At 37.7% G+C, this 144179-nt stretch overlaps 2 protein-coding genes and 1 pseudogene across 11 annotated transcripts in view; 2 read left to right on the top strand and 1 right to left on the bottom strand.

Annotated features, from left to right (window-relative positions):
• Positions 1–16153, top strand: part of FGGY (FGGY carbohydrate kinase domain containing) — a 426675-nt gene extending 410522 nt beyond the window's left edge. For 7 of the 8 annotated variants that reach the window (XM_081224383.1, XM_081224384.1, XM_081224379.1 and 4 more), the window contains 2 exons: positions 6778–6839; positions 15639–15883. In XM_081224383.1, the coding sequence (XP_081080509.1) occupies positions 6778–6839; positions 15639–15720 (144 nt within the window). In that variant the 3' untranslated portion in view covers positions 15721–15883. Of the gene's footprint in view, positions 1–6777; positions 6840–15638; positions 15884–15912 lie in introns of those variants that run through there. The other variant, XR_014015075.1, reaches the window with a different exon arrangement.
• A 41232-nt stretch (positions 16154–57385) lies between these two features.
• On the top strand, positions 57386–133294 carry HOOK1 (hook microtubule tethering protein 1). 2 transcript variants are annotated; one of them, XM_081223689.1, is made up of 22 exons: positions 57386–57546; positions 64215–64300; positions 70936–71008; positions 80107–80157; positions 81494–81626; positions 88804–88871; positions 90059–90121; positions 91054–91137; positions 96502–96668; positions 106004–106144; positions 107281–107482; positions 108515–108625; positions 114143–114230; positions 114318–114378; positions 116028–116168; positions 118225–118318; positions 121536–121570; positions 122123–122205; positions 122830–122930; positions 125940–126041; positions 127894–127962; positions 129760–133294. In XM_081223689.1, exons 1-22 carry the CDS (start codon positions 57484–57486, stop codon positions 129928–129930), a joined length of 2187 nt encoding a protein of 728 aa, XP_081079815.1. In that variant the 5' UTR covers positions 57386–57483; the 3' UTR covers positions 129931–133294. The 2 variants fall into 2 exon arrangements, with proteins under 2 accessions (XP_081079815.1, XP_081079816.1); XM_081223690.1 differs by lacking the exon at positions 57386–57546 and adding an exon at positions 63938–64015.
• Positions 107586–108489, bottom strand: LOC308612659 (large ribosomal subunit protein eL43-like; annotated as a pseudogene). Its single transcript has 2 exons — positions 108468–108489; positions 107586–108368 (listed from the first exon to the last, which is right to left on the bottom strand). The product of its transcript is annotated as a large ribosomal subunit protein eL43-like (transcript).
• Positions 133295–144179: the final 10885 nt, after the last annotated feature.

The following is a 144179-nucleotide window of genomic DNA, read 5'->3' as shown; positions in this document are numbered from 1 at the left end:
TCCATCGCCTCTGTCGTGAAAGTCATCACCCTTTCCATTCAGCAGCTCAGCAAACATTAACCAAGCAGCTGTTAAGTGCTAGGACCGTGTTAGGCATGAGACCCTCAGTAACATGGTTCCTACCTTCAGGGAGTTCACAGTATAGGTCCCACCAGGCCAGGTCCTGGTTATTCTTCCCTGTAGAAGACTCCATGACTCTGGACATGGCCAAGCTTGCAGTGAGTGCCCTTTGGTGCCTTGGTCTAGACTGCCTGCCAGCCCTCCCAAAGTCTTAAGGCCATTGTTCCCCTCCCACTGGGTGGGAGAGAAGGTATCAGATCGCCTGCTCCCCAAATTGCAACATTCCTGTGTCTGCCACTCGTGGAATCCCCATCTTCTCCACGGGTGAAGAGCTCCTTTCTTTCTTGAACCTGACTTCCCTGGGTACCTCACCCAGTGTAGCCTAAAACCCTTTGGTGGCTCCCAAGCCAGGCCGTTAACACATGAGAACTGGGAGTTCCCTGTGCCCACACAGGCCTGGTGTCTGCCAGTGCTGCTCCCAGGGAAGTGGTGAGCAGCGTGTGCGGACTGGTATCTCGGCCTTGACACAGCAGCAAAGGGTCAAACCCCATGAATGCAGCCTTTCATGGCCTTGGTACAGGGCTCCTATTTTTTCCTACAGAAACTCTTACACTTGCTTTCAGAAGTGACAATCAAATGTGAACTTTTCATGGTTTATTTATAGCTCGGCCTTATAGAGAGAAAGAAAAGAAGTGATTAAAAGGCGATTTTACTAAATATTTTGTTTTTAAAAGCTTTCATTGTGTGGGCAAAAAGGAAAGAGAAAAGCCCCTGTCTTCGTTGTGCTGTCTAGACTCCCAAAGAGGGTAGTGTGCTACAAATCCAGATTGTCCGACTCCTGCCTGCTGACAAAAAGTATGAATTTTGAGGCCAACTTCAAATAAACCCTTTGAACAGAAATATATTGTGGGGGGTGACTATATTTAGCACATGTCAGCATTTCCATAATAAATTCATATTGTTGTGCTATGGTAATTTCCAGATTTACTGCAGCCAGTGGGTTCATGAGGTTTCAGTTTTATGTTAATTATTTGGAGAAATGGGAAAACTCAGCAGTGCTATTTCTGATGACAGCACTGATTCTCTGGGCATTCTCCATATTGTGTCAAATACCCTTAGTGAGCCCTGTGTCCCAGGAGAGAGGAGAGTGACCACAAGTCATTTTGACTGCCTGTAGAAGCATAATTTTTTTAAATATAAATTTATTTATTTTATTTTGGGCTGCATCAGGACTTCATTGCTATGCATGGGCTTTCTCTAGTTGCGGCGAGCGAGGGCTGCTCTTTGTTGCAGTGTGCGGGCTTCTCATTGCGGTGGCTTCTCTGGTTGCGGAGCACGGGCTCTAGGTGCGCGGGCTTCAGTAGTTGTGGCTCGTGGGTTCTAGAGCACAGGCTCAGTAGTTGTGGCGCACGGGCTTAGTTGCTCCGCGGCACGTGGGATCTTCCAGGACCAGGGCTTGAACTCGTGTCCCTTGCATTGGCAGGCGGATTCTTAACCACTGCGCCACCAGGGAAGCCCATAACTTTTTTTTTAGAGTGCAGTACAGTTCTATTTTCCTTCAAATGATCAAATCCCTGTATGCCACTATATAAAGTTTAGAAGACAGAAAAAACAAGTTAACAATAGAAAAGGCTATCACCCATGCTCTTGAACCTGTTAATATTTTAATATATATTCTTCCGTTGTTTATTATGGATGTGTAACACAGTTTCTGAGATAGAATTGAAAAACAACTGTATTTTTTTACTCTCACTGTCCCTTTACCCCCACTGTGCAGTAGAGCTAGTTTCTCTCTGCCCTGATTAAAAATTCTGTTAGTTCCATTACTTTCTTAGATAAGTAGAAAGTCACTTAGATAATACAAGTTTTAGAGTCCCTTTAAGTCATGAGACATAACCGAACTTCAAACATTAGAATACCAAGGAATATACAATAATCACCACTTCATTTTTTTTTTTTTTGCAGTACGCGGGCCTCTCACTGTTGTGGCCTCTCCCGTTGTGGAGCACAGGCTCTGGACGCGCAGGCCCAGAGGCCATGGCTCACAGGCCCAGCCGCTCCGCGGCATGTGGGATCTTCCCGGACTGGGGCACGAACCTGTGTCCCCTGCATCGGCAGGCAGACTCTCAACCACTGCGTCGCCAGGGAAGCCCCACCACTTCATTTTTTATCCAAAAGTAAGACAACTCCTCACTCCTCCAGCTGGGACTTGCAAATGTGAGAAGTTGGCTGTGATCAGATTCTTCTTTTTTCCTCATTCACTTTCTCTCCAGTATATATTAGCTTTTTTCTTGTTCTTCCAAGGTGGTTGGAAGGTATAAGGGAAGAGAGCTCAGGGGTGTAGGAAAGTTCTTATCTTGATCAGCATTGTCATAAATGGACTTCATGCTAAGTTTATTAGGTGTTTACAACTAGGCTCCATTGTAGATTTTTTTTTGGAGACTTTCAACTTCTGGAAACCTCTCACTGTATCCTGTCCTTGTCCTTCTCTATTCTAGTAGATTGCTTGCTCTTTTAATTCCTGAAAAATCCAGTAGGGGACTTCCTTGGTGGCGCAGTGGTTAAGAATCCGCCTGCCAATGCAGAGGACACGGGTTTGAGCCCTGGTCCGGGAAGATCCCACCTGCCGTGGAGCAGCTAAGCCCGCGTGCCACAACTACTGAGCCCACGTGCCACAACTACTGAAGCCCGTGTGCCTAGAGCCTGTGCTCCGCAACAAGAGAAGCCATCACGATGAGAAGCCTGCGCACCGCAACAAAGATTGGCCCCCACTCGCCGCAACTAGGGAAAGCCCGCGAGCAGCAGCGAAGACCCAGTGCAGCCAAAAATAAATAAATAAATTTATATTTAAAAAAGAATCCAGTAGTTTGCCTCAAGCTTCTTTATGCAGGCTCCCTCTGCCTCATTGGGTGGCCATACTGGACAGGATCTGAGGCAACCCCAGAAGCCCTCTCACCTGTGGCCACCTTAGGTTCATGGGAAGCAGTCATGCCTTTTGGAGTCTGACACGTTCTGGCAGTGCTGGCTGATCCCAGGGCAACACTCCTTCACTACTACACTGAAGCTGCCAGCCAGCACTTCTTCTCCAGACAGGAGCCACACTCAACCCACCGTGTCTCACACCCTCAGGGATACACGTCCAGATCCCTGTGGCGTCAGTGAAGCCATACTTTCACCTCTCCCCTAGAAGGCCTGATGCTCAGTCAACACACAGCTGTCTCCTAAAAAATCCATGTTTTCCTGACCTTGCACATGGATGAAAGGTTTGAGTTGATTTATGGGTCCTCAACTACCCTTTTTTTCAAATTCTTCAGGGTGGTCTGTTTCCAGCTCACTTTGGTATCTCATATCTGTCAACTTTAGATCTCAGACAAAACTTCCATTTTAGCATTCTTTCACGTGTACGGTCCTTAAGTTCATTTATCCCGTAGACAGTCCGCTGAGCGCATACGATACACCAGATGCTGAGCTTAGCAGTAGAAACAATTATAACAGTTCCGGCCTTAAGAAGCAGGAGTCTAGTTGGGGCAGCTGATGTGCTAACAAAGAATTGTGGGGCCTCCCTGGTGGCGCAGTGGTTGGGAGTCCGCCTGCCGATGCAGGGGATACGGGTTCGTGCCCCGGTCTGGGAGGATCCCATATGCCGCGGAGCGGCTGGGCCCGTGAGCCATGGCCGCTGGGCCTGCGCGTCCGGAGCCTGTGCTCCGCAACGGGAGAGGCCACAACAGTGAGAGGCCCACGTACCACAAAAAAAAAAGAAAAAAAAAAAAAAAAGAATTGTGGTGCCGTATCATAAATGCTGTGATAGATGGAAGCACGAGCTGCTGGGGGAGCAGGTAACTCATTCTAGGTGGGAGGCAGGCAGTGGGAATGAGTCAGGAAAAACCTTCTGTGGCATCAACACCTGAGCTAAGTTTAACATTTAACTCTGTACTTTTTTGAGAAACAAAATAACCTCTTTTTAAACCTTTGAAATTTCTATCACTGTTATTTCTCAATAATTTATTTTAAAAATAAGCAAAGGTAACGTGAATAAAGGGAAGAAGAATTCCCTGCTCTCTGCCCTGTGTCCACACATCTGTTACAGTGGGAAGGAAAGTGACATTTATGGAGCTCCTTCTCTAATACAAGTTTCCTGGATCCCACCCATGAAGCCAGTCCTGGAATGTCGGCTCCAGTCTGAAGCCTAAGCACAACCCGAGAAGTATGCCCCTAGGGAAGTTTCAAGCTTCAGAGGAGGCAGGAAGACGCGGGGTCCTCCCTAAAATAGGCAGAGCAGAGTACCGCTATGAAGGAAGAAGCAATCCCCAAACAAGAGAACCAGTGGCAAAGTTGGCGATGGGGATGGCTGAGACCATCTCAGCAAGACATGGGGCTTACTTTAAGGGAATCAGAACTTAATTTATGAAGGAAAATGTTATGACATAGGTTGGGGTGAGCAGAGCTCTTAAAATATTCTTGTTAAGTGGAACGGCAGTGACCACACTAAGATGTTTTTGCTGTTTTGCAGAATGGCCCCAGTCTGACCTTCGTTGGTTCTTATCCTTTCACCTTGATTCCCTTTTCAATAATTTTTCATAATTTTTCAAATCTCCTCCTTAATAAGGCTACCGTTTCTTTCTGCTGTCAGTGTGCTTGCTACTCTCAGCATCTCTGATCTCCCAAACAGCACTTTTAAATCCACTGGGGGCTAGGAAACCGGATAACTAGTTCAGAATGTCCATGGCATCCTTGGGGAAGCGTCGGTAGGACATCCTTGCCAGGTTGGAAATATGTGTAAGCAATTAGCAGATGAAAAAGTATCAAGTTTCTTAATCCTTGAAGAACTATTGAAAAGAAGTTTATCTGCCTCTAACATAGTATTTGTCACACTCTATTTTGATCACAGTAAATGTCTTTTCCATTCTGTGGTGAGCTCTTTGATGAAAGGACCCACTCATGCTTCATCTCTGTATTCCATATATATTGGATGCTGTGCTTGGCACATAGAAGGGGCTCAATACATTTTATGAATATTCTAGGTAGAGATTAAGCAGCAAACAGACAAAGCTCCCAGACTGTGTAGCTTACATTCTGGTTAGAACAGGGAATGGAGAGGGAGAGAAGGAACACATAAACCAATAAGTACACGGATTGTCAAAAAGGAACTAGTGATAAATAATAAATATATTATTTATATAATTATATAATTAAATATATATGTATGTGTGTGTGTGTGTATATATATATAAATAAATAAATCATAAGTAAGGTGGTAAGGATGGGCAAGGAAACACTTGGATACGTTTTGAAGGTACCCAGGGCCTTTCACATACTGTGTGGTAGTCAACTTTTTACATTTCTTTCCTCCTCTGCTCATGTGTGAGTTTCTCCAGGGCAAAGAGTGTATCTTATGCAAATCTGTATCCCTAGCACAGTGTCTGTACATATTGAGTAATTAATATATAGAGAGAGTAAGAAGTTGTACATATGTGACCTCAGAATGACTACATCCTTTACAATAAGAGTTCAGTAGCTGTTCCTAAGACAGGACCTATTCTGAGGAGCTTTGTCATGCTGTTGCTTGCAATCTCCCCAGGTAAGTCTTTGGAATCCAAAGTTTGGGTTTACTCCATTCCCCCTAACTTTCACATAAACTTAATAGCATTGGGAGACTGCCCAAGGAAACTTGACCTTTCCATTCATATAATGGAGCCAACACAGTCTATGGTTGATCTTGCTGCTGTTCACTCTGACCGTGTCCACCAAGACACTGCAACTTGCTGACTGCCCGCTAACCGCATTGTAAAGACAAGAAAGTCCTGAGGTCAAGTCCATTACACTCAGCCCAGAGGTCTCACATCTATATATGCACAGTTGAAGAGACTACTGGAAAAAGAACTAAAAGTGAAATGAAGAGGTCTTAAATATTCTATCTTAAAGTACAGGTGCAAAGTGGCTTCTGTTCAGTTACTGCTATTGTGAGTTAAGCAGACAACGTGCTCAGTGGCTGATTATGTTGCCTTCTCAAGCCCTTGTGTCCAGGTAATGCAAAGGGGAAATAATTCCTTCCCACCACACCCTGTAAGCCATAATAAAAGTGCTTTGCCTTCCAGGTTGTTTATGCCCTGGAGGTCTCAATAGGCAACAGTTTATTAAGCCCAGGCTGTGTGGTCATAGATGTAATCTTTAATGTTCACTGGATTTTAATCTTATCACCAGAGAAAGTAAGTTGAAAAAAAAAATGGACTCACTGAATCTCTTAAGGGAAGTAAATTCTAATTAGAATGTTCTTGCTGGGACTTACCTGGTTGCTCAGTGGTTAAGAATCCACCTGCCAACACAGGGGGCACGGGTTCAAGCCCTAGTCCGGGAAGATCCCACATGCCGCAGAGCAACTAAGCCCGTGTGCCACAACTACTGAGTCTGCGCTCTAGAGCCCGGGAACCACAACTACTGAGTCGGCATGCCACAACTAGTAAAGTCCATGCACCTAGAGCCCATGCTCCACAACAAAAGGAAGCCACCGCAGTGAGAAGCCCGCGCATCACAAGGAAGAGTAGCCCCCGGCTCGCCACAACTAGAGAAAGCCCACGCTCAGCAACGAAGACCCAACGCAGTCAAAAATAAATAAATAAATTTACTAAAATAAAAAAAGAATGTTCTTGCCTGTGACAAGCCTCGCATTGGTGTTAACTTTCCAACTTAGTTCTGTGTGTTCTGTTTTCCATTTGACAGGACGCGATGGCAAGAATGAGCAAAGTTGGGAAAGTTGTGTTTCCTAGACGTGAGGATAAAAGGTAAGTTATATGTTTTCTGTGCACGGTGCTGAGGAACGAGGGCAACAGACACATGCGACGTTAGAGCCGGAATTAACCACAGGGGTCAGCAAGCCAGGCCTTTCATTTAATAGTTGATAAAACTAAGTCTCAGAGAGGTAAAGTCACTTTCAATTCCCCAAGATCACGGAGCTAGGTAGGGCCAGACCTGGAGGTCAAATCCAAACTTTTGAACTCTCAAACCAATGTTTTTTTTCCCTAGGTCACATTAGCAGTAAATCTGGTCTCCTCTGTTCTAAAATGGGGATCTCTTATGTCTTCCACATGGTAGCATCTGTCTGTTCCTCCACCCTTTGCATCATGTGACTTTGAGGGCTACAACATGACTTTTATTTTAAATTGAAGTATAGTTAATTTACAATATCCTGTTAGTTTCAGGTATACAGCACAGTGATTTTATATATATATATATTATAGAGAGAGAGAGAGGGAGAGAGAGAGGGAGAGGTATTCTCCTTCAGATTCTCTTCCTTTATAGGTTATTATAAAATATTGAGTATAGTTCCCTATACTATACAGTACGTCAGCATAACTTTGATTAATGTTTTAACCCCAATTCACAAACACTAATTTATTGAGTGCCTGCTATCTTCAAGGCATTATGCTCTTTGGCATCTAGGCAGGATTTAGAATGGAATAAGACAATCTTATTTATGCAGTAGATCATTTCAAGCCAAAGGGATATGTTATATAATAGAAGCATTACCAGGTGACAAAGTAACCCAAAACAGAAAAGAATTTGACCCTGTAGGAGTGAGGCAAAGCTTTTGAGAGGACGTTAAGTCTAGCTGACTTTAAATGCTTAAAAGAAGTTGTCAGGCCAAAACTGAAAAGCACTTTGTCAGTAGAGGAATAACACAGGCAAAGTTATAAAGATGGCAACAGCATCGTGTATTCAGGAAACTATCAACAACTCATAATTCTGAAATGCAAAGTATGAGATGGGAGATGGCAGGGAGTGAAATTGGGTGTTGGGGGGGAACAGAGGGGGTCCTCTCATAATGAGTTTTGAGGCCGTGCTAAGGACCTCAGACTTCATCCTACTGGTGAAATGGAGATACTGAACTTTAAGCAGTGGTGGGACCTGGTCAGATGCAGATATTAGAAAAATCCTCTTAGAGGATGCGTTAGAGGGCCTAAGGGTAGAAGAGACCAGATGAAAAGTTTTTCAACAATCCAGCTGAGAGAGGAAAATGACATATATTGAGTCACTGGTAGTGAGTTTAGAGATGAAGGAACAATTGCGCAAGTGGCTTTTATCACTTTAGGAAAGTATTTGAGGTTAAGATGGATGTAAAAGCAAATTCTACCTTATATAATGGACAGGCAAAGGTGCTTATCTCACCAAAGCATAATTGACATGTAACAGAGTGGAAATGTCCATGGAAAAAGCCATCCAGTATCTTTTTATTTTCTTAAAGAAAGTCTCCAAATGGAGTTGGGCTGTTAATCCTCTGAATATAAACCCCTCTCTAAATACCGGGGTGAGTGGAGCGGGCCCTTACATGGGGGAGCTCAATGCAGGAACATGGAGAGAACTGAGTTCCCCATGGCAGTGGGAGCCCTGGGCTAGCAGCAGCATCCCTCTTTTGTTGAAATTAGAAACAGATTATTCTTCTCCATCTCTTCACTGACCCTCTGAAGACTCTTGAGGGAAGTCTGTTTTTAAGTTCTTTTGAGTAGATTCCACGTGTTCTTTTGAAAAGAATCCTTGGCGGCTTGCTGTCAGCCGCTGTGAGAGAGGCGCACACGATGCTCTAGCACCATCTGCAGGCGGCCTGAAGATTTGCAAGTGGAAAGAGCCAGTTTCCTTCTGAGCTACGCTCAACATCTTGAGTCAAATCACGTTCTTGTCTGTATAGAACACTTACTTAGGTCTGTGCCACACAGACCTAAGAATGGAAGGAAACATTTATATATCATATATCTGATAAAGGATTAATACCCATATACAGAGAACTCCTAAAACTCAATAACCAAAAAGCCAACGACCAAAATCAAAAATGGGCAAAGGACTTGAATAGACATTTCTCCAAAAATGATATATGGTCAATAAGCACATGAAAAGATGCTCAACACCACTAATCATTAGGGCAATACATATCAAGACTACAATGAGATACCAATTTATACCCATTAGTATGGCTACTGTCAAAAAAACAGAAAATAACAAGTGTTGACAAGGATGTGGAAAAATTGGATGCCTTGCACACTGTTGGTGGGATGTAAAATGGTGCAGCCACTGTGGAAAATAATATGGTGGTACCTCAAAAGTGTAAGATAGAATTACCATATAACCCAGAAATTCCACTTCTGAGTATGTGCCCAGAAGAACTGAAATCATGGTCTCAAAGAGATATTTATGCACCCACGTTCATAGCAGCATTATTCACAGTAGCTAAAACATGGAAACAACCCAAGTGTCCATTGACAGATGAATGGATAAAGAAAAAGTGGTATATGCATACAATAGAATATTATTCAACCTTAAAAAGGAAGGGAATTCTGAAATATGCTGCAACACGGATGAACCTTGAGGATATTATGTTAGTGAAAAGAGCCAGTCACAAAATGACAAATATTATATGATTCCACTTATATGAGGTACCTGGCATAATCAAATTCATGGAGACAGAAAATAGAATGTTGATTGCCAGGGACTAGGGAGAAGGGGAGAATGGAGAGTTATTATTATTATTATTATTATTTTTTTTTTTTTATGGAGTTCTGTTTCTGGCTAAGATGTAGGATGTGAAAAGCCTTTGCTAGTGCTGAAAAACAAGAAATCAATGGATAAACAGCAACAACAACACCTATATATATATTTTTTTTTAAGAAGGTGTTCACAAATATTCTTTAATGGGCCAGAGTGAAAATCCTTTAGGTTATACATGGTCTCTGTTGCATATTCTTCTTCTTTTTTTTTAATTTATTTTATTTTTTTATTTTTTATTTTTTGCTTTATAACAAATTTAATCAGTTATACATATACATATGTTCCCATATCCCCTCCCTTTTGCGTCTCCCTCCCACCCTCCCTATCCCACCCCTCCAGGCGGTCACAAAGCACTGAGCTGATCTCCCTGTGCTATGCGGCTGCTTCCCACTAGCTATCTGCCTTACGTTTGGTAGTGTATATATGTCCATGCCGCTCTTTCACTTTGTCACAGCTTACCCTTCCCCCTCCCCATATCCTCAAGTCCATTCTCTAGTAGGTCTGTGTCTTTATTCCTGTCTTACCCCTATGTTCTTCATGACATTTTTTTACTTAAATTCCATATATACGTGTCAACATACAGTATTTGTCTTTCTCTTTCTGACTTACTTCACTCTGTATGACAGACTCTAGGTCCATGCACCTCATTACAAATAGCTCAATTTCATTTCTTTTTATGGCTGAGTAATATTCCATTGTATATATGTTCCACATCTTCTTTACCCATTCATCTGATGATGGACACTTAGGTTGTTTCCATCTCCGGGCTATTGTAAATAGGGCTGCTATGAACATTTTGGTACATGTCTCTTTTTGAATTATGGTTTTCTCAGGGTATATGCCCAGTAGTGGGATTGCTGGGTCATATGGTAGCTCTATTTGTAGTTTTTTAAGGAACCTCCATACCGTTCTCCATAGTGGCTGTACCAATTCACATTCCCACCAGCAGTGCAAGAGTGTTCCCTTTTTTCCACACCCTCTCCAGCATTTATTGTTTCTAGATTTCTTGATGATGGCCATTCTGACTGGTGTGAGATGATATCTCATTGTACTTTTGATTTGCATTTCTCTAACGAGTAAAGATGTTGAGCATCCTTTCATGTGTTTGTTGGCAGTCTGTATATCTTCTGTGGAGAAATGTCTATTTAGGTCTTCTGCCCATTTTTGGATTGGGTTGTTTGTTTTTTTGTTATTGAGCTGCATGAGCTGCTTATAAATTTTGGAGATTAATCCTTTGTCAGTTGCTTCATTTGCAAATATTTTCTCCCATTCTGAGGGTTGTCTTTTGGTCTTGTTTATGGTTTCCTTTGCTGTGCAAAAGCTTTGAAGTTTCATTAGGTCCCATGTGTTTATTTTTGTCTTTATTTCCATTTCTCTAGGAGGTGGGTCAAAAAGGATCTTGCTGTGATTTATGTCATAGAGTGTTCTGCCTATGTTTTCCTCTAAGAGTTTGATAGTGTCTGGCCTTACATTTAGGTCTTTAATCCATTTTGAGCTTATTTTTGTGTATGGTGTTAGGGGGTGATCTAATCTCATACTTTTACATGTCCCTATCCAGTTTTCCCAGCACCACTTATTGAAGAGACTGTCCTTTCTCCACTGTACATTCCTGCCTCCTTTATCAAAGATAAGGTGACCATATGTGCGTGGGTTTATCTCTGGGCTTTCTATCCTGTTCCATTGATCTATCTTTCTGTTTTTGTGCCAGTACCATACTGTCTTGATTACTGTAGCTTTGTAGTATAGTCTGAAGTCAGGGAGCCTGATTCCTCCAGCTCCATTTTTCGTTCTCAAGATTGCTTTGGCTATTCGGGGTCTTTTGTGTTTCCATACAAATTGTGAAATTTTTTGCTCTAGTTCTGTGAAAAATGCCAGTGGTAGTTTGATAGGGATTGCATTGAATCTGTAGATTGCTTTGGGTAGTAGAGTCATTTTCACAATGTTGATTCTTCCAATCCAAGAACATGGTACATCTCTCCATCTATTTGTATCATCTGTAATTTTTTTCATCAGTGTCTTATAATTTTCTGCATACAGGTCTTTTGTCTCCTTAGGTAGGTTTATTCCTAGATATTTTATTCTTTTTGTTGCAATGGTAAATGGGAGTGTTTCCTTGATTTCACTTTCAGATTTTTCGTCATTAGTATATAGGAATGCCAGAGATTTCTGTGCATTAATTTTGTATCCTGCAACTTTACCAAATTCATTGATTAGCTCTAGTAGTTTTCTGGTAGCATCTTTAGGATTCTCTATGTATAGTATCATGTCATCTGCAAACAGTGACAGCGTTACTTCTTCTTTTCTGATTTGGATACCTTTTATTTCCTTTCCTTCTCTGATTGCTGTGGCTAAAACTTCCAAAACTATGTTGAATAAGAGTGGTGAGAGTGCGCAACCTTGTCTTGTTCCTGATCTTAGTGGAAATGGTTTCAGTTTTTCACCATTGAGGACGATGCTGGCTGTGGGTTTGTCATATATGGCCTTTATTATGTTGAGGTAAGTTCCCTCTATGCCTACTTTCTGCAGGGTTTTTATCATAAATGGGTGTTGAATTTTGTCAAAAGCTTTCTCTGCATCTATTGAGATAAACATATGGTTTTCCCCCTTCAATTTGTTAATATGGTGTATCACGTTGATTGATTTGCGTATATTGAAGAATCCTTGCATTCCTGGAATAAACCCCACTTGATCATAGTGTATGATCCTTTTAATGTGCTGTTGGATTCTGTTTGCTAGTATTTTGTTGAGGATTTTTGCATCTATGTTCATCAGTGATATTGGCCTGTAGTTTTCTTTCTTTGTGACATCCTTGTCTGGTTTTGGTATCAAGGTGATGGTGGCCTCGTAGAATGAGTTTGGGAGTGTTCCTCCCTCTGCTATATTTTGGAAGAGTTTGAGAAGGATAGGTGTTAGCTCTTCTCTAAATGCTTGATAGAATTCACCTGTGAAGCCATCTGGTCCTGGGCTTTTGTTTGTTGGAAGATTTTTTATCACAGTTTCAATTTCATTGCTTGTGATTGGTCTGTTCATATTTTCTATTTCTTCCTGATTCAGTCTTGGCAGGTTGTGCATTTCTAAGAATTTGTCCATTTCTTCCAGGTTGTCCATTTTATTGGCATAGAGTTGCTTATAGTAATCTCTCATGAGCTTTTGTATTTCTGCAGTGTCAGTTGTTACTTCTCCTTTTTCATTTCTAATTCTATTGATTTGAGTCTTCTCCCTTTTTCTCTTGATGAGTCTGGCTAATGGTTTATCAATTTTGTTTATCTTCTCAAAGAACCAGCTTTTAGTTTTATTGATCTTTGCTATCGTTTCCTTCTTTTCTTTTTCATTTATTTCTGATCTGATCTTTATGATTTCTTTCCTTCTGCTAACTTTGGGATGTTTTTGTTCTTCTTTCTCTAATTGCTTTAGGTGCAAGGTTAGGTTGTTTATTCGAGATGTTTCCTGTTTCTTAAGGTGAGATTGTATTGCTATAAATTTCCCTCTTAGAACTGCTTTTGCTGCATCCCATAGGTTTTGGGTCGTCGTGTCTCCATTGTCATTTGTTTCTAGGTATTTTTTAATTTCCTCTTTGATTTCTTCAGTGATCACTTTGTTATTAAGTAGTGTATTGTTTAGCCTCCATGTGTTTGTATTTTTTACAGCTCTTTTCCTGTAATTGATATCTAGTTTCATAGTGTTGTGGTCAGAAAAGATACTTGATACGATTTCAATTTTATTAAATTTACCAAGGCTTGATTTGTGACCCAAGATATGATCTATCCTGGAGAATTCTGAAATATGCTGCAACACGGATGAACCTCGAGGATATTATGTTAGTGGAAAGAGCCAGTCACAAAATGACAAATATTATATGATTCCACTTATATGAGATACCTGGCATAATCAAATTCATGGAGACAGAAAATAGAATGTTGATTGCCAGGGACTAGGGAGAAGGGGAGAATGGAGAGTTATTATTTAATGGGTGGATTTCAGTTTTGCAAGATGAAAAGAGTTCTATGGGTGGATGGTGGTGACAGCTGCACAATAATATGAATGTACTTAATGTTACTGAACTGTACACTTAAAAATGGCTAAAATGGTAAATTTCATGTTATGTATATTTTACCACAATTTAAAAAATTGGAAAATAAAAAGCACAGGGAAAGAAGCACATTGGACCTCAGCTTCCCATGTATAAAAAAGGAAAAATATAGTCTCTCCATCTTTTGACATTTCAGGATAATAGAAGGATGTAAGAACAACATTAACTCACATTGTGTAAGCACTTGACAGCCCGCATAATATTTCATATTCATGTTTAAAATTCAGTCACTCTGTGACGTAGGTACTGTTATCATCCCTCTTACAGCAGGGAAACTGAGGCTCAGACCACTTAAAGAAGTTGCCCCAAATCACCTAGGCTTCTCTGCCTGGAAAGCCGATGCTTTTCCCACTGTACAAAGAATAAGGCCAATGAACAAAGTTGCTGCAAAACTGTCAGTATTAAAATTAGAAATCTTCAAGTGTATGAGAAAGAGTACTGACCCAAGCTTCCTTCTAGAAGTTTCCCAAAGTCAGAAAATCCGTCTCATACAGTGAAAAAATTGCTTGACGTTAGATTGTCAGAGAGTAGCATTTGAAGAAGAAAATTGCTGTCCGCAAAATCATTCTATGATTAATAAATTTGGAGGCTCATAGAGTGGGTTTTAGTATAATCTACATATAGTGAGATTGATGGTAATACTGGAATGTTAATTTTTTATGTAGTAACCATAACTAGCATTGATATCACTTGCTATGAGTCAGGCACTGTTCTAAGTGCTTCTCAAATACTACCTCATTTAGTTCACATAACAGTTTACATTACCTCTATTGAGGTAGGTCTTGTAATTTTTCCCATTTACAAATAGGGACATTTAGGAACAAAGAGATTAAGTAAAATATCCATGGTCACACAGCTAGTAATGGGGCCTAGCTGAGATTCAAACCCAGGCCTCAGAGTCCACCTCTTAACCCCGTGTTTGGCCCCATCACGGCTCTTAAGTTACCAGAATTCTTAAGGTAGAAATGCTGGGCAGTGGTGTTCCTATTAATCTGTTTAGCTCTGCATGTTACAGGTAGAAGTCCCTGTGTGCATTCAGGGTTACTCTCACACTCTCTCTCCCCCAATTCCCAAGCTTGCACCAATGCTCCTTCACGAGGACTTCTTTTCAGAGCACCCCAGAACCTCCCAAGACATGCTAGACAGGGTTCATCAACCCCTTACCTCACGTCAGCTCCTCCCAGCCAAGAGGAATAAGGGCCAAGCTGCCATCTGCAAGTATAATTTGTCTTAGCTACTATTGTTCTTTTCAAGATTGTGATGCCAAGGTAGCTTCAGCTGCTCTGCCTTCTAACTCATGGCCAACACCAGTTCTAACAGGTCTTATCTGAAGACTCAGCTGGATAGTACAGGAGAAAAGGGTCCTCTGTGGGATGCCCAGAAGGCAGGGCACAGCTCCAGGAAAGGAGTCACATTCTCATGGGGTTTTACTCCCAGATAAAGGAGTCTGCAAAGGAAATGAAAGTGTGGAACGTGCAAAGGGTGATTAAAATGTTCAGTTTCGTCCCTGGTCAGGCTGTGACATTAAACCAGTCACTAAACTGGTGGGGGGGTGGTCAGGTAATCATATATGAAATACTTATTGAAGCTGGGAATGTGAAAGGCCCTGTGTCAAGCCTGGCACTTCCACTGTGTTATAGTGGAGGCTTTGAAGTCAGATAGCCCTGAGCTTGAATTCCAGCTCTGCTGAGTTTTAGCAATACAAGTTTAGATTTGCCTCTTTGAGCAAATCTCACCTCTAAAACCTTTACCTCTAAAATGGAGATGTAGGTTCACCCATGGAGGTTAAAGATAGTGAGTGTGAAACATGTGGCTCAGGATGCTGTCAGCATCCAAAAAATGGGAAGTGTCTGCAAAACTGTAACACATAACATTTCTGTTCTTCTAAATGTCAGGGGAAGCAGCATAACAGTCTTGCTTGAGATCATCCAACATATTTATTTTTCTCCTGCAGATATTATGACAAGAAATATCAAGTATTCCTAAAGCTGGTTGAACACCAGAAGGAGTATGCATCCATCATGAAAGGGGACTGAACTGAGCTTGCACGGGCGGATGGCAGGTTTCATGTCATTGCATCAGGGGCCTCTGTCATTTCACCTTATATTTAAGACCCTTAGGTATCATTTCATCATTTCTGTATTTTCTTTTTAATAAAGAAAACTGAGACGTGTGCAACCAGAACTAGAGTCTTCCATTTCACAATACCACCTTTATTTACTTGGTAGTTTCCACAGGCACCATCATGGAGACAGAAACTTCACCAAGAGTCATAGGATCTCCTATGGGACTAGAACTTGGGGATCATTCAATCCAGGAGAAACTGTCCTTGGTAGTTGATTCAATGTCAGCCACTAAAGACTTACTTCAGGTAGGACATCTAATGTTTATTCTATAGGTGGCTAAAAACTTATTAACTTTTTATTTGGAAATAATTTCAAACTTACAGAAAAACTGCAAGAATAGGAATAATACAGGGAACACCCATGTACCTAACTTTTACCTTTGAATAGTTATCCCATCTGCTTTCTCATTTATATGTTCTCTCTATATGTGTGTGTGTGTATATATGTATATTTGTATACATATGAATACATATATACACACAAATTTTTATGAATCACTTGAGAGTAAATTTCAGTAGACTTAATATTTATATAGCACTTTTATTTAATCTATTCATATTCCAGTTTTGTCAATAATTCAATAATGTCTTTTATGGCATTTTTCTCTCCTGAGTAGGATCCAGTTTAGACTCAGATACTGCATTTAACTGCAGAATAGTCATCTTGCAAACATCATTTTAAGATAGGTGCAGGCAGGGATCATCAATGGATCCAGGAGGAAATTTTTTTCTTTTTTAACATCTTTATTGGGGTATAATTTCTGTACAATGGTGTGTTAGTTTCTGCTTTATAACAAAGTGAATCTGCTGTACATATACATATATCCCCATATCTCCTTTTGTGTCTCCCTCCCACCCTCCCTACCCTACCCCTCTAGGTGGTCACAAAGCACCGAGCTGATCTCCCTGTGCCATGTGGTTGCTTCCCACTATCTATCTATTTCACATTTGGTAGTGTATATATGTCCATGCCACTCTCTCACTTCGTCCCAGCTTACCCTTCCCCCTCCCCGTGTCCTCAAGTCCATTCCCTACATCTGCGTCTTTATTCCTGTCCTGCCCCTAGGTTCTTCAGAACCATTTTTTTTTTTTTTTAGATTCCATATGTATGTGTTAGCATATGGTATTTGTTTTTCTCTTTCTGACTTACTTCACTCTGTATGACAGACTCTAGGTCCATCCACCTCACTACAAATAACTCAATTTCGTTTCTTTTTATGGCTGAGTATTATTCGATTGTATATATGAGCCACGTCTTCTTTGTCCATTCATCTGTTGATGGACACTTAGGTTGCTTCCATGTCCTGGCTATTGTAAATAGGGCTGCAGTGCACATTGTGGTACATGACTCTTTTTGAATTATGGTTTTCTCAGGGTATATGCCCAGTAGTGGGATTGCTGGGCCATGTGATAGTTCTATTTTTAGTTTTTTAAGGAACCTGCATACTGTTCTCCAGGAGAAAATTTTGATGAGTAACAGGATATATGCATGGTCTTAAAATGTCTCCTCACAGATTGTTTATCAGTTACAAAAAGAAAAAGAATGTTAACCATACAGGGAAGAAATAGGGCATCATCTTGATTGGGTGATCAAAATTAACTTCAGGTGGGTAAACAGACATCATGGGCCTCCAGATGTGATAGCCTGGAAAGGACACGACATCATCCTGGCTGGGAATGCATAGCCTCGATCTAACCATAAGGAAACATAAGACAAAACCCAAATTGGGCAGCATTCTGTTTTTTAATGGACTATACTCTTTAAAAATATCTGTCATAAAGACAAAAGTGTACGGAAAAGAAACATGGTGGCTAAAAGCTATTGATATAGACAAGTATTTGAAAACACAACTACAGTTACCTTCGTGGATACCATAACACACACATACAAACACAAACATACACACATGTACATACACACACACATACCATTTTGGACCCAAGAGTAACTGCTAGTTTTGATTCTAGAGCTGTCATCATTCAGATGAATTTGAATAGAGAACTTCAGCAACATAAGTCAGCAGGTAGAGAAGAAAAAGCCACTACAGCTCAGCCATCAAACCTCTTTTGGAGTACTTATTCTGTGCCAGGTATTGTGCTATGCACTGGAGTACAGGGATAAAGAAAACATGGTCCCTGCCTTCAGGGAGCTCCCAATCTAAAGAGAAACAGAGACAAGTAAATTGATCACAGTACACTGTAAGAGGTGCCACACTAAAAGAAGGCACCTGCTGCCATAGAGCACATCCAACAACAAGAAAAGGAGGAAGCAGTGGAAGGTTAACAGATTGGATGGAAAGCATTATGATGTAATGGCTGTGAGCCCTGGCTTGGGATTCTAGGTCTCGCTCCACCTCTGACTTGATGTGTGACTTGGAGAAAGGCCCTCAATCTTCCTAAACTTCACATTTTGAACGAGGATATTCATAGCACCTACTTTACCAGATCACAATGAGGATTAAGTGAAATAATACCTGTAATGCACCTAGCTCAATTGTCTGGATCATGCCTGTCTTTTTGCAGGACCTGGCACCTAGGAGATGCTCAGAACACTAACAATAAAAATTCTGAGTAGGATGACCACACCCAGTTGCAAAGGCCAACTCTATAATAACATTATACAGTATCCAAAGGATATAGAGATCTTGGGCAGGGGCTAGAGTGTGAAGGTAGGTGTGGCTGTCCAGTCCAGCAGGCTCTGGCAGCAGGAAGAAACCCAGTTCATTCACCTAGACCCCAGCCAGAACTTGAGCTATGGGTGAGAAGGATTGAGGAGTCAGACTCAGCACCTCAGAGGAGAAGTCAGGTATAGCAGGACCTAAGGCAAGATGTCAGGACCACAGTCAGACAGTCAGGCTTAGTCTGCTAATACTGATCAGCTCTGACTTAGAAACCAGCTCAGGCCTGGGCCCACTCAAGCAAAGCAGCAGTGAATGCAGAAGTTGTGCCTGGCTAGGAACACAGAGGTGGAAGAGTGAATAATTAGCGACTCTTCGCCAAGTTCTTCCGGTATGTTCTCTGCAATTCTTACCATAGCATAACTTACAGTAACATTAACTTCATGTTCCAGTTAAGAAAGCTTAAGACTCAGGAAACATAAACAGCTTGCCCAGAATCCCTCAGGTGGCAGTAGAGACAGGATTCGAATCCAGATCTGTCTGGGTGGAAAGCTTTGGGTGTTACCATCTTGTAACAGCTGCAGAGGAATCCAGCCCCACAGCCTGCTCTTTAGTTAGAGTACTCGTACCGTGGGTGAACAGCAGGGCTGCTGGTCCTTCTCTCAGGCAACTCCTATCCAAGCCAACCCTGGGTTCCCACTGCTTTATAGAGAAAGGGAAACACACACAGGTGAGGCAAGGAACATGGGAACCCTAGAAATCCTCTGGCATCTTAACAGTGAGAAGCACTGTTAGAAGGGCTGAAAAACCTTGGGCAAGATACTCAACCTCTAGGCCTCGGTCTCCCCCCTCTGTCAATGGTATAATCCTGCTACCTACCTGCTAATGTTGGTCATAAGGATTCAGTGAAGAAACTCTATAAAGGCCCAAGCACAGTGCTATGTGGATAATAGGCACTCTACAAATATTGTTTCCACAGTGTTCTCTGGTGCCACCTGGCCAGATGGTTAATCCCTAAGAAAATAATTCTGGTTCCTACTATAAAGCCAGTGTTTTAGGAAAATGTAAATGTCTATATGGATTTCTTTAACCATGTGTAGCTGGAGAATAAAAATTTTAATGACTCCAATACTCACCTTCTTGCACTGGGAAGGGGGGCTTTATTTAATGCACACATGTAAAGTATAAGTGTATTTAGCTTTTATGAATAAGAGTGACAGTGTGGCCAGAGTGGTTTTCTGGGATTTTTGTTTGGTTTGGTTGCCTACTGAAAGCTTTTCTTTCAAGTTGAAGCCAGCCTTGTTTCGCAAATCATTTCGCTAAGGAACACATTTTGGGTTTTTCATTTTGACCAAAAATACTTCCCATATGTGAAGAACATAAATGTGGCTTTCCAAAGAGCCTGAGAGAACAAAAGCTGGGAGAGGGAAGTGGAGAGGAAAAGACAAGGACAGTGGAATGGGTGACATGGTGCAGAGCGGCAGTAAATGACAGGACCCAATGCCAGAGTTTGCTGGAGTCCAAATGCAACAGCTAGAAGGGATGCCCTCTCTCAGGGAGACCCCGACTGGGTGGTTGGTCTTCATATTCACACCACAGTCTATGTTGTTGCCGGTTGCACTGGGGATAGAGAGTATGTGTTCCAAGGGGAGTGGTGAAAATACTATAGGGCATCCCCGGAAACACCCAGCTCTGAGGACACACCAGATCAGCAGGTAAGGGTAACAAGCTGAGCATTAGAGTCTTTTTTTTTTTTTTACATCTTTATTGTAGTATAATTACTTTACAATGGTGTGTTAGTTTCTGCTTTATAACAAAGTGAATCAGTTATACATATACATATGTTCCCATATCTCTTCCCTCTTGCATCTCCCTCCCTCCCACTCTCCCTATCCCACCCCTCTAGGTGGTCACAAAGCACCGAGCTGATCTCCCTGTGCTATGTGGCTGCTTCCCACTAGCTATCTATTTTATGTTTGGTAGTGTGTATATGTCCATGCCACTCTCTCACTTCGTCCCAGCTTACCCTTCCCCCTCCCCATATCCTCAAGTCCATTCTCTAGTAGGTCTGTGTCTGTATTCCTGTCTTACCCCTAGGTTCTTCACGACATTTTTTTTTCTTAAATTCCATATATATGTGTTAGCATACGGTATTTGTCTTTCTCTTTGTGACTTACTTCACTCTGTATGACAGACTCTAGGTCCATCCACCTCACTACAAATAACTCAATTTCATTTCTTTTTATGGCTGAGTAATATTCCATTGTATATATGTGCCACATCTTCTTTATCTATTCATCCGATGATGGACACTTAGGTTGTTTCCATCTCATGGCTATTGTAAACAGAGCTGCAATGAACATTTTAAGGTGATCCTTTGTTTCTCACAGGCCAGAGGACAATCAGGTTATTCAGGTTTAAGTTTGTTGCCCTGTCACTGACCTGGTTGCTCTTGTCGGAAACTGAGACTCTCAGGGCCTGTGTTCTCTGCACCTAAATAGTTCCAAATACATATGGGTGCTCAGTATATAAATAAATACACAAAGATGAGACATTTTTCTGCACAAAGAAGGCACGCAGGTAGAACTAAAAATATCTCAAAAATGTCTCACTTGCAGATCAAACAATCTATGCTATGTGTTAGCGAACCTTAATTTAAGCAACATTGAAAACTTTAAAATGCGACGTGGTCATTAAGGGTTAAGAAAATCATGCCTTATACCTAACGACTTGCTTTTAGTTTTTTATTGCGCATGTGTGCGTGCACACACACACACAACACCACACACCTCATTTTGGGTTGTACTTCTAGCTCAGAAACCTTTTGCAGATTTTCAGTGTTGTTACAGACCAGATCTCTTATGGGAAACCAATTGCATCATAGTCCAGAAATACCCATTGTTCACCAGGGCTGCAGTACACATGCTTTCAGAATTCAAGGGCATAGTTACAAATAATTACCATCAAAGGATTTAAAATGAAGGACATTGTCGCTAAACAAAAACTAATGACCAAGCAGAGCTGTGTAATGTAATTATACTTAAGATGGGCCTTCTGATGAATTACAGAAGAATCTTTGTGCTGTCTGGTGTCTCCATAAATGCACTTAACTGTTATTGACAGTAATAGGAGGAAGTCTTGAACATAAAAACTTTTTCTTCCTTTTCTAGTTTCCACAGAGAGAACTTAAAAAGCAGTACATTTTTAAAAAGGATGTTTCTCCCAGTACTTCTAAATATTTGACAATTATATAAAATTTATAAAACAAAAGTAACTTAAATAAAAACAAAGGTTACTGCTAATAAATTAAGGTTTTCCAATTTATTATTATCTCACCCATTAGTCTTATGGTCAATCTTTATTCTGCACAGAAAATCATTTAAAATTACATATTAGAATAAATGCTTCTAAAGACCTAATTTTATTTGCTTAAGTCGTACCTGAAGTCTTGATTAGAAGTGTTTCCTTATTAAAATCTAGGGTGAGCCTGGCTCCCTACTATACAATTTTAATACACTTGAGGTGGAAAATATTTTACTTATTATTGTCTGGTATTTAGGCAAAGTCAATAATGATGCCTTCCGTTTGAATATTTCTTTGCAGTATCCACGTTGACTGCATGCATGTAATCTCAGCTGCTCCTCATAATAGATTGCTGAGGGGAGGCCTGACAAAGAGAGGGATCTCATTTTATAAAAACCACGGCTCCAAGAGTTTGTTACTTGCCCAAAATTGGGTAGCTGGATCACAGAGGCAGGATCACTCCAATGCTTCTTCCTAAGTAAATTCAATTAGCTTATTTGTGCAACAGAGGATGATTCATTAGTTAGCTAATTGCTCTCTCCTCTGTGGTCCCCCTCTTTAGAAGATGTATGAATATCTAGGAGGCCCCTTCTGATGCTCATTGGTTGATCAAAGTACTGCGTTATTTCTATTGGCAGCAGAGTGGTGAAGTGATAAAGGCTTGAGCCACGGAGTCACTGAGTCCTGCCTTCGGGTCACAGCTTCACTGCTTACTAATCCACACAGTGTATGAACTCATGCAAGCTAGTTAACCTGTGAGTCTCTGTTCCTTATCTATAAGGTAAAAGAAATGAAAATCTGCCTCACGGCTGATGTGAGAAGTAAATGGGATGATGTTTTGAAGTGCCTGGCCCAGTGCCTGATATAAAATAGAACTGCAACAAACATCAGTTTTTCTCCTCAACCCATCCATTTTTACATTATAAAGTAAATGCGTTGTTTCTAGAAGCGTCTAGAAGCGTTGTTTCCAGTAACGTTGGATGACTTTATATCCATTTTCCATAGGTGAAAGTTCTGTGCTCTATCCATAACAACCAACCAGTACTGGGCCCTTACTATGTCAAGAGTGCTGGAATAGTTCCCGTCAGTGCGTAAAGGGGCCAGCTGCAGGTTGCAGAGAAAGGGGACATACGTAGAAAGAGATTTAACAAGCCCAGAAATGTCATACTAGATGCCCAATGCACACCACGGTTGATAGGTTCTGCAAGAGGTCCGAGGATGTCGGTAATGCAGGCCTGTCTGGAAAGGCTCGTCTGTAAGTGATGAAACATCCAGCCCTGCCTTTCTCAGCTCTGCTAAGCTCAGGTACTGAAGGTCTTTCACCCGAAGATTCAGCTCTGCTCCATCCCCAAGATAAGCCAGGCTGAGGCAGGCTGTGTACACCCAATTCAGACCAGCTGCAGTGAGTGAGTCTGGAATTCCCCAGTGAGTCTTCCCCAGCCAGTGAGTCTGGAATTCGTCTTTCTGCCATGAGGCCCTAGGCACTGGGAACCTCACTAAATCACAGGCTTCTCCCCAAGGGACAAACATGTTTATCCAGTCTGGCATGACCCCTTGAAATTGCTCAATTCTTCTTATGCTAGGCACAAAGAAAGAAATGTTGAGTCCACTCACATGGTTCACTGCGTTATTCCTAAGCCATTTGTCAAAGTCCATGCCTCACATTTTATTGCATTCCACATGTAATCCTCCTGAGCTTTGTTTACTTATTCTCTTATTTCTGACCTCACTAATACCTTCAAATTTGACTTTTGAAACCATCTCCCTGGGTAGAACCTTGGCTCTCCTTCAACCATAAGTTAAATTCACCTTCCTGCTACTCTGACATATAAATCGTCTCTCCCATCCCACCTGGCGCCAGAAATCCCTCTCAAATTAAACCATATGGAAGGCTTATCTACCTGAACTCAGCAAACAGAAACTAGAGGTAAGCATCTGGCCCTCCAGTTTCTCTCCTGGGGCCAGAGTCCTGCTTGGATTTTAAGCAGTTTGATAGAACCCTGATGCATTATCTAGCACTTACGAGCTCTCTCCCCCAGGACCAAATGCAGTTCCCTGTAATTCTCCAGCCACCAACCCAGGTCTTGCTTTTGCCCATACAGAACTCCCAGAGAGAATCCAAAGGACTCAAGCATGCTTTCTGGCAAGAAACTTCTATTGCGATGCCAGCTCCGCTGACATGAGTGATAGCCAGTGAAGATGTTCTCCGAGGGCTTCCCGTTCCTGATCTCTTATGGTTGAGTGGAATCTTGTAACCAGTTCTGTTTAATGATCTGTGAGAAATGATGAGTGTGATTTATGGACCAAGTCTTTGTCAAGTGAGAATCCCCAGAGCTTTCTTTTCTCCTGTACGACAGCCAGCACTGTTCCAGAAAAGGGTTCTCCCTCCTTCTGGGCTCCAGAGTAAAGATGAGTCAGAGCAGAGCCCCCAACCAACCCACAATGAACATGCAGCTTGAGTGAGACATAAGATTTAAGGTTGTTTCTTACCTCAGCATAATCTTTTCTACCCTTACTGATGTACCTTACAATCGATATACCTCAAACTATTAGCACCACCCTGACCCATATGAAGCTAAGTTTGCCATGATCTGAACATCAGGCTCAGTCTTGTTAAATTAATGCCCTTGGTCCCAGCCCTGAACCACCCTTCATGCTTTCTTTCCCCACTAGTGTGTGTTGAGTGCTCAATCTCCCAGGAAATCAGCAGGACACCCTCTTATTCTACTCCAGGGTTTCCCGAGAGAATGTTTGTCACTGGGATGGTGCTGAGCTGCCAGCGATAATGACCCAAGAGTAGCTTATATATGATTTTTTTTCCTTATTAAGAAATATGGAGACAGGCAGTCATCAAGTTGGTGTTTGGATTCAACAATTCCATCAAAGATCCAAGCCCATTTTATCCTTCTGTTCCTCCCACCTCAGCCGGCTGGCTTTTGACCTTAGCTTTGTTACTTCCTGATTGCCAAGATGCTGTCACTTTTAGAGGAATCTCATTTTTCACATAACAGCATCCAGAGCATCCAGGACCTTCTCGCAATGCCGCCTTTTTTGATCAAGGAAGAGCCTCCCAGCAGACTTCTCCTTAGGTCTCAATGGCCAGGTTCTGCATCACAGATCTGCCACTAGGGATTCTTAAGACTGGCTTAGAGAACTCAAGATGCACTGGGACTGGGTATATTGCCGTTCCAATGAAATCATTGTTCTGTTAGAAAAGGAGAGGAGGGAAGAGCTGTTGTGTAGGCAGCCAACAGGGTTTGATCTACAGGGTTTGCCAGAATAATAGGTTTTCCTTGGAAAAGTGAGCCAGGGCCAACTAAGTTTGGGAAACACTGAGTTAAACGGGCTTTTGTCATTATAGGATATCTTAGAATAGTCTAAATATGGTATGTGCATTGTGAATCTCCTAGAGAGAGATAAGTTGTGAGACAACTTCCAGACTTATTCCATTTTTGTATCAAGCATTTTATTGCACTCATATAGAACCACTATAGTAATTTGAACCCAATGGACCAAGAATCCATAATGTTTTGACCTGAGTCATATGAATGTTTCTTTCATGTTATCTGTGAATAAGGTTTATTCAGCAAATTAATGGTTATGAAATGCGATTTGGTTGTTTCACCTAATTATAGAAACAAAATGCTATTTACTACATTACTGTATCAATTTACTATATTCACTACTTTATCAAATATTGTCTTACAAATGAATATTATTAATTATCAAGGTCTAAACTAGTCATTAAAAATAGGCTTAAGGAAGATTTTTATTTAGAAACACACTATAATAAATCTTTCAATTCAATTAAATTGTCCTTTCAGTTAAATTAAATTGTAGCTCTTGAAGCACCATAGATCAAGCCATTGGGATAGCTAGTGTCAAATACCAGCTGAAAATTCATTCCTGAATTTCTTGGTGATCTTTTTAAATTTAGTATTTCTATTTATTCTAACTTTAAGTCTTCCTCCCCTCTATTATATATTCCAGGTAGGAACCTCTCTAGTCACACACAGCAGCCTGAGGACTTCTCACTCTTATCTCCCCTTCCTGTGCACACCCTAACCCTAAACACACATACATACCTACAACATGGACAACCTTAACATAGTGTTAGATCTTCGGCTAAAAAGAGCAGAAAACTCTTTCCTTGAGACCAAGAAAATACCAATGGGAAATATATCTAACATTAGCTATTTTGTGACACATGGAGTTTCTAATACTAAATTTCATGAGTTGCATTAAAATTGAGCTGACTTAAATTCCAGTATTGTATAGAAATTTTAATATCATCCTTTTGACAATAGGTTTCTAAGACTTTTGGTTTATTACACGTTAATGGTTTTAGAAGAAGTTTTGGCATATCCTAGAAGATTTTTAAAATACTTGTCACGGTTAAGAAGGATTTGAAGAAACCATGCAGTTGAGTTATGTTAATAGCAAACATGTTTTTTTTTTACAAATATGCATTTTCCTTTTTGACATCTACATAGTAATTTTTAAAGTATAATTTCTGAAACATATGGCTTAGCTGTTCTACACAGGTGTTATATTGGGCTGGAGAACGTATTGTGCTTCTGTATATTCAAGCATATGTTTCAAACCTACTCTTCTTAAAACAAACACTTTATAGACTTCCTGCTATTTATATCAGAAACATATACTTGACCTTGATATCACCTGCTCCTTTTAATACAGGGTCTTGCCAGGAAACTTCTGGGAGCTTATGAAATCTACAGGAAATAAGTACAATGTTGACTTTATTCTAAAGGTGATTGAGTTGGTGAGGAAGTGGTTAAAAAAAAACACCTTTATGACTACATCTATAAATGTAGAATGAGATAACAATGTGTCACCCTTTTCAACCTTTCCTTATCATTTTCCTCTCTTTACAACCTTTTGCATTTGTACTTAATTCAGTGTTCTAAAAATTACTGTTTCTCATACTACACTTTAATCACAGCTCTCACTTTCAAATATATTATAGTTTATGTACCAATAAAAATAGCTAATAATGATAGTATCTTACACTGGATAAACTTGAAGAGTTTCCACTGGCCAAAACAGGGCAATTGTTGCATCAAAAAAAGAAACAACTATAATGGATTAATAGGTATATACCAATATATAAGCCTCCATGAGTTGTCCCTACATATGAACATGACTTAATTTATATTTATCCACTGGATAACTCTGCAACATACTGCTCATCAAATCATATTTTTGCAAATAGACTGAGTCAAATCCTTCCACCCTGGACCTGAAATACAGGGTGATATTAAACTGAAATTGTCTCTTTTAGGAAAATGAAGGTCCATGTTCCTCATAAGAGAGGAAGAATAATAGGTAGTCTTCTCAAATCTGGAGAGCACAAAGGATCATAAGAGCGTCATCTGTATTAGACTTCTTCAGAGAAACAGAGCCAACAGTGTGTATATATGTATACACATATATATATACACATATATACATGTATATATATATATATATATATATCTGTGTGTATGTGTGTGTTTGTGTGTGTAGATAGATAGATAGATACTTGTTATAAGGAATTGGCTCACAAAATTATGGAGGCTAAGATATCCCACAATCTGCTGTCTGTAAGCTGGAGACCCAGGAAGTCCAGTGGTATATAAGTTCCAAGTCCAAAAGCTCAGGAAGAGCCTATGATATAAATCCCAGTCCAAGGGCAGTAGACAATGTCCCACCTTAAGCAGTTAGGCAGAGAGAATTCTCCCTCCACCTTTTGGTTCTATTCAGGCCCTCAAAAGATTGGATGATGCTCACCCACATTAGGGAGGGCAATCTGCTCTACTTAGTCTACAGATTCAAATGCTAATCTCATCCAGAAACACCCTCACAGACACACACAGAAATAATGTTTAACCAAATATTTGGATACCCCATGGCCCTGTCAAGTTGACACACAAAATTAACCATCACACCATCCAACTTCAGATCTATGGTTCCTCTAACCTAGTGATTCTCACTCCCAATTGCATATTAGAAGAACCTGTTTGGGTTCCACCTCCAGATATTCTGACTGAATTGTTCTGAGATGTGGCCTGGCATTGGTATATTTGAAAATCTTTGCCAACTAATTCTAAAATGCAGCTGGCATTAAGAACCATTGCAATCTAACTATAGCAGTAACTTCAGTTTTTCTCTGGGAGAGAATAAGAGAGACTATCCTTCAGGAAATACACTTAAAAACACCATCACCAGCAATAACAAGCCACTAAATGCCAGACATGCCAGATCAGATAGTAATACTCATTTAATCCTTTAAATAGCACTATAAGGGGCATATTACTATCCTGATTTTTGTGATAGTAAAATAAGAAATGGGAAGTGAACTGAAGCACAGGGAAGTTAAACAAATTACCAATAGTCACAAAGCCAGTAAATCGTGAAACCAGGACTCAAACTAACTCTGCATGCATACAAAACCAATACTCTTCACAATATCACACTTCAGATACATTTTCTTCCTGGATTCTTAGCTAAAAATAGGCTGCTGTCTAGGCTGAGTAGGTAACTTCTCAGTATCAGCCTGTGGTGGCAAACATTTTCATTATTTTTCACCAAAGAGCCACCTCTGGGGAAGTGAACACTGCCGGGCTCACCTTTACAGGAGAGGGAAAGAAGGCATGTATGAGCCTGGTTTGAATGAGAGTGCACATGGTTGTTTAGAATCACTGTCTAATGGTATTGTTTTAAAATATAGATTTTAAGTGCCGTGATCAATATTTGATAGCAATAAACTACCTCTTTCTGTAGAGAACTGAGAATTTCTATATAGGAATTGCTCTGGGGACTCAATTTGGTGGAAAGTAGGAGCTACCAGACTTCTCACAAAACTGCTTTTGCAAAGCCCTTTCCATAAGAATGAGAAAACATCAGCTGTCCAAGATCAAGGAACTAAAGGGGAAAACCAGTGGAAATTGTGGAAAAGCAAAAGCCCACTCACCCTAACAACCCTACTTGTCACTGTTGCTGTCTCTCAGACAGGCAACGATGTTTATGGAACCATCTGACTGAGGCTAAAAGGAAGAGATTAGACACTCTGTGTCTTTATAATTAAATATTATTACTATTATTATCTTCCTTTAAAGAAATCTCTTGGATTTCCCATACATCTTCACCTCTTCCACTCTCAGAGTCTAAGTTCTAACTACATCTAAAAGCTTCCTAGCTAACTTCTTGCCTCTATCTCTCTTCCCTTTATTCTAGCCTGATTTGTTGCTGCCAATCTCATCATCAACTCTCGCATTCTGTCTTTCATTTGGTTTCCTATTTTTAAGGGTAAACTGAAATAAAAGGAAGACCCTGGTAAGGTCCTAAGTGGGGGTGTGGAAAGAGAATCTTCCATCACTGTGGTGGGGTTGTGAGGAACTGGGAGACAAATGCCAGAATGATCTTCTGGAAGGGATACCAAGGTCAAGGTAGGGCAGCCGGCCAAGCCAGGTTGTTATTCCCAAGGGTGAGGTGAGGAATAAGTGTGAGAAATGGAGCCCAAATGAGGAAGAAGAGAGCAAGAACTCAGGTGAGAGGCAGTCTAAATGAATGCTGGAGACACACTGCTGATGATAGTAGCATCTTTCTGTATGAAGTCCCAGCATGACTAAGCCAGGTGTATTTAAAGGACCTGGAATGGTATGGATGCCCCTGCTCTGGCTCCAATACTCTGGCATACTTCTTTTTTTAAAAATTATTATTATTATTTTTTAATTAATTATTTTATTTTTGGCTGTGTTGGGTCTTCGTTGCTGCGAGCGGGCTTTCCCTAGTTGTGGCAAGAAGGGGCTGCCCTTTGTTATGGTGCATGGGCTTCTCATTGCAGTGGCTTCTCCTGTTGTGGACCACGGGCTCTGGGTGTGCGGGCTCAGTACTTGTGGCTCACAGGCTCAGTAGTTGTGGCTCACAAGCTTAGTTGCTCCGCAGCATGTGGGATCTTCCTGGACAGGGCTCGTACCCATGTCTCCTGCATTAGCAGGTGGATTCTTAACCACTGCGCCACCAGGGAAGTCCCACTGCGGCATACTTCTGAGCAGGGGAGCTCTTTGGCCCATATAACCCCTGATGGATCTATCACTGGGGCTAGCTGTTGTGTCACTGTGATTCTGAAACTTCCTCCTCCCATCAGATGTTTCCTATCTGTCTGGGACTGTCTGGAAAGCAGTGGTGCTTCAGTAGTCCTAAACAGGCTCTCCGCAACACCTCCTTCTTCTAAACGTCACGATACCTGAAGCCCAGGATGGTTCACAGCACATTGACTATAATAGATACTTAGGAAACAACCAGTGTAGCAATGGGAAACCTTGCCCCAGAGTTTCAGTCGGTCTGCAAAACAGGGAATTTCATCATGACCTTTGTTTTTGTCAGAATCTAATCAGGAAGTAGAAACCACCTGAGCATTCATAGTAGCGATTCCAAAACTGGTAAAGTTACATGGGTAACGGAGGAACTGAGAGCCAAAATGAGGACAGGGAGGCAACCCAAGAGTGATTGACAGAAGGAGGCCATTAAGACCCTAAGTTACAGGGACAGAGGAAGAGGTGGTACCACTGGCCTCTGGGCAAAAGCTGAGACCATGGCAGGACTGTTCATGGAGATGTAGCTGCTGCTGGAGTCATTGCCCCAGCCAGGGACTCCAATCTCCCACCCTCCAGTGTCTCACCGTTGCCTCCCATTGGCCATATTCAGCTGGAAACCATCAGAAGTGGGAGGCTGGGGGCTTCCCTGGTGGCGCAGTGGTTGAGAATCTGCCTGCTAATGCAGGGGATGTGGGTTCGAGCCCTGGTCTGGGAGGATCCCACATGCCGCGGAGCAACTGGGCCCGTGGGCCACAACTCCTGAGCCTGCGCGTCTGGAGCCTGTGCTCCATAACAAGAGAGGCCACGATAGTGAGAGGCCCGCGCACCGCGATGAAGAGTGGCCCCCGCTTGCCACAACTAGAGATAGCCCTCGCACAGAAACGAAGACCCAACACAGCAAAAATAAATAAGTAAATTAATAAACTCCTACCCCCAACAACAGCAACAAAAAAGAAGTGGGAGGCTGAGAAATGTATCCTTCAGGGGTCAGCCCTCTGCAAATACAGAGCAGAGTGCGGTTCCAGTGAAGAACCTACCTAAGGCAGCATGCCCCAGAGAGGCTAATCGCTCTTCACTATTAATCAGAATATGGATACAAGGCCCTCAGACATACTTCCATACCAGTATTGCCCCTTGCTTCACTCTCCACAATTTATACTTCCGCCATCTTTACTGCCAACCTACCCACTGTGCCTCATGGAGCCCCCCATTTCATTCATACTACTCTGTGCCCTGAACCTTTTCTCCAAACACTCTCTCTTTATGACTTTAATTGAATTGTGACTCTCTCTTAGCAAAAACCTTGTGTCATTCTTTCTGTCATTCAACAATGATACATTGAATGAGAGTTATATCAGTGATAACTAACCTTTCACTGTTGTTTGTGTTTTATACATAGTAAGCCCCGCCGTTCTTGCAACCACCTTATCTTCCTTTTTATAGATGAGAACACTGAGACATGGAATACTTAAGAAACTTGCTTGTAACACAGCTCATAAGTGGCCAAGACAGGAATTAAATGTACAGCCAGGCTCTAGAACCAAAGTCTTATCCAGCATACAGCCCTGTTCTAGGAATGGACATATAGTAGTGATCACTACACTGCTAAAAGAGTTCAGTGGGAGAAGATATTTTTAACTTCTCATTTTGAAATAACTTTAGTTTTACAGAACAATTGCAAACAGTATAGAGACTTCCTATATGTGCTTCCTGCGTCTCCCCTAGTGTTAATGTGTAACACAACCAAAGCATATTTATCACTAAGCATTAATGTTGGTACGATACTCCTAACTGAACTACAGACTTTAACAGACTTTACCAGCTTTTCCACTAATGTTTTTGTTCCAGGATTCCATGAAGGATACCACATTGCATTTAGTCAGCATGTTTCCCTACTCTCCTCCAAACTGTACCAGTTTCTCAGACTTCCTTTGTTTTTTATGACCTTGACACTCTTGGAAATTACCAGTTAGGTAATTTGGGTTTGTCTGATATTTTCTCACCATCAACTGGAGTTATGGATTTTTTGGATGAATAATCTAAAGGTGGAGTGGGCTTCTCATCACATTGTGTCAAGGATAGATGCTATAAACATGACTTATCACTGGTGATGTTAACCTTAATCATTTAGTGAAGGTGGTATATGTCATATTTCTTTACTGTAAAATTACTACTTTTACAGTAACTGTTTTCATATTCTATTAGTTAGAAGGGAGTTGACTCAGCCTAGTGTACACTCCAATGGAGAGGAATTAAGCTCTACCTCCTGGAGGGGGAAGCAACTGCTCTTATTTGTAATTCTTCTGTAAGAAACATTTGTCTCTTCTCCTCCAATTATTTATTTATTTATTCAATCACATATATCATTATGGATTCATAGATGTTTGTTTTATTCTTTAGGTTATAATCCAATACTATCATTATTTATTTTATTGCTCAAACTGTTCCAGCTTTGGCCATTGGGAGCTCTTTCAGGTTGACTGCCATGTGCTTTTCACATATCACCATTTTTTAAAGCACTTCCTTGTTTTCTGTCACTGCGAGATGCTCTAGGCTCATCTTGCATTCTCTCTGCCCCTAGAATCAGTCATTTCTCCAGGGAGTCCTAACTCCTTTTATTGGAGAATGATGTGAAAAACCAAGATCTGGGTGCTAGATGTGCTTCTAGGCCATCTTGGTGCTAGAAAATATACGTATGTATGTATCCTACCCCATGTATATACATATAAGAAGAATTTAAGTAAATAAAAGCACAAATAGGTTGTTAAATAAATTAGCTATGAAGAAAAATGCCACATTCTGCGTAAAACAATTATAGATGTGATTTAATACAAATGGGGCGAGGCAGTGGTCAGTGTGGTTTTCTTTGTAGCCGGAATACTTAAGCCAAAATCTTTTAAATGAGCAGGAATTAGCCAGGCTAAAGGGCAAGGAGAGAGCATTTCAGGCAGAAGGAGCAGCCTCTGGAGAAGCACTTAGTAGGACGAGCTCAGTGCATTTGAAGAATTGGAAGGGATCCATCATGGTGAGAGCAGAGTGATCCAAGGGAAATGCGACTGCAAATGGGCAGAGGCGGGATCATGTAGGGCCTTGAAGGCCATGGTAAGAATCTCCTTTTATCATGAATGCAATGGGTTGCCACTGAAAGGTGTTAAATAGGGGAGGGGGTACATCCTACTTCACATAGAAATGCAGGGTTATGTGAAGTGGGAACCTCCCCAACTGCCTCAGCTCTCCTTTCCCACCTATTAGCTTTTCTCCACTGGCGCCCATCCCCAGGAAGCCATATCACTCTGGTCCACACCACAGTCTTATCTTTCCAGTTTGTTTTGGATTTCACCAAGGCCATATCTATAAAATGTACTCATGTGAGGGATATGTGTATACTTTTGTTGTAAAGTGTGCTCTCATTTACATTATTTAAGTAAAGCCTTTTCTAAGAACAGATTTGAATCCAAAGCCTCACAGAACTCCAGGCTCTGCTAAATCGTAAGAATAATGTTTCCTTCTTTTCCTCAGTTGCTAAGAAGTTCATGACTACATATGATACACACTCAGTTGTATTTTCCTGTGAATTCGTGATAAAATTTTTCTCCTTTCCTCTTTTACTGATTAGTTGTTTTTAGTGACTGTTCGGATTGTTTATTTTATTAGACCTGTACTTTTGTTGTAAATAAATTGAAGACCTTTTTTGAAATGAGGACAGTTACAATTTATTTTAAAAATTAACAAAGAAATAAGAAGCCTATCCTATCACTGGATGAGCCCATCCTACAAGTGGATGCTGGAATTTTCTCTTTGGCACCCCTACCAGCCTCAGCCTGAGAATTTCAGTAATGTGGAGCTCCTGAGTTGCTCTGTTTCTCTGAACAGCTCTAATTACTGCAGAGTTATTGATGTTTATTCATTGTTGGGCCAAATGAATTAACAATGGTCTGTTGTTTTTGTTAAATAATGAGGCACTGGTTGTTTAAAAATGTTCATAGTGCCTTACATAAAAACTAAAATGTTACTAAACTTAAAATACCTTAAGAAAACAATTTGTTTATTAAAATCATAGATTTTAAAATGCATGGATCAAATGTAACTATTAAAATGAAAATAGTAGGCTCTATATCATCTATAGAGTAGTGTTGCTAGAATGCAATAAAGACAAACAATTATCCCCAGAGGAACACTATTACAATCATTGCTTAATTGCGGTTTATTTTTCCTTTCCTCTTGTGATAATTACTTGCTCCTTCAGACTAAGAGATACTGACATTTCACTAACAGCATGATTGTTTTTATTCCACATACCCCATGGTTTCCTCTCATTTTAGTCCTAAGACAATGTGTTCAATTATTTGCAGGTTCTAAATTTGTTTTAATGGTGTCTGTGTTTATTTAGATTAATGACTCTCTAATTTAAACAATTAGAACAATTTTATTTTGATATTTTACAAATATATTGAGTGCCAGTTGACTTGTTAAGGAATTCTCAGTCCTCATACCATACATAAACTTAAGTTTGAAAGTCAAGCCAGAAAAGCGTCGGGACTTGGAGTTGCAAGACTTGGATTTGAATGACAGTTCTATCACATACTAGCTGTATGTGAACTTAGATGAATCAGTTAATCCCTCTGAGTTGTTCTTTTCTTATTTTTAAGATAGAGTTGGTAGTCATCCCTCTATCCAACCCACTAGGCTGTTATGAGGTTCCAATGGAATAATGTCTGGAAAACTGTTCACTTTGTACACCATAAAGTTCTTGTCAAGGATCAGTCGTAGTAAGTGTATTCATTCAATTCAAAAACATTTGCTAAGTACACACTATGCTCCAGCCCCGGTGCTCGTGCCAGAAATGCAGAGATGTTTGAATAGAAGATTATGATGATGATGATGATGACAAAGTTTCATAGAGTTAAATATGTACACAATATTTCTTATGTCTATGAAACAACATCAGAACATTATAATGGAGTTAGGATATTTCTTCCTGTTAAATCTTTTAAATTTATGTTCTATTCACTCTGGAAGCAATAATTTTATTGTAACTTTGTCATAGATATCATATGCTGAGGGTTAACAATTAATATAGCTGAGAATCTGCGTTTGCAAAGGATATAATTTATGATTCTATTTCTAGTACAAAAGTCAGAAACTGATTAATTTTTTATTAAACTGGTGATTTTTTTTTTTTTTTTTTTTTTGCGGTACGCCGGCCTCTCACTGTTGTGGCCTCTCCCATTGCAGAGCACAGGCTCCGGACGCGCAGGCTCAGTGGCCATGGCTCACGGGCCCAGCTGCTCCACGGCATGTGGGATCTTCCCGGACCGGGGCACAAACCCGTATCCCCTGCATCGGCAGGCAGACCCTCAACCACTGTGCCACCAGGGAAGCCCTCTAAACTGGTGAATTTTAACAGGCTTTATGCTTAGTTCTCAGTGTTGTCCCTGATCAACTCTTTCTATTTTGGACTGACAGTGGGCCCAGGTCAAGTTTTGAGACAAATTGTCACAGAAAAAGACTTTTGAGACCGTCTGTATCACCTATTTTTCAGGAGTTTATTTCAGAGTGCAGAAATGGCATTAGGACTCCAAGAGCAAGAGAAATGTGAGCTGTAGTTACAACAGGGCAACAAGGAACTGAAATTCCTGCAGGGACAGCAAGAGACAAATTGATATGCCGAGTTCAAAAATCAGTCATCAAATACCGATGGACCATTTACCATGTACAAAGCACTAGTGACAGGGATACAGCAGTAAATACAGACCTGCTACCCTGCTCATGAAGTTTAGGGAAATGAGGAAGAGTCAAGAAGAGTTAGGCGGAAAAAACAGTACTTGGGAAGACTTGGAGGAAGAAAGAAGTATGACACCTGTAAGTTACTCTTGGGGCTTGGAGGACATGTTCCGATTTGTTCTGTATATCTGTGTGTCACTCCCAATGTCTGCCATTGTGTTGTACACACAGAGATGAACAGCAGATATTTTAAAATCAGCAATAAATGATGAACACTAATGACTGTGGCATCACTGGATCAGCTGACCCTCCCTGAGCTAGTGTAGCTGTGAATGCCAGAGCATTAGTATCTCCACTGGTAAAGTATGAACCATGATATCCACTATACAGGATGATATGGAAAAATAATGAGGTGATATATGAGAAAGTAATTTTTTAAATGTGAAAACATCATCAATGTGTTCATTGTTCATCTTTGAAACAAATAGAGGAGTAGTAAGAACATGGAAAAGAAGAACTTCCAGGAAGATTCTACATTGGAAGGGGTCAGAATCCTGAACACTTTCTTAGTTTTAGTTTCAAACATATCAAAGAACAGACTGTATCTGAATCAGAAATAGCCACATCTGTGTCAATCTGTGGACTTGGGGGAGAAAGAGAAAGTGCTCAGGCTGTCAGTGGAGTAAAAGAATAATCATTCCTTATGATCAAAGCTCACAGGCCAGTGAACCTGAGTTTCACACAGCAGAGTAGAAGGTGAACAATTTGATTAAAGAACATATTAATGATGGCAATCAGCAAGTATGGGTAGATCCTCCACAGACTCAAACTCACTGTGTTTATATATTTATATACCTACAGACAGATATGTGCATTACTATGAAACTTGTTAAAGCTTTGTTCGGAGGTTATGAAATTATATACCTGAAAACACATTATAATATACCAATACGTATAGAACTCTAAGAAACTGCTATTATCTGTAATATTTTGATTCCAGTGCCATTACAAACTTATGGGCAAGGCTTCTTAATAATGGTCCTTTGGGAACCATTAAATGGTCTTGAATGAAATCCAAGTCTCAAATTGCTTAAACAAATTCCACTGTCTTCTGAATGGTGCAGTCGTGCTGCTTCAGGATGTGAGATAATGTTATTGTGACCCGGCAGCTTTAACAGAGCTAACTCTATTAATAAGGCCAAATAGGCCTTTATCTAGGATGATAAAAACAAATAGCAAGCAACTTTTAAAAATAACCATTGAGATATCTTGGAATAATGCCACACATTTGAGTCTGAAGAAGAAAAATTAATTATTTGGAGAGGGAGTGCACTCCCATATTGCTCACCTTGCCTTTTACTAAAGTATGGGAAGCAGTCAGACTATAATGATGCACATCACATACAATGAGCTTAAGTAAAAGGCTCTCAGGATGTCTGCGATTAAACATAAAAGCTACTCTCTCCATGCTGTATAAATAAATTAATTACATTAAATTAAAAAAAAAAGAAGCTACTCTCTCCATAGGGCATTTCCATATTATAGACCCTGTAGATTTATCGGTTAATTTACTGGTCATATTATACCAGGCATAGCAAATAGGTTTCAACTCCCCTGCCAATATTAATTGATGGGTAGTGGCTGCTGGGGGTAGTTTGTTGAAAAAGACTGTGATGATAAAGCCAACTCTGTAGCAAAGATCATGGATGTGTGTGTTTGAGGGTGGAGGTGAGGGTTAGCGGTCCCTATACAGTGGTAGTCTGTATTAAGAGAAAGGCTGATGAAGCACAGGCCAAAGGTTACACAGATACTAGCTACTCATTTATTCATTTGTTTATCCTTCACCTCTTCAAAAAAGACATGGAAGAGAATATCTGTAATATAAAAAGATTTTAAAAATCAGGGCAAAAGGAAAGTAAGATCAAAACAGTAAGTTAAGGCCACTGAGAAATGCAAGCCACAAAATCCTGCACACTTAGCAATGGGGACTTAACATTTGACTCTGAATTTCCTAACAGCCAAATTAAATATGGAAGTCATAATCATTTACAAGATTCACATTGTCAGAAATATAAGGTTGGTCATGTAATGTAAAGTGTAAGACAGACATTTTGGTATAAAAGAATAGGTGTGGAACTAGAAGACGTGAATTTAAATAAAAGGCTGCCACCTAGTAGCCACGTGACCTTCAGCAAATTATTTAAACTTGACTGCCTCAGTGTCGTCATTTGTAAAATTTGGATAATAATGCTGCTTCATGAATTGCTCTGAAGTTAAATTATGAAGTGAGCATGCTCTTTATTTTTCATTTGGTCACCTAGATCCATGCCCTTCACTTCTCTGCCCTAAAGACTGCATCAGCCAGGCTCCCTTTGCCCTCTGGCTTCCTGTTCAGTTCAGCCAACAGGAGTGACCTCTCCCCCCCTCTTCAATGCCGAGAGTCTAACGGTAGCTGGTCCCTTTATGACTGTAGCCCTTATGGGCAGCAGCCTTTCAGAGCACCAGCTCTCACCAAGCTCCATGATACTGTGGCCTCCCCTTGTTTCTTTAGGCCTAAAGAGTAACAGCTACTTGACGTTGCTATCTCTGGGTGCCTCAGGATCACTTTTTGGTTTCCCCAACTCCATTCATACTTCTATAAACTGTCTCTGCATTTAATTCGCATCAGAATCCAATGTGAGCATGTTTTCTGTTTCTGGCCACGGCCCTGACTAAGACAATGAATATTTATAACAAATGGGAGGGAGATGGGAATAGAGTCGATTTTTGAGCCCCTACTACAGTCAAGCAGAGAACCAGTCACTATTTATAACAGATATTCAATAAATGCTGATAAATCTGAAGTAAGGGGTCTGAGACAGGATAAGGGAGAACAGATTTCACCAGAATTTGAGACACAGGACTCAGATCCTTTCCATCAGATGACCTCCTTTCTCCAATATGGAATGTCAACAGAAGAAAGAGAAAGAATCAGGATTAATCAGCCCGTTTAGCCTGAGCAACAACAACAAAATGCTAGCATTTATGAAGGTGTAAAATCTTGTTGTAGGTTTCAAAAAAATTCAAAGGGAAATGGTGCAGCAGAGAGTGAGTACGTGAATTTTCTTTGTGCCATTTTAGGTACCTGGGGGAAGAATGGAGGTGAGTGGACATAATATAATTAATGGAATGCCTACTGTGCTCTTGTGCCATTCCATTTTGGAACAATTTATGATTTTCCAAGGATGTGCTATCAGAAAGGAAGTATTTTGCCTCCTTTTCACACAAAAAAAGATACTTTAAGAATCACAAACAAAAGAGAAAGTAACAAGAACACATGAACTGTGTTCTGGCACAGGGACAACCAAAGGTTTGTGGGCACCCAGCAAATTCTGCTGTTGTCCCTAGAAACCACCAAAGGCAGGTAATTCCAAGTGCTTCCCCACTGAAGCATCCTACATGTTGCTGCGGTCAGGAGAGGCTCGCATCCTCAGATCCTCTTTATTTATAGAAATCTATTTTTTTCTCTGTTGACACACATATTTACAGGAAGGCAGAGATGTCTTAGATCTTTTGTGCACAAGTTGTCCCCATAACCAAAAAGACAGACCTTGTACAAAATAACCACAGCACAGGGGAGAACTCACAAACAAAGAAAAAGAAGCATAAAGTGAAATGTTTTGCTTTTCTTTTCGCCATTTTCATCCTGTTTTGATTTCCAACATGTGCAAGTCGTTCTGTTGCTATAAAACTTATTAAATGAAGTAAAAGAGCAAAGACCAAAAATGTAATAATGAAATGAAGTTTTAATCCCTTACAGTTTTTTGGCATCATCAGCTTGATTATATTTGATATACACTGAAGGGTTTTGAGTTTTAGACAGAACTTTTCTTAAAACTGTTCATGCGTCCCAGATGTGACCTAGTTTCTTTCTGGGAAATGGATGCTGAGTGTTGCACAGGCAAGTCAAGCAGGCATGGCTATTTTAGGAGCCATTAATGTAGTATATTTACAGGAACCAAATATGTGACTCCAGCTGGCCTGTGAAAAGCCTTCATTGAGCATGTACTATGTGCTGAGCACAGAACTGTAAACACAAAGGACCAGTCCTGATCTTGAGGAGCTCAGAAACCAGGTAACAAACATAAGGTAAAAGAAAACACATGTAAAAATAAAGCCAAGGCATAACGTGTGCAAATGTCAGAAGCTGGAAGAAGGTAGAGAAGCGTTCTGTAATATGTCGGCAATTTTTTTTTTTGTCTTAGGAGAGTTAAAGGAATGCTTCACAGAGGAGGTAGAATCAGAATAAATTCTAAAGTTTTAATTCCAGCTGGGAAATTCTCTTCATTTAGGTCATGACTTACTTATGGACAAATGAATTTATGGTCCACTTGGATTGACAAGAAAACAGATGGGAAAAGCCTAGGATAAGGCTGGGCATAAAATAAGAATCATTAAGTGCTTTCTCTCTTCTCCAGTATTGTTTTAATTGAGGTAAAATTCACATAACATGAAATTCATCATTTTAAACTGTCCAGTTCAGTGGTGTTTATAAATTCACAATGTTTTACAAGCATTACTGCTTTCTAATCCTACAGTATCTTCATTAACCTACAAAGAAAAGCTGTGCCCATTGAGCAGTCACTGGGCCTTCCCCTTCCCTTCCAGCACCTGGCAACCACTAATCTGCTTTCTGTTCCCATGGATTTGTCTGTTCTGGACATTTCATATAAATACAGTCATAGAATATGTGGTCTTTGTGTCTGGCTTCTTTCACTTAGCAAAGCATTTTCAAGGTTCATCTAAATAGTAACATGAATCAGTACTTCATTCCTTTTTATGGCTGAATAACATTCATGGTACACAAATACCACATTTTGTTTATCCGTTTATCAGTTGGTGGACACTGAGTTGTTACTACCTTTTGGCTGTTGTGAATAGTGTTGCTATGAACATTCACATACAAGTTTTCATTTAAACACCTGTTTTAAATTTTTCTGGGTACATATCTATAAATGGAATTGCTGGGTCTTATGCTAACTCAATATTTAACTTTTTGAGGAACTACCGAGCTGCATTTCCATTGTGGATGCACCATTTTACATTATTACCAGCAATGTATAGGTGTTTTAATTTCTTCACACCTCACAGACACTTGTTATTTTGTTTGTTTGTTGGTTTGGTTTGGTTTGGTTTGGTTTGGTTTTGCTTGTAGCCATCCCAGTGGGGGTGAAGTGGTTTCTCATTGTGGTTTTCATTTGTATTTCCCTAGTGACTGATGATTTTGAGCATCTTTATATGTGCTTATTGACTATTAAAATACCTTCTTTGGAAAAAAGTCTATTCAGATCCTTTGCCCATTTTTTTTTTTTTTTTTTTTTTTTGGTGGTACGCGGGCCTCTCACCGCTGTGGCCTCTCCCGTTGCGGAGCGCAGGCTCAATGGCCACGGCTCACGGGCCAAGCCGCTCCACGGTATGTGGGATCTTCCCAGACCGGGGCACGAACCCGTGTCCCCTGCACCAGCAGGCGGACTCTCAACCACTGCGCCACCAGGGAAGCCCCTTTGCCCATTTTTAAATTGGATTGTTTCATCTTCTTCTTGTTGCATTGTAAGTTATTTATATATTCTACATACAAGTCTCTTAACAGATAGATGATATGCAAATATTTTCTCCGATTCTGTAGTTGTTTTTATTTAAATGACAGTGTCCTTTGATGAACAAAAGTGCTCTTTTAAATTTTTATAAAGACTAAGTTATCTATTTTTTTTCTTTTGTTGCCTATGATTTTGATATCATGTTTAAGAAACCATTGCCTAATCCAAGGTCATGAAGATTTATACCTGTGTTTTCTTCCAAGAGTTGTAGAGTTTTAGCTTTTACATTTAGGTCTTTTGGTTCATTTTGAATTAATTTTTGTGTATGGTTGAGGTAGATATCCAAATTCCTTCTTTTGTGTGTGGATATCCAGTTGTCCCAGTACCATTTGTTGAAAAGACTATTCTATCCCCCATTGAATATTCTTGGTACCTTATAGATGTCTGGGTTTATTTCTGGATTCTGAATTATATTCCATTGATCTATATGTGTGTCCTCATGCCAGCGCCACAGTGTTTTGATTACTGTAGCTTTGTAGTAAGTTTTGAAAGAGAAGTATGAAGAATTTTATTCTTTTTCAAGATTTTGTATATTTGGTATCCCTTGCAATTACATGCAAGGGATGTAACCAGCTTGTCCATTCTTCACAAAGGCAGTTAGAATTTTGATAGAGATTGCATTGAATCTGTAGATCAATTTGGGGAGTATTGCCTCTTAACAATATTAAGTCTTCCAATCTATGAACATGGAATGCCTTTCCATTTATTTAGGTCTTCTTTAATTTCTTTGAGCAATGTTTTGTTGTCTTCTGTGTACGAGTCTTACTCCTCCTTAGTTAAATTTATTAATATTTTATTCATTTTGATTTTAAATGGAATTGTTCTGTTTTTTTCAGATTGCTCATTGCTGGTGTATAGAAATACTACTATAAGATTTTTATATGTTGGTCTTGTTTCCTGCAACTTTTCTGAATTCCTTTATTAGTTCTGGGATATATATATATATACATATACACACATATATGTATATATATGTGTATGTGTATGTATACATATATGTAGATTGTATATATATTCATATCATCTGTGAATACAGATAGTCTTGCCTGTTCCTTTTCAATTTGGAGGCCTTTTCTTTCTTTTTCTGGATTTGTTGCTCTGGCTAGAGCTTCCAGTATCATGTTGAATAGAAGTGACAAAAGCAGACATTCTCATCTTATTTCTGATCTTGGGGGGAAAGCTTTCATTCTTTCACACTGAGTGGGGTTTTCATACATGGCTTTTATCATGTTGAGGAAGTTGCCTTTTACTCCTAGTTTTCTGAATAATTTTATCATGAAAGATTGTTGAATTTTTAACTTTGTCAAATGCCTTTTCTGCATGAATTGAAATGACTGTGAGGGTTTTTTTCTTTTTTTTCTATTAATATGATGTAATATACTGATTGCTTTTCATATGTTAAACCACCCTTGCATTCCTGGGATAAAAATCACACTTTGTTATGGGGTATAATCCTTTTAATATGCTCTTGGATTTGTTTTGATGAGGATTTTTGCATCTATATTCAAAAGGGATATTGGCCTATAGTTTTCTTTTCTTGTAATGTCTTTGTTTGGTTTTGATATCAGAGTAATGCTGACCTCATAGAATGAGTTAGGAAGTGTTCCCTCCTCTTCTGTTTTTTGGAAGAGTTTGAGAAGGATTGGTGATATTTCATGAAACACTTGGTAGACTCTACCAGTGAAGCCATGCAGTACTGAATTGTTCTTTTTTGGAAGCTTTTGATTATTCATCAAAATAATTAGGTCTATTCAGATTTTCTATTTCTTCTTGATTCAGTTTTGGTAGTTTGTGTGTTTTGAGTAATTGTTCATTTCATCTATATTATCTAATTTGTTGATACACATATGTTTACAGCATTCTCTTATAACCATTTTTATTTCTATACGGTCAACAGTAAATCTCCATTTCATTTTTTATTTTAGTGACTTGAATCTTTTTTCTTAATTAGTAGATCTAAAGGTTTGGTAATTTTGTTGGTCTTTTCAAAGAACCAGCTTTTATTTCATTTATCCTATCATTTTTCTATTTTCTGTTTCATTTATCTCTACTCAAATCTTCATTATTTCTTTCCTTCTACTTGCTTTGGATTTAGTTTGCTAGTTTCGATTTTTCTTTGCTAGTTTCTTAGGAAGTTTAGATTATTGATATAAGGTTTTTCTTTTTTTTTTAATGTAGACATTTTAGAACCATAAATTTACCTCCAAGAACTGCTTTAACTGCATCCCATAAGTTTTGGTGTGTTGTATTTTCTTTTTCATTCATCTCACAGTATCTTCTAATTTCTTTCTTTTTTTTTTTTTTTTTTTTGTGGTACGCGGGCCTCTCACTGTTGTGACCTCTCCCGTTGTGGAGCACAGGCTCTGGATGCGCAGGCTCAATGACCATGGCTCACAGGCCCAGCCACTCCATGGCATGTGGGATCTTCCCGTACCGGGGCACGAACCCGTGTCCCCTGCATCGGCAGGCGGACTCTCAACCACTGCGCCACCAGGGAAGACCGTCTAATTTCTTGTGATTTCTTTTTTGACCCATTGGTTGAGAGTGTGTTGTTTAATTTCCACATATTTGTGAATTTGGCAGTTTTCCTGTTTATCTTCCTCCCTGCCTCCTTCCCTCTCTTCTTTCCTCCCATTTCTTCTTTCCTTCCTTCCTTCCTTCCTTCCCTTCTTTCTTTCTTTCTTTCTTTTTCTTTCTTCTGTCTTTAAAAAGTTTTTGTGTGTGTGTGTTGAAGAACACTAAACATGAGATCTACTCTGTTAACAAACTTTAAGTGTACAATACAGTATTATTATAGGTTAACTATAGGCAGAGTGTTGTACAGCAGATCTCTAGAAGTTTTTCATGTGACATAACTGAAACTTTATACCTGCACCACCCCATTTTCCCTCCCTCCAGCCCCTGGAAACCACCATTCTATTCTCTGTTTCTATGAGATTGACAGTTTTAGATACCTCATATAGGTGAAATCAGGCAGTATTTATTCTTTCGTGACTGGGTTAATTCACTTAGTATAGTGTCCTCCAGGTTTATCCATGTTGTCACATATGGCAGGATTTCCTTCTTTTTTAAGGCTAAACAATATTCCATTGTATGTATATACCACATTTTATTTATTCGTTCATCTGTTAATGGATATTTAGATTGTTTCTATATGTTGGTTATTGTCAATAATGCTGCAATGAACATGGGAATGTATATATCTTGTAGAGATCCTGATTCCAATTATTTTGGATATATACCTCAAAGTAGGATTGCTAGATCATATGGTAAGTCTAATTTTAATTGGTTGAAAAAACCCCATACTGTTTTCCATAGAGGCTTCACCCTTTTACATTTTACATCTACCAAAGTGTACAAGGTTTCCAATTTCTCCACATCCTCACCAACACTTGTTACATTTTAAATATATATTATATATATTATATATAATATATATTATATATATAATAGCTATCCTAGCAGGTGTGAGTGATATCTAATTGTTGTTTTGATTTGCATTTCCCTGGTGATTAGTGATGCTGAGCATCTTTTCATATACTTATTGGCCACTTGTATGTCTTTAGAGAAATGTTAATTCAAGTTCTTTGCCCATTTTTTAATCTTGTTTTTGTTTTTGTTTTTTTTTTTTGGCTGTTGAGTTGTAGGAGTTCCTTATGTACTTCGGATATTAATCTTTTATAAGATATATGGTTTAAAATTATTTTTTCCCACTCTTAGTTTGTCTGTTCATTCTGTGGATTGTTTCCTTCACTGTGCAGATTTTTAGTGTAATTACATATGTAATTTCACTTTTGTTGCTTGTGCTTTTAGGTGTGTTATGCAAGAATCATTGCCAAACCCAATGTCATGAGTGTTTCTTCTATGTTTTCTTCTGGACCTTTATAGTGATTTCTCATTTTATTTCATGGTGGTCAGAAAAAACGTTTTGTATTGTTTCAGTCTTTTTAAATGTATTGAAATTTATTTTGTGGCCTAACATATGATCTTTCCTGGAGAATGTTCCATATGCACTTGAGAAAAAAGTGTATTCTGCTGCTGTTGGGTGGTGTGTTCTATATATGTCTCTTAGATCCAGTTGACTTATAATGTTATTCAAGTCTTCTGTTTTCTTGCTGATTTCTGTGTAGTTGTTCTATCCATTATTGAAAGTGATATATATATATATATATATATATATATATATATATATATATGTCCTACTGTTACTGTTCATCCATTTAATTGTTAGCTTTTGCTTAATATATTTTGGTGCTCTGTTTTTGTGTCTATACTTAACATGTCTTCTTGATGGATTATGCTTTTATCACTATGTAATAGCCTTTTATAACAATTTTCCTTAAACTCTATTTTGTCTGATATTAATATATACAATCCGGCATTCTTTTTAAAAATTTATTTATTTATTTTTGGCTGTATTGGGTCTTCGTTTCTGTGCGTGGGCTTTCTCTAGTTGCGGCGAGTGGGGGCCACTCTTCATCACAGTGTGCAGGCCTCTCACTGTTGCGGCCTCTCTTGTTGTGGAGCACAAGCTCCAGACGTGCAGGCTCAGTAGTTGTGGCTCACGGGCCTAGTTGCTCTGCGGCATGTGGGATTTTCCCACACCAGGGCTCGAACCCGTGTCCCCTGCATTGGCAGGCAGATTCTCAACCACTGCGCCACCAGGGAAGCCCCTGGCATGTTTTGATTAGTGTTTGCATGGAATATTTTTTCACATCTCTTAATTTTCAACCTAGCTTACTTTTGAATCTAAAGGGAGTCTCTTGTAGATATAGTATGGTTGAATCATGTTTTTTAATCCATTCTGCCATTTTTTTGCCTTTTGATTGAGGTTTTAATTTCATTTCCCTGTAATGTAATTACAGGTAAGGAAGGACTTCTATTTTGTATAGGCTGTCTATATGTCTTATATCTTTTCTTGTTCCTCAATTCCTCCATTACTGCCTTCTTTCATGCTCAATATGTATTTTTTAGTATTCCATTTGGATTCCTTTCTCATTTTCTCCCTCACATTTTTAAGTTATTTTCTTAGTGGTTGCCCTAGAGATTACAATTAACATTTTAATTCATAACAATTTAGTTTGAATTAGTATCAGCTTAGCTTCAATTATGTATAAAATGTTTGTTCCTGTACAATTCCATCCCTCCCTTTATGTTATTGTCACAAATTACTTTTTATACTTTGTGTACCCATCAAAATAGACTTATTATTTTATGCCATTTTCTTTAAATCATATAGGGAAAACAAGGAGTTACAAAGTAAAAATACATTAATACTGACTTTTTACTTACTTATGTAGTTACCATTTTTGCTCCTCTTGTGTTTTTTCCTTTCCCTTCTCCCTCTCTTCATTTATTCCATTGTTCCTTTGCCCCTTCTTTCCTTGTTTCTTATTTTCATTTCTAAAACATTGGTAGAAAAAAGAGAAAGTTGTATCTTATTATTATTTTAAATTGGGAAGCTTATAATGTCCTTGGTAATTAATCATTTCTCTTGTCTTTGACACTCACATGGTGTGTTACAAAATTGATTTGCCTTTTTTTATATGCAAGTTCAGCATCCCCAATTAGATGGCAAGCATAGTAAGGGTAGACACTCTGCTGTATACTTCTGCACATTTCCAGTGTCAAAGGAAATGTTCTGTCTATAGAAGATACTTAATAGGTGGTTGTTGATGTCTTAGATATCCTGCCTCCTTCCTTCAGGTACTCAAGCTATTATTATCCCCATTTACAGTGAGAAAACTGAGAACCAACCAAGAGAGTTCAGGAACTTGACCATGGGCTTTGTACATGACATTGTTTTTCAGGCAACTTGCCTCAGTTATCTCTGACAAGCCTACAACAAGCTTTCCCACCACTAGCACCAACTTCTGGCAACAGGCAGTACTTGTAATGAATAATCCAACTGAGACAGCATTCAGTTTGAGATGCCTATCTGTTCTTTCTGAATCAACACTGAAAGCAAATGAAATAGAATTATTTCCCACAGACTTCCTGGGCAGTAGAGAGAAATGTTTGAACCTTATTCTCAACTGAAGGATGATATTTGTGAGGGTAGCTCTGCATGCAAGTCACAATGAACAACTTCAAGTGGAGCAGGGAAAGCTGCATGACCATAGTTTGCTATTCTCGAGACTTGAAGTGGGTGGTACTTGTCCTTCTGGCTCACAGACTTCCTTGCTTGGCTTGGGGAACAGAATGGGATAGTAGAAAGCACAGATGAGGCTTTTGGGGCCAAACAAAAAGGGTTTTAGTTCTGGGCTATCTGCCATACATATTTCAACTTTGAAGAAGTTACTTCCTCATTTGCAAAAATAAGGATTGTTGTAAGGATTAATTTAAATGGTGTACGTGATGGTGCCCGGAATAGAAGAAATTGATGTTAGCTTTCTTTCCATCCATGGACCCGTCTCACTTCTCCACTTCCCCCACCCCCCCTTTCACATTGTCCAGAGTCCTCATTCTCTCTGCTTCCAACCCCTTATAAAATATACGAGCTGATAAGTACTTTCACCCTGAAGAGTAAATGGCTACTAGTTCAATATTTTAGTTTTTACAGGGATGTTATTATTATTATTATTATTTTTTTTTTTTGCAGTACGCGGGCCTCTCACTGTTGTGGCCTCTCCTGTTGCAGAGCACAGGCTCTGGACGCGCAGGCTCAGCGGCCATGGCTCACAGGTCTAGCCGCCCCGTGGCATGTGGGATCTTCCCGGACCGGGACATGAAGCCGTGTCCCCTGCATCGGCAGGCAGACTCTCAACCACGGCGCCATCAGGGAAGGCCAGGGATGTTATTATTTTAACGCAGAACTAAAATCTAATGTCCAAGGAATGAAATTATAATTAGGAAATGTAACCTGCTTTGGTCATAGAAATTCAGCCTTACTAAACACCATTCCCCATAAAATGGAGCCAGGGCTTCTTTGAGAAATGACTGATGTCAAGATAGGGACAGGAAAGTACAATACAAAGGGAACCTGGAATGTCTTGTGCATGGAAGAGCTTAAAAAGCAGTAGAAGTATGCAGAAATGACTCAGAAACCAACTTGAAGGGGTTCCCATTGGCTGAACTTGGGACAGTTTGATGATTAAAAAGAAATAGTGGCAAGAATTTATTATATCATATTGAATAAAAACACGTTTATGCGTCCATATTTATACTTCAAAAAGTAAAAGGTGGCCTTCCCTGGTGGCGCAGTGGTTGAGAGTCCGCCTGCCGATGCAGGGGACACGGTTTCGTGCCCCAGTCCGGGAAGATCCCACACGCCACGGAGTGGCTGGGCCCATGAGCCATGGCCACTGAGCCTGCGCGTCCGGAGCCTGTGCTCTGCAACGGGAGAGGCCACAACAGTGAGAGGCCCACGTACCACAAAAAAAAAAAAAAAAAGTAAAAGGTGTATATGGAGATAAGAGGAAAAGTCTTTCTTCTTTTCACAGAATAATGTCAGCTAATAGATGTAAAAAGAATCATGGAAGTAGAAAAGCACCATTTTGTGACCACCTTGGTAATAATTAATTCAGGCAATAATTAACAATGGAAGCTAAAAGCAAAAGCATTGGGTGACAAACTTTTGGGGAATCATGTATTCACACAGTCTCAAATTACTAAGTCATTACAATGGAAAAAATCTTTACAATGGAGAAATCTTGTGGACACTATCTGACTAGATTATAAAATCTAACATCTCCCATAATCAGACAATCCAATGTCATATTCCTGCCAAGGCAACACACTGAGCTCCTATATAATCTCTGCTAAAAATGGTTAAGCCAAATCTGGTCATGAAGAGACAACCTGACGAAGCTTACTGGACTGGACTATTCAAAAATGTTGCTGTCATGAAATCACACACACACACACACACACACACACAGGCTGGGGAACTGACCTAGATTAGAGGAGACTAAAGCAACTTGGCAATAAACACAACGCATGGTCCTTGATTTCTTGATTTTTGGATTCCAAAGTGGGGAAAATAATTGGGGACAATTAGGTAAATTTAAAGAAGGATTGCATATTTAATAATAATATTGTATCAATGTTAAATTTCCCAAGTGTGATAATTATATGTGGTTATGTAAGAGAATGTCCTTATTCTTAGAAGATTTAAGGGTAAAGGGTAATTTTTTTTGTTCTATTGAAATATATATATATGGAGAGAGAGAGAAAATGTGGCAACTATAGCCTAAAAACCAATTTGAACATAAAAAAAATACACCCCCAAGAGTAGGCCAGTTATTCAGTCCAAATGGTCAACTTAATTATTCCTCAGAAAAATCATGTGAAGTTTATAAGAAAAATTGTATTCGAAATAACAGGTCCAGCTCATCTTCAGATAAAAAATGTCAAAATCTTAATCCATTCAAGGTCTCTCAGTCATGTATTTTAGTCACTAGGCTTCAGTCAGCAGATTCTCTAACAGTGACAATTAATTTCACTCATCTAGACACGATGGCTTCGCTTGCTTCACAGTGTTAAACAAAAAGAATCTTGAGTTCCTGAAGAAATATTTCAGTAGCAAGGGAAAGTACAGAAACAATGACTGAAGATCTGTACATGCTATATTTTATTTTGCAATGATGGTCTTTTAAAAAATCAGTTCTAAGCACAAAACACACACACACACACACATAAAAGAACACAGTTTTTGGAGGTGATGGCTGAGTTTAGAACTTTGATTATGGTGATGGCATCATGAGTATACACAGATGTCCAAATTCATCAATATGCATATATTAAATGTGTTTAAATGTTTGTATATCAATTATACTTCAATAAAGCTTAAAAAAATGGTTCTGATCTCCCCTAGGAGAATTCTCTTTACATTTGAAAAGAAATTTTCTGAAGTATGCAATTTATTCATTATATGATCAGTTTCTTCATCTACAAAATAAAGATTAAAAGTGTTACCTACCTTGTCAGTTTGTTGAGGATAATGAATTAGCAAAGATGAAGCACTTAGAATAGAGCTTAGCACCTAATAAGTACTCCATAAATTTTAGCTGTTATTATTGTTGCTGTTGTTGTCGTAGGTCTTTATAGCCTCAGGATTGGATATCTTCATGGTTACCAATCATGTTCATACAAAACACTGTTCCAGCGTGAAGTCCCATACGTTAATGAAATGTGCAGCTTCTCTGTAAGGCTAAGCCCTGATCAGTTTTTTAATTTATGTTTGTTTTGTTTTGTTTTGGGGATATCTGGAAAATATTTCCAAATCACATAACATAGTATTTATTTGTTTGGTTAAATCATTTCAAAAATTTTATTAACCATAACTGGACTTCTAGGTATTTCCTACAACTGCTCATGTTAACAAACCCATCCCACATCTTTCCTGGCATTTCTGTCTTTGTTTTCACAGCCCAACTTTTTATGGCTAGATAGCCGCCCCCCCGCCCCCCTTCTTCTGTCCTTAAATTATCTGATAAATTTCTTCCTTTTAGCATTTTGGTATTTTAAGATGTATTAAATTCTATATAAGTTATATTATCTAACACATGGAGAGTGAGGAAGATACATTTCCTCAGGCAAAAATCACTTCCTGTATTTTCAACTGATATATGTGTGGAGGTTTCAGAATACCATGTTTAGCCACAATGGTTTCAAGTATAGTTTTCTCAAGCTATAATAAAAGATAAGCAGTATCTCTAATACAGTGATCCCTGTCATTCTTAGAAATCATACTCTTATTATTATTTCTGTGAACCTTGTCTCATGAATGTGATTTTATTCACTTTCCATTTATATAATGTAAATTAAAGAACTTCTTATTTTAAAATATATATTTTCAATACCCTTGAAAACAATAGGAGGTACCTTGGGTAGTTATACTGTAAAGTTAGATTTTGCTTGCTTTTTAGAGACAAACATCTGTGGATTAAGTGATTAGCCACTATGTGTCAGTGTTTAGATTTTATTTTAAAAATCTGCTTACATGGATTAGAAGGATTTTTGTATAGAAGAAACAGGTCACCAACAGAATGAGGCATATGGATCATCTCTTCTAACAGAGTGTAAAATGATGACATGTCTTGTAATTCACTTAAATAAGCTGAGCTAGAAAGTACAGGATTTATATGTTTAAGTGATACTTTAGGTTGGTTACATCATCAGTACATTTTGCTAAATGTTTATTTTTGTTACCTGTTGTTTTTATGTTTTTGAAAACATAGCTTTTAAGAACATATACCTTGCTATTACATTTTTTCTCATCTGAGTTCCTTAGGACAAGATAAAATAATCTGGTCCAATTTTATTTGACTTAGAGCTTTGGGGTGAGTTTAAATATGCTTAATAAAATGAAATAGTTATATTTATTTTCACTCAATAAATGGCAAACTAATCATACCTTCCCATCAGTGTAAAATGCAATTGATAATATCACCCTATGTTGTGATTTATCTTTCATAACTTTTGTTTCCCCAGGCACTCCAGTTTTAAATTCTCTAAGGCAGCAGAAGCTTTAGTGATTTGTGTTTAGTGTTTAGTGATTTGACACCAAGCCCCTACATGAAATTATAACTGTGGCTATGATCCCTTTCCATTTTGGTGCCTTCTCAATGCAAGAACCAAGAATACCAACATGCTTCCTCTGTGACCATTTTAACTTTGTGGTTATGATACTATTGCCCCAGTTAAGTTTACCTGTCCATGCTTTTTCTGAACCATGCTTTACCGTTCTGAATGATGGTACCCCCACCTCTACCTAAATGACTGTGGACATTACTGCTGTTCAGATGATACTGTGATGTGATACCCAGATCCCAACATGTGGGAGTGCTGTTGGCAGACAACCATCAGCCTTTGTGAATTGCCTAGGCTGTCATACCACCTTTCCACGATAGTCCACATCCAAGGACTCGTCAACATGGTGGCATAAGGATCAAGCCCCCTTCATCCAAACTCAGACAACTCAGAAGGGTCATTCCAGCTTCAGAGCTCCCCAGGGATTGGTTGGGACTTTCAGTAGGACTGCATCACAGCCTTCCTTCTTTCTCCCTCTGAGCACTTCTGCTTCCTTTCCTTCCCTTCCATGGCTGTTATTCCCAAGAGCACTTCTTCTTTTTTTTTTTTTTTCGGTACGCGGGCCTCTCCTGTTGTGGAGCACAGGCTCTGGACGCACAGGCTCAGTGGCCATGGCTCACGGGCCTAGTCGCTCCGCGGCATGTGGGATCTTCCCGGACCAGGGCACGAACCCGTGTCCTCTGCACCGGCAGGAAGACTCTCAACCACTGTGCCACCAGGGAAACCCCCAAGAGCACTTCTTAATAAACCTTTTGCATGCTAATCTCCATCTCGGAGTCACTTCTTGCAATTTTTTCTTATAGTATAAATTTAAAATCCCTTGTATTGTAGATGTACATTCATCAGTGACAGAGATGACTTCACCCTTAATTTGAACTTGCACCTGGCTTGAACTTCTTCACTGAAACCCTAGAATAATCTCTTTTTGGGCAACCCAACAGGTTAGTAATAACATCACTTGTAAATACTGAACTAAAGTGCATTAAAAAGCAGTATCATTAAGTGATATAAAATCACTTAAGTCTATAAAAGCCCCAGAAGCAAAATTCTCAGTGTCATGCACGGTCTCCAAATGAACATTAATTTCATAACAGGAGTGAGTTCCTGGCCAGGGTGAAGTATTCCCTTTTATACACAGTGGGAAGTAATCCACATCCTTGATCCCCTTTCTCCAGTTTCTTTCTCAATAGTCACCAGGGCTGAAAATACCTGTGGGGATGAAGTTTGTCCTAACCCCATTACCTAAAAGTTCAGATCTACTGAGTGCCCAAGTCAATTCTGTCCAAGATTGTCTCTTTATCAAAACCTAAAACTCACCCATGGTTAGTGTTTGGGATTGGTCTTGCTTCCCTAAACCCAGTACAGTATTTAACAGAGCTAGGTACTTGCACTGACTGTGATCACAGGCCTGAGAACTAGAAGCTGTTTTAAACTGTCAATTTTTGTCATCATCTCTCTTCCCTATCTAGGGCTTGTAAATCCCCTTTCCCAGGGCCTGGGCATTCTTATTCCAAAATATCTCCCAGATTCTGAAAACTGTTACAATCTAGAAATGTCTCCTGTTGCATTTAACTGACTGTGGATCTCGATGCTGATCGGATGTTGGATCTTCTGTGTGGGGGAATGCTTCAGAAATGGAGCTTTGCTGGCAAGGTCCACTGGGTTGTCTGCTGCTGATATGGTGACTCTGCTGGAATGGCTGCTCTTTTTGAATGTCTAGTTCCATGCCTGTCCAGGCCAGGGTTTTCTTCTAGCTGGTGAACACCCTCAGCCATTCAGGGTATCTACATATCAGCAGAGAAAACCTTAGACTTCTCCATTTTTTCACTCCATGGCTTGTGCGTGCAAGACATAGATTTCCTCTTTACAAGAGAGCCTACTACAATTCTTTTTAAGGTACTTAATCAGGGATTTTCTCCTTTTATCATGTATCCATCCACTTAAAGTCCAATTCAGAGCTTAAAATCTCATCCTGACTTAGTCTTTTTCTTAAAATTTTTTTGGTTTATTTTAAGAAGGTAATATTAGTTCATTTTGTTAAAATAGGAAAATGAAAAAAAATAATCACAGTGAATAACCTCTACAAACATTTTAATATATCTTCTTTCAGTTTTTTTAATGAGTGCAAACACACACACACACACACCTTAAGACATACATACAGTGTAAATAATAGTTAAAATAGATTGAGCAACTATTATGAGCTAGGAGTTCTGTTAGGCATTTTATATGCATTTGGTCTTCACAGCAACCATATGAGAAAATGTGGAGAGAATTGCTGTTTTTGTTTTTACCTGCAGGCATCCAACTCCCCTACTCCATCCACATGGGGCAACCACTCCATGATTTCAGCTTGGGTCTGCAGTCCTGGTGGGGCAGCCAGTCGAGGTCCTTTGTCCTCTTCTGGCAAAGGGTTGGACACATATCCCTGATAGACCCATCAGATGCCCTTCCTGCAACTTGAATCTTGAACAGAATGACTCAGAAAGACTTGCAACCATCTTATCATATTCATCTGGGCGGTGCTCTCCTGAAAAGACTTCTTATAATTTTTGCTACCTAGATCTGATGAGCTGCTCTGGGACCTGCCCTTTCCCATGCATAGTTCTTCAGATTTTTCTCTGAATCTGTGAGATTTTCTACACTTGCAATAACATTGTTTTCTTTATAGTTACCAGGTTTGATTTCACCCACTTACCACCAAAAAAATCCCTAAGCAATATACAAATGTACAGAAATATACAAGTATTATTCGAGTTTACAGATAAGATCACTATAGAAATTTTCAAAATTATTGTAAAGTGCAAAGAAGGTAAATCTTACCAATTATTCCAAAACCTAGATATTATCATTATTACCATTCACATTTTTGTTTATTTCCTTTAGTCTCTCCTCTCTGTGTGTGTGTATATACATACATATATACACACACATGCGTACACAGATATGTGTCTATATATATACAGAGAGAGAGAGAGAGAGAGAAATCCATACTGTATGTACAGATTTGTATCATCACTTTTTTGTGTGTGTGTGTGGTACGCAGGCCTCTCACTACTGTGGCCTCTCCCGTTGTGGAGCACAGGCTCCAGACGCGCAGGCTCAGCGGCCATGGCTCACGAACCTAGCCGCTCCGTGGCATGTGGGATCTTCCTGGACCGGGGCACGAACCCGTGTCCCCTGCATCGGCAGGAGGACTCTCAACCACTGCGCCACCAGGGAAACCCTTGTATCATCACTTTTTAATTTTAATATTATTTTGTAAGCATTTTCCTGAGTAATTAAACTTCTTTCAAAATATTTTAAGAGCTCCAATATATTTTATTGTATGGATATATCATAATGTAGTTAATCATTCCTCTTTCAGACATTTAATGGCTGTTTCTTTTTTTGCTTTGATAAATAGCACTGCAATCAACAACTTTGTTGGCATCTGATTATTTTCTTAGAATAGATTCTGGAAGTAAAATTGACTTAAAGGCTTTGAACATTTTAAAGATTGTTGATATCTATTCTCAAAAACTTTGCAGAAAGTTTGTGCCAATTTATAATTCCATGGCTAGTGCTTAAAAGTTAGTTTTATTCAATTCTCCAAATATGGATGCTGACTTTTAGGAATGAATGCCAAAAGTTGGAAAATAACAGCCTATATTGTATCAGGCATTTCTTTAATATCTTTTTTCCCCTGGTATAATGTAATGCAAGCTAATTTTATAATTAAAAACTTAGAAAAATATTCTAAAATGCTTGTTCCAGTTGTATATGAAAGTGTACTTTACTCTTTTCAACATTGTTTTGTGTTGTTTTATTTCAATGATTCATGCTTTGCACTTTTCTAACTTTTCATATTTGTTTGAAATATTTGTATTTCTTCTTCTCTGAATTCACAATCATGTCCTTCACATATTTGCCCATTAGATCTAGTATCATGAGGACAACTGGGCATCCTTCCCTGAGGATCTATTCTCTGCTTGTATAAAGCCCAGAAGGATAACTCAGTTGCCCCTCATTTACTCTTCTTAAATACTTCAAGTAGCTTAATCACCTGTGGCTCTTAGTAGTAAGTGTTCTCATACACTTCTAAGCATATATGATTGCAGTAACTCATATTTGCAAAGGAGTTTTTAATTCATAAAAATCTTCCACATCCATTATCATTTTTGCCTCTGTGAGGTATGCAGGGCAGGTTAGTGTCATTAGCATTATTTCAGGAATGTGGTGGTTGGGTTCCAGAGGAGAAAGCTGTCATCATTGCCAGTGAGGAGTAAAGTCAAGACTCAGACAAGGTCTTCAATTCTTAGATCTTTTACTTTTCATTAAGTCATATTACTAATGTTGCTAGTGTCCCAAAGTATAAAATACTCCACACAGGGTAAGAAAGTTCTGGAATAATGTTAAGGGACTCAATAGCAAATGCATGTACTGTATTTTTAGAATGAGACTGATTTATATTGGGGGGCTTTTAATTGCAGTCATTCATCGGTTTTAAACTTTCAGTGTCTAAGTATAAAGATGCAGTAATATAAAGGATCCAGCTGCATTTTTACACAGAGCATGAATTGATGAGTTTATGAATGAGTGAAGTGATGTAAATCAACAGCAAGACTAACAATATGCCAGCCCATTTCAATAGCCTAAGCTATACATCAGTACCTTGGAGAGTTTCCAATTTTACACCTCCCCCTCCCCCATGAACTTTCTCAGAAAAGACAAGTTTTCAACCGTTAAAGAAAAATAAGCAGCATTGTACATTGATATTTTCCATGATTTTGAAAAATAAAAGATTATTTCATTTTTCATTTTCCTACCTTTTGCCCCATTTAAAATAAAATTGCCCATGGTTTGTGACCTCATGAGAGCTTATTTGATTTAAGCAGCTTTATAGTATTTTTCCCCCATAGGAAACACATTTCTTTGCCTTATATGCAAATTAAAATATCGTTTTCTAATGAGAGCCTAGAAGAAAATCAACTCTCCCTATCTGGAGTGGTTTTTATTCACGGGTAGGATCTATTTCTGCAGACGTTGTGGAAGCAGTGTGGGTCTCCATAGCTGTAGCCAGGAGCTTGCCCTACCGGCGAGGAAGGAGGCCAGAAGATGCCCGAGCCAGCCCTGCGTACCCTTAGGCCCCCGCGGCCGCTTCTGCCCTTGGGGCTGTGCCTCAGCAACCCTCCACCACGCACGCGCACTCGCTGCCCCCCACCCTAGCTGCACCTGCCAGGTCATAAACCCCTTCCCACCCTCTCGCTCGCTCTCTAGGAGGCACAGTCTTGTCTCACGTTGATTGGTCGAAGCCCAAGAGGGCGCGTCCAATCAGCAATCCCTCCTGCTCAACCTATTCCCGCTCTTCCCGCCCCCTCCCCGCCCCACCCGTCCCCCTCCGGCACCTATCTTCTTTGTGACTGGTGCGCGCCCAGGTCACTCAGTGCGGAGGGGAGAGGTGTGCCGGAGTGGGAAGGAGGGGTGGGAGGACGGCGGGGAGAGGAAGGGAGGGGAGGGGGCGGGGCCCAGGTGCCGAGCTGCGCGGCCGGGGCCAGACGGGGGAGGGGGCGAACTGCGGGGCGGGGCAGGGGCAGCGGCGAGGAGGGGGTTACGCCGGCGACGTCGGCAGCGCGAGGCTTCGCGCGTGAGCGGCGCGGGCGCTGGGCCTGGCTACCGAGCTTTCCTGTCGGGCGAGCAGGTCCTCGACACCGGCGCCTGGCGGAGCGCGGGGAGGAGGGAGGTTTTGGTGTCAGCGGTGTAGTTGACTGCAGTCCCGGTCATGGAAGAGACGCAGCCGCTTCCGCAGTCCGAGCTGCCACTGTGCGACAGCCTCATCATCTGGGTGAGTACGAGGGGGCGAGGGGGGCCGGGGGACCGCGGAGAGGTCGTGGGGGGTGCCTGGTCATTGGCACCTCTCAGGTGAGCCTGCGGAGCAGCGGGGACCACCTGCGCCCCGGACTCCGCGCATTGCCCTCCGCGCCTCCAGTCGCCCTTGACCGCGAGAGTGCCACCTGCGGATCGCGGGGCAGGTGTGCGTCCGTAAGTGAGTGTGCGTTGTGTTTATGCCTTTGAGGGCGGGGGGAGGGTAAAGGGAGCTCTGGGGGGCGGGACGGAGGAGGCTCGTCTTACCGCCCTGATCGTGCTCCGAACAGCTGTGGCGGGAGCCAAGCGCCCATCCCTTAACTCCCCGCTCTCCCATTTTCTGCCCCTGCCCTGCGCCCAAGCCCTAGACTTTCTGGGCCACCGACACCCTTGCCTTCCGTCTGCTGAACAGCCTTCCCATAGTGACCTTTGTGCCACTTGGGAGTGAAGACCCCCGCTGAAACCTCCCTCCCACTGCAACCACCTTCCTCTACTTGGACACAGGTGACCAATAGGTGGTTTTAGTTCGTGGATCAGTGCTTCTCCCTGACCCCAGAACATCCATTTTTGTAGAAGCCGCTTAGAAGAGATGTTTCCACGTATTTCCTGCGTGGATCAGAAGATATGTTAGGGGTGGGGGCTCGTATTCCCTTTTTCTCACTGGTTCCCCTCCCCTTCCAATGGACAAGCATTTCCTTAAAGGAAAGAACTTGGCATTTTCGTTTGCACTTTATCCGCGTTTAGTATTTCTGTTAATTTGTTGGGTTTGGACGGGCAGGATCTGTCCCCACTATTCCCGCCAGCAAAACAATGTCTCTGTCACCTTTTGGAGGTGCTCAGCGATCCGAGATAGCTGACATTCAGGTGTGGCTGCTAACCCACATTGGGCAAGGTTGATGCTCGATGGTCCACAGGGTGCTGTCAATGATGCTCATCCCTAAACCAGTCGTTTAGTTTTGTGTAGGGGACTGTGTGCAGAATGGAATGTAAACACTCTGGATTAGGAGGCGGTAATTCGTTGACGAGATTTCCTGTCTATCTCTCAATGCATGTAATTCAAAAGAATGAGAAATTAGGGAAGGTTTCTGACAATGTGTGAAGTTTATTGGAAATAAACCATAATGTAAAGCAACCTTTACACTCTGGAGGTAAATAGCTTTTGCTTTAAGTAGAATGCAATATCTGGAGTTTCTGAGTTAAAAGCAATTAGCTAAGTGTTCATTTGTATTTTCACTTAAAAGAAGTATTGGGATTTAGATGCCATGTTTAAGGCTGTCATGAAACAAGGCAACATTACTTCTAATGATGTGTTTTATTAAACAAGTGACTAATTAAAGGGTGTATCCTAATCTGTTGCATTGTTGCTCTAAACATCTGACTTACCTAGTAAACTTAGTCTTTATGATGTCATTGACTTATATGAGAGTTGGTGGTGAAGTATAGAATTTTCTTGAGTTGTATTTCAAAATTTAAAATATTTTGTGATTGTATCCATTGTTTTAATCGGTATTAATAAATAGTGAAGTTCCTACTTTGTATAAGACACTGAGGAAGAAAGATATCAAGAATAATCAAAGAATTTTCCATTTTAATTGATGTGGTAGGCAGAGCTGTGTATTTTTTATAATGGAAAGTAAAATTCCTTAAAAACTGTAAAAATATTATTCATTTATATTTAATTTTTTTTTTCTGGCTGTGCCATGTGGCATGTTGAATCTTAGTTCCCCCGCACAAGGGATCGAACCCGTGCCCCCTGCATTGGGAGCACAGTCTTAAGCACTGGACTGCCAGGGAAGTCCCATGTAAAAATATTATTTATAATATAAGGAAAGATAAGGAATCATAAATGACAGAGTATAACTGGTTGTTTGCTTCTCCAGTTCTCTCTCAGGCTGCTGAAACACTATGGAGAAGATGGAATTAACGTGCAGACTGTTGCCTCTCAAATGCTGCTACAGCCAAATCCTCCTGTTCCCATACACTGCCCAGCTTCACGATTAAGAATAACCACACAGTTCCTCTCTTACTTCTCTTTGCAAACCTTTATCAGTACCCTGTTTGAGCCCCAAACCTTCTCCCCTTCAGGAAAACGACCTCCTCCTTATCTTTGGCTCTGGCTCTAGATCCACCTCTTTCACCTCTTCTAAAACTTTGCTCTGTCATTTATCCCCTTTCGGTATTTATTTTTTCCTTTCCATTAGCTCTTTCCTCGCCACATGTAAACTTGCTCGAATCTTCCCTCTCTTAAAAAGAAAAACAAAGAGGCATCACTCCCTATTAAAGCTACACTGTATTCCCCCCCTTCCTTCACAGTCATATTTCTTGCATTTTTAAGTACTCATCCTTTATACTTTTTGAGCTTTTATTTACTCCTCAGTCCATTGCACTTGAGCTCTTTTCTCTAAGGCCTTCACGTACTGGGATTGGCAAACTGGGAACTATTTTATTATCCTTATCGTAATTGATGGCTCCTTTGTGAACTTATCTTCTGCCTTAGTTTCTTAGGTTCCTGCCTCTAGGCTTTTCTTTACCTCTCTGGATGATTCCCAGTGAACTTTGCTGTTCGTCAGCTACTGCATAGTTGGTCTTACCTCACCTCCCCAACTTTCTGCAAACTGGCCTCATGCCACACTCCTCTGTGCCCACCATGCTGTGTTGACTTTCTGTTTCTTGAAGTTAAGCTCTTTTTTTTTTTTTTTTTTTAATGCACCAGGGCTTTTTAACTTCTCTTCCCTCTTCCTAAAATATCCTCCTTCTAGTTCTTCCAATGGCTGGCTGGCTTCTCACCATTCAGTTCTTGGGTCTCTTGTCATCTTTCAGAGACAGTCTGTGACAGTGAGTGACTTACCTGTCCCCTACTCCTATCCCATTGTAACCTGTTAACCCCTTTTTGTTGTGTCTGTAACACTTAACATTTTCTGAAGTCATCTTGTTTGCACTTTGGGGTCAGAGCTCTCGTCTGACCTGTTTTCTGCTTTATCCCCAGGAACAAAAACTGACTAGGATCTGCAGTACAACATTGAATCAAAGTGATGATAGTAAATATCCTTGTCTTGGTCCTGACATCAGAGACTAGTATTTCACCATTCGTTATTCACCACTAAGTATATAGGTTTTTGTAGATAGCTAGGATAAATTTTTAACTATTTCATAGAGGATTGATGAATTTCAACAAGTAGAAATCAAGAGAAATGAGTTTTCCAGACACAGGGAAGAACTTCTAGCAGTAATGTAATAGTCTTCTTTGAGGATAGATTGAAAGAAGGTAATGGAAGACACCTTTGTCATGATATCCCTGGACTCTTAATGAATGTGCTCCCTGCCAAGCTAAGTAATGTTACGTGTTGAGGGGAAGTTGTAGGAGATATGAGATTAAAAAAACGTTATGATGGAGGTGAGAAGACAGCTTGTAGTAAACTGTTCTTTCAGTACTGGACATTGTTCTAGGACAATAGAACCATCCTTAACAGAAAGGTCATCAAGAAAAGTTGGTTAGGTGAAGAGATGCCTGTTTTGGCAGTTCTTTAAAAGTTATATTTTATGATTTGGAGCTCACCTTAAAATAATTAGTTCTTAGAAATGTTATACTGCTACTTAGCAAAAAATTCAGGGCTGAAGGATAAATTTGGGCATCATTTACATGGTAGAGAGAGTTTGAAGTACGTGTGTGAAGATAGATTTAATTCTGCCTTTTGGCTCTGTGACATTTGAAAATTTTAAATCTTTGGACTTCAATTTCTTCAATAAAATTAGAGTGCTGGACCAGGCTTTTCTTAATGGTTTACTTGGTTCTTTCATTCTTTGATTTCAACATGCTTGTGAGGGAAAAACTAATACCGAACATATGCCCAAATTACCAAAAAAAAAAAAAGGTTGAATCATTTTTATGAAGTTCTTAAAACTCAGAGCAGTGATTCTCTTTCTGAAATGAGCAGCTGAAGGAAGAGAATTTGAGAATAATTTGAGAATAGGGTTGACCCAAAGTTGAGTTTTTGTTGGGTATCACTGGTGAAAACCCCTTTTCTTCCTTGATTTCTTTGACGTTTATATTGAAGCAGTTCAGGAACAGCATTTCCACATTTCTCATTGTTTGCTTTATTTAAAAATAAAGAAGAAAGTAAGATGCTATTTGCCAGAGCACTGTGTTTAGTGATGGAAGCCCTGTTTGTCCTTTTTGGGTCACTCACCAAAAGACTTTTGCATCTTCACCTCTATGAAGAGTAGTCTGAAAGGGTACGTTTTCTTTTGTCCCACTGCTTTGGCTTCACTCCCCTCACTGAGCTTTATAATTTATTCACACTTCTTGGTTATAAAGTCTTTCAATTTAGCCAAATGAAGTGACGTTCTCTGTTATCTAATTTATTTTGCAACTAGTTTAGAGCTTCCAAGAAATACTTTTCATGGCTGTAAAAAGAAGAAATTGATCTTAATCTGGGCATGGTGGGCCATGAGGCACTCAGTGTATTTACTCCTTTTACATATATCTTTACTGTTTTGCCTAATATTCTGTGTCTCATGAAATTGTCTTTTTAAAATCACTAATCATATCCATCTTGTAGAAACTTAATGATGTAATGTGTAAGTAGGAAGGGTTGAGAAGTGGGAGCCACATTTTACCTGAATGTATATGATTATCTTCCTTTTAAAGATGCCCTAAACCCTGGGGTTTTTCTTCCTTGTACATCCACCCAACTGCAAAATCCTTCTTATTTTATAATTTAAATATTCCATGAATTCACGCTGTCCTGTTAGTCAGCATTACCCTAACTAATCTTAGCATTCCATGTTGTCATAAAGACCATTGCAGGAGCCTTCTAACTGAGCAAACATAAAGCTGCTCTCTCCCATTCTCTGTGTCACTCTTGCTACTATCCAAAACATACTAAAGATGTCTCTTCCTTGTTACTCTTTAGTGATTCTTCATCACCCAGAGCAATGGTTCTAAAGAACTGATGTGCATAAGAATCACTTGGGGATTTTCTGATTTAATTTGTCTGGAGATTCTGATACATGTTGTTCTTAGATGCCACACTTTGAGAAACCCTGACTCATAGCTAATGTGCTAACAGCTGTTGAGTTTGTACCATGTGCCAGGCACTGATCTAAGTACACTGTGTTTGCTAATTTATTTCTCACAACCAACTTGTGAGGTAGAAACTATTCTACTGTTTCCCCATGATATAGATAATACTATTAAGGATAATTCCAAGTTTCTTGCCATGACCCCGAGTTCTGACCCATGCCTGTTTTTTACCTCCTTGGTTGTCTCCCTTAACAACTGAACATGCAGAGAAATCCAGCAATACTGAACTGCATGTTACCTAAAAATACCATGTCTTTTCTTGTACTTGTGCTTTTATCATGTTGCTATTTCCTGAAGTTTCCTTCCCCTGGCCCTTTCTTTACTCAGGATCATCCACTGGAATCATCTCTAAGAAGTCTTTAATAAGTCTTTAATAAATAAGTCTTTAAGAAGTCTTTAATAAATACAAGCCCTAATTAGGTTAGTTGCCTCTTGTATATTTCGGAACATTTTGTGCATACCACAGTCATGAGACTAGAAGTGACATCTTCTGCAAACGATTTGTGTCTTTTTCTCCTCTCCTTAACTCTGGACTGAAGCTACTTGAGAGTGGAAACCTGGTGTTTTTCCCTTGTAACTCCTTCCTATACTACAGTGCCCTATGTAGAGTAGAAGCTCAGTAAAGTATCTTTATCTTTGTGCTTTGAAAGTAACTGTGTCTAGATTTACGTAGTTTGTGTCATTCTTCCATTTTGTATTAGGATAATGGAGACAGATTTGTAGAATCTCAAAATACAACAACCACTAAAGGTGTATTATGGTGGTAAACTAAGGAATTATAATTGAATAGTAAAGGAGATGAATATGTGAGGGAATAGAGAATCATAGTATATTTAATTTAAGATATTTATGGATTGAGATTAGATTTCTAGAAAGTATATAATCCATTGAGCTCTGTTGCAATTTGCTTTAAAAAAATTCCTCTATCTTGTATTTGCTTATTAGGAAGAGTTGCCACTGTTTCACTTCTATTTTTAAAATGTACATGAATGTTTAACACACAGAGATTTGAAAAGTTAGTAGCATCTAAAGCCAAATTAGATAGATACAACTTGACGTGATGGGTGGGCCCTGGACTGTTCATGCTCTAAGGGTAACTGTTGGTAACAGGCAGAAGTCCTGCCTTATTTAGAGCTTATTGATTAACTAGGTCGTTTTAGACTTGACATTTTTAGCTTTTGTTTTCCTACCAAATGATATGAGTGAAATTTTAACTTGCAGGTGTTAGGTTATCTTAAAGTTCTTTTCCTGATGTTATTCTCCTAAAAATTGACAAAACACAGACTATTACTATCTTAAAAGTTCTACACCTGTTTTTCAGAAATTGAAGTACTTCATACATGACATCAATATGTTTGACTATTAGGTATGATAATGATTTTATGAAATGTTAAGTATTTATTCTTATAAAAATATAACAGTCGTAGAAACGTATTAGTATAATTTCATTTGTTTGGCAGGGTCTATTTAAACAAAACAGTTTTCTCTCTAGTGTTTATTTATATATATAAATTGAGGGGGGAGGGGAGTAAAGCAGTTAAGTAACTTGCTTTATGTCATTTTAGCTGCAGACATTCAATACTGCTGCACCTTGTCAGGATGTGAAACAGCTGACTAATGGAGTTGCCATGGCACAAGTTCTTCATCAAATGTAAGTAGTGTTCCACACTCTTCCTGAAATAATTGTAAACCCAATTTCAAGGAAAATTTAGACTTGTATTCTAAAGGTTATTGAAACTTTATCCTTTCCAGTGATGACAGGCATATGTTGCTAAGGCATTCTTGCATGTAAGGAACAAAAAATTTTACCACCTGATTATTTCTTGCTTGTTCATAGAGATATATCTTAATTAAATGAGCCATCAGGATTCTTATCTATTCAAGAGATGTTAATTTTAAACTTGTTCTGGTCGTGTTCACAAGTTATAGCTACTGAGAAAGAAACAGGTGAAATGAGTGATATAATTTCTTATACTGTAATGTTTCCTTCAGTTATACTGTTGTCATCTTAAGATATCAATACATGGAGATTATTATTTTTGAGATAATTGAAGCATGAAATACTGGATTTGGAAAAAACATTAAATTTAAAATCTATATTGAATTAATAATCATAATTGTATGAATCCACCAATAATGAAATGTTGTGTAAATGACATTTTAAGTCACAAATGCTGAGTACCTTAACCAGTAAAGTGATTCTGTTTGGGTTGGGCACCTTTTATATAATTATACAATATCAAAATTTCCTAAATCCATTATTTCGTAATTTTTGCCAAACACTGTATAAGGGTTAGGGTTATAATATCTACAATATGAGTTGTACTCTTAATAGGACAAACAGGGCCTATTCTGTAGTCATAATTTTTTTAAATTAATTAATTAATTTATTTATTTTGGCTGTGTTGGGTCTTCGTTGCTGTGCATGGGCTTTCTCTAGTTTCAGCAAGCGGGAGCCACTGTTCATTGCCATGCGTGGGCTTCTCATTGTCATGGCTTCTCTTGCTGCAGAGCATGGGCTCTAGGCACACGGGCTTAAATAGCTGTGGTGCACGGGATTTGTCGCTCCACGATATGTGGGATCTTCCCCGGCCAGGGCTCGAACCCGTATCCCCTGCACTGGCAGGTGGATTCTTAACCACTGTGCCACCTGGGAAGCCCTTTGGTCATAATTTATTAATTAATAGTCATACTGATTTTGTATTAGCTTACTTTCATGGTAATATATCTTCAATGAGACCAGACTCCTATTTCTGCTACATGGTTTTATATATCAGAAATTATTTATTTAATTATTGCCATCATTTTGTAAAGGTTTTTTATGATTGACATTGAAAAACTCTGTAGATGGATTAGAAAAAATTCTTTACCACTCTTAGAAAAACAAAACAATATCATAATCTTAGTTACTTGGAATCTTCAAAATGATCTAATTTGAATAGACAGATTTTATGTTTAACTCAAGATTAACACTTTAAAAGATAAATTTAGCATGTTAACATTTTTTTTGGCAGTCATTCTAAAATATGGCTTACGCCCCTGCTTTCTTAAAAATGTTTCTTAATTATTTATTTATACCGTAATTGGTTTCAAAGTGATTTAATTGGTCAGAACTAAGAATTCTGAATATGGTCCTTTCTTGATGATTTGGGAAAGTCATCGTTGTTTTTTGTCATTAGAATGTATGACCTGGCCTTTTCTCATTCTTGTGCGTGTTGGTGTAGATGCAGCTATGTTGTTTTGGTATAGGTGTAAGGCCAGTGAGCATTCACTCACTTCAACAGTGCCATCCAAAGATGTCATTTATATGTATTGAAGTGTCTTTAATAGCTCTACACCACAACACAGTAGATGAGACCTGTTTTTACTATTATATGGTGATACATATGGCTCTTTGACCTCCTGTATGCTAGCACTGTACCTGATGTTTAGAGTAGGGTCAGGTCAATTTTAGTTAAACTGTATCCTTTATCACCAACTCATTCTTACATAATGTGTTGGATTCTGTTGTTACTGCTGATCCTCTGTCTCTCTCTGATTTTTCTTTTTTTATTCTCTCTCTTGTCTCTTACTGTCTTCTGATAGCTTTTCTGCAGGAATAATAAAATAGCCAACCAATCAGAAAGCTCTCACTCTTCATAAAACAAATGACAGTGACCTAAAATTGGGCCTAAACCTCTTTTTTGTTTCATTTGTCTGTTTTTGCAGGTACTTAGATGTCTACACCTCCTTGTCGTATAAGAGCCAATTTAAATTTATTTTTCTTTTTGAACCCCCTTCCTCTTCTGTAAGCTTTTCAGAAGTCTGGATCCAGACAGTGAAACTTATAGCATACATTTTCTCCTAGTTGGGTCAGTGTATAATATTCCTGCTAAAAAAAGCAAAGTTTACCTTATTTCTTTGAACACTTCAAAGCACTTTATATATGTTCCAATTTATTATGTATTGTGTTGATGGCTGTTGTGACTCACATCAAAGTTGTTACTGAACATGAGAAGGAAAAATTTGCTTTTTAAGGAAGTAGCAAAATCTAATGAATAATTCTTTCATTAGTTACCTGAGGCAGGTATGCTTCTAAATAATAAAATCTTAAAAGTCATTTCCCAGGGCTTCCCTGGTGGCGTAGTGGTTGAGAGTCCGCCTGCCAATGCAGGGGACACAGGTTCGTGCCCCAGTCCGGGAAGATCCCACATGCCATGAAGCGGCTAGGCCCATGAGCCATGGCTGCTGAGCCTGCGCGTCCGGAGCCTGTGCTCCGCAACAGGAGAGGCCACAACAGTGAGAGGCCCGCGTACCGCAAAAAAAGAAAAAAAAAATCAATTCCCAAAGTATATGACTTAGACATGGTGAGCCATGGAATTGTTGCTAGGATTCTACAGTTCTTTAATTGTTATCTTAAGTCTTAATACATAATATGTATCTCTTTTTTAAATGCAGAAACTGTTGTTATTTTAAAGACACATGGGGGAAAAATTATAACTACAACTGTATTCATTTCCCATGGTTTCCATAACAGTGCCACAGATTAGGTGGCTTAAAACAACAAAAATTTGTTCTTTAAGAGTTCAGGAGGTTAGAAGTCCTATATCAAGGTATTGGCTGGACCGTGCTCCCTTCAAAACCTCTAGGTCAGGATCCTGCCTTGCTGCTTCTAGTCCCTGGTAGCCCCAGGCATCCCTTAGTTTGAGGCATCATAACTCCAATCTTTGTTTCCGTCTTCACACGGCTGTCTTCCCTCTGTGTCTCTTCTCCTCCTCTTAGAAGGACACCAGTCATAATGGATTAGGGTCCACCCTAATTTAGTGTGACCTCATCTTAACTTGATTACATCTGCAAAGACCCTATTTCCAAATAAGGTTACATTCACAGGTAGCGGGGATTAAGCCTTGAACATATCTTTTTTGGGGACATAATTCAACCCATAACAGCTATAAATAGTGCATGCTACTTTTTAGCTTTGTCACTTTAAGCACCAGATAATTTCTCTGCTTTTTTCTGCTGTCTTTGACTAGACATTTTTATGAGAGGGAGAAGAATGAGACAGAATGTAGAATACCCAGAGACCTCAAGTATCATGCACTTACTTGTTCATTCATTCATTCAGCAGATATTTGAGCATTTAAAATAATAAATCGTGAAAGCCAACATATGAGTATTTACTAAATGTAAGACATGGTTCTATACCCTATACATATGGTATTTCATTTAATTTTTATTACTGTTTTGTGAGGTAGGCATTATTTTTATTCTCAGTTTATAGGTGAGGAAACAGAGGTTTATAAAGGTGAAATGACTTCAGTAAGTCAAATAATGAGTAAAATAGCAAAGCCCAGATTTTTATCACTTTGGCCTGACTCAAGCCAGTGCCCTCAGTCAACTGTAATCATTTCAGCGTAGTATCTTGAACCCCTCCTGATAGATTTTTACTTTGGAGTCTTAATAAATGAGAGGCCAGATGTGCATGTCCAAAGTACAGATCACAATCTGATGTGTTAAGTGCACAAGGCCTTTTGATTATTTACGAAGAATGGTGTCAGGGTGTCCGCTGAAGCAACATAGCTATGTTGTGTCTAGTAACCAGTAGGTGTTAATTACTACCTATATTTAGTTGGTAGAATTGTGAAGACTAATACGATGGGTGGAGTTAAAAAATAATCCTGTAGTGTTTCTTACTTAGTTTTATTAGAAAGCAGTTAGACCATATTTCACTTCCTTAGTCTTGCATTCCCTTCTTATTTGGTGTCTCTTAAGTTTCATTGAAGTTCTGGGAAATACTAAAAAAAAGGAGCTAATTATTGGGGCCAAGAGTCTAGTTAAAGCATGTAGATGTGGCAGTGCAAAAACGTAAAAGGATATGTCCTGAATGTTCTGAGGTTGGATATAAAGTTTAATAGTGGGAAAGATAGGCTGCAATTATAATTGTTTGAGAAGGTTGGATTTGTTTATAAGAGAACAAGTGTTAGGTTTCTTTGGAGAAGTTAGAAAGTATTTCTCAGTTAGGGTATTATGGACTGAATGTTTGTGTCCCTTTAAAATTCCTATGTTGAAGCCCAAGTCCCCAGTTTAACTATATTGAAGATGGGGTCTATACAGAAGTAATTAAAGTTAAATGAGGTCATAAAAGTGGGGAGACATGATCCAGTAGGATTGAACTCCTTATAAGAAGCGAATTCAGAGAGCTCACTCTCTGTCTATAAACATACAAAAAAGAGGTCATGTGAGCACACAGCAAGATGGTAGCACCTAGAGATCTCAGAATGAAACCTACCTTGCTAGCATCTTGATTTTGGACTTCCGGCCTCCAGAACTGTGAGGAATAAATTTCTGTTGTTTAAGCCATCTAGCGTGTGGTATTTTGCTGTAGCAGCCTGAGCACACTCTAAGACATAGGGCTAAAGCTGATTTGAGATGGGAAGGAAGACAAGTAGGAATGCAAGACAAAAGGAGGAAACACTAGAAGAGGTTATCTCTAGATCCATTTTCTAAAGGTAATTACGATGGAATTACAGAATTATAGAATCTTATATGAAGATTTTTTTTAGGGTCAGAAGACAAGTGTAGTAGGTAGTCAGGGTTCTCCAAAGAAATAGAACCGATAAGATATGTATATATATGCATGTGTATATGTACACACACACACACACACACACACACACACAGAGAGAGAGAGAGAGAAATTTTAAGAATTGGCTCACGTGATTGTGCAGGCTGGCAACTCCAAAACCCACAGAGTAGGTAGACCAGCAGGCTGGAGATCTAGGGAGGAGTTGATGTTGCAGCTAGAGTCGACAGGCAGTCTACTGGCAGAATTTACTCTTTCTCAGGGGAGGTCAGTCATTTTCTTAAGGCCTTCAGCTGATTGGATGAGGCCCACCCACATTATGGAGGGTAATTAGCTTTACTCAGAGTCTACTGATTTACATGTTAATCTCATTTAAAATACATCTTCACTACAACATCCAAGCATGTTTGACCAAATATATGGGTACTGGGGCCCTGCCAAATTGACATATAAAATTAAGCATTGCAACTGGCATACCTCTTCAACTTAAACTGATGTCAAAAGAAAGTAGATTTACTTTGAGAGTTTTGACTCATTAACTAAATAAATTCAGTCTTTTCAGGTAAATACCTGGTTAGAAATATACCATTTATACACTTAGCCAAGTTATTTTGGTAATTATAGCCTTAGCATCTGAGAAAAGTCGAAAATAATTAACATTAAGTTGCTCAAAAGAAAATGGTTACAAATTCCAAAGAATGAATTGAAAATGGTGAAGCCATTTCTGGTTACTGTAGTCAGAAGTGACATCTTCTGTTTTAGCACATCTGAGGCAGAATGATTGATGAAAAACTAGGCACTGTTTTCAGCTTTGCATCTTTAAATTCAGGATACCTCCTTGGAAATAACCTCTTTAATTTCTGCCCTCACTTTAGTTGGCTTATCTGTAAAGTAAAAATTTAGGTAAGACCTCTAAGACCTCTTCTAGTACTAATATTCTGTGATTTCTTGGTGTTCGTTTACTCTTTAAAGCATTTATCACATTCTCCTTTGAGTATAGTTATTTGTGCTCTTTACTTTCTCCCTTTATTAGCTATTTCTCTAAGAGTCAGGATAATAAATTATTCACCTTCATTTTACTCTTACTCAGAGTAAGCATCCAAGTATTTGTTTAGAATATAATCTATTATTGTAGTTCACTATTTATAATCAGGTGTTATTCTTCAAGGCCTTATTGAATACATAAAAATTTGATATAGCAATTCTTTGTCTTGGCCTTCAATGTCAATATCGGACTTAATACTAAACTTTGCCATGTACTAGTGTCACTTGGGGCAAATTATTGTCTTATTCTCAGTTCACTGAGGAGTAAGATTGGGGATAATGGATGCTTTGCCAAGTGACTATGATATTTAAGTGAAGTAATATGAAAAAACATCAAGCACAGTGCTTGATACATAGTAGACATGTTAAAATGTTTTCCTTTCTTTTTCCCTTTAGGATTGGGACTTTTACATCTACCTACCAGGGTGCCTAGTATGAGATATTTAGTAAATGTTTGTTAAATTGAAGATGTTAATGTCTTAATTAATTTACTATGAGAAATTCCAAAAGAAACCCTTAGGAATAACAAAAAGTTCAGCGGGTTCATTTTAAATAATATTTACTATTCTTATTAAGGACAGGCTTTAAGATGGAAAATAACTTTGAATCTGTTGATTAAATTTGGTATTTTTCATGTAATAAAAACATTTTAATGTTCAACATTTGTATTTTTGTTGTAGTGATGTAGCTTGGTTCAATGAATCTTGGTTAAGCCGAATTAAAGAGGATATCGGTGACAACTGGCGAATAAAGGTATGTAGAATGAATGCTAGAAGTACTTGATCCAAACAGTGGTCTGAAATTAGCACTAAGCTCAACTAAATCTTATTTTTTAAATTAACTGAAGGGTACATTTTGTTGTGTATAGTTTGAGTTTTGACACTTGTGTATGTTCTTATACCATCATAGTTAGATATAGAACGTTTCCATTAAGCAAAAACAGGCACGTATGCCCCTTCCCAGTTAATCCTCACTCTTGACTTGGTCCTGAGTGGCCATAGGTCTGCTTTCAGTCAGTATAGGTTTAATTTCTGGAGTTCCATATAAATGGAATCAGATATTATGATCTCTTTGGTATTCTTTTACTCATGTATTGTTTTTGAGACTCATCCATGTTGCCTGTATTAGTAGTTATTTCTTTTTTTTTGCTGAGTAGTATTTCATTACAGATTTACCACAATTTGCTTAGCCATTCACCTGTTTGAATTGTTTCTGTTCTTTCTTCTCTAATATTGGTAATTTATGTCTTTTATATTTTCTTCCTTGATACATCTGGCTTGATGTTTTTCAATTAAAAAAAATTTCTTTTGAAAAGAGCTAGCTTTTGTTTTCTGTTTTATTGATTTCCTTTCTCTTCTTTGTTATTTCCTTTCTTCTTTACATCTGCTCTCTTTTTATGCTTCTTAAGTCATCAGCTTTAAGCACTTTTCCCTAGTAGTAAGCATTGCCTTAGCCACATCCCACACATTTTAACATACTGTGTTCTTATTTTCATTTAGTTCAAAATATTTGGTAATTTCCCTTGTGATTTTTCTTTTGACCCCTGGGTAGATTAGAAGTAGGTATTTCAAATTCTAAATATTTGAGGATTTTCTACATATCTTTCTTTTATTTATTAATTTTGAATTTAATTCCATTTTGTTTTGAGAACATACTCTGAATTCTTTTACATTTACTAAGACTTATTTTATGACCTAATATATGGTCTGTCTTGGTGATTATTCCATGTGCACTTGAAAACAACATGTATTTTGCAGTCCTACAAATATGGATTATTACAGCTTTGTTGATAGTACTGTTTACTTCTTTTATATCTTTATTGATTTTCTGTCTGATTATTCTGTCAATTAAGGGGGGAGGAGTCCTCAGATCTCTAAGAATGATTGTGGATTTGTCAATTCCTCCTTTCAATTCTAATTTTTTAATCATGTAATTTGCATCTGTGTTATTTGGTTTATATACATTAATTTTTTATGTCTTCATGTTGAATGAATCTACTTATCATTATAAAATGACTTATTTTTATCCCTGGTAATATTTCTTTTCTGGAAGTCTACTTTGTCTGATACTGATATACCACTCCCGTTTTTTTAAGATTATTTTTGCCTATTATATTTTTTCTCTTCTTTAGTCTCTCTGTGTTTTTATATTGAAAGTGATGTAGACACCTAATAGTTAGGTCTTGCTTTTTTATCCATTGACAATCTCTTTATTTTGTTCTTTTTTAAAAAAATTATTTATTTTCTTATATTCCTCTTATTTAAATCCTTGAACATTTTTAAACTAACAGTTTTAACTTTTTTATCTTCTAATTCTTTCATCTCTCATTTTTAGGCTTGTTTCTATTGACTGAGTTTTCTCCTAATTATAGTTCACATACTCCTGCTTCTTCACATGTGCAGTAATTTTTTATTGGACGCTAGACAGTGTGAATTTTATTATTGAGTGCTGGGTTTTTTATATTCCTTTAAAGAGTGTTGGACTTTGTTCTTACATTCAGTTAAGAGACTTTTGAATCAGTTTGATCTTTTCAAGGTTTGGGGGGATGGAAGGCAGATCTAGAGTTATTTTCTCCTCTGGGGCTAGGTTAGACTTACTACTAAGCTGTGACCTATTTGGGGTTTTTAGTCAATGCTTGTCTGTATTAGCATAGTCATAATCTCTTCACCCTGACTGGTGGGAATTTCAGCAGTTTCTGGCCCTGTGCAATCTTCAAGGAATTGTTCAGTTTATAGTTCCCTAGATTGTTGTTTCCTCAGAAGTTATTTTTGTTTAATCTCATTGAATTTCACCCATGCACATGCAAATTAGTATTCAGCCAAAGAGTCAAAGGTACTACTATGGAGATTTCTTTCCAAAGCTCTCACCTCTTCATTTATCTGCCCTGCAAATCCCAACGACCTCAACCTTCCTGAACTTCTGATGTCTATCTTCTCAACTCCACAAGAACATCAGGCTTTGTTTTTTTTGTTTTGTTTTGTTTTGTTTTTATCTTTTTATTTTTTGCTTTATAACAAATTTAATCAGTTATACATATACATATGTTCCCATATCCCCTCCCTTTTGTGTCTCCCTCCCACCCTCCCTATCCCACCCCTCCAGGCGGTCACAAAGCACCGAGCTGATCTCCCTGTGCTATGCGGCTGCTTCCCACTAGCTATCTACCTTACGTTTGGTAGTGTATATATGTCCATGCTGCTCTTTCGCTTTGTCACAGCTTACCCTTCCCCCTCCCCATATCCTCAAGTCCATTCTCTAGTAGGTCTATGTCTTTATTCCTGTCTTACCCCTATGTTCTTCATGACATTTTTTTTCTTAAATTCCATATATATGTGTCAGCATACAGTATTTGTCTTTCTCTTTCTGACTTACTTCACTCTGTATGACAGACTCTAGGTCCATCCACCTCATTACAAATAGCTCAATTTCATTTCTTTTTATGGCTGAGTAATATTCCATTGTAAATATGTGCCACATCTTCTTTACCCATTCATCCGATGATGGACACTTAGGTTGTTTCCATCTCCGGGCTATTGTAAATAGGGCTGCTATGAACATTTTGGTACATGTCTCTTTTTGAATTACGGTTTTCTCAGGGTATATGCCCAGTAGTGGGATTGCTGGGTCATATGGTAGTTCTATTTGTAGTTTTTTAAGGAACCTCCATACCGTTCTCCATAGTGGCTGTACCAATTCACATTCCCACCAGCAGTGCAAGAGTGTTCCCTTTTTTCCACACCCTCTCCAGCATTTATTGTTTCTAGATTTCTTGATGATGGCCATTCTGATTGGTGTGAGATGATATCTCATTGTAGTTTTGATTTTCATTTCTCTAATGAGTAAAGATGTTGAGCATTCTTTCATGTGTTTGTTGGCAGTCTGTATATCTTCTGTGGAGAAATGTCTATTTAGGTCTTCTGCCCATTTTTGGATTGGGTTGTTTGTTTTTTTGTTATTGAGCTGCATGAGCTGCTTATAAATTTTGGAGATTTAATCCTTTGTCAGTTGCTTCATTTGCAAATATCTTCTCCCATTCTGAGGGTTGTCTTTTGGTCTTGTTTATGGTTTCCTTTGCTGTGCAAAAGCTTTGAAGTTTCATTAGATCCCATGTGTTTATTTTTGTCTTCATTTCCATTTCTCTAGGAGGTGGGTCAAAAAGGATCTTGCTGTGATTTATGTCACAGAGTGTTCTGCCTATGTTTTCCTCTAAGAGTTTGATAGTGTCTGGCCTTACATTTAGGTCTTTTTTTTTTTTTTTTTTTTTTTTGCGGTACGCGGGCCTCTCACTGTTGTGGCCTCTCGTGTTGCGGAGCACAGGCTCCGGACGTGCAGGCTCAGCAGCAATGGCTCACGGGCCCAACCGCTCCGCAGCACATGGGATCTTCCCGGACCGGGGCACGAACCCGTGTCCCCTGCATCGGCAGGCGGACTCTCAACCACTGCACCACCAGGGAAGCCCACATTTAGGTCTTTAATCCATTTTGAGCTTATTTTTGTGTATGGTGTTAGGGAGTGATCTAATCTCATATTTTTACATGTCCCTATCCAGTTTTCCCAGCACCACTTATTGAAGAGACTGTCCTTTCTCCACTGTACATTCCTGCCTCCTTTATCAAAGATAAGGTGACCATATCTGCATGGGTTTATCTCTGGGCTTTCTATTCTGTTCCATTGATCTATCTTTCTGTTTTTGTGCCAGTACCATACTGTCTTGATTACTGTAGCTTTGTAGTATAGTCCGAAGTCAGGGAGCCTGATTCCTCCAGCTCCATTTTTCGTTCTCAAGATTGCTTTGGCTATTCGGGTTCTTTTGTGTTTCCATACAAATTGTGAAATATTTTGTTCTAGTTCCGTGAAAAATGCCAGTGGTAGTTTGATAGGGATTGCATTGAATCTGTAGATTGCTTTGGGTAGTAGAGTCATTTTCACAATGTTGATTCTTCCAATCCAAGAACATGGTACATCTCTCCATCTATTTGTATCATCTTTAATTTCTTTCTTCAGTGTCTTATAATTTTCTGAATACAGGTCTTTTGTCTCCTTAGGTAGGTTTATTCCTAGATATTTTATTCTTTTTGTTGCAATGGTAAATGGGAGTGTTTTCTTGATTTCATTTTCAGATTTTTCATCATTAGTGTACAGGAATGCCAGAGATTTCTGTGCATTAATTTTGTATCCTGCTACTTTACCAAATTCATTGATTAGCTCTAGTAGTTTTCTGGTAGCATCATTAGGATTCTCTATGTGTAGTATCATGTCATCTGCAAACAGTGAAAGCTTTACTTCTTCTTTTCCAATTTGGATTCCTTTTATTTCCTTTTCTTCTCTGATTGCTGTGGCTAAAACTTCCAGAACTATGTTGAATAAGAGTGTTGAGAGTGCGCAACCTTGTCTTGTTCCTGATCTTAGGGGAAATGGTTTCAGTTTTTCACCATTGAGGGCGATGCTGGCTGTGGGTTTGTCATATATGGCCTTTATTATGTTGAGGAAAGTTCCCTCTATACCTACGTTCTGCAGGGTTTTTATCATAAATGGGTGTTGAATTTTGTCGAAAGCTTTCTCTGCATCTATTGAGATGATCATATGGTTTTTCTCCTTCAATTTGTTAATATGGTGTATCACGTTGATTCATTTGCGTATATTGAAGAATCCTTGCATTCCTGGAATAAACCCCACTTGATCATGGTGTATGATCCTTTTAATGTGCTGTTGGATTCTGTTTGCTAGTATTTTGTTGAGGATTTTTGCATCTATGTTCATCAGTGATATTGGCCTGTAGTTTTCTTTCTTTGTGACATCCTTGTCTGGTTTTGGTATCAAGGTGATGGTGGCCTCGTAGAATGAGTTTGGGAGTGTTCCTCCCTCTGCTATATTTTGGAAGAGTTTGAGAAGGATAGGTGTTAGCTCTTCTCTAAGTGCTTGATAGAATTCGCCTGTGAAGCCATCTGGTCCTGGGCTTTTGTTTGTTGGAAGATTTTTTTATCACAGTTTCAATTTCATTGCTTGTGATTGGTCAGTTCATACTTTCTATTTCTTCCTGATTCAGTCTTGGCAGTTTGTGCATTTCTAAGAATTTGTCCATTTCTTCCAGGTTGTCTATTTTATTGGCATAGAGTTGCTTATAGTAATCTCTCATGAGCTTTTGTATTTCTGCAGTGTCAGTTGTTACTTCTCCTTTTTCATTTCTAATTCTATTGATTTGAGTCTTCTCCCTTTTTCTCTTGATGAGTCTGGCTAATGGTTTATCAATTTTGTTTATCTTCTCAAAGAACCAGCTTTTAGTTTTATTGATCTTTGCTATCGTTTCCTTCATTTCTTTTTCATTTATTTCTGATCTGATTTTTATGATTTCTTTCCTTCTGCTAACTTTGGGATGTTTTTGTTCTTCTTTCTCTAATTGCTTTAGGTGCAAGGTTCGGTTGTTTATTCAAGATGTTTCCTGTTTCTTAAGGTGGGATTGTATTGCTATAAACTTCCCTCTTAGAACTGCTTTTGCTGCATCCCATAGGTTTTGGGTCGTCGTGTCTCCATTGTCATTTGTTTCTAGGTATTTTTTAATTTCCCCTTTGATTTCTTCAGTGATCACTTCGTTATTAAGTTGTGTATTGTTTAGCCTCCATGTGTTTGTATTTTTTACAGCTCTTTTCCTGTAATTGATATCTAGTCTCATAGTGTTCTGGTCGGAAAAGAAACTTGGTACAATTTCAATTTTCTTAAATTTACCAAGGCTTGATTTGTGACCCAAGATATGGTCTATCCTGGAGAATGTTCCATGAGCACTTGAGAAAAATGTGTATTCTGTTGTTTTTGGATGGAATGTCCTATAAATATCAATTAAGTCCATCTTGTTTAATGTATCATTTAAAGCTTGTGTTTCCTTATTTATTTTCATTTTGGATGATCTGTCCATTGGTGAAAGTGGGGTGTTAAAGTCCCCTACTATGATTGTGTTACTGTCGATTTCTCCTTTTATGGCTGTTAGTATTTGCCTTATGTATTGAGGTGCTCCTATGTTGGGTGCATAAATATTTACAATTGTTATATCTTCTTCTTGGATCGATCCCTTGATCATTATGTAGTGTCCTTCTTTGTCTCTTCTAGTAGTCTTTATTTTAAAGTCTATTTTGTCTGATATGAGAATTGCTACTCCAGGTTTCTTTTGGTTTCCATTTGCATGGAATATCTTTTTCCATCCCCTTACTTTCAGTCTGTATCTGTCTCTAGGTCTGAAGTGGGTCTCTTGTAGACAGCATATATATGGGTCTTGTTTTTGTATCCATTCAGCCAATCTGTGTCTTTTGGTGGGAGCATTTAGTCCATTTACATTTAAGGTAATTATCGATATGTATGTTCCTATTCCCATTTTCTTAATTGTTTTGGGTTTGTTATTGTAGGTCTTTTCCTTCTGTTGTGTTTCTTGCCTAGAGAAGTTCCTTTAGCATTTGTTGTAAAGCTGGTTTGGTGGTGCTGAACTCTCTCAGCTTTTGCTTGTCTGTAAAGGTTTTAATTTCTCCATCAAATCTGAATGAGATCCTTGCTGGGTAGAGTAATCTTGGTTGCAGGTTTTTCTCCTTCATCACTTTAATTATGTCCTGCCACTCCCTTCTGGCTTGTAGAGTTTCTGCTGAGAGATCAGCTGTTATCCTGATGGGGATTCCCTTGTGTGTTATTTGTTGTTTTTGCCTTGCTGCTTTTAATATGATTTCTTTGTGTTTAATTTTTGACAGTTTGATTAATATGTGTCTTGGCGTATTCCTCCTTGGATTTATTCTGTATGGGGCTCTCTGTGCCTCCTGGACTTGATTAACTATTTCCTTTCCCATATTAGGGAAGTTTTCAACTATAATCTCTTCAAATATTTTCTCAGTCCCTTTCTTTTTCTCTTCTTCTTCTGCAACCCCTATAATTCGAATGTTGGTGCGTTTAATGTTGTCCCAGAGGTCTCTGAGACTGTCCTCTGTTCTTTTCATTCTTTTTTCTTTATTTTGCTCTGCAGCAGTTATTTCCACTATTTTATCTTCCACCTCACTTATCCGTTCTTCTGCCTCAGTTATTCTGCTATTGATCCCATCTAGAGTATTTTTTATTTCATTTATTGTGTTTTTAATCGATGCTTGATTCATCTTTAGTTCTTTTAGGTCCTTGTTAACTGTTTCTTGCATTTTGTCTATTCTATTTCCAAGATTTTGGATCTTGGAAATAGAATCTTGGATCATCTTTACCATCATTATTCTGAATTCTTTTTCAGGTAGACTGCCTATTACCTCTTCATTTGTTAGGTCTGGTGGGTTTTTATCTTGCTCCTTCTCCTGCTGTGTGTTTTTCTGTCTTCTCATTTTGCTTATGTTACTGTGTTTGGGGTCTCCTTTTTGCAGACTGCAGGTTCGTAGTTCCCGTTGTTTTTGGTGTCTGTCCCCAGTGGCTAAGGTTGGTTTAGTGGGTTGTGTAGGCTTTCTGGTGGAGGGGAGTAGTGCCTGTGTTCTGGTGGATGAGGCTGGGTCTTGTCTTTCTGGTGGGCAGGTCCACGTCTGGTGGTGTGTTTTGGGGTGTCTGCGGACTTTTTATGATTTTGGGCCACCTCTCTGCTAATGGGTGGCGTTGTGTTCCTGTCTTGCTAGTTGTTTGGCATAGGGTGTCCAGCACTGTAGCTTGCTGGTCGTTGAGTGAAGCTGGGTGCTGGTGTTGAGATGGAGATCTCTGGAAGATTTTCGCCGTTTGATATTATGTGGAGCTGGGAGGTCTCTTGTGGACCAGTGTCCTGAAGTTGGCTCTCCCACCTCAGAGGCACAGCATTGACTCCTGGCTCCTCAATTTGGGATGATTTGTTGTCTATTCATGTATTCCACAGATGCAGGGTACATCAAGTTGATTGTGGAGCTTTAATCCGCTGCTTCTGAGGCTGCTGGGAGAGGTTTCCCTTTCTCTTCTTTGTTCTCACAGCTCCTGGGTCTCAGCTTTGGATTTGGCCCCGCCTCTGCGTGTAGGTCGCCAGAGGGCGTCTGTTCTTCGCTCAGACAGGACAGGGTTAAAGGAGCAGCCTCTTTGGGGACTCTTGCTCACTCAGGCCGGGCGGGAGGGAGGGGCACGGAGTGCGGGGCGAGCCTGCAGCGGCAGAGGTCGGCGTGACGTTGCACCAGCCCGAGGCGCGCCATGCGTTCTCCCAGGGAAGCCGCCCCTGGATCCCGGGACCCCGGCAGTGGCGGGCTGCACAGGCTCCGGGAAGGGTGGTGTGGACAGTGACCTGCGCTCGCACACAGGCTTCTTGGCGGCGGCAGCAGCAGCCCCAGCGTCCCACGCCCGTCACTGGGCTCCGCGCTTTCAGTCGCGACTCCCAGGCTTTGTTTTGTTTCCACCTCCCTGTGCCATGGTATGAAAATTGCCTCTAGAGAGAAGTCTTAGACTAGTGTAGGGCTCATCTTTTTTGTTTTCCTTCTCTTAGAAATTAGAGTTCTATATTGTCTTTTGGCTAAAGCTTGAAAACAATATTCCTTGTATTTTGTCCTGTTTTCTAGTTGTTTGTGGTGGAGAGTAAGTCTAGATCCAGTTACTCACTCATGACTGAAGGTGGACATGCTCATAGCTAAATCTTTTAAGTTGGTACTTGAATTCGTTGTGGCTCACTTTAAATACAATCACTCTGGTTCAACTATCTAAGGAAGAAGACATTTTTTCTTTAATCAAACTCTGAATAAAGCTTTGATATTTAAAAACCATGTATTTGTATTTATAGAACTCTAAAATATGTTTTTGTTGTCATTTTTATCAGGAAGGTTTTATTGTATTTCACCTTGACATATATTTTCTTTCATTGTTAATATTAAATAATTTATTTCTTTTTTTTCCTCCATTAGGCTAGTAATTTAAAGAAGGTACTTCAAGGAATTATGGGTTATTACAATGAGGTATGAAAATCATCTGACTTTGTTCAAATATAAAATACTCTGTGATAATTATATTGACACTGAAAAATGACTTGGCTTTTTGTTTATAACATTTTACTGGTATATAATTCATAATTGAAATATGATTTTTCCATTTTTAGAACACTCAAATTTTGTTAACATAAAGGGGCTAAAAAGTAATATATTGATTTGTAAAATAATGTTTCTATATTGATACTCTTTAAGTTGATTTTTTTCTCAAATAAAATTACTTTCATCTTTATATAATTTGATTTTATGCAGTGCTATAACGTAGACCTTATAACTAAATTAAAGTACTTCTCTATTTAAAGCATTGTTTTGATATTTCTTTCCAATGTAAATAACAGCAAAGACATACTATGAAATTATGCTTGTGCAAGTGAATTGGGAAAAAAGTGCAAAATAAAAGTAGTATTAAAGTCACATTAGATAATGCATTATTCAAGTGATTTGTTTTTCTTATTCAGCATCTTAAGAAGTTCTCTAGCAGGATTATTTGATATAAGAAAATTTATTGCTTAACGTGTAAAAGCTTTTGGTTTGGTTTTGCCATTAAAGGATTTTGTTTTTACTTTTTAAAGTTTTCATACAATTGAACTTGTAGTTTCTTGCAAATAATTTTAGAACTAAAATTTTTCAATTCATTAATGCCTAAAACTCATTTTGAAGTTTTTTTTTTTTTTTTTTTTAATGGCAAGAATAGTTTTTAGTTTCTTGAAAAAAACAGTCTTGGCAATTCCCTGGCAGTCCAGTGGTTAGGACTTGGCACTTTCTCTCCCAGGGCCAGGGTTCAATCTCTGGTCAGGGAATTAAGATCCTGCAAGCTGCATGGCACAGCCAAAGAAAAAAGAAAAAAACAATCTTAAAAGAAAAAAAAGATAGAGCCAGGAAAGATTAATCCATTAGATTTGTTGTTCATTTGGTTTATTTTGTGGTTCTCTGTTCATTGAACATGTATCAAAATATTATGAATTTTCTTTGACTTAAGTCTGTTTATTTTTTTATGGAAAGGCATAAGTTTTATCATAATAGATCAGGCCAGGGGCTTCTTAAACAGTTCCTCTTTCTGACAGTGGGGTGAAGGATATTTGTTATAAAACCATTTTAGTTGCTTTTGGTTGGCTCTCAAAATTTTGGGAGGTTGCTTGAACTTTACTAACTGGTTTTAGTCAATAATTGTGGGTTTATCATTTGTTAATTTATCTGAGTCATTTCATGAACCTATTTATAATTTATTTTCCTTGTAATAATTCAATGAAGTCAGTTCTCTGTAGCCTACAAAAATGAGTGATCTAATTTATTTTCAACACTGCAGTTTTTGGGACAACAGATTTCTGAAGAACTTATCCCTGATTTAAACCAAATAACTGAATGTTCAGATTCTGTGGAGCTTGGGAGGTTGCTCCAGCTTATTTTAGGTTGTGCTGTCAACTGTGAAAAGAAGCAAGGTAAGTGAATTTCAATCATTTGAGGATATCTACTTTCTAAAGACAACCTACATTGTTATAGGAAATCGCATAAAAATGTACTGTTGTAGATTGGTGGAAAGCACACTGAAATGTAAGCCAGAAGATCTGAATTTGAGCACAGCTCTGTCATTAAAAAGCTATAAATCTTCAGTATCCTAACTGTACCTGGATTCTGAGATTCGTATTCAGTGGCTAAATAAAATGTACTTTAATTAGGTTAATTTAATCAATGCTTAGGACTTAGTGGATATTCAATAAAAATTGTACTTATTTATTTGATACATTATCTCTTTAACATGTGAGAGACAGAACCTTAGGTTGATTCAGATTTTCATAAATGATTATGCAGCTACTAAATTATAATACAGGCTTCTTCAGATGATATTCTGCTCTTTTCAGAAGAATGCTTCCAAAGTATCCTCCAGATAAAGATAAGCAGTCTGATGATATAAATGGAATTGGTGTGCTATGTTGGTATATATGAACACAGTGATCCATATCCTGCTGAGTACAAAAAGAACATTTTTGGTTGAATGTAATGAATAAAATGTGAACTGAACAGACCAAGGTCTACTTCCTTGAGGGACTTGCATCAGTCTGGGAGATGACTTTTTTTTTTTTTTTTTTTTTTTGCGGTACGCGGACATCTCACTGTTGTGGCCTCTCCCGTTGCGGAGCCCAGGCTCCGGACGCGCAGACTCAGCAGCCATGGCTCACGGGCCTAGCCACTCTGTGGCATGTGGGATCCTCCTGGACCGGGGCATGAACCCGTGTCCCCTGCATCGGCAGGCGGACTCTCAGCCACTGCGCCACCAGGGAAGCCCTGAGTGATGACATTTTTGATGCTGATGTTTTTTGCATGCTCATCCAAAATTGGCCTTAGGACATCACCTTCATAAAAGAATGTTGGGTGCTGAAGTTTTTAAAACATTTTAAGTCAGAACCTTAGAAAACACATTCAGTGTTATCTAACTAATGAAGAGAACATATGAGACAAGATAAATTCAGTAAGAATCAATTCAGGAAGGAGAAAAATGAAACACATGGAATCAGCTATAGTTTATCATAAGAAAGGGTTTGGGTATCCGAAAACTTTCATATTAGTCCATCTCTATTATTAACTGGCTGTTTTTTTTCTAGGTCAAGTCAGTACTTCTCCATAGGCTTTTATTTCTCATAGATAATGTCAAAGGTCTCTATATTAGGGTGTTTCTGTTGTTTTGTTTTGTTTAATGAAAGTAAGAAACGTTTTCTTGTGGAAAGTTAAAACTTCTATAAATTTTTAACTACAAATTGACAAATAGTAATTCTTTTATGAATTACCAATTTTCTGTTACTGTGATCCTTTTTATTTTTCTATTTAATGCTTTGTTTCTATTTCAATTACTGGTTATTTATAACATCTTTTTGCTTAACTTTAGCATGTTTGTTGGTTTTAATAGTCTTTTTCAGAGAACCATCTTTGGGCTTTGATTCATTTTGTTTGTACTATTTAATATCTATTCTGTTATCTCATTGCTTCTATTGTGAGTTAATCAGTTCTTTCTATTCTAAGCTATAATTGATGTTTTAAGCTATAATTTTCCCTTAAGTTTTGTTGCCTCCTATAAATATTGATATAATATGTAGTATTTTCATAATTTAGTTTTAAGCATAACTTAGCAATTTTTACCTCAGATCTTTAAAAGGAGGCTCAATTCCTGGGTATATAAATAAAAGTTTAGCAAGTAATAAATATAAAGAAATAGTTTAATTTTCATTATTTAGAAAGTCAGGATTATCTAATTGGATTTATTTTTGGAGGTATGTGTCTGGGGTCTCAATTTTTAGGAGTGAGCAGATAAATGGAAAAAAACTTGTAGTAATTTAATTAAAATGTAAAACCAAAACACATCCATAATATAAACCACCTCCCACATATTTATACTTTTCAGTGAGAATTGATTTTCAAAATGATTCAAAGGTATTGCAGCAGTCTTAATCTTGAAAGAATTAACTAATTTGGTTAACAGTACCCTGTTTATCTTGGTGTGGAAAGAGAAAAATTTTATGAAGGTTTCAGTAGACTTGAAACACTCCATTATCCAACAAATCCAGTTAAAAGAAATCATTCCATTGCTTGTGCCTCATCTAGTTAATTCTTCCCCCTCCGACACACACACACAACCATAGAATTTAGTGGTCGGGTGCATACCAGAATCTATCAGAATTTTTTTCCAGTAATTGGCTTCACAAATAAAAGAGAGATTTAGAGAACTTTTAGAAGTCTTCCAAAAGTATCATTAAAACAATAAAAGCATTAGAAAATAATAAATCCTTAAAATTTTTGGAAAATTGTTTTAGGTGGAGAACATACAGTTGCTGTTGATCTAAACCTGCGAATACAGGAAAAACTCTTTCTCATAATTCATCACTTCTAATTGTGACAGAATCAACTTACTGCACTCCCACACTGTGTGTGTGTGTGTGTGTGTGAGTGTGTGTTAAGGTATAAGAATCTCCTTAAGGTGAGATTTGGTGAATGTTGAGCAGGTGTTTGCAGGAAGCTGTATAAGTCTCTTCATTGAAAACCTTCCTGAAATGAACTAAGTAGGTGATAAATAAAACTTCCTGAGCTTAGATCTTAAGAGTTCACTGAATACAGGCATACCTTGTTTTATTGAGCTCTGCTTTATTGTGTTTTTCACAAATTGAAGGTTTGTGGCAACCCTATGTCCGACAAATCTATTAGCACCATTTTTCCAACAGCATTTGCTCACTTCATGTCTCTGTGCCACATTTTTGTAATTCTCACAATATTTCAAACTTTTTCATTATTATTATATTTATTATGGTGATCTGTGATCAGTGCTTTTTGGTGTTACTATTATAATTGTTTTTTTAATTAATTAATTTATTTATTTTTGGCTGTGTTGGGTCTTCGTTTCTGTGCGAGGGCTTTCTCTAGTTGTGGTGAACGGGGGCCACTCTTCATCGCGATGCGTGGGCCTCTCACTGTCTCGGCCTCTCTTGTTGTGGAGCCCAGGCTCCAGACGCATAGGCTCAGTAGTTGTGGCTCACGGGCCCAGTTGCTCCGTGGCATGTGGGATCTCCCTGGACCAGGGCTCGAACCTGTGTCCCCTGCATTGGCAGGCAGATTCTCAGCCACTGCGCCACCAAGGAAGCCCTATTGTAATTGTTTTGAGGCACCATGAACTGCACCCATAGTAACATGGTAAACTTAATCAGTAAATGTTATAAATGTTGTATGTGTTCTGACCACTCCACCAACCAGCCATTTCCCCATCTCTCTCCCTTCCTCAGGCCTCCCTACTCCCTGATACACAATAATATTGAAATTAGGCCAGTTAATAACCCTGCAGTGGCCTCTACATGTTCAAGTGAAAGGAAGGGTCCCAATCTCTTACTTTAAATCAAAAGCTAGAAATGATTAAGCTTAATGAGGAAGGTATGCCGAAAGACAAGAGAGGCCAAAATCTAGGCCTCTTCCACCAAACAACCAAATTGTGAGTATGAAGAAAAAGTTCTTGAAGGAGATTAAAAGTGCTGGTATAATAACACACTGATGATATGAAAGCGAAACAGTCTTATTGTTTATAGGGAGAACATTTTAGTGGTCTGGATAGAAGATCAAACCAGCCACAACATTCCCTTCAGCCAAAGCCTAATCTAGAGCAAGGCTCTGACTTCAATCTTGTGAAGGCTGAGAGAGATGAGGACACTGCAGAAGAAAAGTTTGAAGCTAGCAGAGGTTGGTTCATGAGGTTTAAGGAAAGCCATCTCCAGAACATAAAAGTACAAGGTGAAGCAGCAGGTACTGATGTAGAAGCTACAGCAAGTTATCTAGAAGATGTAGCTAAGATAATTAATGAAGGCCACTATATTAAACAACATATTTTCAGTGTAGACAAAACAGCCTTTTATTGGAAGAAGATGCCATCTAGGACTTTCATAGGGAGCTAGGAAAAGTCAGTGCCTGGCTTTGAAGGACAGGCTGACTCTCTTGCTAAGGTAGATGGTGACAGAGTTGAAGCCCGTGCTCATTTATCATTCTGGAAATCCTAGGACCTTAAGAACTATGCTAAATCTAATCTGCCTTTGTTAAAAATGGAACAACAAAGGCTGGGTGACAGTGCATCTGTTTACAGCATGGTTTACTGACTATTTTAAGCCCACTGTGGAGACCTACTTCTCACAAAAAGAAGCATTCCTTTCAAACATTACTGCTCATTGACAAAGCATCTGGTCACTCAAGAGCTTTGATGGAGATGTTCAACAAAATTAATGTTGGTTTCATACCTGCTAACAAAACATCTATTCTGCAACTCATGGATCAAGAAGTAATTTTAACTTTTAAGTCTTGCTATTTAAGAAGTACATTTTGTAAGGCTATAACTGCCATAAATAGTGATTCCTCTGATGGATCTGGTTTTCAAAGTACATTGAAAACTTTCTGGAAAAGATTTACTATTGTAGATGCCATTAAGAACATAGGTGATAAGAGGGTTCCCTTTTCTCCACACCCTCTCCAGCATTTATTGTTTGTAGACTTTTTGATGATGGCCATTCTGACTAGTGTGAGGTGATACTCATTGTGGTTTTGATTTGCATTTCTCTAATAATTAGTGGTGTTGAGCATCTTTTCGTGTGCTTTTTGGCCATCTGTATGTCTTTTTTTGGAGAAATGTCTATTTAGATTTTCTGCCCATTTTTTGATTGGCTTGTTTGGGGTTTATTTGATATTGAGATGCATGAGCTGTATGTATATTTTACAGATTAATCCCTTGTCGGTTGCATTGTTTGCGAATATCTTCTCCCATTCTGTGGGTTGTCTTTTCATTTTGTTTATGGTTTCCTTTGATGTGTAAAAGCTTTTAAGTTTAATTAGGTCCCATTTGTTTATTTTTGGTTTTATTTTCATTACTCTAGGAGGTGGATCAAAAAAGATCTTGCTGTGATTTATGTCAAAGATTGTCCTGCCTGTGTTTTCCTCTAAGAGTTTTTATAGTATCCAGTCTTACATTTAGGTCTTTAATCCATTTTGAGGTTTTTTTTGTGTATGATGATAAAGAATGTTCTAATTTCATTCTTTGACATGTGGCTGTCCAGTTTTCACAGCACCGCTTATTGAAGAGACTGTCTTTTCTTCATTGTATATTCTTGTCTCCTTTGTCATAGATTAATATACCATAGGTGTGGGGGTTTATCTCTGGGCTTTCTATCCTGTTCCATTGTTCTATATTTCTGTTTTTGTGCCAATACCAAACAATTTTGATTACTGTAGCTTTGTAGTATAGTCTGAAGTCAGGGAGCCTGATTACTCCAGCTCTGTTCTTCTTTCTCGAGATTGCTTTGGCTATTCGGGGTCTTTGTGTTTCCATACAAATTTTAAGCTTTTTTGTTCTAGATTTGCAAAAAATTCCATTGGTATTTTGACAGGGATTGCATTGAATCTGTAGATCACCTTGGGTAGTATAGTCATTTTGACAATATTGATTCTTCCAATCTGAGAACATGGTATATCTTTCCATCTGTTTGTGTCATCCTACACTGTTGGTGGGAATGTAAATTGGTACAGCCACCATGGAGAACAGTATGGAGGTTCCTTTAAAGACTAAAAATAGATTTGATCCAGCAATCCCACTCCTGGGCATATATCCAGAGAAAACCATAATTTGAAAAGGTACGTGCACCCCAGTGTTCATTGCAGCACTATTTACAATAGCCAAGACATGGAAGCAACCTAAATGTCCATCAACAAATGAATGGATAAAGAAGATATGGTACATATATACAATGGAATATTACTCAGCCATAAAAAAGAATGAAAGAATGCCATTTACAGCAACATAGATAGACCTAGATATTATCATACTGAGTGAAGTAAATCAGACAGAGAAAGACAAATAGCATATTATATCACTTATATGTGGAATCTAAAAAATGATACAAATGAACTTATTTACAGAACAGAAACAGACTCACAGACTTAGGAAACAAACTTATGTTTACCAAAGGGGAAAGGTAGTGGGGAGGGATAAATTAGGAGGTTGGGATTAACATATGTACACTACCATATATGAAACGGATAATCAACAGAGACCTACTCTATAGCACAGGGAACTCTACTCAGTACTCTGTAATAACCTATATGGGAAAAGAATATGAAAAAGAATGGATATATATGTGTATGTATAACTGAATCACTTTGCTGTACACCTGAAATGAACCAACATTGTAACTCAACTATACTCCAATGTAAAATAAAAACTTTTTAAAAATAAAGGAATGTTTCCCTTGAGGGGAAAAAAAAGAACATAAGTGATTGATGGGAAGAGGTCAAAATATCAACATTAACAGGAGTTTGGAAAAAACTGATTCCAACTCTCATACATGACTTTAAGCAGTTCAAGACTTCAGTGGAGGAAGTGGTAGAAATAGCAAGAGAACTAGAATTAGAAGTGGAGCTTAAAGGTATGACTGAATTGCTGCCATCTCATGAGAAAATGTTAACAGACGAGTCACTTCTTATGGATGAGCAAAGAAAGTGGTTTCTTGTGATGGAATCTACTCCTGGTGAACATGCTATGAAGACCACGCACTAAAGTCTCAGATGATGGTTAGCATTTTGTTAGCAATAAAGTACTTTTTAATTAAGGTTTTTACGTTGTTTTTTTAGTTATAATGCTATTGTCACTTAATAAACTACAGTATTGTGTAAATATAACTTTTATATGTACTGGGAAACTAAAAAATTCATGTGACTCACTTTATTGTGATAATCGCTTTATTGGGGTGGTTTGGAACTGAACTTGTACTATCTCTGTGGTATACCTGTACATGTGAATTCATCTCATAATACTGAATATTTAACAAGAGGAAAGAAATTGTCATAATTGTTTTAACATTAATTGCAATTTCTTCTTTTTTTCTTCCTTGTCAGAAAATTAGAGATTTTCTTTAAAACATTTATAGATATTTTTATGAATATTTTCAGTTCTGCTTATTTGTTTACAATGGACATATTTTTTGTGGTAAAATAATATACTTACATAAAAAATTATGTGTAATGAATTTTTATGTTAATTGAATGAATAGATTTCTGTGGGTAAAGAGTAGGGTTTTTTCAGATCTGATTTTTTTTTTTAAATCATAGAACATATTCAAAATATAATGACACTGGAAGAGTCTGTTCAACATGTGGTCATGACTGCTATTCAAGAGGTAAGCTATATCATGATCACATATGTATGAAAATCCTAAACCAAATTATATAAAACTGTTCACATAGATTTTATATATATATATTTCATTGCCGTATAAACGAGCCCTTTATAGTAGGTTTACTTATCTTTGGCTGTTGTGTCGTCCCTTCTTTATTTTCCCCAAAAATTTCTTAGAAGGACTTCAAGCCCAATTGTAGTACCTCTGCATTTTAAAAATTAAATTAACATTGTCAGTTTCCTTTAAATAACTTCAACTAAGCAGGATAAATAGCCTCTTCCCAGTTAGGAGTTTTATAACTTCTCTTTTTTTCTGCCAGGTAGAGTAATCTTTTCTGAAATTTTAAAGTGTGTGTGTGTGTGTATGTATCTCATATGCATTATCAGAATGTTAGAACTGTGAGCAAATATAGTGAAAATTAGGTTTCAGAGCCAGATAACCTGGATTCAAGCCAGTCTAGTTATCTGAGTTGTACCATAGAGATTCAGAATTCATTCGGTGCATGTTCATTCTTAAAATCAGAACAAAAGGCTGAGCTGAAGTCAAGTGAAGAGGAGGCCTGAGGGAAAGTTGAGTGAAGGGTTAGTGAGGAAAACATAGTTTGGAAGAGGCATGACTTAGAGGGAGACAGCATCTAGGACTTTAGAAGTGTGTATACTCTGAGTTTGCATTGCTGGTTTGAATTCAAAACCTCACTATGCATAAATCTGCCTTTCATATGCAGAAAAGTTATTTTACAGGATCCTTTTTTGTTTCATATAATTGTAACTCCTACTTTTAAAATGACTTCTCAAATTAGGAATTTTGCCACATCACTCATTTAAAGCTCTATTTTTAAAGTGCCAATTCATGTTACGGAAAAATATTTTTTTTTTATTATGTGATGTGTTCAGTTTTATTTAGTAATTCATTGTTTAGAACTTGGATTATAATTTTTCAGTACATTAGTATTTTAAATATATCTAAATATTTCAAGCACATTTTACTTACGTCCTCACTAATGTAATGCTTGAACATTGTGTTATTTAGCTTAAACCTCTATTCATTTTTTATTTGAATAATACAAGCATCATCAAATTAAGGCAAGGAAAAATTAAACATAAAGCATTTTACTGTCCTTTCAAGTAAACATTTTTTACTGTGTAAATCTTACTTTATGGTACTTAATTTTACTATTTTAATTCTAGTTGATGAGTAAGGAAATAGTGAGCTCTCCTACAAATGATGCTGTTGGAGAATTAGAGCAACAGGTGAGTGTTTTAGTATGTGAGGAAAATGTTGCAAACAGTGATAGAGTTCCTTTGTCAATTACTATCTTAAAGGCTTACATAGGAGACCACATACAAGATTATTTTCTTCCATGAAATTTAGTTTATTCTCCTATAAAATCTTAATTGACTATTATGCATTCCTTCATGAATGCAAGTAGTGTACATCTCCAGAGTTTTTAATGATCATGTTTGAAGAGATGAGTGGCATTAAACTTTCCTGACATTTGTTAATACATATGTGGCCCATTCTGTATAGTTACATAATTAAATAGTACTTAAAAATTCTGCTGAATTCTAATTTACCTAATAAGGAAATATGATTTTTGTCACAGTTGCTTTCCTCTAATACTGAAGAATTAACTCAAAGGTCCTGTACTCAAGGCTTCTTTCCCTGGTTGTTTTACACAGTTGTTTTACATGGAGGAAAAGGCACACTCCTCCTCTGTATAACCCAGTCTGGGTTATAAGGGGAAGAGTAAGAGAAGAGGTAAATGCATCAAATACTTTTCCTGTTATATTTTTGGACATCTGACTTTCATGAGTGTCACCAGCCATCTCAAGAAGTATTTCAAATTAAAAAAATTTTTTTCTATAAAAATTCTATTTAAATGTAAACATGCTGTGCTCTAAATTTTTTTCTGTGATAAAAATAAACAGTTCATCCTCTAATACTCTGTTTTAAATATTTCACAAAGATTTACATAAAATTTTATTTCCGTGGGACCTTAGCCTTAAATGTTAATGAGACTCTGTTGATATTATTTACACAAAAACAACATATTACTACTTGTTAATAGGTAAATTTTAAAAGCATTTCCGACATCAGTGTATATATGTGTTTTGATAAAAGTATATTTTTCAATTTGTTTCAAAATGTGATTTACTAAGAGTTAGGACATCTTCCATTTCAGCTTAAAAGGGCCCTGGAAGAACTTCAGGAAGCACTAGCAGAAAAAGAAGAACTGAGGCAAAGATGCCAAGAACTAGACATGCAGGTATGGATCGAAGAATAATTTCCTCTTTAAACTTACAGGAGTCTTATTTTAATTAATTAATCAGTAAAGTGTTTTGGAGGTTGGGTTTCACTTTATGGAGGGACCATTGAAAGGGTCTGTTATAGGCTTGACTCTTCAAACATGAACTTTATAATTTTTCTTTTAGAGTTGAAAATTGTTTGCTTAACTACTTCATTGAGAGGGTCATTCTAATAGCAGAATTTCAACTGCTTAGATGACACCTTAGTTTGTTGTTTTGTAAAAAGGGGAAACTAAAGTATCTACTTTATAGGGTATGAATATTAAGTAGGGTCCTTTATGGAAATATTTAGAAGGGCTTGACCCCCAATAAATTTGAGATCCAAGTTTGTTTTGCTAACATGTATGTGTATATGAACACATGTATGTAATTCTTGGGTTCCTATGCACATACGTGTTAGCAAAATAAACTTGGCATGAGAGACAGTAGTTAACAGTTAAAGGAGTAGATTGTCAAACCAGGCTGCCTATATTCAGAACCTGGTTATGTTACTAGCTGGTTGTATATGCTCAGGCAAATTGCTTAATTTCTCTATACTTCATATTTCTCTTTTGAGAAATGATGTGTTAATAGTATATATCTCCCAGAGTGATAATTACATTTAAATGAATTAATATACATAAAGCACTTAAAGCAGGGCCTGGCGCATAAGGGCTGTGTATATGTTTGCATGTATTGTTATTATTGTTATGTGAAAATTATGCAATAAGTCTCGAAAAATTATACAAAGATTTAAATGTACCATCATATGCTGTATGTAAATTGCACTTTTCATTCAAATAATGAGCTACATAAATAATTGACTCTCTGAAAAGTGTGAGGACAAGGAACAAAGGTTGTGGTAGCATTATCCTTGCTTGATGAGATAAATATCTAAAGTGATAGGGCTGGGTAATATTTCTAACGTTCAAGGGTCTGCAAATAAGGAAACGAGAAGTGACTTGGTCAGGGTGGCTCAGCTACGTAGCGCAGTGACAGTACTGGAATCCAGATCTTCTAACGTCATCTTTAAACATCACTCCTCTATGTTTGAACAAAGCCAGTGTTTATATTTGAACGAAGCTAGTGTCTCAAAATTATGAGAACATCTACCTTTTCTCCTTTTTTCTTTCCTAACCACACTCACCTTGCATATATATCATCACATATACGCACAGACGTGCACAGCATCAGAGATGTTTTATTTTCAAGTAAGATTATATCCTCTCTCCAGAATACCTCATATAAAGAATAGAGGATTGAATCATTCAGGTATTACCAGTCTCATGTAGGACCTCTGTACAGTTTTCTGAGAAATTCTTATTCAAAAAAGAACACAGAGCTTCCCTGGTGGCGCAGTGGTTGAGAGTCCACCTGCCAATGCAGGGGACACGGGTTCGTGCCCCGGTCTGGGAAGATCCCACATGCCGCGGAGCGGCTGGGCCCGTGAGCCATGGCCGCTGAGCCTGTGCGTCGGAGCCTGTGCTCCGCAACGGGAGAGGCCACAGCAGTGAGAGGCCTGCGTACCGCAAAAAAAAAAATAAAATAAAAACACAAAATTCTGTGTTAAAACATTTCAGTGTTTGTAATAACACATGATGGAGAGTATGTGATGATCTGATTTTAGTTGAAAAGTGTAGACATCCCAAGTTTTGGCATTTTAATTCCAGTATCAAAATAGAGTCAACCCTCAACTATCTGCTACACATGTGAAATGAATAGAATCAAAACTGCGTATAATCAAAACAAAAATAATTAATTTAACAATATGAATTTCACACAGGTGTATATGATACATACCCCAATTTTATAAGGAAAATTATTTTTGAAGAATGTTTACTTTTAATCATATGTTACTTGAGAGTGATTCTAAAATTTGGGGGGAATTCTTTTTTAATACCCAACCAAATGAACCAAAAAAGAAAAATAAGCTGCAAAGAAATTCACCAAGGGCAGATGAACAAACAAAAAGGCATAACCTAATGAAGTTAAGTTAAAAGCTAGTAATCAAGGAAAGAAGCAGGCATATGATGTTGACAGAGGTGCTGCACGGCAGGAACCTGCTGTTCTTCCTTCATCCCCAGCCCATGCAGGGGAATCAACAAAAATCTTGAGACTTCTCACAGTAATCTACCCAATCAGAAGGAAGTTCACGCTATGAGTCCTTCATTTTCTTTGGACTGGGAAAGAGTGGAAACGATGGCTAAGAAGAAACTAAGGGCCTAACTCTTTCTGATAGGAACAAAGGCTGTAGGGCCACACACTGAATTGGGGAAACAGTCTGATACCCAAAGGAATTTCTCCATGGGAATGGAATATACTTCTCACCACCCTGGTATGAAGTACTTAAACCTCAGAAGCGAGAGCCTAGCCCAGGTGTTATAAAAAGATTGCCCGTTGTCTCAGCTGCCCCCATGCGCCCCCCGCCCCATCACTATCTTCCCTGACCATTCACAAGGCTATATAGAGAGGTGGAGAGAAAACTGTCCCAACTATTACCCAGAGGGGAGAACATACTGGGCCATGGCTTACAGTGGAAAGGGTGTCCAAGAAGTCTTCAACACTATGCCAGAACAAACAGGGTATCTTAACTGCCCACAAAACATGAACTAGATGAAAAGACTCAAAGCATGACATCTCTGTGAACATTACAGACTAAAACCAAAAACAGATAAGAGCATGTAAAAGACAACAGCCAAGCTTGGAAAATAACTTTCACTTCATTTAGGATTACAATTTCATAAGAACACATCAATAGTATAGACTAGGTGGTAGGACAACAAAGTCAAGATTTAAAAGGAAATTGCAGCTAGATAGAAACAAATCAGTGAATATTGTTTAACACCAAGCTTTACCCTAGTTAAGCTATCAGACTTCCAAGAATACAGGAAAAACAACTCAGTCAGTCAAGTAGAAAAGGTAAATCAGCCACAAAGATAAGAAAATCAGGTTCCCCTACAACTTCCGTGCCGGAATATAGAGGAGCAATATCCACAAAATGCTGAGGCAGGGAAACAGCCTTAACTGAGGAGTGCAGGTGCAAACTCCCCTTCTTGAAAAAAAAACTGCTCATTGACACAATCCAGTTAGCAAACATGTTTTCATCAGAATAAAGAATGCAAGAACAGAGGAGATTCTGTAGTGAAAGGTCTGGTGATGAAGCTCGATCCATTTAAATAAAGATCTGTGTGAGGTCTGTGTAAATTATGGCTATAGATACTGGGACAACTGAAATTATGACTCACTAAGTCAGGAGTAAGGCCTGATTATGTGTACTTTAAAAAAAGAAAGAAAAAAAATCCACGTGAGAATTTGATGTAAAGTTTTGAGAAACTTTCACATAGTTTTGGTCCAAGATGATTATGGGGCCTTGGGGCAAGTTAGGACGGGTTTATCAACCACGCTTTACCTGCCTTTCCCAGTCATTATTCATACCACCTGGCAGCAGTAGGTAACACTACTTCAGTTACTGCAGTAACAGAGGCTGGTTATTCTTGCTTCTAGTATGTTAGAGAAAAGCATACTTTTACCCAGCATTGTGTAAGATTCAATGAGGCAGTGATTTTCAAACTTAAGGTGTCTACAAAGTATGTGCAACTGGGCACAACGTGATAAAGAGGACTCCAGCTATAGAAGTTTACTTTATATTTTAATTTTTAAAATAAACAATTATGATAAAAATATTAAGTCTGAGTGATGTGAGAATATGAGTATTATTTTTGAGCTTTTTTTTTTCTTTTTTAGCTTTTTGAACTTTCTGTCTCTTTTAAATAGCTCAGAGAGAGACAGAGACAGAGAGAAACAGAAAGGGACAGAGGCAGGTACAGAGTGAACCTAAACAAAATATCACCATGGCATCTTGTTAAAAGAGATGCCTGGAACCACCACTGGACACTCTAAGTCACCCATCTGGGATGGGTCCAAGGAATTCGCATGTTTAATACCCCCCTCCTTCATATCTGTGATAAAGGTGGCTCTAGAACCACAGTGTAAAGCATGGATAGGAACAAGGTTGGTTACCCACTAGGTATTGAAAACTAAGTTTGCCCATGATTCTCTCCCTTCTTCAGGGGATTCTTACCCAGTTTGAAGACAGGGTATTGTTTCTCCTCTACCAGTCTTTTTACAACAGCCCCTACCTTCAAGCTAGAACAACATAATGTTTTCTTTGTGGGCCCCCAACCCCCCATAGTATACTTCCACCAAAGCACCACATTTTCTGTCCTGTAATTGTTTACATTTCTGCTGTAGCGATCTTAAAAGGGCACAACCTCTCATTCTTTTTTGTATCCCAAACACTTAGGATTGTACATGACAGGTCATAGTCACTAGACTGCTTGAATGACAAGAATGGATGCATGCACTGAACTTAGGAAGAGAAACTGTTTCCTCCTAGTCTGTCTGGGAACAGTTTCCCAGCCTTTGTTTGGGTTCCTCATTTGGAGGACAGTGTTTGTAACTTGCCTACACTGTATTTAAGACTATAATTAGATTTTAATTTCCTGTTATTAGCTTGGTGTGTCAATATGTAGTCCCATTCCCATAAATGGACTGAATTGATTATACCTTTTGAAGATATAAATAGCAAACTTGTGCATTAATATACTATAAGTTATGGGAGGTCAACCTTTTTTCAAACTAATCTTAATAAAAATCACACATAAACTTCTAGTCTTATAAAAGGTCACAGCCTCAGCTGTAAATTTTTAAAGATGTTTTTAAATGAAAAAGAAATAAAACTGAGAGAGCAAATCATGCTTGTTAACATAAATATATAAGTAAAATTAAAAATGTATCAAGTACTGATGTTGATGTGATTCTAAAGTTACATGATTGTATCCATTTTAAATAGTTTCAGTGTGCAGTTGCTTTCAATTCAGGTTTTTATTACTGATTCATTAACCAAATAATGTGCCTATTGCCTGAAGACGTGATGTGTAACTGATAATTTTCTACCAGGAACCTAAAATGGTAACTTTGTATATATGTGTGTATATTTTGGCTTACTAGGTAACAGCATCCTAAAAATTTATACCTAAAAGGGAAACAAATTAATTTTTTGAAGTTCATTGGTATTTAGAGATTTTGGAGACTTAGAAACATTTTCTTCTCAGAACTAAAGCAAGCATAACATTTGAAAGATATTCTTATATGTATTAACTCTGTTTTCTCTGTATTAAGAAAGTTGATTTCTTCTGACCCAAATCTCCCAGACCCAGAACTCCAGAGTTCTAAGGATTCTTAGACATTATCTAGTCGGCTTGACCAAGCTATTTAATGGCTTGGTCAGATTTATTCTAAGCTTTTTTGCTATTGATGCTTATGTTTGTGTATTTGTTTTTTAGGTGACAGCACTTCAAGATGAAAAGAATTCACTAGTTTCTGAGAATGAGATGATGAATGAAAAACTTGACCAGTTGGATGGCTCTTTTGATGATCCAAATACAATGGTTGCAAAAAAGTATTTCCATGCACAGTTGCAACTAGAACAATTACAGGAAGAAAACTTCAGGTAACATTTGTAGTGTAAATCATTTTTTATACAGTTTTATTAAAATAGTAGCTAAAAAATCATAATATCAACAACTAATTTTTAAGCATTACAGAGCATGTTTAGGATTAGTATCCTAAAAATACTGTTGAAAATACTGAATGGTGTAAGTGGTTCCTGCCCTCATAGGGCTAACAGTCCAGTTTGCCAAGTAGGATACATATGTAAAAAACAAAACAATTCAAAATAATGTGTGATAAGGGCCAAATGAAGGCCATAGGCAAGTCCAAGAGTAGTTTAAAGGAGTGATTGCTGAAGCCTGGGGAGAAGGGGGAGTTTCTTACATAGGAGAAGGAACTTGATAATCAATGGAAAAAATGTAAATCTTAAGCTAAAGAAGATGCTTTTATATTTCTCCTTTAAAAAAAAGTGTACATCTAACCTTTAATAAAAATTGATTGTCTCTTATGTGCTTACCACTGAGCCTTGCACTATAAGGCCTTGAGAGTAGGTGCTCCAGTTGTACTGTATGTATTTTTGTTATTGTTACTTTATTTTGATATGATTTCAAACTTACCAAAAAAGTTGCAAGAATAGTATAAGGAGCTCCTTTATACCTTTCATTCAGATTTGACAGTTGTTTTACAGTTTTCTTCATTTGTTTTAACAGTCTCTTTACATAATCATATATATATATATATATATACATATATATACACACACACACACACACACACACACACATGTTAGTTTTTGGAACCATTTGAGAGTAAATTGGAGACATGCCCCTTTACCCCTATATACTTCAGTATGTATTTCCTAAGAAAAAAGATATTCTCTTATAAATCACAGCATAGTGATCAAAATAGTGAATTGGTCATTGATACAATATCATTATCTAATCCACAGATCATATTCAAATTCCAGCAGCTATTTCAGTGTCCTTTATAGGTAATTTTTTTCTTGATTCAGAATCTAATCCAGGATCATGCATTGCATTTAGTAAATGGGTCCATTTATTGATAGTAATGGATATTCAATGGACAATAGTTCCATTACTGTCATCATTTGTTTTGATGTTTAAATTGTCCCAGATTTGACCACTGAGAAACCTTTTAATTTCAACATGTTGCTATCCTTCTTTGAGTATTTTCTTACTTACTGGCACAACAAAATGTTCCAGACTCTTCTTATTCTTCCTCAACTCTAGAATCAGCCATTTCTCCAAGAAGCCCTGATTGCTTTTTAGTGGAGAATGTTATTTAGAAACAAAGACCTATGCTCCAGATGAAATTTTCTGTCATTACTTCTGAGCCACCTTGGTGTACGGAGCTAGGAAATACGCTTGCACAGATTCATACCAGTCCATGTTCGCACACGTGCGTATATGCACATATCTGCACTTATTTTCATACCTACAATTATGAACAATGAGTTCATCTTATCATCTTCCATTTTAGTCCAGTGACTTCAGGGTTCATTCTGATTTTCTCCATTTCCATATTGTAACTCCCTTCTCCAACAGTGAGAAACCTGGCTTCCACTTTCCTCAGTACATTTTCTCATTTACTCAATCCCAAAACACATAGGAAGTAAGAATTGCTAACCCATACCTCTGTAAAAAGCAAACTAATACTAGACTTCAGTACGTTTACAGTTCTTTTTTCTTAAGATGACCTTTGCATATTGTGAAATGAATAAATACTGAGTACAATTTGGCATGTTTTAACAAATGCATACATTTTTGTAACTCACACTTTTATTGTTTGATAGATCATTTCTATCACTACAGAAAGTTCCCCTATGCCCCTTCCCAGTCAATCCCTATCTCCCAGAGAGTAATTACTCTTCTGATTATTTTCCACCATAGATATGTTTTCTCTCGTCTAGAAGTTCTTATAAATTGAATTGCAATATGAATTCTTTGATGACTGGCTTCTTATGCTCAGCATATTTGTGAAATTTACAAATGTTGCTGAATATATCAGTAGTTCATTATTTTTTATTTCTGAGTAGTATTCCATTATATGGAATTATTTCTCATTATGACACATTTTGCTTAGTCATTTTCCTTTAGATGGGCATTTGGGTTTCCAGATTTTGGCTAATATAAATAAAACTGGTATGAACATTGGAGTATAAGACTTTTTGTGAACATATTTTTTCATTTCTAGTTGGCAAATACATGAATGAACTGATATTGCTGAGTTATACATTATGTCTGTGTTTAATGTTAAAAGATACTGGCAAACCATTTCCCAAAGTGTTCATATTGTCTTACATTCCCACCAGCAGTGTTTGCTGTTGGTTGCTCTAGTTTCTCTGCCTGTATAACATAACGTGGCTTTATCAGGCTTTTTAATTTTAGTTATCTCAGGGGATGTTTAAGGGTGTTGAATTGTGGCTTTAATTTGCATTTTCCTGATAACTAATGATATGGTAAGCCCCTTTTCTTGTGCTTATTGGCAATATATCTTACTTTGTGAATCATCTCTTCACACTGTTAGCCTTTTTTTTTTTTTTTCCTTTTTTTTTTTCCGGTACGCGGGCCTCTCACTGTTGTGGCCTCTCGCATTGCGGAGCACAGGCTCCGGACGAACAGGCTCAGCAGCCATGGCTCATGGGCCCAGCCGCTCTGCGGCATGTGGGATCTTCCCAGACCGGGGCACGAACCCATGTCCCCTGCATCGGCAGGCGGACTCTCAACCACTGTGCCACCAGGGAAGCCTTGTTAGCCTATTTTTAAATTGGGTTGTTTGTCTTTATTACTGAGTTGTAGGAGTTTTAAAAATATATATTCTGGATACAAAATCTTTGTCAGATATACAGGTAGTAATGTTTCATCCATTCTGTGGCTTGCCTTTTCATTTTTCAAATGGTATCTGAAAGAGTTAAAGTTCTTAACTTAGATGAAGTCTGATTTATCAATATTTTTAAGATTAGTGCTTTTTGTGCACTGTCCAAGAAATCTTTGTCTACTCCCTTGTCATGAAGATACACTCTACTGTTTTCTCTATAGTTTTAACTTTCACATTTAGGTCTGTGATCCATCTTGAAATGATTTTTTGAAACTAGTGTGAGGTGTGGATGTGAAGCTTTATTTTTATTTTCCTTATGAGTATTTAGTTGTTCCAATATCACCAGCTGAAAAGAAATTTATTTTACTCTGTCAAATTGCTTTGGCACCTTTGTGAAAAATGATACAACCATAAAATTTGGGTCATTTTCTGGACTCAGTTCTTTCCCATTGATCAGTTTTTCTATCTTTATGCCTATAAGACACGATTTTGATCACTATGGCTCTAGAGTAAGTCATTTAAAATCAGATAGTGTGAGTATTCCAACTTTGTTCTTTCTTCTAAAAATTTGTTTTGGCTATTCTATCCTTTGCTTTTTTAGTCAGTTTCTGTGAAAAAAACAACCTTTTGTGATTACGATTTGGATTGTATGTGATTGATAGCTTAACCATATTGAGAATTTCTGTCTATGAATGTAGTATCTTCGTCTATTTAAGTCTAATTTCTCTAGCAATGTTTTGTTGTTTCCATCATAGTTTTATATGTGTCTTCTGTTAATTTTATTCCCAAATATTTAATTTTTTTGCTGTTACAAACACAATTAAAACATTATTCTGAAAAGTTACTGCTAATATATAGATACACAATTGATCTTTGTATATTGAAACTTTTATCTTGTATCTTGAAACTTGTCTTGTATTTTGAAACCTTTCTGTCTTGCAAAGTTTCTTAATTCCCTTACTGATTCTTCTAGTTGTTTATTGAAGTAGAAAATCCTAAGGAATCTACAGTCACCTTGTTTATTAATAGAGCTTTACCTCTTCCTTGTATTATTTCTGCCTTGTATTTATCTTCTTTGTTTTGAGCAAGAGCAGACATCTTGCTTTGTTCTGGGTCTTAGGAGAAAATGTTCAATTAAGTACTGTCAATTATGAAGCTAGCTGTAGAGTTTTTAAATTTGCTTTTTATCAGATTGGAGGAGTTCCCCCTTTATTTCTGCCTTGCTACAAGTTTTATCATTAATTGGTGTTGATTTTTTGTCAAATGACTTTTCTGTATCTTGAGAAGATGGTTTGGTTTTTCTTTTTCACTCTTTTAATATGATTAATTTTTGAATGTTAAAAAATCTTGTATTCCAGGGAAAACCAATTGGTCATATTTTATTATCTTATATATGTATGACTGGATTTGGTTTGCTAATATGTTGAAAGTATTTTTGTGTCTGTCTTTATAATAGATATTGGTCTGTAACTTTTTTCTCTTGTAATGTCTTTCAGGTTTTGTTATCAGAGTTTTTGCTAGTCTCATAGAATAATTAGGAAGTATTCTCTCCTCCTCTATTTTCTGAAAGAGTTTATGTAAGAATGATACTATTTTTTCCTTCAGTATTTGATAGAATTTATCAGTAAAACAATTGGATCTGTGGTTTTCTTTGTGAAAGGGCTTTTAATGGCACATGTAATTTCTGTAATGGTCATAGGGCTTTTCAGATTTTCTGTTTCATCTTATGTAAGTTTGCTAAATTGTTTTTTTCAAGGTATATGTTTATTTGACTTAAGTTGTTGAACTTATTGGCATAAAGTTGTTCATAATATTTTATTTATTGTCCCTTTAGTGACTGTAGGAGCTGTAGTGATATTTCCTTTTTCATTCCTGATACTGGTAATTTGTGATTTCTCTCATTTTTCTTGGTCACTCTTGCTAAAGGTTCATCAATTTTATTAATCTTTTCAAACATCCTTTATTAACTTTCCATACTGTAAGTTTTAGATCTCTGTTCTTTATTTATTTTACTTCCTTTGGATTTAATTTTCCCTTCTTTCTTTAGCCTCTTCAAGTTAGATGATTGATTTTAAGCCTTTCTTCATTTCTAAAATTAGCCTTTAAAGCTGTAAATTTTCCTTTAAGCACTGATTTAGCTGGGTCCCCCAAATTTGATTGATTGTGTTTCTATTATTATTCAGTTTGAAATATTTTCTAATTTCCCTCGTGATTTCTTCTTTCACTCGGGGATTATTTAGAAATGTGTTGTTTAATTTCTAAATATTTAAGGCTTTTCTACAGACTTTGTATTGTGACTGATTTCTAATTTAATTTCCTTGTGGTTAGAGAACATATTCCATGAGACTTCAATCTTTTAATATTTATGATACTTATTTTATTGCTCATCATATGTTGTACTGTGGTGAGTGTTCCATGTGTACTTGCAAAGAATGTGTGTTCTGTTTTTTTGACTGACTTGTATCGTAAATATTAATTATATCAAACTGGTTAACAGTGTTATTCAGATCTTTTCTGTATTTTTACTGACATTTTTGTTTAGTTCTATCATTTATTGGGAGACTGATGTTAAAATTTTCGACAATAATTATAGATTGTGGATCTCTGATTCTGTCAGTTTTTGCTTTATCTATTTTAAAATTCTGTTTTTACTTATATACACCTTTATGATATGTCTTTCTGATAAATTGACCCTTTTATTATTGTGAACTGTCTCTCTTTATCTTTGGTAATACTTTTTTTTTCACCTTCTTTTTTTTTTTAATTGGGGTACAGTTGTTTTACAATGTTGTGTTAGTTTCTACTGTACAGCAAAGTGGAGTTCCCTGTACTATACAGCAGGGTCTCATTAGTTATCTATTTTATACATATTAGTATATATATGTCAATCCCAATATGCCACTTCATCCCACCCACCCCCTTCCCCCCTTGGTGTCCATACATTTGTTCTCTACAGCTGTGTCTCTATTTCTGCCTTGCAAACCGGTTCATCTGTACCATTTTTCTAGATTCCACATATATGCATTAATGTACGATATTTGTTTTTCTCTGACTTACTTCACTCTGTATAACGGTCTCTAGGTCCATCCACGTCTCTACAAATGACCCAATTTTGTTCCTTTTTATGGTTGAGTAATATTCCATTGTATATATGTACGTCTTCTTCAATTACCTTCTGATGATATTTTTAAGATGAGAATGGCAGCCATTCTCTATTTCTTTTTTTTTTTTTTTTTAGTTTCTGCTTTATAACAAAGTGAATCAGTCATACATATACATCTGTTCCCACATCCCTTCCCTCATGCATCTCCCTCCCTCCCACCCTCCCCATCCCACCCCTCCAGGCGGTCACAAAGCACTGAGCTGATCTCCCTGTGCTCTGCGGCTGCTTCCCACTATCTATCTACCTTACGTTTGGTAGTGTATATATGTCCATGCCTCTCTTTCGCTTTGTCACAACTTACCCTTCCCCCTCCCCATATCCTCAAGTCCATTCTCAAGTAGGTCTGTGTCTTTATTCCTGTTTTACCCCTAGGTTCTTCATGACATTTTTTTTAAAATTCCATATATATGTGTTAGCATACGGTATTTGTCTTTATCTTTCTGACTTACTTCACTCTGTATGACAGACTCTAGGTCTATCCACCTCATTACAAATAGCTCAGTTTCGTTTCATTTTATGGCTGAGTAATATTCCATTGTATATATGTGCCACATCTTCTTTATCCATTCATCCGATGATGGACACTTAGGTTGTTTCCAGCTCCGGGCTATTGTGAATAGAGCTGCAATGAACATTTTGGTACATGTCTCTTTTTGAATTATGGTTTTCTCAGGGTATATGCCTAGTAGTGGGATTGCTGGGTCATATGGTAGTTCTATTTTTAGTTTTTTAAGGAACCTCCATACTGTTCTCCATAGTGGCTGTACCAATTCACATTCCCACCAGCAGTGCAAGAGTGTTCCCTTTTCTCCACACCCTCTCCAGCATTTATTGTTTCTAGATTTCTTGATGATGGCCATTCTGACTGGTGTGAGATGATATCTCATTGTAGTTTTGATTTGCATTTCTCTAATGATTAATGATGTTGAGCATTCTTTCATGTGTTTGTTGGCAGTCTGTATATCTTCTTTGGAGAAATGCCTATTTAAGTCTTCTGCCCATTTTTGGATTGGGTTGTTTGTTTTTTTGCTATTGAGCTGCATGAGCTGTTTATAAATTTTGGAGATTAATCCTTTGTCAGTTGCTTCATTTGCAAATATTTTCTCCCATTCTGAGGGTTGTCTTTTGGTCTTGTTTATGGTTTCCTTTGCTGTGCAAAAGCTTTTCAGTTTCATTAGGTCCCATTTGTTTATCTTTGTTTTTATTTCCATTTCTCTAGGAGGTGAGTCCAAAAGGATCTTGCTGTGATTTATGTCATAGAGTGTTCTGCCTATGTTTTCCTCTAAGAGTTTGATAGTTTCTGGCCTTACATTTAGGTCTTTAATCCATTTTGAGCTTATTTTTGTGTATGGTGTTAGGGAATGATCTAATCTCATACTTCTACATGTCCCTGTCCAGTTTTCCCATCACTACTTATTGAAGAGACTGTCCTTTCTCCACTGTACATTCCTGCCTCCTTTATCAAAGATAAGGTGACCATATGTGCGTGGGTTTATCTCTGGGCTTTCTATCCTGTTCCATTGATCTATCTTTCTGTTTTTGTGCCAGTACCACACTGTCTTGATTACTGTAGCTTTGTAGTATAGTCTGAAGTCAGGGAGCCTGATTCCTCCAGCTCCGTTTTTCGTTCTCAAGATTGCTTTGGCTATTTGGGGTCTTTTGTGTTTCCATACAAATTGTGAAATATTTTGTTCTAGTTCTGTGAAAAATGCAAATGGTAGTTTGATAGGGATTGCAGTGAATCTGTAGATTGCTTTGGGTAGTAGAGTCATTTTAACAATATTGATTCTTCCAATCCAGGAACATGGTATATCTCTCCACATATTTGTATCATCTTTAATTTCTTTCATCAGTGTCTTATAATTTTCTGCATACAGGTCTTTTGTCTCCTTAGGTAGGTTTATTCCTAGATATTTTATTCTTTTTGTTGCAATGGTAAATGGGAGTGTTTTCTTGATTTCATTTTCAGATTTTTCATCATTAGTGTATAGGAATGCCAGAGATTTCTGTACATTAATTTTATATCCTGCTACTTTACCAAATTCATTGATTAGCTCTAGTAGTTTTCTGGTAGCATCTTTAGGATTCTCTATGTATAGTATCATGTCATCTGCAAACAGTGACAGCTTTACTTCTTCTTTTCCAATTTGGATTCCTTTTATTTCCTTTTCTTCTCTGATTGCTGTGGCTAAAGCTTCCAAAACTAAGTTGAATAAGAGTGGTGAGAGTGGGCAGCCTTGTCTTGTTCCTGATCTTCGTGGAAATGGTTTCAGTTTTTCACCATTGAGGACAATGTTGGCTGTGGGTTTGTCATATATGGCCTTTATTATGTTGAGGAAAGTTCCCTCTGTGCCTACTTTCTGCAGGGTTTTTATTATAAATGGGTGTTGAATTTTGTCAAAAGCTTTCCCTGCGTCTATTGAGATGATCATATGGTTTTTCTCCTTCAATTTGTTAATATGGTGTATCACATTGATTGATTTGCGTATATTGAAGAATCCTTGCATTCCTGGAATAAACCCCACTTGATCATGGTGTATGATCCTTTTAATGTGCTGTTGTCTTCTGTTTGCTAGTATTTTGTTGAGGATTTTTGCATCAATGTTCATCAGTGATATTGGCCTGTAGTTTTCTTTCTTTTTGTCTTAAAAAATTTTTTTGATGTTAATATAACCACCCCAGCTTTCTTTGCTTACTGTTTGCATGGTACTTTTTTTCATCTTTTCACTTTTAATATATTGTGTCTTTATATTTTAAATGTTTCTTGTAACTAAAATATATTTGAGCCTTGCTTTTTTTATCCAGTCTCGTAGTCTCTGCCTTTTTAATTGGTATGTTCAGTCCATTTGACTTTTATGTAATTTTTGACATGGCTGTATTTAGATCTATCGATTTTCTGTTTTTCATTTGTTATATCTAGTCTTAAGTTTGTTTTTCTTCCTTTTTTGCATTATTTTCAGTTGATCAGATTTTTAAAAATATTTTAATTACTGTATTGTCATTTTAGTTTTTGTTGTTGCTCTAGGCTTTGAAGTATTTATTCTTTATCATAGTCTATACTTAGAGTTAATGTTTTACTACTTTACACGCTATGTATATTTTTGGATAACTTTAATATATACGTTTTCTCTTCATCTTTTGAAATTAAAATTCCTGTTTGAACTAGAAAACCAAGCTCAGTGTTTTAGAAGTAAAAATGAAAATTCTGAACATCATTTGCTTCTCAGGTCTGTTTTAAAACCAAGAGCTGAAAAGTACCTTATTCCTTTAGTTTTTCTTCTTTTGAATGCAGAATCCAAAAAAACATTTTAGAAGTAAGTTTTGCTAAGCTCATATCTCAGTAAGGAAACAAATAATTGAAATTACATTATAAATACTTGTTTTCTTTATGCAAGGCTCGAAGCTGCAAAAGATGATTACCGTGTTCACTGTGAAGAACTTGAAAAGCAGTTAATTGAATTTCAACATAGGAATGATGAATTGACTAGTCTTGCTGAGGAAACAAGAGCCCTGAAAGATGAAATAGATGTTCTTAGGTATGGCATGTCTAAATATAATTATGTCACTTCTAAGTTATTACTTAGTCATTTCAGTATTCCATATTTTAATCAGGGATTCTTAGGGTTTTCCCTATGTATCAAGTATTGATCAGTTTTTATCCAGCCTCCTAGTCTTTACTTCTTTTATGCTTGTTGATAGTTATGGACCATTTAAGGATAATATTTGATTCTTGTTAGGACAGTTTCATAAACCTTTTTCTTATTTCTCATTTAAGAAAATGATAACTTTTTCTTAAAAATTTGTAAGCTGAGTTACTTTTAGATACATTTGGCTTGACCTTCTTGTGCTTACTAGTATATCTTGTGAAATTGTTGTGTAAGGAAATGCAGTCACAAACCATATTTTGACATTTGATAAAATATAGATAAGAATCCTAGCATTTATTCAAGGTTATCTCAGGTTTGTCTTATAGTCTTTGACAATATAAAATTTATATTTAGTTTTTGCCTGTAAAATGTTACCAAGGCAAGTAGTCTAGCCACATGATTTTTATATTTTCTGTTAAATTTTCTTAATCAGCCATTTTCTTGCACAGTTTTTAGTGTCCTTATTTTAAATGAAATCTTTATAACCATTAATTTGAACTTGCATGTGATAATTGAAGTGGTTTGGTTTATTTATTTATTTTTGCTCTAGCCCAGTTGTCAGGTAAGCACAACTCTAAAGGGAAGTGCTTTGCTAAACAACTTATAAGTTGAGTCAACTTCCTTAGTATATCAAATACTTAGAGCAAAACTACATTAAATATTATGCACAAAGCACAATTGGCCTGTAAGCTACAGAGCAGCTCAGAATTGTTCAATTATATTTAGAAAGCCATTCTTTTTATATACATTTTTCTGATATATAAAATAGTTTGATAATTCAGTTTGTCAAATTTGAAGCATTTTTATTTTGATGACTTTATAACAGAAGGGTTGAACTTTAGACAGTTTCAGGCCTGAGTCTGTCTCCAAAGTTCTCGCAAAGTTTATGATTTCTTTTCTCTGTCCCTCTCATTTTTTTTAACCAACTGATAGTTCATTGGGAAGACTCATTTTACAGCCAGAATAACATTGTTATGTGTACTTACTAGTTTTTACACAGTAATGTTTAGTCTTTGTTATTATAGGGCTACCTCTGATAAAGCAAATAAACTGGAGTCAACAGTTGAGATATATCGTCAGAAGCTACAAGATCTGAATGACCTTCGCAAGCAGGTGAAAACTTTACAGGAAACAAACATGATGTATATGCATAATACAGTCAGCTTAGAAGAAGAATTAAAGAAGGCAAATGCAGCACGTACACAATTAGAAACATACAAGAGACAGGTAAGAAAATATCTTGATTTTTAAAATCAGTAAAATTGAAAGAGTTCAACTTTGAGTTATCGAAGTCTTTTACATTTTTGTTGGCTTCTGAGCTTGTATATTTTTGGACATTTTTATTGTTTTATTAGTATTTCTGGTAACCAGTGATAAATGCCTAGAGAATGGAGTTATAACCTAAAATATTATTTTCTGCTGTTTATCAAACAACCTAGATAAACAGGGTAGAAGGCTGATTTTTTTTGCTAAGTTATTATTTGTGTATTTTAAAACTTACGTTTATTCTTCTTATCTACATGCCATTTCCACAAATTTTTTTTTTTTTTTTTTTTTTTTTTTGCTGTACGCGGGCCTCTCACTGCTGTGGCCTCTCCCGTTGTGGAGCACAGGCTCCGGACACACAGGCTCCGCGGCCATGGCTCGCGGGCCCAGCCGCTCCGCGGCATGTGGGATCTTCCGGGATAGGGGCACGAACCCGTGTCCCCTGCATCGGCAGGCGGACTCTCAACCACTGCGCCACCAGGGAAGCCCCACAAATTTTTTTTGTTACATAAATTAACCCATTTTTATAGGCTAGCAACATTTCAAATGGTGGTGCTTTACTGGTCCTTCAGTTCCTTCAGTCCTCTGATGGCAGACTTTACTGTGACAGCAGAAGTGGTATTGTAGATCCAAGCACCACCAGCTACCGTTTTCATGCATGAACCACAGTGCCAAATGCCCCCAGCTCATCTCTTTATCTTGGTTTTGCCACAGAAGGAGCAAGTGTACTTGGCATGCTGGCTGATTTCAGTTTTCTTCACCATTTTCCTGAGGGTGGCACCATAACGGGTCCCGTATTTACCCACAATTCCAACCTTCTTGATGCGTTTAGCCACATCGCCGCAACCTAGGACCAAGCCCAGAGAGTCCACAAATATTTAGAATTAGACTATAATCTTAATATAAATTTTATTTCCAGTTTATCATTTATTGAACTCTGAAAAGCTATCAATATTATATACTCTCATTTTTTACTTTTGTTTCCAATAAAAGGTTCAGGATCTTCACGTTAAACTTTCCTCTGAATCCAAAAGGGCGGACACACTAGCATTTGAAATGACGCGGCTTGAAGAAAAACACGAAGCTTTACTTAAGGAAAAAGAGGTAAACATAAATATAATTGATATGTAATATGTATGTCTTGTTTTAGTTTTTAATACTGTCCTTGCTCTTTTAAGAATGGAAGTGATGTAATCAGTTCTTTCTCCAAATTGAAATTGGTGATATAAAAGAAAATCTTGTAGACATTCTTTATACAGTTTTGTACGTTTCCTTCATATGGGAAGATGAAGTCACAGAGCCTAGGTCATGTCTCAGTGCATGTTTTCCAGCTCTATAGACTGTCAGCTCCTTGAGAGCAAGGACCATAGATGCAATTCTTTAACAGCTTTATTAGGATATAATTTATATACCATAAATTTCACCCATTTAAAAGGTATAGTTCAATGGTGTTTAGTGTATTCATAGGGTTGTGAAACCATTATCACAATCAAATTTTAGAATACTGTCATCACTCCAAAAAGAGACCGTGTGCCCATTAGCAGTTACCCTGCATTCTGGCCCCCCTTCCCTCAGCCTTAGCACTCATTAATCTACTTGCTGTCTCTATAGATTATATGAATAGAATATATATATATAATATATGAATATTATATATATTAATATATAATCATACACTTTGTGGTTTTTGTGACTGGATTCCTTCATTTAGCATAATGCTTTCAAGGTTCAACCATGTTGTAGCATGTGTCAGTACTTCATTCATTTTTATTGCTGAATAATAATCCATTGTATGGATATACCACATTTTATTTATCTGTTCATCAGTTTATGGACATTGGGTTGTTTCCATTTTTTGCCTATTAAATGAATAATGTGGTTATGAACATTTATGTACAAGTTTTTATGTGGATGTATGTTTTCATTTTTTTAATATTTATTTTTTGGCTGCGTTGGGTCTTAGTTGCAGCACGTGGGATCTTTCCTTGCAGCATGCGGGAGCTTCATTGTAGTGTGCAGGCTTCTCTCTAGTTGTGGTGTGCAGGCTCCAGAGCACACAGGCTCTCTAGTTGTGGCATGCGGGCTTGGTTGTTGTGCGGCATGTGGGATCTTAGTTCCCTGACCAGGGATCGAACTGGCGTCCCCTGCATTGCAAGACAGATTTTCAAGCACTGGACCACCAGGGAAGTCCCTTCATTTCTTGAGTATATACCTAGGAATGGTATTGCTGGGTCATATGGTAACTATGTTTAACTTTTTAAAGAACTACCAGCCTTTTCTAAAGTGGATGAACCATTTTTCATTATCACCAGCAATTTGTAGATTCTAATTTCTCCACATCCTTGACTAAGTATATTAAATTCTAATTTTTGCTATCCTAGTGGGTATGAAGTAGTATAGCATTATGGTTTTGATTTGTATTTCCCTAATGACTAATGATATTGAACATCTTTGCATGTACTTATTGGCCATTTCTAATTATCTTTGAGAAATATCTCTTCAAATTCTTTGCCCATGTTTTGTCATTTGCTTTTTTAATTTCAAGTTCTAAGAGTTCTTTATATATTCTGGATATAAGTCCCTTGTCAGTTACATGATTTGAAAATATTTCCTCTCATTTTGTGGGTTGTCTTCTCACTTTTTTTTGATCGTATTTTTTTTGCAGCAGAGTAGTTTTTTTATTTGATGAAGTCAAGGTTATCTATTTTTTCTTTTGTTAGTTTTATGGTGGTGTTTCTATGAAACCATTGAATAACTTTAAGGTTGTAAAGATTTATTCCTATGTTTTATCTTAAGAGTTTTATAGTTTTAGCTCTTATATTTACTCTGTGATCAATTTTGAATTAATTTTTTATGTGGTGTGAGATAGGTTTCTAACTCTGTTCTTTTGTGTGTGTATATTCGGTTGTCCCAGCACCATTTGTTGACAAGACTTGCCCCATTGAATTGTCTTGGTACCCTTGTTAAAAATCAATTGACCATGATACTGTAATGATGGATATACTTGTCAAAACTCATAAAAGTGAAACAGAAAGAATGAACCCTAATGTAAGCTATGTCCTTTAGTTAATAATAATGTTATTATTATTATATTGGCTCATCATTTCTTACAGGTAACCACAATAATGAAAGATCTTAATAATAGGGGAAATTGGGGAATGGGGGGAGACGAGGGAATATATGGGAACTTTGTGCTTTCTGTTCAGTTTTTCTGCAAAAAAGTGTATTAATTTTTTTAAGTAAAAAAAATCATTTGGCCATAAATATGACTTTATTTCTGGACTTTTCTTTGTCATTGATGTGTATGTCTAGCTTTATGTTAGTACCACACTGTCATGATTACTGGAGCTTTGTAGTAAGTTTTGAAATTGGAAAGTATGAGTTCTCCAACTTTGTTCTTCTTTTTAAAGCTATTGTTTTGGTTATTCTGGGTCCCTAGCATTTCATATGAATCTTAGGATCAGATTATCAATTCCTGCAAAATAGCCAGATTGAGATATTGATAGGGAGTGCCTGAATTTGTTGATCAGTTTGGAAATCTGGCCACCTTAATAGCATTAACTTTCTGATCCATGACTGTAGGATAACATTCCATTTAGTTAGGTCTTCAGCTTCTTTCAACAATGTTTTGTAGTTTTCCTTGTACAAGACTTGCACCTTTTAAAGCTTTATTCATGAGTGTTTTATTCTTTTTGTTACCATTATAAACGAAATTATTTTTTCAGTTTCATGTTTGGATTTTTTAATGCTAATGTATAGAAATACAATTGATTTTTGAAACTGATCTTGTATTTTGCATCCTTGTTGGATTCACTAAGTATTTCTAATAGTTTTTAGTAGATTCCTTAGGATTTTCTATATAGAAGATCAGGACATCTGCAAATACAAATAGTTTTCCTTCTTCCTTTGCAATCTGGATGCCTTTTATTTCTTTTTCTTGTCAAATTGTCCTGGCTAGAACCTCCAGTACTTTGTTGAATAGAAGTGGCAAGGGTGGATATCCTTCTCTTGTTTCTGATATTAGGGAGAAAGCATTCACTCTTTCATCATTATGTATGTTACTAGCTGTGGGTTTTGTTTGTAGATGCCCTCTATCAGGTTGAAGAAGTTTCATTTTACCTAGTTTGTAGCATGTTTTTATCCTGAAAGGTTTTTGGATTTTGTCATCTGCTTTTTCTGGGTCAGTGAGATTATGTGTGGTTTTTGTCTTTTATTGTATTAATGTGGTATATTACATTGATTTTTGATATTAAATCAGTTTGCATTCTTGAGGTAAATTCCACTTGGTCATAGGGTATAATCCTTTTTATATATTGCTAGATTCAATTTGCTAGTATTTTGTTGAGTGTTTTCCCATCTATATTATAAGAGATGTTGGTTGGTAGTTCTCTTTTGATGTCATTGCCTGGTTTTGGTATCAAGATGATACCACATAGAATGAGTTGAAAATTTTTTCCTGCTTTTTAGGTTTTAGCTCACTTGAAGTCTTTATCTAGTGTGTCCACCCACTAGGGTCATCTCATTGACTTTTTCTGTTAACTGTTTGTCTTTTTTTTTTTCCCTGCATTTGGACTGTCCTGTTTCTTTGCATGTTTCATACTTTTGTTGAGAATATGACCTTTAAAATAATATAATATTTCAACTCTGGAAATCCAGATTTTCCTTCAGCCTCAGAGTTTGTTGTTATTGCTGATTTTTTTAGTGACTCTTTTGGACTAATTCTATAAAATCTTCTTTCTTTGTAATGTGCAACCACTGAATTCTCTGCTCAGTTACCATTGAGATCAGTTAATGATTAGTCAGATATTTCCATAGATGCCTTGAGCCAATAACTCTCCCAACCTTTGCCAAAGGACTCAGTGTGTATTTTGGAAAACGTCTTCAATTCTTAGGCAATTTAAAACTCTGCCTTTGCCTTTATTTCCTGTTTGCACAGGGCCTCAAGTTTATCCAGAGCTGAGACATTGGGGCCCTCTAGGTCTTTTCTGGGCATGCACACAACTCTCTATATAGCTGGCCTCCTGGATCTCCAGGGATTTGTCAGAACTTTTCTAAGTCCTCTATGGATTTCTTGTTTCTCAGCTCTTCCTTGTAAGTTTTTGGCAAGGCTCTTGTTTGCCCTAACTGGCATCACAGCCTCCATCAGCTATAGTGAAAACAATTGCTGATGATTGTTTTTGACAAATCAATCAATGAAAAGTATGACTGGGGCTTCTCCAGGGTGCTTCTAGACAGACCATATAGTGACAGTTCTCTAAGCATGGGGCTTTTTAGGAGGAATTTCATATCCAGTCTGCCCATTCTGGTAGTGGCTAAGCTGCTGTTTTTCAAAGCTATAGAAATTGAGAGGGAATTCCCTGGTGGTACAGTGGTTAAGACTCAGTACTTTCACTGCCGTGGGCCTGAGTTCAGTCCCTCATCGGGGAACTAAGCCATGTGGTGTGGCCAAAACAAAAAACAGGAACAAAGCTACAAAGATTGAAAGTCTGCTGGTTTTCAAGGCTACTCCAGAGTTGGGGAGAGGGTGATAGTAGTAAGGATAGTTAAAAGAACAAAAAGCTCACTGTTCTGAGATTTAGCAGAGTTTCTTTAACAAGTGCTCCTCAGATCATGACAGACCCTTGGTTAATTTTCAGAGTTCTGGAAAAGTTGATTTTGACAAATTAGCTAGTGTTTGCATTGCATTTATGAAGGAACAGATTTATAGGGGTCCTCATGCCTGACTGTAGTTATAGTTTATAGTGTTCAGAGATTCCTACGGCATCTGTGCACTCTGGCCTAAGGACCCTTGGAGTCAGGACCCTTGGACCCTAACCAATTTACTGCTAGGTTGATTTGAACTACATAATGGACTAAGTAGGGTTTTGTTTACTGATTTGAAATATAACATTTAAAATATGATTTTATGTTAAAGTACTTTTCAAGTTCCGGGAAAATCATTTAAACATGAGCCTTTTGTACAGAATGTAGAAATTTGTCATTGTCTGTCAGCTGTAAAATAAAATAGCCAATGATATGAAGTCCTAGCATGCTATCCCTAGGAAATAATGTTTTTCTACAAATTCATACTTCCAGTATGCTACTTAGAGTAATAGAAGGAAATAACAAGTCTCCAGCATCTCTTACACACCAGACTATAGTCTAGATATTAGACAAACTTTATCTCATTTGCTACTCAGAACACCTTTGCAGGGGCTTATGAATCAGTATTCTCATTTTGATGATAAAGATCTAAAGCCAAAGAGTCAATAACTTGCCTTAGATAGTATAGCTGGAAATAGTGAAACTGAATTCAGGGCGTGATCTATTTGCCTCCAAAGTCCATGTACTTTTATTACTCTACAGTTGCATATTTGTGCTCTGTTGCATAATTACATTCATTTGGTTCAAAGATAAACTATCTAATGGGGAAAATCACAAGCTTTGTGTTGTATAAAGTCTATTATTTATATGATTTATACAAGAGAAATTACCCCTTAGCACTAAAACTAAAACATTGTCATGTTTAATTAAGTAAGGAACAATTATCAAATTAAATTAAGATAAATTATTCTAAGCATAAATTAAAATTGCCTGTGGGCAGAATTAAATATTTTGCTTATATAAACAATTCTTTTTTAGAGACTAATAGAACAGCTTGATACTCTGAAAGAAACAAATGAAGAGCTTCGATGTTCACAAGTACAACAGGATCACCTAAACCAAACAGGTGAATTTTGTTGCATTTAGAAAAGGTTTTTTTAATGGTAGATATACTGAAATGTTAATCTATTTTTTTGTTGCTGATGTTGTTTAGATGCATCTGCTACAAAAAGCTATGAGAATCTTGCTGCTGAGATTATGCCAGTGGAATATAGGTAAACTTGTTTTTATTAATTGATAACCCATACTTAATATTAGAAACATGATTTCTTCTTCCTTTTGTAAATTTCTAGGCCTTTAACATTTTCCATTTTATGAGTCATAGGGCTTGAAAATTACTTTGTCTCGTGCTTATGCTTTCTAAATCATATTGTTATTGCTACTATGGAAGCTTAAAAATTTGCCAGAAATAAAATTTCACTTACTAGCTGAATAACATGTTCTAGTTTTTATAATACAGCCTTTATTGTGTTGAACTTAATTTTTTATCCTTAATCTCTTTGGTAACACTTTAAAATGACAGCTGTTGAGTGGACAGGAATTTCCTCTTTTAAACACTATGGAAAACCTTTTTAATACTTGGCACTCAGATCCACACTGGTGAAAAAAATAGGAGAGGAGCTGTCAATTGCAGGAGGATTAAGCTGGAGTTAAATAAAATACAAATTTTAGAGGTTCCTCTTGACCTAACTTTTATTTTGGTATTTTACCACTATGTTTACTTCTAGGTATTTGACTAATCTGGTATAAAATTTTCCTTTCCTTTTTTGTGGCAACAGTTGTATTTGTTAATTACTTCTAATTCTACTCTTTATTTAAACAGCTTTATTGAGATATAATTCACCCGTTTACAAATATACAGTTCAGTGGTTTTTAGTGTAATCACAGAGTTGTATAACCATCATCACTATCTAGTTTTAGAACATTTTCATCCTCCAGAAAAGATACCCTGTACCTATTAGCAGTCATTCCCCATTCCTGCCTCCCCTCCATTGCCAGCTCCAGGCAACCAGTAACCTACTCTGTCTCTATGGATTTGCTTGTTGTGGACATTTCATATACATGGAATCATACGATATGCGTCCTTTTGTGAGTGACTTCTTTCACTTTGCATAATGTTTATAAAGTTGTTGATTTTCAGTTTGTTCAGTTTTTTGCTGTTAAGATTGAGCTCCTTAAATGCTGGGCTGGAAACTAACTTGCACTTTTTAGTTAGTAATATCCAGTGATATTAATCATTTAAAAATAGCCATTTTTTAAAGTGATGGTGCTGGCATTCAGAAGAACAAATATTGTGATTAATTGAAATTAGTTGCTTTTGGGGAATGGAATTTAGGAGGGCAGCAGGTAGGAAGCATTCCTTTTTTATTTAATACCATTCCTATCATTTGCATTTTTAAAAACATGTATGTAAACCTTTAATAAACATTTTTTCTAAAAACAGTCTAGAGACACTCATGACTGTCATTATCATAAAAGTATACTTAAAAATTTTAAGCAAACTGTAGTTTCTTAAACCTACTGCTTTTTATTTATATGTTTTCTAAGGATGTGCTATATATTACCTTTAGTTTGAATAGTTTCTAAATTATCAAAGTAAAATAATTCATATCATCTCTTAGGGATTTACATAATAAACATTTATTGACATATAATCTTATACCTGTACCTTTAAAAACTTACCATTTGTTTTTATGAGGCATAGTCCTACAATGCACAGTTTTTTCTTAAGAACTTTCAGAAGCTTTGGTAATGTTTCAAAATGACAGCTATCGAGTGGACAGGAATTTTCTTTTTTAAAAAGCAAACAATTTTTAAAACTCTTATACTAAAAAAAATTTTTTTAATTGCTTTTTAACATCAGGGAGGTGTTTATTCGACTGCAACATGAAAATAAGATGCTTCGATTACAGCAGGAAGGTACTGAGAACGAACGTATTGAAGAACTTCAGGAACAGCTGGAACAGAAGCACCGCAAGATGAATGAATTGGAAACTGAGCAGAGGTGACTGACACACTCCTTCATAATTGATAGTCATAGCGATTTAATTACCTAACCACAGAATCTTGATTCGCAGAAGTGGAAGATATCACTGTAGTTCAAATAATTAGGATTTGCACAAGTTTCAATTTTTGTTTTTTCATCTCTCACTACCCATTATTTTTAGCAGACTTTGTTAAAGCAAGTTGCTTATTCTTGAATTTCATTTAGATGTCTTCACAAATGACAAAAAATTAACAGATGAATAAATGACAATCTGGTTTTCAGCTGGAGTCTTGTGCATAGATGGTACATAGATTGTGGAGTCAAATTTGAATCCCACCTCTACTTAAACTGGGCAAGTTACTTAAATTCACACTTAGTGTCCTCAACTATAAATTGGAGATGACACCTATTTGCAGGTTCTTATGAAGATTACAGATAATGTGTTTAAAGCAAATGGTGTACTTATCTGATATCAATGAGGTGTTCAAAAATTATAATGTTGAAACAAATAACGTTTATATGGTGCTTACTAGTGCCAGGCACTTTTCTAAGCACTTTTTTATATTAACTCAGTAAATTCTCACAATAACTCTATGAAGTAGTAACTATAATTATCTTTTTTATGGACAAGGAACCTGAGGTGCAAAGTGTAACTTGCCCAAAGTTACACAGCTAGTAAGTTCTGGATCCTGCATTTGAACCCTCTGTCAGTCTGACTTCAGAGTCTGTGCTCTTTAACCACTTTGCTAACCTGCCTCTTATAATAGCATACTGACAATGAAGGTATTTGGATTTATCTGACCTACCTTTATTGGATCTTAGAGACCACCAGGAATTTTAAAGACAATTGAACCTTGTCTCTCAACTTGTATGCATACTATTACATCAACTGCAGTTAAAAGAAAAATAACGTTTTAGCTTTCTGAAGAGACCATTAAATATTGCTGTTTTATATGGTTCAGTATCAGCACTGGAGATCCTAAGTTTCAGCTGTTAATATAGGAAGATAGACATGTGAATAGATAATTATTATGTGATAACTGTAATATTGGAAAAATGGAGTGTCACGATGGGCAGGTGTGTTGTGTCATATATATATGAAGAGAGAAAGTCAGACAGATAGTAACTCTCTGTCTCTCTTGCTGGTAACTTCAAAGGCAGTAATGATTAAGCAGGCTTTTTTGTTTTTTTGACTGGAGTATAACTGCTTTACAGTGTTGTGTTAGTTTCTGCTGTACAACAGAGTGAATCAGCTATATGTATACATACATCCCCTCCCTCTTAGACCTCCCTTCCACCCCACCCCCATCCCATCCATCTTTAATGAGATTTTGCCAAGTTAAAAAGCTGCAGTATATACACTACCAAACGTAAGGTAGATAGCTAGTGGGAAGCAGCTGCATAGCACAGGGAGATCAGATCAGTGCTTTGTGACCGCCTGGAGGGGTGGGATAGGGAGGGTGGGAGGGAGGGAGATGCAAGAGGGAAGGGATATGGGAACAGATGTATATGTATAACTGATTCACTTTGTTATAAAGCAGAAACTAATACACCATTGTGAAGCAATTATACTCCAATAAAGTAAAAAAAAAAAAAGCTGCAGTAGTTGCTAGTGCCAATCTCTTTAGTTGAAATAAAAGTCATGAAGAAATGGTTGGAAAATGGTGGCCTTCCTCTTCTCCCAACACCCTGTGAAATCTGAAACAAGAAATGGAAACCTAATTTCCATTCATTAAAAATACAACTGAAGGAAAACTGAGCTAGTTTTCTGATTTTTATACCAGTGAGTACAGTGCAGAAATGTTATGCTTTACCACTGACTCATTAAGAACCTTAAATTTTTAAATGTGGGCATATATGCTTTTAGGATAAAAATGTCTTTTTTTTAAAGAATATTTCCTTGAAAGTAGGCTACTATACCATATATCATACCTAGCCACTGATAATTGTTCAGCTTTGGTTATTGCTATTAAATGTATACTTTATGAGTTAAATTGCATAAATGTACCTTTATAGATCCTTAACTACTTTGACTTTCAGTACAAATAAATACATGTGATTCATCTTATAATAGGCTGAGCAAAGAACAAATTCGAGAATTGCAGCAGCAGATTGAGGACCTCCAGAAGTCTTTGCAAGAACAAGGCTCCAAGTCTGAAGGAGAAAGTGTAAGTAACTTAAAAGTTATGATAGGGCTTCCCTGGTGGTGCAGTGGTTGAGAGTCTGCCTGCCGATGCAGGGGATATGGGTTCGTGCCCTGGTCTGGGGAGATCCCACATGCCGCGGAGCGGCTGGGCCCGTGAGCCATGGCTGCCGAGCTTGCGTGTCCGGAGCCTGTGCTCCACAATGGGAGAGGCCACAACAGTGAGAGGCCTGCGATGCCCTCCCCCCCCCAAAAAAAAGTTATGATAATTCTGTTATGTATGGACTCTCTGTAATAGGTCCTGATGTCCAAAATTAATCTTGTATTTGAAAGTGCTACCCTTATCATTGGGGGTGCCCTTAAATACCGTATATATGTGCATAACAGATGCAGTGATTTTGCCAACTTGGAGCCTATAAATTGATCATATGGCTGGGAAGGTGATTTCTATCTGCCCTACTTCAATAGCTACCCTTAAGTTCATGGTAATTCCTGATTGGGAGCATGCTACAATTGAGGCCTTCACAGTTTTGCTGGAATCCCAACAGGACTGTCCTGAGAAAACCCTAGTGAGAGTAATCTGCAGTCAGAATAGAGGAAAAGAGAGAATGAGAAAGTGATTTCTACCAAAAGGACATTCAAGAAGTAGGTCACATCAACCTCCAAAGGACAGAAATCTTAAAGCAGTCTTGAAGTACATCACCCCTTATTTCTTCCCTCCTTTCATACAGACTCATGGCCTTGCCATTTCTCATGGTTTTTGATGGCAAATAATCATGAGGGCAGAGGTAAGAGGACTTAAAAAGATCAAACAGCCTAAATCTGAATAGAACTAGTGATGTTTATATAGTTCAATCTCTATATACAGAGAGAAGAAGAAGTAATAATTGAGGGAAGAATGTATTTAACTAAGACAACAACAAAAAGTTAGGGCTGATGTCATACTTGACACATTAGACCTATCTTCAAGACCACACAAGTATTCCTCTGTTTCCATTGGGAAGTGTGACAGAAACTGAATATCTGCCCTTGATTCTTTTGCACTTGCCATCCTATTTTCATGCTTTTCAGTATAGACTAAATCCTTCCTTAATCTAGTGCCCCTTGTACTTCTTTTATAGCCTAGCATTTAAGCTAAAATTAGGACTCAGGGCCATATTCTTGTTAACATCCCTTGTAAGAAGGTGTGTTTCTGTTGTGTTAGCAACCTGTGTAGCTCATTCTCAGCCTGGACTTGCAACTAGCAAACTCACAGAATGAGAGCAAAGCACAGGTGGGCTGGCCTACAGGCCATTCTTTCCTCTTCTTTTCTGCAACAGCTTGCATCTCAGACAGTCCCCCAAGAGAATTATTTGATGAAAGTTTGGCATTTGGAAAACATAAATAGACTTTGTAAAATGGTATGGACGAGCAGAGATTTTTTTGAACGAATATATGAGAGAGAAAATGAACAACATTGAAATGGGAGTTGGATCCATAAACTCAAATTGAAGAACTGCTTTCTTTCTCCACAAAGACTTCAAAATACTAAATGGGCTTTGTGCCAATAGCTCCTCAGTGGGCTATGCTATTGGGAGTCTAGGAAACAAAATGAAGGACAAAATGTTCATTTCAACAAAAAGCCCTTTTTATTGACTATAACATAGATACAAAAAAGTATGTTGTGTATGTGCATTGTGTATGTGTGTGTGCATACTTCCTAGCTCTGCTCATGGAAAAGGCTTAGAAACAATGATCACAATAAGCATGCTTGAAACTCAGCGGGACCCTGTAGGGCCCTTCTGGGTACAAAAGTCTTTCTCTGTCTCCCATTTCATGTTTTAAGGAAAAAGGCTTTGGCCTCCTAGGCCTTACTGAGTTCTAAAGGCAGATTCAAACAGTTACTAATTAGGGAAGGGAGGGAATGCAGAAACAGAGGAGGAGCAGTCAAGAAACAACAGTGCAGATGAAGCATGGTCCTGGTTCCTCCTCAAAGGATATACAGAACAATAGATCTCTGAGTTCTTCTACAGGAACTAAGATCCCCACCCAGGTGGAGGATGGTAACTTCAGGCTGAGCACACGATTTCTAGAGCACTGCCCTGTTACCTCGCCACCAACCAATCAGAGAAAGGTCATGCACCCTGCAGCCCTGCCTCAAAATTTTGCCTATAAAAACTCTTCCCTGAAAACCATCAGGGAGTTCAGGCTTTTTGAGCATAAGCTGCCCAATCTCCTTGCTTGGCCCTTCCATAAAACTTTTTCTGTTCCAAAAATAAAACAGGGCTAGATATTGATTGGATAGAATGTTAGGTAACTATACTTGTATTGATGAGGGAGAGTAAATAAAGAGATGAAAAGGAAGATTGAAGGGTTGAGTTTCCTTTCTGTCTTTTATATGCTTTATATGATTTTCTCTTTTTTCCCTGGGGGCTTGGAAAATAGAAATCATCTCATGCATGGCGGCATCTCCTATGTGCATATATATGGTATTGTAACCTCTCTAATACAAATTTTTTTAAGCCACATTAAAAAATATTTTTAAATGGGGTCATTTGGGGGTAGTACATTTTGAATTGCAGTGTTTTAAGGATTTTAAATTTATCTTTTTAAAAAAATTTATTGGTGTCCAAATTACATTTTAGATTATATATTTTAAACTCTTCAAACTATTTGGTAGATGATACAGAACTAGTATTGCAATCTAAATTCCTGTTCTTTTAAAGAGGAAATATTCTGTTTTAAATTTTATTTTTTAACAAAATCCAATGGCTTCATTTTGATGTTAATATTGAACGTGCTTGCATTTATAAAGTTTTATTATAGAGATAATTATTTTTGTTCATTAAGTCTATTCTTTAGTGAAAGTCTAAAATCTTAAAATTTGTGTTTTAGATGGATGATTCTTTAGGAGTTTAAATGTTTGATACTCCTCAATATATCACATGCAGCTTGCATTTTCTATTTTCCATCGAGTTCAAATTTTATTTTCATTGTATTCAAAAATACGAAGTATTTTTCTTTCTGCTATTACACTTACTCTTCCTAATTTAATTTCCTCTTCTCTTTCCCTTTCTTCTTTGAAGTAAGAATATACCTAAAATTTTCTGTTTTTAAAAGTATGTTATTAGAAATACAAATTTTTAAAACATTTATAATTTTATATAGTATCCCTTCAAAAGGAGGTAAAGAGATTTTGATGTCTGGAAAACTTTCCTTTGTCACAATAGTTATCTTACAACAACTTTTTCTAATTTTTATAGTCCAGCAAACTAAAGCAGAAGTTAGAAGCTCATATGTAAGTAAAACTGATATTCATTTCAAATATGAGAGGGGAAGGGTTTTAAAAGCTTCTGAAGTTATTAATATCCTTTTCTGATTTTGTTTATTAAAAGTAAAAACCCTGATGCCAATTCAGTGTTCACCACTGCTACCAAAAGTGAAAAGGAGAACATGGTAAAAGGGTCAGCCTACCTGCTCATGATCCCAAACTCCTACATTTTTTAATCGCTAGTGTCATTTGAAGAGTTTATAAAGCAGACAACTGTCAGAACTAGATTATGTGGAAGTGTGGGATGTTGAACCTATAAAATATTTACTTTAACTTTCTTAGAAAGCAAGGGTGTCTGGGAAAACTGTAAAATTTTTGGCACCCACCATGTGTCAGGCAGTTTACATCCTCATAACCAACCCCTAGAATATTTGGCAGGTATTATTCCCATTTCACAGATGAAGAAACTAAGGATCAGAAAGTGACTTGCCCACAGTCCACAAATGTTATGTGGCAGAAACCAGTTTTCATTCTTAGGTCTGTTTGGATTCAAAGCTCCATGCTCTTTCCACTACTTAGGGAAAAACTAACGGAGGTCCATGAAGAATTACAGAAGAAACAAGAGCTCATTGAAGACCTCCAGCCAGATGTAAACCAGAATGGTAGGTATTTGTAAAAACCTGGATCAGACTTTATGTAAAGACTTGACTTTTTCAGTTGAAGGATGCAAGAACTGTGTATATAAGTCTTCAGGCAATGCAGATACATATGTTGCAAATAAGAATCATAGTAATTTTTAGTGATTTAAGTAATTAATAAATGATCATATCCTAAAGCAAGAAAAAAGAGGTAAATCTAATAAAATGACCTGACTGATATACAGGAGTATCAAACATTGTAAAATATAATAAAATTAATACTATGGAAGTATAAATAAAATAATTTATAATCAGATTAAAATGAACTTCAAACATGTAGAAAGAATGCTTTATTTTGTGATGGTTGTGCTTACATTGTAAGGTGTATTTGCTCAATGAAATACTTGATAGTAGGGAGAAAAATAACTCAGTAAAGCAGGTTAGAGATATTTTTTAAGAAAAAATAATACAAAATGATCGGGGATGTATTGGGTGTAGTTCCAAAGTTTTAGATAAGAATTGACTATAAAGAAGAAATAAAATGTTTCTTTTCTAAGTTCTCATTATCAGTCTTTAGAAAATATATTTTTTTTATGTGAGGAGGGAGTATTTTAAATTGCTCATGTTTCATTTTCTTTTCAATAACAGTACAAAAGATCAACGAACTTGAAGCTGCTCTTCAGAAGAAAGATGAAGATATGAAAGCAATGGAGGAAAGATACAAAATGTACTTAGAGAAAGCAAGAAATGTGAGTGGCTTATCTTTCAGGGTTTTAGTCTTTGTGACTTGGGTTCTAATTGGGCCTATCCCACCTCTTCTTGGATCTATGTCACATCACTTTGCTCCCCACTACCCTGCCTTGCCAGTCAGGTTCCTGGTGCGTCTCCACCTCAGTCCTCATGTTCTTTCCCTCTCACTCATCAGCATCAGAAAATACTACTCATGGCTTCATAGGGACAGTTAAATGTTGATTGTAGTGACCTCATATAGAGAAAATGACAACTGTAAGGTACGTAATCTTTAGCTCTTACAGTGAACATTTGCCTTTGTGAAAATTGAGCTTTGCAAACTTGTTTAAATTGTTTTAGCATTAAGTCTGTATTAGACAGTTAAAGATCAGTCTAAATGTTCACCAGACTAATTATTCTTTTCCTTGTTTCATACTTTTTCTTAAATATCTGTAAGTACTGTTCTCATAAAATCTTTTATTTCCATGAATATATTTTCCTAATTATCTGTAAGTATTCTCAAAGAATGTTAATGTACCCTTTTCTAGTTACTGAAGAAGAGAATTTTATGACAGAGCCTTAAAATACTACTAACATATCTCCCTTGTTATGTTTAAGTTTTTTATTTATTAAGGTGTAAATAGTACCTGCAGCAACAGGTACGCCCAAGATCTCAAGGCTTAGCAAGATAGAAGTTCCCTTCTTTCTTTTTTTTTTTTTTTGCGGCACGCGGGCCTCTCACTGCTGTGGCCTCTCCCGTTGCGGACGGAGCACAGGCTCTGAACGCGCAGGCTCAGCGGCCATGGCTCATGGGCCAGCTGTTCCGTGGCATGTGGGATCTTCCCGGACCGGGGCACAAACCCGTGTCCCCTGCATCGGCAGGCGGACTCTCAACCACTGCGCCACCAGGGAAGCCCAGAAGTTTCCTTCTTGATCACACGAAGTTCAGTCGTCAGTGTGGGAGGGGCCGTACTCTATGCAGTCATTCAGAGCCCCCGACTGACGAAGGGTCAGCCTTCTTCACTAAAGGGTTCTCAGATTCACTCGATGTTGTCCAGCTACAGAGGAGGGAAGACAAGCCGAGATGGTATGGGACATACGTAATGGATCAGGCCTAGATCTCTTCCCTCGCATCTCAGTGGGCAGAACTCAGGCAGGTGGCTGCACCCAACTTCAGGAGGCTGACTTGCTCAACATCCGGGCAGTCTGCCATAGTTCAGTGTCTCTGTTACAAATGTGTAAATGCTTTCAGTAGAAAATTTATTGAAAGGTTCCCAGAGACAACTGTTAGCAGTGCATTTTTTTCAGTGCCTATTATCTCCGTGATTGTTTACCATTAACACACCCAACACCCAATTTGTATGATCGTATCACATATGATTTTGATCGTGTGATTTGTATTTTTAAACTTAATGTCCTCATGTTATATAAATGTAGCTTCATATTTATCGAGCACCTATTATGGTAAGCACTGGGAATACAGCAGCAAACAATACACTTGTGTATGGAGCAGACTGCAAAATTAAAGAGTTAGCTACATAATATTCTTTCAGTTGAGTAGATATATCATTATTTACTAAGTCAACATCCTATTGTTGGAAATAGTTTGTTTCCATGTCTTTTTCTTTTTTGCTCCTAGAAATAAGGCTACAGGAAACATATTTATACAGAAAGTTTCCCCTTATTTTAGTTTATTATGTTAATCTTGTTCCTAGATTAATGCATCAAACAAAGTTATTGGGTCAAAGGATAAGAACATTTTTAAGATGCTTGACATGTATTTCTACATGATATTCTAAAAGTATTGTAACTAATTAGACAAAGCAATGACAATGAATACTGTATTCTTGCCATCATCAAATATTATCATTTAAAAAATAGTTGCTTTTTTGGTAAACATGATTTCATTTTTTACCCTTACACTATTTTCAGGGGAGAGGTTAAAATAGTAACATATGTACATGATAGAAAGCTCAGAAAATATAGAAAAGTCACAACCATACTTTCTATCACTTAGAGGCAACGAATTTTTATGTGTTCTTTGTAATTACATTATGATTTAAAAACTAATGTGTCTGCTTTTACAATGTGTGCTTCATAAGGGGAGGTACTTCATAAGAGTCAGTTGCCCTTACTCTGGCAAAGTGCTGCAGCCCCATCTGCCACAGTGCCTGCCATGTTTAGCAGTGAATCGTTTTGAATGAACCACAGTAATGTTTAGGGATATTACTTTCTAGTCTTTTTTCTTTACCTCTATAAACATAGATGAAATTTTCTTGTCATTAAATTTTAAATCTTTTAAAATATATTTGTAATTAGGTGATACAGATGACCTTATTATTGGAAACTTGTTTTGCTTGTAATTTATACCTAATATTTCTGAGTTGATTTGCTACCATACTGCTGACTACATAGTTTAGTTCAGTCTCTGAACAACATTCTGATCAAACTTTGTTTTTGCTCACATTTGGTAATTTACATGGATATGATTGAATACTCTAGAATTTGCAGACGAAATCATCAATGTCTATTATATTTATCTTATATATTGAATTACATCTAACTAGATAATGGTAGTAAAAGATTGTTGCTAAGAATTTTTTTGTGTTAGTTACTCCTACTTTGTACAGTTAGCAAGTTCCCATATAACTATTGAATTCATTTTAATTAATTTAAAAAATGTTTTAATTTATCTGATTCAAGTTAAAGGTAGAAAAGGGTTATTTCAAGACCTCAGTGCTCAAAGCTTGATAAGGCTAAGTAACTATTTCTGAGTACTGAGCCTGGAGAAGGATATTTGATGTGGGGATGGGTATCTTCCCATTTTTGTACTGAATTTTTATAACATTTCTAGTCTGTAGAGTGTTATTTCTGTTACTCAAATTAGAATGTAAAACAAGTTATAGTTAGCTCCTGGATCACTTTCTGGATAATGTTCCACTTTACACAGATTTTACACACTGTGTTCTTATTTCAGTATTTGACAAGATAAAGTGAACGTAAGAGATTTGTTTTTTTCCTTTAAACAGGTAATAAAAACTTTAGACCCCAAATTAAATCCAGCATCAGCTGAAATTATGCTACTTAGAAAGCAGTTGGCAGAGAAAGAGAGAAGAATTGAGATTCTGGAGGTAAAACTTCCATATTCATATATCTCCTCTTAATTATTCTGTCAATATATAATTAACTGCTGTCAATATTTGCCATTAATGATCAAATTTCACAAGAATTTAGAAGTTAGAAGTGTCATGTTTTAGCACTCAGTATGCTTATTAAAAAGCATCTCACAAGCCCACAAATGGGCCTCTACAAGTTTATGTATCTTGCTCCATTGTATGTCTCTCCCTCTGTAACAGCGAATCATATAGATAGCCCTTCTTTCTAGTAGAGTCCTGCCATCATGCTCCTTTTAATATTATGTGGATGAGAGTTCATTAAAAAAAACAAACAAACAACAAAGCTCACCTTTTTAAAAAGGTACTATACTCAGTTAACCAGATTCTTCTTTACTTTTCTTCTTCCAATAAATCAACTAGGAAGGTTATGTTTCAGGGGAATACACTATATTCATTTACCATTTTCTTCATATTATTTCTGAGCCAGTAGATAGAGACTGTGGTGGAAATAATTTATTTAAAGCTTTAAAGACTTTAATATACAGAGTACACACCAGCCTTATGGTGCACTTGCTGTAAGTGCTTGTCCAGGCCATGTCAAGTGTTGTAAAAAATCACTGGATAGAAGTGTCTCTCTGAAGAAATACTATTCATTCTTCAGGATCCAGCTCCAGTATCTCCCATTTATAAAGCTCTCCTTATATATCTTAGGCAAAGTTAGTTGTCTCTTTATAGTGACTCCATGTGCTTTGAACTCATGAATTCATCCCACAATAGCATTTTTCTTTATGGCATGTGTCAGAGTGTCTTGAGGGCAGAGGCTGTATCATATCTCTGTACCCCCACAGCATTAAATATCACATAATCAGAAGCCAAGGTTACAGCTTTACTGTTAACTTGTCTTAAAGTTATCACTCCTCTCTGGTCCTCAGTCTCCTCGTCTGTAAAATAATGAGACTTGAACTGAATAATCGATGAACTCTAAGTTGCTTTGAATATTCACTTCCCAGTGAAAGCCAATGAGAATGTGCCTCTAATATAGGGCTGTGAGGAAAATCTTCAGTTAAGTCACAGCATATGGGCCTTTAATTTATGTGTATTTATCTGTACACACACTGCAAAAAGTAAAAAGGAGAAAACTAATGTTTATAGTAGAGGTTATTCTGTCTGCATCCTTCTCGGGTCGTCTCTGTCTGGAGTGGATGTGAGCAAGAAGATGGGCATCTTACCTCCTTTGTTTCCTGTATGCTTTTCGTACCATGAGCATCTTGCTGTAGGAACATTCAAATGTTTTAGATGCCAGCTATATCTGGCGCTCCACAACATGTACAAAATCAGCTGTATTAGAGTAATTAAGAAATGAACGTCAGTCTCTAGGGTGGCACACAGATAGGGCCCTGGGCAGTGTAGCATACAGTCACCAAGGACTGAGAGAGAACAATTCGTGCTAAGCTTTACAGGAAATTTTGAAGGATTTTCTGGGGTATTTTTCCCTACATCTTTTTTCTCCTTAGTTTTGACTCTCCACAGATGCAGCTTTGTTTTGTCACCTAAGCCAGTTGTTACTTTTTTCCCTAGATATAGGGGACAGTAGCATAAGAATCACTCGTTTCTTGTTTGTTATTGTTTAATATCTGTTCTACCAATACAATTCCTAAAATAAAGATTTATTAGTCACAATCTTATTCTTTCCTAAAGGTGCTGGGCATGCATTTCCCATGATTCAGCTTTACAATTTGTATACTTTCTGTGCCTCACAGTGCATTCTTCACATTCTCTTGATCATGGGCATAGTGAAAAAAATATTCCATTTTCAGTAATTTGGGTTTATTTCTGGGATTTTAATAGTCCTCATATCTTTTTCCAGAGTGAATGTAAAGTAGCAAAATTCCGTGATTATGAAGAAAAACTCATTGTTTCTGCCTGGTATAATAAGGTGAGTTGAAATTTAGCCAGTGAATCGATGTTTAGAACAGTGTTTATCAAACATTTTGACCATGAACCACAGAAGGAAATATACTTTATACCACAAATTAGTGTGTGTTCATGTTTATGTATAACTGAACAAAATTACCTTGACTGTGTGTGTTACACTCAGGTGTTTTCTATTATATTCTCGGTTTTTTTTTAAATGTTGGTCATAATCCAAATTTACTTTATATTTTAATATTTTTAGTTGATTTTGACTTTTTCAAAACCACTAAATTGATTTCATGACTCACCAACCTTTAAGTTAATGCACATGAAGCACTCATATAGTTCTTAAACATTTTTTAAATTGCCTTATTTGAGCTAAAACGTTTAATTTGTGCTTCATAAAGGGTTTCTGTAGAATTACGGATATCTGTATAATGCAATATTAAGTGCTTCTAGTACTCAGCATGTATTTTAACATCCCTAAAGCCTCTCAGTGTATCCTTTATTGTATTTTCTTTTTTTTTATCCAGAGACTGCTCTTTAAGAATTGTCTATCTGTCCTAACACGGAGAAAATAGCATAAAATAATTTGGTATATTTTATTTTGTCATCCTTAGTATGGTGGGATGTTTTCAAGAGTAGCATTTCCTGATGTATATGGTTCTTTTGAGTATTCTAATCAGCTAGCATAGATAATAACACAGCCATTATCTACCTTAGCTGCCATTTATTTAGTATGAGAGAATATCAGTTTATAGACTCTCCACATGTGAAGCCTGTGCTTCACCATGAAGAACTGGTTCTCCATCCTTAAACATGCCTTTTTCTTTCATGTCATCATACTTTTTGTCTGTGCTTTCTCCCTCCCTTCTCTATTTGGTGAAGTCTGGCTTAATTTAGCAAGACCTTGAAGGAGATTGTGTGAGGTGTCCCCAGAACCTTCCTTCATGGGTTAGCCATCCTGGTTAAGATTAGGGACAATGTATTATTTTCCTTGTTGTTCTGTGGCCTCTTGATACATAAATCATCAAAGATATTAGAGCCAAATAATGCATTATTTAATCATTTTTCAACCCATATTTTTTGAGCATTTACAATATTGTTGTCTATTGTACTAGTTACCAGTGAAGCTAAGTTCAGTAAAATCGCTTTATGTGATCTAGTGAGAGAGGAGTAGTGACTTTTTCCCTTAGTAAGAAACCCAATAGCCACAACTACAATAATTTGTCATGTACTGATATATAGCTAGACCATAGTAAATTTGAACTATTCTGTGATTCTCAAACTTTAGCATGCATCAGAAGACTTGTTAAAACACAAACTGTTGGACTTACCTGCAGAGCTTCTTATTCAGTAGGTCTGGGTAGAATCCACAGGTATAATTTGCACTTTTAAATTTTCAGTTGTGCAAACGTTAATCCAGGGACCACACTTCAAGAACCATTGATCCTAAGCTTTTCTCTTGTGCTGTGTCTGCTCATAATGGCTGGAGTAATGGCCCCAACACAAAAATTTGCCTTGGGACTTTTTTCTATTGTTATAATTAAGCTTAATTCTAGAGCATTATTTTAAGCTACTGTTTTTAACAATTTCAAATTTAATGGGTCAAAATAGAGAAACAGGGATTTATGCCTTTGTTTTCTCCTTTCTTACTGGCATTATCACGTGCAGTGTAGCTCCTGAACCCTTAATTTTTCTATACCTATGAGGAAAACGCCAGCTTTATAGAATTGTTTTGAGGATTAAATGACTTTATATATGTGGAAAGCACTTTGCAAACTCTACATAGTCATGTTATTTGTTTATTTTTGTTCAGAGTCTAGCATTCCAGAAATTAGGGATGGAATCTAGACTCGTGAGCGGCAGTGGTGCTTACAAAGACACGGGGGCTTGTGCTCCTGCCCGGTCTTTCCTAGCACAACAGCGGCACATCACCAGCACCAGAAGAAATCTCTCTGTTAAAGTTCCTGCTACGACATCTGATTAAACTGCAAAAGAACACATAAACAGAAGTGCCCTTAAAATATTTTGTATCTTTCAACTAACTACCAGGTTGGAAAAGTAGTGTATGATTCTGGATATCAGCTATTTTAAAATCAAAATGCACAAAATTAGTCTTGCCAGCTGATTTTGAAAAAAAATGTGGAATTAGCTATCTGGGGAAGCACGTGTGAATAACTGGAAGATATAATAAGGCAAATATCTAACACATTTGTCTTTTGAGAGTATTATATTATTTCAAATTTGACTTTGTATATTTTAGATTTTCAGTTGTACCAGTAACTAATTTGCAATGTGTAATCGGTAATATGTAATCTAAAAATACATCTATTTTAGTGTTTCGGTACATATAAAAATAGTTGTGAAAAAAAACAGTTGTGAGGTAGGCACATGGAGAACTATACAAGAGTTATATTTTTTGACTTGACCTACACAAGTCATTACCTCTGTCCTCTAATTCTGTCACTGAATGGGTATATTTTATCATGTAGTGGAAGATATAACATTTGGAAGATTGGACTGTTAAAATGACTTCTCCATAGTAGAAGTGACTACTTGGCAATTTTGCAGATTTAGAAGAGGTCACAGTTCTCATATGTACGTACTATAAACTAAGGCTTCTGTACAGTATGGTTGAAATGTTAAGGGTATAGAAATGAACTGACTTTAAGAGATGACTTTCTGATGGGAAGCAAGCTAAAAAATATACTTTGTGTGAAATGCCCACACTATTTTAATATAATTAATGAAGATTAAAATTATTATTACTTTTAAGCATAAAATTATCAGGGTTTCTGCTAAAAAAAGAAAGATGCATTAGTAGTTTTGCCTCTTCACTGAAAAGAGATAGTGAAGTAGAGGAACAATTTGGAATAATTTTTATCTTGCTTACTAATTAAGGAATTTGTCTTGGGTTGAGTTTATGGTATTCAGTTCATTTCTGCCCAAAGCTCCTTTTTTCAAAGGCATTACTCTGTTATTTTTGGTCATTTTTAAGAGTCACACTTCGGAATTTTAATTTAGTTGAGTTAAATCTGTGCTGTCCAATAATGTAGCCAAAAGTCACATTGCAATTTAATTAAAATTAAAAACTCAGTTCTTTGGTTGCACTAGCCACATTTCAGATGCTCAATAGCCAGCCATATGTGGCTAGTGGCTACAGTATTGGACAGTGCAGATATAAAACACTTTCATCATTGCAGAAACTTCTTGGACAGTGTAGTACTAAATCTTTTTATAATAACTTGGAAACACTCATTGATGTTAGACCACAAAAATTAAAAAAAAGAAAGATGTTAGGACGATTTCAGATATGAAAAGTAATTGAATTATGATGTAACTAGTATCTTACATTCCTTATGGTTGAATACCTTATGTTGTGACATAATCTTTCCAGTGCTATTCAGAACTACATACCTATCAGCATATGTCTAGACCACGGGTCAGCAAACTTTCTGTAAAGGGACAGATGGTCAATGTTTTAGTAAGTATTTTAGGTTTTGTGGGCCATATGATCTATCGCAAGTACTCGACTCAGCTGTAAGTATAAAATCAGCAGCCATACACAATATGTAAATTAAATGGGTGTAGTTATATTTCAGTAAAACTTTGTTTGCAGAAACTGGCAGTAGGCCAGATTTGGCCCACAGGCTGTAGACATCTGTTCTAGATTTTATTCTTAGCTCTTTTTTTTTTGCAAATATGAGTATTCCATTTACAGTATTATTCATTTAGATACTTGGTTTTTATATTCTATACCAATAAATGTTTTCTAATCACTGAAAATATAAGAATTTCATACTATATTTGGGTCTCTGAGATTAGGGAGCATCTGTCAGGATATTTTATCAGGGTTACTTCTTTTGACTACCTCTTAGATTTTGGTGTTCTTTACTGGTACAATTATATTGTTGGATTTCATTTTCCTGTATTATTGTAGTCTCTGCTTGCCTGTGACTTTCAGTGAAATGAAATAAGCCTTTGAAAATATTTTAGCATGCTAATTAAAATTTTCTAAATATTATAGCATTTTGGTACATTTTGGTCAATGTGAGACATCTGCTCCTTTGGTGTTTACTACTTGCTTGTAATTGAGATTTCACAAGCTCTTCAACCTCCCTTTTAATGAAATTTATTGTGAAACATCAATTTCAATAAATTAGTATTTTCACAGTTCAATTGCTTATAAATTTTTAATCATTATATTTGGAATTTCTGAAAAATTCATGCAATTTCTGAATAAGGATGTAAGGCTAGATTCTTTTTCCTAAATAGAGAAAAAGCAAATTTTGTGATTTATCACTTTTCTAGTTGGTAGAATTTAAAATGCTCAATATGTATTTATACTAATAAATTACTAATGTAATTTAAAGTTCTGTATTATTGTGATTAATCATATGGAAATTCAGGAACTGATCAGAAGTGAGAGTCTTTTCCACATCTGGTTAATGTAGTGAGATTGACACCCTGTGGGTGGTAAAGCATTATAAATATTCATCTTGAACCATGATTTATACATGTCTGTGCTGTGAGGCTTGAGTGCATATACCAGGGAAGAGAAATTCAGCATTTATCTCTCTGATAAGGAATTGAATGTCCCAGTGATTATAAAGTAAAACCACAGACCAATTTGGGAATGATGTTTAATTCTGAGTATTTGCTCTAAGATTAATAAATATTCCTTTACCTTTTTAAAATAAAAGTGTGTATACATATGACAATGATGTTTATCCTCAGCTTAACTTAATGTATTGTGAAATATTTGAAGTTCACTCTATTTTTTTTAATAAGGCTGTTGAACTAATGATTTAATATAGATTAAGAATTAATGTCCTGTCTAGAAACATTAAACTGAGTAGCCCTTACTCAGATGTCATCGTCTTTGATAACTGGAGTGCTCATTTGAATGTCAAATAATGCTTCTGCATCTACACCTGTTGCTGTATAGTGGCACATGTGGCCCAGTGGGTTGGCTTTTAGGCCACAGTACTACCTGTGTTAGGTTCTCTATATGTATATTTAATGAGAAACATTCCTATGTAAAAATGTGTGTATATGGTTGTATGCATACATTCTTGTTGTGAACCTATACCTTGCAAAGAAGTAGTTTGGAAATCTGTAAAGCACAAACATAAAAGGAAATCGTGTGCAGTTACTAAGCTTGATGGAGCTTAAATGTAATTTTTAGTTTACAAAAGGTTCTTTCTATTTTCTATGGCAAAGACTTTGACACTTGAAAAATAGAAGCAATACTTGATTTATTTTTGTATTTAGTATATTATTTTAAATAAATGATTGTCCAATAACAATACTTGTCAAATGTTTTAAAGTAAATAAACTTTCTGATTCTGTGTCTGATATGATGAATTTTTAGTGGGTACAAGTGCACATTTATTTGTTGCTTTAAATAAAGGACTTAAATATTTAGATTGGTAAAGAAAAAATAATTCTAATTTTTTCATTTGTTTTTTTTTGTGGTGAAAAGGTGTAAAAATTATTTTTTTGGTGTGCTGTTTTATGTCTCCAATTTGCATTATCATGGAATCCAGAATATTTCTGGGTTTTTTTTTGTTTTTTTGTTTTTTTTTTTGGCAAAGACTGCGACTATATCCATTCTTTCTCCCCTTCTTCCTTTAGCAATAGAACCCCATACTTTAGCTTGTTATATTTTACCATGGCGGGGGGTTAGATGAACTACTTGCCAGATTCCCTTGTAACTAGGTGGGGCCATTTAACCAAGTTCTGGCCAAAGAGATGTGAATAACAGTGATGTGTGCCTGTTAAAAGAATGGGCGTGCTTTCCCTAGCTCTTCTCCCTCCCCATCTGGAATGCCATGTGCCTGAGGGCAACCCTAGTGGAACAATAAGGAAGAAGGCACTTGGATCCTGAAATCGCCATTTAGTCATATCAGCTATGGACTTCCAACCCAGATTTCTCTTAGTTAAGCAATCTTTAAAGCTGCTTTATTTGGAGGTTTCTTTCTTCCAGTACCCCATTTCCGAATCTTACACAGGTTTTTCAAAATGAGTTGTGAAGTTTTTAGAAAAGCGCAGGTGTTTCATGTTCTTGGAACATGTCTTGGAAAGGTTTAATTCTGTTCATGTTAATGGATGCTCAATAAATATTTGTTTAATCACATGAAGGAAGTTAATGTGTCAGTTATGGAAAGATGATAGAGACAAAAGTGAAGTCCTATCTCACTCTATGTAGATCAACATGATCCCAAAAGACCATGATTCTACTAATTTGACTTTCTGAACTATACAATAAATGCTGGCCATACATTATTTTGTGACTAGTTCACTAAGAACAACCCAAAGTTCTAGACCTGCACTGACCAATGTGATGGCTGTTAGCCACACTGGTTATTAAAACAAATTTAGATTTTATTTCCTCCTTCTAGCCACATACGGCTAGTGGCTATGATATTGGACACTGCAGATTAAGAACATTTCTATCATCACAGAAAATTCTATTGGACAGCTCTACTCTAGATGTCTAGGTTAAATGTACACATTCTACAGCTCTCTGAAGTTCCATATTATAGGGGATAACAAATGTAGTGAAGTGAAACTTTCAGGCATCACCCTGCACACCATGACATGCTCAGGGATAGAGCTACAGTTGGATCCTTAATCTGGCTATGGTTTTGATGGTGACGTGCTCCATTCCCTTGCCCACCTGGGCTGCAGCAACTTGCTATCAATAAGTGGTTAAAAGTTGCAAGTTAGATCTCTTGCCTCTTGCTTCAACTCAAACATTCCCCTCTTCCATAAATTCTTCTGGGATTTCTCAAAAAAGATGAGAGATACATTTTTCTAAAACTTTCAAAGTCTCTGTCTTAGCGACCTTAATGTGATCTACCATTTTTTTTTTTAATGTGTCTGTCTTGCTACACTGTTTCTTGAGGTCACCAGCCTTATTTGGTTCATCTCTGCTTCCTTCACAACACTCAGCACAGTATCTTCTACACAGTAAATATGTACTAGCTGCACTAGAATTGCTGATGCACACAATATTTTCTTTAGAAATCCAGTCTCAAGATGCTCTGAAGAGATCAGGGGGTGCATTGGAAGGAATATCTGAATAGGCAAAAGATCTTCCACCCATAGACTCAATAAACTGCTTCACATGTATCAGTACTTCTGAGAAAAATCCAGAAACTAGAAAGACTCCTACACACTGGGTGACTAAGAAAATACCCACATTGAAAAAGGCAGGAAATGCTGATACCCTTTCACCATAAACCCCACCCCAGCAATGTGCCATGCAATTGGCAAATGGGAGGAAACCCTCAACTACCTTCTTCACCCTGAGGAGTGAAGGCTTTGGGCCAAACAAACATCTAGCATCACAATTTTTATGGCTGCTGCCTGAAGGACTAGCTTCTAACTCACCCATCTCTGGAAGCTGATAGGCCCTGGCATTTGCTAGTTACCTGGGACCTCAAGGAACTATGAGGCAGTTTTGAACTTGTACAGGCACTTGCCCAGCTCGTTCCCCTTGGCTAGGAGCTGAGTGAGCAGGCAATAAAGTTCAGCTCCCAGCTGCTCCCTGGAAAGGGTTTGACTGCATATCTGGCAGTCTGACTTTTCCAGCTGCTGCCTGAGGATTTGCCTTCTAACTAGCCTGCATCTGGTAGATAATGGGGTAGGCAATTATTAGTCCTCCCAGAGCTTAAGTGGGCATGTGGGCACTTCCTGTGGCTTTTCCCCTTAGCTCGCTCCAGTGAAAAAACCAAGCCTCCAGCTTCTCCCTGGAAGGAGTTGAACTACACAAGTGTCGTGATTTTTCCAGCTGCTATCGGAGGGTCTGACTTGCCTGTCTCTGGGAGGTGATGGGGCCCAGCCTGTACTTCTCCCCCAGGGTCTACAGAGAAAGCAACAATGTTTAATGTCCCTGCATGCTCTCCCCATGACTCCTCCTCCTTCTCCTCTCAGCTCACTCCAATAACACCCAGCTGTCAGCATCTCTTTAGAAAGGGTTAGACTGCATACTAGTGCTCTGACTTTTCCAGCTGCTGCCTGAGGGTCTGGCATCTAATTTGCCTGTCTCTGGGAGCTGACAGGACAGGCAATGACTTGTCTCTTGGGAGTTTGAACAGGTGTGCAGACACTTCCTGCAGCTCCTACCCTCAGCCTGCTACAGTGATCAAATCAAGACCTCAGCTTCTCTCTAGGAGGTGGACTTCACATCTAGCCCCCCACTTTCCAGCTGCTACCCAAGGGACTGGCTTCTAACCCACATGTCTATGAGACCTAACATGACCCAACATTTGCTAAGGCCCTGGGGGCAACAGAGAGCAAAGCAGGACATTCGAAAGGGTGGTTGGTCTGAATGAGGGTGTAGAAATTTGCCACAGTTCCTCTCCCAAGTTAGTTAGAGAGCAAGTGAGTGATGAACTCCAGTTTCCAACTTCTCACTAAGGAGAGAAGGAATTGGTTTACTCATCTAGTGCCCCCAACTTTTCTAGCTGTTATTTGAGCTACTGGCTTCTTTCTTGCCTTCTTGAGGCACTGAGGACTCGGCATACTTTATTCTTCTGGGGGACACTAAGAACAAAGATGGCAGTTTGGACAAGCACAGGGGTTTGAGAGGCACCCAGAATCTCTGGCCAGGATGATTGGTGAGGTTTATTTCCTATACTATGAGGCCAGTCCATGAAGACAGAGAGAGGTGGGTGTTTTATCTAATGTGCAGAAACCAACATAGAGAGTCAAGGGAAATGAAGAAAGAAGGAAATATGTTCTGAATAAAAGAACAAGTCTCCAGAAACTGACCCTAATAAAATGGAGATTTGTGATTTCCCTGACAGAGAATTCAGAATAATGGTCATAAAGATCCTCACCTAGGTCAGGAGAGCAAAGCATGAACAAAGTGAGAATGTCAACAAAGAGGAAATTTTTAAAAGTACCAAGCAGAGGGCTTCCCTGGTGGCGCAATGGTTGAGAGTCCACCTGCCGATGCAGGGGACGTGGGTTCGTGCCCCAGTCTGGGAAGATCCCACATGCCGTGGAGCAGCTGGGCCCGTGAGCCATGCCCACTGAGCCTGTGCTCCGCAACAGGACAGGCCACAACAGTGAGAGGCCCGCGTAACACACACACACAAAAACAAACAAACAAACAAAAAACAAACAAAAAAGTACCAAGCAGAAATCACAAACCTGAAGAATACAATAACTGAACTGAAAAGAATTTAAATGGGCTTCAGAACAGAATAGATCAAGCAGAAGAAAGCACTGACAAACTAAAAGGCCGTTGGCAATCAGAGGGGCAAAAAAAAAAAAAAGAAAAGAAAGAGAGAACATAGCTTAAAGGACTTATAGAATATTCATTATGAGAGTCCCAGGAAGAGAAGAGAGAAAGGTGAAGAAAGTTTATTCAAAGAAATAATAGCTGAAAACTTCCCAAACCCAGGGAAAGAAATAGCCACCAAGGTCCCTGAAGCACAAAAGACACCAAATAAGATGAAAAAGACACATTATAATCAAATTGTCAAAAGTTAAAGATAGAATTTTGAAACAGCAAGAGAAAGGTGACTTGTTACATACAAGGGAAGCCCTGTAAGACTATAAGGAGATTTTTCATCAGAAATCTTGCTGTCTAGAAGGGAGTTGCATGATATATTCAAAATGTTGCAAAAAAGAAAAAAAAAACCCTGCTAACCATGAATACTATACCTGATAAACCTATCCTTCAAAAATGAAGGGGAGGGCTTCCCTGGTGGCGCAGTGGTTGAGAGTCTGCCTGCCAATGCAGGGGACACGGGTTCGTGCCCCGGTCTGGGAAGATCCTACATGCCGCGGAGCGGCTGGGCCCGTGAGCCATGGCCGCTGAGCCTGCACGTCCGGAGCCTGTGCTCCGCAATGGGAGAGGCCACAACAGTGAGAGGCCCGCGTACCGCAAAAAAAAAAAAAAAAAAAATGAAGGGGAGAAAAAAACTTTCTCAGCTAAACAAAAGTTGAAGGATATTAAACAGCCACATAAAAACATAAGAAATTATGAAACTCATTAGTAAAGGTAAATATACAGACAAAACCAATTCCATATTACTATTTCAGTGGTGGATAAACCATTTTTCATTCTAGTAAAAAGTTGAAAGACAAAAGTATTAACTAAAACTAAATCATGTTATTGGATACACAATATAAATAGAAGTATATTGTGACATGACCATATAATGGGGAAGGAGAGATGAAAGTGTAGATTTGTTTGTAAGTGGAGTTGTTATCACCTTAAATAGACTGTTACAACTATATTTTATATAAGCCCCTTGTTATCCACACAGAGAATACTTAGAGAAGTTACATGAAAGAAAAGGAGAAAGGAATCAATACAAATAATAGCAACAACAAAACACAAAGAGAGTTGGAGAGAAAAAAAAGGACAAGAGAACTATAAGACAAATCAGTTAACAAAATGGTAATAGGAAGTCCTTTTCTATAAATAATTATTTTAAATGTAAGTTGATTAAGCTTCCCAGTCAAAAGATATAGAGTGGATGAATGGATGAAAAACCAAGACTATGTGCTATCTACAAGAGAGAAGTGGACAGGCTGGAAAATGAAGGGATGTTAGAAATGTAATATATCCCTTTCTTACAGCAATTCAAAGAAAGCAGAAGTGGCTATACATATATCAAACAAAATGGACTTTAACTCAAAAAGTGTCTCTAGAGACAAAGAATGTCTTCATGTAATGATAAAGAGTCAATTCAACAAGAAGATAGAACAATTATTGGGTGCAATATATATATATGCACCCAACAGGGCACCTAAGTACATAAAGGAGATACTGACAGATATGAAAGGGGAAATTGATAAAAATACAATAATAGTAGGAGACTTTAATAAGTCTCACTTTCAATAATGCATAGAACATCCAGAAAGAAAATCAGTAAAGAAACAGCTGACTTGAACAATACTATAGACCAAATGGACCTAACCGATACACACAGAACTTTCCACACAACAGCAAGCACACATGGAACATTCCCCAAGATAGATCACATGTTAGTTAACAAAACAAGTCTTAGTAAATTTAAGATCAAAGTCACACCAGCTATTTTTTTTACCACAATAGAATGAAACTAGAAATCAATAACATCAAGAAAATGGGAAAATTGGCCAGCTGGCAGCGAGGGACACGGGGGGAGAACTTTCTAGAGATGGCGGCTGGTTTGGGTTCTGGAGCTCCTTTCTGTGAAAGGTGGTTTCTGAACCCCTTTGCTCTCTGTGAAGTTGACTCTGCTGGAATTTGGTGCTTATTTTCCTACTTACAGGATTTTTGCTCATAAGAGAAATCAAATCTCCATGTTATGGCAAAACTGGGACTTTCTGGAATAATGCAAGGGTTCAGAGAATTGAAAAGAGCCTGACAGATGGAATCAAAGCTGCAGGACTTCCCTGGTAGCTCAGTGGTTAAGAATCCGCCTGCCAATGCAGGGGACATGGGTTCGAGCCCTGATCCGGGAAGATCCCACATGCCGTGGAGCAGCTAAGCCCGTGCACCACAACTACTGAGACTGTGCTCTAGAGCCCACGAGCCACAACTACTGAGTCCGCCTGTCAGAACTACTGAAGCCCACTTGCCTAGAGCCTGTGCTCCATGACAAGAGAAGCCACCACAATGAGAAGCCCACGCACCACAACAAAGAGTAGGCCCCGCTTGCTGCAACTAGAGAAAGCCTGTGCAGAGCAACAAAGACCCAATGCAGCCAAAAATCATAAATAAACAGATTTTAAAAATATATATTGCATTATAATATTAGAATATTTTACTAAGTAAATTTATATATTATATTAGCTCTAGAGGAAATCCGAGAAGTCATGTTGTTTAACTGCATCTACAATATTACAAGGAAGAAAAACTTAAAGGAACATAACAGGCTTGCTGAAGGTAAGAAGTAAAAAGCAGTTCTATTCTTTCCTTAGAGCCATGGCACTTTTTTTGTAATATAATTTAGTGTTTTTATGGAATATTCATTCCTTATTCCCTAAGAGAGTCCTGTGATTCTTTCACTTGACTTTTGGAGCACTATTCCTTTACTTCACTCTCTTTCATTTTTAAGAAATTTTCTCCAAAGAGGAAGAAAACTTTCCTTGGTTCTGAATAGCTTCCTGGAAAATGAGAAGTTAGTGGACCTCAGGGGTGACTTGGGAAGGACAGAAACCTGGCTTGTTTCACAGAAAGAGAAGACTCTTGAGGAACTAGCTTTAGAATGAGATGTCTTCTCATTGTTGGTCAGCTCAAGTGGACAATCAAGGTCTCTTGGGAAATGACCCAAGGCATTTTCACCTGGCAACAAACTTCAAGCAAGAATAGTTAAAGGACCATCCTAGCCACAAAAATTTTTAATAATATACTCCAAGATTGTCTAACCTAGGCCATTATCATTTCAAAAGAACTTCTCTAGATAATTATTGTAAAATATTTTTCCAACTAACTGCATGATGGGACTTTCCCTGTGGTTAACCATAAACCAGTAAGAATTTGAGGATTTTTATCAAGTATGATGCTCTGGTTGTAAAAGTATTGGTCTGAAATCAGGCTTTCTGAAGCTATGCAGAAAGTGGGGCCAGCCTACAGTTTGAGAGATATGAAGCTACCTCATGTTGATGGTACTTTAGGCTCTCCGTTTCTCCTAGTTCAGGCTGGTTTGGTGACAGTAGCAGAGTTGCTTTCCTTAACAAAGCTCAATGTAAAGGCCATGGCAGTTTACGCAGAAGAAGTACATAAAATAGAGTGTCTAGACATGAAGACACCAAGGTGGGGAATTTGGAGAGATGATAACACAAAAGAAATCTCCTAAGAAATCCCTCATGGAAGAATCAAAATGATTGAGTAAAGCCTGCGAGGAAGACCTAGGAATACCATTCAGGCAGAGTAAAACTAGGGCAGTGAAGTAGCTTGGAATCAAGCCATTAGGGAAGAATTTACTTGAGATTCAAGAGATACCTTATAAATAAGGAGGGAGAAGAGGCAGGTGAAAATGGGGTTGTTAGGACAGGTGAAGGGATTAGTTTTGAAAATGGGAGCAGGGTATTTCTTTGTGACAAAATTGAAGAAGTGTATAGGAGGAAATAAGGTAAACTTTTCAGATTAGAAAAGAGAGGAAGTCAATCAAGCTTATTAATGACTTAAGCCTTTTCAGTGAAATAGCCTCTGGGTTTGGATGTAGAAGACATACTAGGAATTTGAGGAATGTGAAAATTATTTAAAAGAGACTCTAGGGGAAATAATGAAGAAAAGATTGCTAACTAATTTAAGCCTGGTTGAATTTAGTTAGCATGGTTTTAAATGAGTACAATCAACCATCATGGGTATGAGAATGATGGAAACCATAGGATTAACCCAAGACAGGGGATTATCATTGCTGGTATAACAAAATGCCAGGGGAACAAAGGATTCTACTTTGATTTTTGGACATCTCTGAAATGACTTACCATGAAGGCTAGGCTGGGACAATAAAAATAGGGCAGAGATAAAAAAGGACTGTGGAAGGAAAAAAAATGGAGTTGGTGTTGCTAAAAGGATCTCTAAAATGGAGCCAGAAGGCCATTAATAATGTGTGACTTATGTATGTCTCAGCCTGGATGGATCTGACCTCTTGACCACTTACTGTCCTGATGATGTCATCCAAACCATCTGCTAGAAACTCAAGATACTTATTGGACCCTTACTCTAAAATACCTTGGAACAGCCTATATACTTATCAGACCCCTACCCTAAAATAACTTGTGATTCTTAAGGACAAATATTTCCTGACTCACATCGGAGACAAACACAATTCTCACCAGGCAACTTTTAACAACCTCATGGCTTTTTGTCTTTATAAGCCCCTGATTATTTCTCTTCCCCAGAACACTCTTTCAGGGTTACCTGAATCTGAGCCTTCTGAATTGCAATTATTTATACCCAAAATAAACTCTTTTCTTATTTAAAAAAAAAAAGAAAATGGGAACATTTACAAATATGTAGAAATTAAACAACATACCCTTGAACAACCATTGGATCAAATGGGAAATAAAGAGAATTTTATAAATATCTCAAGATAAATTAAAATGAAAACACAATGAAACTATGGGATTCAGCAAAGCAGTACTAAGAGGGAAATTTATTGGAATAAATACCTACATTAAAATAAAAAAAAAGATCTCAGGGAGAGCAGCCATGATGGCAGAGGAGAAGGACCCTGAGCTCACATCCTCTCATGGACACACCAAAATCACAGCTAACTGCAGAACAACCATTGATGAAAAAGACTGGAACCTACCAGAAAAGATCTTCTACAACTAAAGACATAAAGAAGCGACCACAATGAGATGGGTAGGAGGGGTGGACTCATGATATAATCAAATATCATACCCCCAGGTGGGCAACCTACAAACTGGAGAATAATTATATATAATAATTATATTATAATAATTATTATAGGGAATTCCCTGGTGGCACAGTGGTTGAGAATCTGTCTGCCAATGCAAGGGACACAGGTTCAATCCCTGGTCCAGGAAGATCCCATGTGCCGTGGAGCAACTAAGCCCATGTGCCACAACTACTGAGCCTGTGCTCTAGAGCCCACAAGCCACAGGTACTGAGCCCATGTGCTACAACTACTGAAGCCCGCCTGCCTAGAGCCCATGCTCCACAGCAAGAGACGCCACTGCAGTGAGGAGCCAACACACCGCAATGAAGAGTAGCCCCTGCTCACTGCAACTAGAGAAAGCCTGCACACAGCAACAAAGACACAACAGAGCCAAAAATAAATAAATTAAAGTAAAAAATAATAATTATTATAGCACACAGGGTCTCGTGCACACTAGGACCCAGGGAAAAAGTGGTGATTCCAAAAAAGACTAGGCCAGACTTACCTGCTAGTATTGGAGGATCTCTTGTGGAGGTGGGGGTAGCTGGGGCTCATTGCAGGGACAAGAACACTGGCAGCAGTAGCTCTGGGTTGTACTCATTGGTGTGAGCCCCCTTGGAGGCTGCCATTTTCTCACCAACACCTGCCCTCACCCAACAGACTGTAGACTCTAGTGCTGGGACTCCTCAGCCAAAAAAACCAACAGGGCAGGAACACAGCCCCACCCATTAGCAGACAGGCTGCTTAAAGTCTTCCTGAACACAGAGCTGCCTGATAAAAATACCCCATGACACGGCCCTGCCCACTAGAGGGAAAAACCAAGTTCCACCCACTGGTGGGCAGGTACCAGACACTCCCACCAGGAAGCTTTCACAAGCCTCTTAGACAGCATCATCCACCAGGGGACAGACAGCAGAAACTAGAACTACAACCCTGCAGCCTGTGGAAGTGAAGCCACAATCTCAGAAAGTTAGACAAAATGAGATGGCAGAGGAATATGTCGCATATGAAGGAAAAAGATAAAACCCCAGAAGAACACCTAAGTGAAGTGGAGGTAGGCAATCTACCTGAAAAATAATTCAGAGTAATGACAGTAAAGGGTATCCAAGATCTCAGAAAAATAATGGAGGCACAGAGTGAGAAGATACAGGAAATGTTTAAGAAAAAGCTAGAAGAATTAAAGAACAAAAAACCAGAGATGAACAATACATTAGCTGAAATGGAAAATACACTAGAAGGAATTAATAGCAGAATAATTGAGGCAGAAGATTGGATAAGTGACCAGGAAGACAGAATGGTGGAAATCACTGACACCGAACAGGATAAATAAAAAAGAATGAAAAGAAATGAAGACAGAAGAGATAGCTGGGACAACGTTAAATGCAACAACATTTGCATTATAGGGGTCCCAGAGGAGAAGAGACAGAAAAAGGACCTGAGAAAATATTGGAAGAGATAATAGATGAAAACTTACCTAACATGGGAAAGGAAACAGTCCCCCAAGTCCAGGGAGCAAAGAGAGTACCAGACAGGATATACCCAAGGAGGAAAGCACAAAGACACATAGTAATCAAATTGACAAAAATTAAGGACAAAGAAAAAATATTAAAAGCAACAAGGGGAAAGCAACAAATAACATACAAGGGAACTCCCATAAGGTTAGCAGCTGATTTCTCGGCAGACACTCTGCAGGCCAGAAGGGAGTGGCATGATATATTTAAACATATGAAAATGAAAATCTTACAACCAAGAATACTCTACCCAGCAAGGCTCTCACTCAGATTCAACAGAGAAATCAAAAGCTTTAAGTTCAAGCAAAAGCTAGGAGAATTCAGTGCCAACAGACCAGCTACACAACAAATGCTAAAGG

This window comes from Mesoplodon bidens (assembly GCF_964165515.1).
Source record: "Mesoplodon bidens genome assembly, chromosome: 2".
Lineage (NCBI taxonomy): Eukaryota > Metazoa > Chordata > Mammalia > Artiodactyla > Ziphiidae > Mesoplodon > Mesoplodon bidens.
The sequence above is the reverse complement of the archived record's forward strand: the minus strand, read 5'-3'. Positions and strand labels throughout refer to the sequence as shown.

Coding starts and splice junctions, on each gene's coding strand:
- HOOK1 (XM_081223689.1), top strand. CDS start 57,484: ATGGAAGAGACGCAGCCGCTTCCGCAGTCCGAGCTGCCACTGTGCGAC. Junction 118,319..121,535: donor CCAAGTCTGAAGGAGAAAGT/GTAAGTAACTTA, acceptor TAATTTTTATAG/TCCAGCAAACTAAAGCAGAA. Junction 122,206..122,829: donor GCCAGATGTAAACCAGAATG/GTAGGTATTTGT, acceptor TTTCAATAACAG/TACAAAAGATCAACGAACTT.